At 31.6% G+C, this 144,179-nt stretch overlaps 9 protein-coding genes and 2 long non-coding RNA genes across 12 annotated transcripts; 7 read left to right on the forward strand and 4 right to left on the reverse strand.

Moving 5' to 3' along the window:
- Nucleotides 1-2,315: 2,315 nt before the first annotated feature.
- LOC133030901 (uncharacterized) lies at nucleotides 2,316-2,918 on the reverse strand. The gene is made up of 2 exons (XM_061103897.1): nucleotides 2,509-2,918; nucleotides 2,316-2,402 (listed from the first exon to the last, which is right to left on the reverse strand). The coding sequence occupies exons 1-2, from the start codon at nucleotides 2,888-2,890 to the stop codon at nucleotides 2,368-2,370; spliced, it is 417 nt and encodes a 138-aa protein (XP_060959880.1). The 5' UTR covers nucleotides 2,891-2,918; the 3' UTR covers nucleotides 2,316-2,367.
- A 7,359-nt stretch (nucleotides 2,919-10,277) lies between these two features.
- Nucleotides 10,278-11,804, forward strand: LOC115722002 (uncharacterized). The gene is made up of 2 exons (XM_030651118.2): nucleotides 10,278-10,887; nucleotides 10,976-11,804. The coding sequence occupies exons 1-2, from the start codon at nucleotides 10,807-10,809 to the stop codon at nucleotides 11,465-11,467; spliced, it is 573 nt and encodes a 190-aa protein (XP_030506978.2). The 5' UTR covers nucleotides 10,278-10,806; the 3' UTR covers nucleotides 11,468-11,804.
- Nucleotides 11,805-26,200: 14,396 nt separating this feature from the next.
- On the forward strand, nucleotides 26,201-28,393 carry LOC115722234 (uncharacterized). The gene is made up of 3 exons (XM_030651390.2): nucleotides 26,201-26,756; nucleotides 27,500-27,747; nucleotides 27,915-28,393. Exons 1-3 carry the CDS (start codon nucleotides 26,286-26,288, stop codon nucleotides 28,159-28,161), a joined length of 966 nt encoding a protein of 321 aa, XP_030507250.2. The 5' UTR covers nucleotides 26,201-26,285; the 3' UTR covers nucleotides 28,162-28,393.
- A 6,346-nt stretch (nucleotides 28,394-34,739) lies between these two features.
- Nucleotides 34,740-38,086, forward strand: LOC115725769 (uncharacterized). Its single transcript, XR_004013454.2, has 4 exons — nucleotides 34,740-35,196; nucleotides 37,260-37,299; nucleotides 37,431-37,516; nucleotides 37,743-38,086. It is a non-coding gene; the product is annotated as an uncharacterized LOC115725769 (long non-coding RNA).
- A 426-nt stretch (nucleotides 38,087-38,512) lies between these two features.
- Nucleotides 38,513-40,782, forward strand: LOC115722233 (uncharacterized). The gene is made up of 3 exons (XM_030651389.2): nucleotides 38,513-39,355; nucleotides 40,002-40,249; nucleotides 40,352-40,782. The coding sequence occupies exons 1-3, from the start codon at nucleotides 38,885-38,887 to the stop codon at nucleotides 40,596-40,598; spliced, it is 966 nt and encodes a 321-aa protein (XP_030507249.2). The 5' UTR covers nucleotides 38,513-38,884; the 3' UTR covers nucleotides 40,599-40,782.
- Nucleotides 40,783-47,043: 6,261 nt separating this feature from the next.
- LOC115722235 (uncharacterized) lies at nucleotides 47,044-48,574 on the forward strand. Its single transcript, XM_030651391.2, has 3 exons — nucleotides 47,044-47,801; nucleotides 47,877-48,109; nucleotides 48,184-48,574. The coding sequence occupies exons 1-3, from the start codon at nucleotides 47,331-47,333 to the stop codon at nucleotides 48,428-48,430; spliced, it is 951 nt and encodes a 316-aa protein (XP_030507251.2). The 5' UTR covers nucleotides 47,044-47,330; the 3' UTR covers nucleotides 48,431-48,574.
- Nucleotides 48,509-51,430, reverse strand: LOC115722236 (probable acylpyruvase FAHD1, mitochondrial). Its single transcript, XM_030651392.2, has 7 exons — nucleotides 51,059-51,430; nucleotides 50,781-50,946; nucleotides 49,933-49,985; nucleotides 49,532-49,594; nucleotides 49,211-49,261; nucleotides 49,011-49,128; nucleotides 48,509-48,822 (listed from the first exon to the last, which is right to left on the reverse strand). Exons 1-7 carry the CDS (start codon nucleotides 51,164-51,166, stop codon nucleotides 48,716-48,718), a joined length of 666 nt encoding a protein of 221 aa, XP_030507252.1. The 5' UTR covers nucleotides 51,167-51,430; the 3' UTR covers nucleotides 48,509-48,715.
- A 1,754-nt stretch (nucleotides 51,431-53,184) lies between these two features.
- On the reverse strand, nucleotides 53,185-59,110 carry LOC115722231 (protein GAMETE EXPRESSED 2). 2 transcript variants are annotated; one of them, XM_061103647.1, is made up of 16 exons: nucleotides 58,212-59,110; nucleotides 57,780-58,112; nucleotides 57,361-57,699; nucleotides 56,959-57,285; nucleotides 56,658-56,864; nucleotides 56,490-56,572; nucleotides 56,247-56,388; nucleotides 55,854-56,168; nucleotides 55,617-55,741; nucleotides 55,321-55,538; nucleotides 55,004-55,231; nucleotides 54,679-54,908; nucleotides 54,341-54,579; nucleotides 54,075-54,231; nucleotides 53,747-53,898; nucleotides 53,186-53,651 (listed from the first exon to the last, which is right to left on the reverse strand). In XM_061103647.1, exons 1-16 carry the CDS (start codon nucleotides 58,276-58,278, stop codon nucleotides 53,649-53,651), a joined length of 3,165 nt encoding a protein of 1,054 aa, XP_060959630.1. In that variant the 5' UTR covers nucleotides 58,279-59,110; the 3' UTR covers nucleotides 53,186-53,648. The 2 variants fall into 2 exon arrangements, with proteins under 2 accessions (XP_060959629.1, XP_060959630.1); XM_061103646.1 differs by having other exon boundaries at nucleotides 53,185-53,898.
- A 2,106-nt stretch (nucleotides 59,111-61,216) lies between these two features.
- On the reverse strand, nucleotides 61,217-64,701 carry LOC115722232 (lipoamide acyltransferase component of branched-chain alpha-keto acid dehydrogenase complex, mitochondrial). The gene is made up of 8 exons (XM_030651388.2): nucleotides 64,294-64,701; nucleotides 63,842-63,988; nucleotides 63,209-63,334; nucleotides 62,626-63,008; nucleotides 62,269-62,516; nucleotides 62,083-62,171; nucleotides 61,683-61,910; nucleotides 61,217-61,454 (listed from the first exon to the last, which is right to left on the reverse strand). The coding sequence occupies exons 1-8, from the start codon at nucleotides 64,438-64,440 to the stop codon at nucleotides 61,341-61,343; spliced, it is 1,482 nt and encodes a 493-aa protein (XP_030507248.1). The 5' UTR covers nucleotides 64,441-64,701; the 3' UTR covers nucleotides 61,217-61,340.
- Nucleotides 64,702-117,520: 52,819 nt separating this feature from the next.
- Nucleotides 117,521-119,952, forward strand: LOC115723139 (protein DETOXIFICATION 55). The gene is made up of 2 exons (XM_030652570.2): nucleotides 117,521-118,220; nucleotides 118,303-119,952. Exons 1-2 carry the CDS (start codon nucleotides 118,161-118,163, stop codon nucleotides 119,791-119,793), a joined length of 1,551 nt encoding a protein of 516 aa, XP_030508430.2. The 5' UTR covers nucleotides 117,521-118,160; the 3' UTR covers nucleotides 119,794-119,952.
- Nucleotides 119,953-126,061: 6,109 nt separating this feature from the next.
- On the forward strand, nucleotides 126,062-129,865 carry LOC133030772 (uncharacterized). Its single transcript, XR_009684324.1, has 10 exons — nucleotides 126,062-126,319; nucleotides 126,407-126,634; nucleotides 126,925-127,136; nucleotides 127,223-127,563; nucleotides 127,722-127,786; nucleotides 127,874-127,972; nucleotides 128,848-128,904; nucleotides 129,275-129,441; nucleotides 129,523-129,643; nucleotides 129,728-129,865. It is a non-coding gene; the product is annotated as an uncharacterized LOC133030772 (long non-coding RNA).
- Nucleotides 129,866-144,179: the final 14,314 nt, after the last annotated feature.

Raw genomic sequence — 144,179 nt, forward strand, 5'->3', positions numbered from 1 at the left:
TATGAAATCTTTCTAAAACTCTGTTGATGTAGGCTTCTTGAGATAAACCTAAGATACCTCGGTATCTATCTATATGAATCTTAATGCCTATGATATAGGATGCTTCACCCATGTCTTTCATCTCAAAGTTCTTTGAAAGAAATTGTTTCACTTCACGTAGCAACCCTTTATCATTGGATGCAAGAAGAATATCGTCCACATATAAAACAAGAAAACAGATCTTACTCCCACTTTCCTTCAGGTATATGCATTGATCCATGACATTCTCTTCAAATCCAAAGGAAGAGATGACATCATGAAATTTTAAATACCATTGACGGGATGCTTGTTTTAATCCATAGATGGACTTGAGCTTGCATACCAAATCCCGACCTTCACTAGAGGAGAATCCTTCGGTTGTTTCATGTATACCTCCTCCTCTAGATCACCATTCGGAAAAGCGGTTTTTACATCCATCTCAAGCTTTCCAGCTCTAAATCAAAATGAGCAACTAATGCCAAGATGACTCTGAGGGAATCTTTCTTTTATACAGGAGAAAAAGTCTCCGTATAGTCAATTCCTTCCTCTTGAGTGAATCCTTTAGCAACAAGTCTCGCTTTGTACCTCTCAGTGTTGCCTAATGAGTCTTTCTTAGTTTTATAGACCCATTTACAGCCAATGGCTCTCGCCCCATTAGGCAACTTTACAAGTTCCCAGACTCTGTTGCACCTCATAGAATTCATTTCATCATTCATAGCATTGTACCACAATTTTGATTCTCTACTGTTCATAGCTTGTAAAAACGTTTCTGGATCATTTCCAATTCCAATATCAGATTCTAATAAATACACAACATAGTCTTTGTAAATCTTTGGTTTGATAGGTCTAGTAGATCTTCTTAAGACTTCACCAACAGGCTCTTGGGGAGCAGCAGCTGGTTCAGCAGGTTCAGCAGGTTGTTCAACAGTTGTAGGCAACTCTTGAACATTTTGATCTACTGGATTATCATTACCAACTTGTGGATCTTCAGTGATTGGTAATGGTTGTTCAGCATTCGTTTGAACTACAGGAGTGTTAACCATTATCAATCTTGCTTTTGAAGTGGAAGGTTCTGAAGGATCTTTCTCAGGACCTAAGTCCTTTGATTGATCACTCCCATTGATCAAGGCATTCTCAAGAAATTTTGCATTCCTTGATTCCACAATTCTTGTGCTATGAGATGGACAATAAAACTTGTACCACTTTAGACTTTTCGGCCGTACCCTATAAAGAATCCGCTTATGGTCCTTGGGTCCAATTTCTTCTCTTGTGGATTATATATTCTGACTTCAGATGGACATCCCCAAATGCGTACATGATTCAAACTTGGTTTCCAACCTTTCCATAATTCAAAAGGAGTTTTTGAGACTGCCTTTGTTGGAACTCGGTTTAATATGTACACGGATGTCTTTAATGCTTCAGTCCACAAGGATTTAGGAAGATTAGAGTTGCTACTAAGCATACTCCGCACCATGTCCATTAATGTTCGGTTTCTTCTTTCTGCAACACCATTTTGCTCGGGTGTACCGGGCAAGGTGTAATGGGCAACAATCCCATTTTCTTCAAGAAACTTCGCAAATGCACCAGGTGCTTGTCCATCTTCTGTGTATCTACCATAATACTCACCTCCTCTATCTGATCTCACTATCTTAATTTGCTTGTTGCATTGTTTCTCTACTTCAGCTTTAAATATCTTAAAGACATCTAATGCTTCACTTTTATTATGAAGTAAGTAGATATACATGTAGCGTGAGTAATCATCTATGAATGAGATGAAGTATTTCTGACCATGTGACTCCATATACGGACTACATATATCAGGTATGTATGATTTCTAATATTTCGTAACTCCTATGGACACCAGTTTTGACAGACTTGGAGGTTTGCTTTCCCTTAATGCAATCCACACAAGTATCAAAGTCAGTAAAATCTAAGGTATTGAGTACCCCATCTTTTACCAACCTTTTAATTCTATCAATGGAGATATGTCCCAATCTCCGGTGCCACAATGTACAGGAATCCTCTTTCATAACACATCTCTTAGTGCCAGCGTGAACATGCATAACATTATTAGTGGTATTATTTTGTAAATTAAGGCAGTAAAGACCATCAGACAAAATACCATTTCCAACACATTCAGATTTATAATATAAATTAAAATATTTGTCTGAAAATGTAAAGGAAAAACCAAAGGGTATAAGTCTTGAAACTGAAATCAAGTTTCTAGAGAAACTTGGTACATAAAAGGTCTTTTCTAACTTTGAAATAAAACCATTGCTTAAAACTAAATTGCATGTTCCAATAGCTTCCACATGTGAGCCCATCTTGTTTCCAGATAAGATGCTTTGCTCACTTGCCACTGGCTTCCTTAGATTTTGAATATCCTGCAAGGAATTTGTTATGTGAATTGTTGAACCTAATCAATCCACCATGTGTTAAGATTAACATTAGCCATATTAGATTCATAACATACTAAGGAAATTGGATTACCTTTGTCATCCATCCATTTCTTGAACTGGCTGCACTCCCTTTTAGCATGTCCCTTTTGTTTACAAAAGAAACATTTGATGGAATCTTTCTTTATGGCAGCCTTGGGAGCCATGGGCTTTTTCCCTTTGTTCTTCTTGAATGGCTTGCGTTTCTTAGGTTGAGTGGTCAGGTGAACACTTTCTCCTTGCTCCTGTAGGAGCCTGGCTTCCTCTTGAACACACATGGTCATCAATTCATTGATAGTCCATTTTCCTTTATGTGTGTTGTAGGAAATTTTGAAAGGCCCATACTGTGGAGGAAGATTGTGAAGGATGTAATGAACCAGGAAGGTATCAGGAATGATAATGTCGAGTTTCTTCAAATGAGCAGTGATGTCCCTCATTTTAGAAATGTGTTCTCGAACTCCTTTAACACCGGTGAGTTTTGTGGACGAGAACTCTTGGATGAGGTTGATGAGCAAGGATTTATCTGAAGTGTCAAACTGCTCATCCATAACTTTGATAAATTCTTTCACCTTCTCAGGTGGCTCCACCGATCCACGCATTCCCATAGGAATTCTGGACATAATGAACATGATGCAGAGACGATTAGATTGCTCCCACTTTTCACGCAGTGCAATCTCAAGCGACGGTGCTAGTATCAGTGATAGCAGCTGGTTCATCTTTCCTTATTGCATAATCCATGTCAGTGCAAGCAAGGTGGAGAAGAACTCGTTCCTTCCAGATTTTGAAGTTGTCACTCCTAAGCTCAGGGATTTCACTAGTAATTTCAGCATATTTAGAGGTGGATGAAATAGCTGCAAGAATAGGATTACAAAAAAATTTAGATGTTAAAAGAATTGAGGCTTTAATGAATTCATGTTTTACCAATGTAGAAACATGATGAAGATGAAAATTTTATTAAATCTAAAATTGCCTGTGGGCTAAATTTTAAATCTAATAAAATTATATGAACTTTATGATAGATTTAATGAAATATTTAATTTAGATTAATGGAGGAATGAAATCTATCTTTAAATAAAATTTGTGATAACACTATTAAATCAAATCCTCATAACTCCCTGTGGGGTAAATTAAGAGAATTTAACTTAATATATTATCCTAATTAATTATAAAAATATAATAAAATCCCTGTGGGGTAAAATTATTATATCCAAATAATTAATTACAAGTTTTGTCCATTAAGGTGAATTTTAATTAATATATAATTTTATATAATTAAAGATGCTGTGGCTACTCCCTAATTATAAAAAATTATATTTTCACTTTAGACATTAGGTATTGGGCTCTACCTAAAAGTAATTTCGTTATTAACATAATAGACAATCACTGAGATTAGTGCTCCTAGTGTGGTCGTCCGAAGATCATTAAAAACCGTTCTAGATATGAGCATTTGTCCTAGGTTCATGTTTTCTTATGTCAAACCACAAAACTACTTACGTTTTATTCATATTTTATTCATTTTATTAAGTTTTATGAATATTTTATGAATAATTTTATGAAGTTTTATGAAATTTAATTGCTAAATAAAATATTCAACCTATCTTAATGTTTGAATATTTCTAAATATATCTAGCACTATAAAAGGAATTTATGAATAGCATTTAAATCATACATATCTAAAGTAATTGCATTAAACATAAATTTATCAAATAATTACAAAATAATACAATTAATGTATGATAATTAATTAAATGCAAATTCCTTAATATGAAATTAATGGCAGATTTTTCAAAATTAATTTAGACAATAAATTGCAAAATTTTGGTAATATATAATTAAATGCACAAATTAGCACAATTTTTACATGCCTAAATAAATCATGTAATAAATTACCAAATTTAAACAAATTTCCATTTTCAATTTATACTATATATATATTTTAAACAAAAATGGAAAATTAACTAAATGCAATTTATTGACTAAGTTAACACAGAAAAATAGGAAAATAATTAATATTCCAAATAAATAAAAATTTATAAAAAATTCGGAATTTTTCCTTTTTTTTTTTTTTTTTGAAAAAACACACTGCCTGTAAACGACACGTCATTTTTATTATGACGGGCGCTGAAAAAGAATGAATAAACGACACGTCGTTTTCCCCAAAGGGAAAAACGACACGTCGTTTTGTACAATGAAGAGCTGCCAAAAAAACGAAAAACGACATGTCGTTTTCCACAGGGAAAAACGACACGTCGTTTGGGAAAACGACAGCAGGTAACGACACGTCGTTTTGGCTGTCTTCCTCAGCCAAACTGGGTCGATTTTGACCCGTTTTTCTGCACACGGGTCCGTCGAACCCGACCCAAACCCGATCGGAAATTGCGTTTTCGACGACCAAATTGCGTGTTTTCAAATCTAAAATGTTCTAAATCAAATAATAAAGAGATCCACATAGATTTTATGCACGAAAACACGAAAAAATATAAACTTTAATATCACAAAGTTAATCGGGTCCAAAAAAGTTTTAACTGAAAAATTTTTCCATCTTTAAGTTTTTCAATGGATTTTCAATGCTTAGATTGATCTATAATACTATACGAATATAGTAATGTATACAGAATTCGAAATAAACACCGAAAATAAAAATGAAAAACGGAAAAAAATAAACTTTAACCGATAACTTTATGTTATATATATATATGCATGTATATATATATGCATGTATATATCACATAATGAAAATGAATATTATGAATGTATTATGCGATAAAGCATATATATAATATACAATATATATATATAAACATATATACACGTGAAAATGAAAATATATATATATATACAGTATATAAATGTATATAATATATATATAAGAATAAAGATATATATATATGTATATACGTATGAAAAATATGTATATATATATACTTGGAATTATATGAATATGAGTATATATATACACCAACTAACCAAAATAAATATATATAAATATGAACAGTGTATATAAGTGTATATATATGTATATGAAACTCAACCAAAATCAAGGCAGAGATAAATCCGCTCTGATACCAACTGTTAGACTATATATATAGTGTATGTAATATAGCATATACAAATGATATGAAATGCGGAAAATTAAACTGTAATCATATCAATAATATATGCAATGAAAGGATCGATGTACCTCCAGCCATTGATCTTTGAGCTTCAATCCCTGCGATAGCTTCAGTATTGGAGTTCGGGCTTCCTCGCTCTCTCAACTCTCTTTAGATGGAATTTGCTGAATGGATTCAGAATGAGTGAGGAGCTCGGGGACCGAGACCCTATATTTATAGGTGAGATACTCCATCAGTATCTGCGCCACATTAATTGTCAGAATATTTTGACAATTAATTCAGGAAATCAAATCAGATAATGAATATAGAAATCTGACCATATATAGAATATTACATAATTGATTTTATCCAGATTCAATGAATATAAAATATTCATTTATCAGAAAATCAATTATTTATTTATTTCCTTAAATAGAAAATCATTTCCTTAATTAGAAAATAATTTCCATAAATAAAAATATTCTAATATTTCCTCCCTAAAGTTACTGTAAGCTATATTCCTAGAGGGGCAAATAAAGCCGCTCATCGCTTAGCTAACACTATGTTTGGTGAGATGGATGGAGAGGATAAATGATGGAGAGTTGAGGGAGGATAGAAAATATAAGAGAGGGAGAGTATGGAAAGAAAGATGGAGAGGCAGAGGGATACATTACTGTATACTTATAAAATTGCTTTATTATCCATTCATTTATTTTATTTTAAATTTTTTTTATAATGGTGTATTTGTAATTTTAAAATAAATTAGAAAGAAGAGTATAAGTCCTTCCATTTGAGGAAGGATTTAAAATGGTGGGCCCAAATATATTGTAAATCATTCCACCTCTCCCTCCCACAATCCTCTATGCCAAACAAATGGATTTTTCATCTCCCCCATCCCTCTCCATCCACTCATGTCTCCCTCTTTCCAAACACACCTTAAGTATACTTTAGGTCTAATTTAGGAAGCTTTATGGAAAGGATCTGACTTTCTTCTTTAATAATTTGTATCCTGAACTTTCATTTCTGATTTTTAATGGATACAGGTTCTTAAAAAAAAAATTAACATTGCATATAGATAACAGTACATGATTATAAAGAAAGGAGAAAAAGTGAAATTTATAGTTGCATCAATTCAATATATACTTTTCATTACTATGAGGGTACGAATTGATGTGAGGAATAAAGTATCTCCTAGATGTTTTTGGAGTAATATAGATTGTCAACAAAGTAGTAAAAAAATATTAAGAGTTGAACTAGTAAAAAAATGACACATATCATCTGACTCAGCATACTAACAGATCTAACAATAAAAAATTAACAAAATTATACTTTAATACATTTAAGTACTTATACACTATATATAATTTTACAAGATTATAAAGAAAGAAGAAAAAGTGAAAGGTATGTTGCATCAATTCAATATATACAACTTTTAATTACTATGAAAGTACCCATTGATGTGATGAATAAAGTATCTCCTACATATTTTAGGAGTAATGGATTGTCAACCAAGGCAAACTAGTGTGTGTGGTTGATTTTATTAAGACTTTATTTCTATAATTTAATAGTGCAGTCCTTAGAAACATGTGAAAATTCATACCTAACCAGACCATATTTATTTGAGCATTTTGAAGCTACCACTACCATCACACAAAATATTTTCTCATTTTAATTAAATGTGAAGTTTTAAAAAGACATGCTTAACATTATTAGGAAGTACATAGACTATAGACTAACTGTAATTAATTATCAGGCTTCACATATTTTGTTTTAATAATTATTAAGAAAAACTACTAACTATAATTGCAAAATACTATCTCATACTAGGTTTCAACATTCCTAGTAGAAATAACTCCAACCGTACTTCATAAATGCACTATTTTTTTTTTTTTTCGTAAATGCACTATTTAGTTTGATGAAAAACGGTAACAAAAATATTAATTTTTTATTAGAATTATAAAATTAAAGTGTAGGAAGTTATTTATTTTGTTTTTGAATGAAAGCAATCTTTATTAGACAGAAACACTCGCTAGTATAATGGACTGAAGAGCAAGGGGAACATCGCTCTCACTAAAAAGACGACCTGACCAATAACAAACACCACGTGCCATATGACCAGTAGAAACATTACTAAAGAAGATAAAATAAATTGACAATCCTGAACAAATAAACCAAAAATAGAAGGCATAGAGACCGAACTAAGAATAGCTTGAACAACTAAAATGCAATCTGTCTCTAAAATGACATTTAACTTGTTATTCCTCTTTATCCAACTAAGTGCCTCCTTGACGCTTAGAATTTCTGCAATTTCGGGTCTGCAACTAACAGAAGAAATAGTTGAAAACGCCTCAATTATTCGACCATCACAGCCGCGTGCTACAAACCCAATACCGATCTCATTTGTGTCTTCAAAAACCGCCCCATTCACATTAATTTTTATCTGTTCAAGAAATGGCTTGGACCGTTGTTCTCTCGTGTCAAGACGATTAGATTTCAAGAAGAACCCAAGTCCAGCCGCTTAGCCTGAGCACACAACCATTGTCGAAGAGTGGTACGAGCCAGCCAAACAACATCAGCAGCACTACAGCTTTTACCATTCCGAGCCTTCCAAATTGCTCAACCAACCAATTCAACCAACCCCATATTTCCTACTGTCAACACTTCTATAAACTAGTCAAAGAAATTGGTTGCTGCAGAGTGGCCAACACCTAATGCAGAGCGGAGCCAACAAGAATGAGCAAACGAGCATTGAACCAAAACATGGAAAATTGACTCTTCCCCATAGCTGCACAACACACAATGTAAATCCACAGGAACATGTTTACTATGAAGTTGAGTACGTGTAGGCAAACAACCCGAAAGAGCTTTCCAACCAAAATGTAAAACCTTGGGAGGGGCTTTAATCTTCCACAACATCTTCCAAACATCATCCTCCATGGAAGAGTTCCAACTACCATTGACCGACTGTAAGTGATTATAGGAGCTTTTCACAGTAAAAAAACCAGTTGGATCCTTGTTCCAAAACCAACTATCACTCACAAGATTAACACTCAAAGGCACATGTTTGATGAGTTCAACATCACGAGAATCGAACAAGTCCTCAATAAGCTCCAAGTCCCATTTCTACTATCTGGCTTCATGAGTTGAGACACTTTGTAATTGGTCAAGGCCGGATGATTAGATACCATACAAGGATTAGCCTCAGACAATAGCCAAGGTGTATTAAGCACCTCAGTGTATGAACCAGATCCTATTCTTCTACGGGCACCATCTCTGAGTAGCTTTTGTGACTCAAGGACACTGCGCCATATGAAGCTCGGATTGCCACCCAACTCAGCCTCCAAGAATGAACCGTTAGGAAAATATCGAGCCTTATATATCCGACCCACAAGGGAATCCTAGTACAGAAGTAACCGCCAACCTTGCTTACCCAGCAAAGATAGATTATACGCACGCAAATTCCGAAAACCCATCCCACCAGAGTTCTTAGTCTTGCCTAATTTCCTCCAACTAAACCAGCTCACACCTTTCCTACTACTCGAACTCCACCAATACTTAGACATAAGGCTCTCCAGATGTGAACAAGTTTTCAAAGGCAATAAGAACACAGACATAGCAAAACTTGGCAAAGCTTGTGCTACAGTTTTTAATAGGACTTCACGCCCAGCAGTAGACAAGAAACGACCCTCCCAGCTTTGAATGCGCTTCTGCAGCTTGTCTTTCAAAAACCCCAAAATGGCATCTTTATTTCTTCCCATGACACAAGGGAGACCAAGATAAGTACTATGTTCATCTGCAAGTCTCATTCTAAGGATCCCACACAATCGGTCCCGAGTAGCATTAGGCACATTAGTACTGAAGAAGACAGAGGACTTACTGAAATTAACTTGTTGACCAGAAGCGATCTCAAATAGTTGAAAGTTATTAATTACATTAATAAGTAGAAAATAAGTAAATAAAAAAAATATTTATTGTGGTATAAAATTTAACTCATCCTATATTTTGTGTTAAATTCAATATAATTTTTAACATGTGTTAAATTTATACCATTTTATATTGCAGTATGCTTTATGCTTTTATGAAAATAAATTAAAATATACATATACAATATACTTTTAGCATTTCATTAGAGATGATGTCAAATGAACTTTTTTTTAAATGAGTGTGCATTAAAATTTAAGGTTAGACCTCATGGTCATTACAAAAGAGATTAATCGGGATGGAAGAGATAGGGATCTCTCTATACCGCTTGTGGGTGAACGCCCACTTAGCCACATTGTGTGCTGCAAAGTTACAAATTTTACTAATATTAGTCAAAATACATTTTGTAAAAAAAAGGAAAAGACCTTTTACAAAATGAGGCATAATTGATACGCCTCCAACAAGATTCCTTTCCATTTAGCGAATTGATCACAACTTTGAAGTCGCTCTCCACAATTACAAACTAGTAGTTTTTATCTTTCACAACCTTCAAAGTCAGACAACAAGCTGCTGCTTCCCCACACAAAGCATAAAAAAAATTCGAAAGTTTCGTTTGCACCCAAATCACATTACCCTAATGATCTCTAGCCACAACTGCAATGTTATTATAGAAAGTGCTAAATAGCAATTATACCTCATTATCTTAAATATAAAGAACAAAGAGCTAAATAGCAATTAAAGCACTCACATCTTGTTACTTAAAATAACTCAAAAGTAATATATAAAAAAAACATTGTTAAAAAAGGGTTTTGTGCCAAAATAGCTCAAAATTATTGCCATCACATTAAAATTTCTTAATTTTAGAGGTTTGGACTTGGAAGCAAAGTAGAGGAACTTTAGCATAGAGATCCCCATACAGCAACAAAACCTCAAAAAACTAATAATATATTTCTCTTCATGAATCCAATCCATGCGTGTGTACGTGACTTGAATTAAATAATATAATTAAAGATTAGACCTCTACCATTTCTGGTCAAAGATTCAAAGAATGTATAGCATTTACTAGGGTTTACCCCTTTCCAACGGCCACTAAACTAATAGTCCCACCCCACATTGAGCCCCAAAACTCCAAACCCAAAATTATCTTCTTCTTCTTCTCCAAAAAATAAAACTGAAATAACTAATCTCTCTTCACAAGCCCCCCCCCCCCCCCCCCCCCAAAAAAAAAAAAACTTTATGAAAGATATATGTATATATATAACAGAGCAGAGGAGAGTGAGTAAAGTAAAGGGTATTCTTCTTTTTATTAAGTCATATCTTTCTCTGTCTTTTGTTTAACCATGTCAAACAAATCCCCAATATTTCCAATGCCTCAACACTTCAGTGACTATGGTTTTGACCCTCAAATCGACTACTTTCAGGTTCTTTTTCTCTTCTTTCTTTTTTCTTTTCATCCATTTTATTATTATTATTTTTATAATCATCACCTCATTATTGTTTTTCTTTTAGGTATTAGAAGAAGCAAGGAAGCACAAGAGAGATACATCAAGATCCATTGATTCCATACACTTCAAGCTTCAAAAACCTATCTCTAAGGAAGATTCTAAGAAAACCCAGAAGGTAAAGAAGAAGAAATGGTGGAGAAGTGCTCTGTTTTTCTTCAAATGGAAATGGGTTGCTTACAATCCCCATGGCCATGGCCGTTCTGATCATCATTATCATCATCATCAAGGTTTTGATAACGATGAGGATGTTCACCAGGTCAGAGCTCGGGCCTTCAGGGCCTCTATTTCAGGCCCAGTTTACATAACCGAGAGCAGAAGTGGTTCCACCACTCCTTACCGGACCACCAGCCGGCCCACATCAGGCCCAATAGCCGGAACTTTGAGTTCTCCCAATAAGGATGAGTTTGATATTCCTTATCTCAGTCTCAGACACCTTAATATGGAGCAACATCAGAGAGTCTCTACCTCTGCTTTGCCTATTTACTTAGTCACTTAAACTTACTCTATTTACTTTTTTTTTTCTTTAAAGGCCATATTAGATTGATTTTCAGAGCCTTTATTATGCAAAGCTCTAATCTTTTCTAAGTTTCTGTTAATGGGTTTGGCTCTTTTTTTTTCTATCCTTTTTTTTTGGGTTTTGCTTTCTACCACTGAAACAACCTTTGTTGGGTTTTGCCCCCTTTTTTTTTTGGGTGCTTTTGTAAACAGCAAAAGATCCATTGGAGTGGATGAAAAAGCTGGATCCTCCTCTTTTGTGCATGTTGTTCTCTTTTATTTTTTGTTTGGTTTTGTGGAACTAATCAACTATTGTTTGACCAAGTTATTTTCCCCAACTTTCTCCATCCCTTCTTTCATATCTTTCTTTTTAAGTTTTCTTTATTGTTTTCTTATGGTTAATAGTAAGTAGTGACAGTGAACCACTTAGTTCGTTGGTAATATCATTAAAACCGGATCTCAAACCCCCTTTTTGTCTTTCTAGTTAGTTTAATAAGTTTTGGATTCACAATCACAATTCTCAAAAAGTTCATTAATAAACTCTATCTTCTTGCCACGTGTTCCACAAAACAAGAGTATTGTATGATGTAGTAGTAGAGATTGGTTTTATTGATATCCTTTCTTGCTTGGGTCGGGTTTAAAATCCACCTACAACCTCTTCTTTAAAGGGATTTGCTTGACCATTAAGGTTAAAACTTACTATGGTGACACCTTTATTGCGAATTCTTGAAGGGATATCATAACTAACACATAATCTTTGAAATTATCAAAAAGATCAAAAGAATAGTGAAAGAATCTCCACGCTATCCCCTTTAATTTGTTAATTAAAGAGAAAGGAGCATAGACTATAGACGCATGTTAGCGAGCCTCATTAATTATAATTAGCCCCCCATTAATTAATGAACATTGCTATAACAATATTTTATCAAAACGTTATTATTTTAAAAAGAGAGGAAATGAGATGAGATGAGAAGAGAAGAAGAGTCCAAAAGAAGGAGCGGCGGCAGCATGACCATGTGCCTTATTTATTCTTACTGATTTATAACCGTTTTTGTCCGTTTTTTTCGAATCTGGGTCTGCTCTAATCAATACGACAAACTTCAATGGAAACTCCACTGTTTTTGAGCTATGCCATTGTCTAGTCTCTTTCACTTTTCACATTACATCTCTCCATAACCAATACAAACTCATCTCATGTGGCTCAACCAACCCAACTATCCAATTTTTATTAATTTTTAAATGAAATTTTCAAATTTAGCAAACTCTTTTAATTATAAATAATTAAAAAAAGCACTTAGTTGGATAAAGAGGCATAACAAGTCAAATGTCATTTTAGAAACAAATTGCATTTTAGTTGTTTAAGATATTCTTAGTTCGGCATTTCTATTTTTAGTCTATTTGTTCAAGTTTGTCAATTTATTTTATCTTCTTTAAGTAATATTTTTATTGGTCATGTTAAACGATCTGCTAACAAAGCCGCGCACTGTATGGCACGTGGTGCTTGTTATTGGTCAAGTCGTCGTTTTACTGAGAGCGATGCTCCCGTTGCTCTTCAGGCATTTGTATTAGCGGATGTTTCTGTCTAATAAAAATTATTTTCATTCAAAAAAAATATATAAATAATTAATATTTTATTTCTTGAATTTTCACGACTACTTAATCATGCTCTTTAAAATATACAATTTATTAAAAATTATCCTTAAAATATAATGATTACATAATTATGCTTCTTTTGATAGGTTTCGTTTTTGTCCCCTTTTATTACAAAAATTAATTTTAAAAATTATAATGTTATATTAATTCTAAAAAAATATATTAAAAAACCTGGTAAAAATATTAAATTTACTTAAAAAAAAAACTAAATTATTCTTAAAAAAATATATATTTTTCAAACTTTATTTTATTTATAATTATATATCTTAAAAAATCAAACTAAAATTATTGAAAAATCTAATAAATAATTTAATTTTTTTGAAGAAAAAATCAAGTTTATTTATATTTATAAACTCATAACTTAAAAAATAAAGAAAAATAATTAAAAATTCAATAAAAATATAAAATTATTTTTTTAGAAAAAATTAGAAATCAACTAAAAAAAATGTTATGTTTACATAAACAACATATTTAGAGAAAAAAAAATAGAATCAAACTTGTTCCCGTAAAATTTAATTTTTACACAAAATTGAATTTTTAATTAATTTAATTTAATATCTAAATGATTTTTTTTTTATGAAAATTAAATAATTTTTTAAATTACTTAATTAATTTTAAAATTGATTTTTTTTTTAATTATTTTAATTATTCAAAATGATTTTTTGAAGACCTAAATTAATTTTTTAAGATTTACTAAAAAAATGATGAATCTATCTTATTTTATTTTGAGGGTTACGATTTGATAGTTATCAAAATTTAGGGAGCAAAGTTGCTAATTTATAAAGATATGTCATCATTAAAACGAAATAATGAGACATAACCTAGTAAAATGACTAAATTTCTATAAATGTAAAAGTTTAGAGAGATTTTTTAACAAGGCATATATTTTAAGGGGTAAAATCAGTATTGTCGAAAATTCAGAGACAAAATTACTAATGATACTTTAATTATTATCGTGGCTTTAAACTTTTAATTATAGTTAGCTAGTGATTGTTGCAACACTAAAGGTGTTTTGTTATTTTGTACTCAATTTTTTTGGTGAGGAGTGAGTGAATGGTTTGAATTGAAATGTCCAAAGTAAAAGATCAAATCTCTAGGATAATCCTATATGATCCAAATTGTGGGGATGATAGTGTGAGATTTTAGTGGTGCCTATAAAATGGTCAAGTTAATATAAGTTCACTTGGATTTTTGGGAAGTGTTGTAGGAAACCAAAAGGTCCCCCACACTTGATTTTATTTAATTTTTAATGAATGAAAAAATCAGAAATTTGTTGCCGTATAGATGCATGCGTTCAGTGATGTCCAACTACCAATTAATTGAGAGTTGTGTGAGACAAACAAACAACACTTGTTACCAGCAAAGCACCAGCTTTTGTATGCATTACATATATCCTATGTATTCATTAAATAACACTGGTATGAAATGAATATGCAGAAGAGTTGGAGACTAGTCTCAACAAACAAATAAGATCCTGTCAGGTGTGCTAAAACCCACCATTTCACTAATTTAGAGCATCTCTAATAGTAGCATTCTTTGAAGATGCTCTAAATCTCCACATCATCCAAAATTTAATATTTTATTTTATTTTTCTTCTACATTATTTTTGGTACCTTTACTTTTAAAAATATTCCAATAGTATAATATCTTTTAAAAATGTTATAATTATAATATCACATATTATTATATACATATAAGTTTATTTTTATTAAACTATTATATATATTACACTTTTAATTTTTTATTGTATAAAAAAGACATAGCATCAATGCCATTGTGTGGCATCAATGCAAATTTCAAAAATAGCATTCTTTTATCTCCAATGGTATAGCACATCTATATTTTACTACATAAGCTTTCCACCTCATCAAGCATTCTCTAAAATATTACTATTGGAGACATTTTGTTTATTAATTTTGTTCAAATTTATTTATTAATTTTGTTTTATTATTTATTTATTTATTTTAGATGTACAACTACAGAGACCAATCAAAACCAAAGCTAGTAATAATATGTACATTTAAAATATGTACAGTATAATTATACACAGTAACATGACTATTTTTTTTTTTTTTTTTTTTTTTTTTTAACTAATCACATTTATTCAAATTAGGATCCACTATTTTAAAAAATAATCACATGGCTCATCATCACTACTAAGTATAATATTTTTAAAATATTAAAAATTGGATAGTTGGGTTCGTTATTCTTAAGGATGTGAGTAGGACGCACTTAGATTATGTAATGGGGTAAATTGATATAATTTCAACAATTATAATATTCTAATTGGTGTCTAGGAAATGTGACGACATTTAAAATATTGTTTGCTATCTCTAAGGTATTTTTAGAAGAGAAATGTTAAAGGGCACCAGTGGTGCCTAGCACCTTCCTATGTGTCAATATTGCTATTGGTACAACTAAGTATCGGGTCCCATATAATTTAATATAATAGTTTTTAGGGAGTATCGCTAGCCAATCGCAACGCGACATATCGCAAAGGTGCTAGGCACCACTGGTGCCTAATAGCAATGCTCTTTTTAGAATGACACTGATAATTGAGTAACTAGTCATTAAATTACGGAGTGTTTGAAATAGGTTAATGTTAGTAAGTGAATGGTAATGTTAAACATTACCTTGTTTGTTTGGAAGGTTTAATCTTAAAATGTCATTCCCACCCTTGAAAGGGTAATGTTGATACATTAAAAAAAGGTGGGATTAGTTATTCTCTTCCATTATATTAATTTAAATAATATTTTTAAATTAATAAATAAATTTAAATACCATTAATATTATGATTTATAATAAATAAAATATTACGATACATATATTTTGTCCGTAAGATCGATTTTTCTATAACTGAGTTATTTTTATGTTATTAGCAATAACATATATATGCATTATACATAAATTTTATGAGAATGGTATACATAAATGACATAGCGAACAAAAATAAATAACATAGTGATATATAGAAATATTTATTTTAATTAATAAAAAATACAATAAAATGTAATATTTTCTAATTAATAAATATATTTTTTTAATGAATAATTATTTTATTTTTATGTATAATTAACATTCTATAGATACAATAAAAAAATATTTTAATTTTAATTTTTTAAAATAATATATAGGGTAAATACTATTTTGGACCCCGTGTTTTGCAAAAATTACAGATTGGACTCTGTGTTTTGTTAAATGACAAAATGGACCCTGTATTTTTAAAAATAGTAAAATAGGACACTGAGCTTAATTTTTGATAACTTTTTTTTTAATGCAACCAACTTGAAGACAATGCCTAATAATACGAACAGATACAAAAAATGTAAACAGTTTTGTCATATAACACTTTTAGATCGGATTATAATTAAACTTTATTTTGACAAAAAATCAATTCAGGGTCCTATTTGTACTATTTTAGAAAATACAGGGTCCATTTTGTCATTTAACAAAACACAGGGTCCAATTGATAACTTTTGTAAAACAGAGGGTCTAAAATGGTATTTACCCTAATATATAAGATTCATGTACTCAATCAAACATTATAATTCAATTAACGGGAATATGATTACCTATTACCCTACACAACTAAACACAGTTTACACATTTCTCTATAATCATATTCTCCTTCATAATATTTCCTATAATCAAATTATTTTAAACACCTCATACCAAAAGGCCTCTTACTATAATTATGTGATGTGGCCCAATAAATTATACTATGTACGGTCACAATAGTAAATGTGCTTGTCATGTCAGCAAAATACACTAAAAAAAAGTCAGCTAAACTAAAATAGATAAGTAAATGACTAAATATTATAGGCAATGGGAACAAGAATAAGAAAATAAAATTTTGTAAAAGTAATTGAATTAGAAAAAGTAATGAGATAAAGATTCACTTATGTTTTTGTATCTTACATGCAAAATGATTCTAAATAAAGTTCACTCTATATTTATTTTTGAATATTAACTCCTTACAAGATTATTAATATACAATATTTAAAAACTGATAAAATACTGCTCATAGTAATTTTTTAGTAAAAGAGAATCATATATAAAAATGCTAATAATAACAAAATATTAAATTATATAAGTAGAGCATGATTAATACTTATATAAAATATGGCATAATAATACTTTATAGAATAACGAGAAGAAAAAAATGAAGACCACTTGAATAAATTCAAAATGTAGACATTATCGGAGGAAGAAGCTGAGTTGAATGAGAAATTATCCTTAGCTTGGAGATGTAAAGAAGATATGTGGTGCCAGAAGTCCAGGGATATATGGCTGAAATTGGGAGATAGAAATTCCCGATTTTTCCATGCCTCAGTTGCAGTTCGGAAAAGAAGGAATCATATATGGGGGTTGAGAGACAAACAAGACGTTCTATGGGAATCGAGAGGTAAAATGGAAGGAATTATAAACTCTTATTTCAATGAAATTTTCTCTTCCATCGATTCGAAGTTCTCTGATAATTTTGACAGCCTATTTCAAAATCAAATTAGCCATGAAGTGAATGAGGAGTTAACTGCCTTACCCTCACCAGAGGAAATACGAGGAGCAGTTTTTGAAATGCATCCGCTCAAGGCCCCAGGTCCCGATGGGTTTTCGAGTTGCTTCTATAGAAAGTATTGGGAGATCATTGGTCCGTTGGTTATTGATTCAACTCAGGAATTCTTTCGCACGTGAATAATGAATACTCAGGTGAACCACACATTCATTTGCCTTATTCCCAAGGTAGATCACCCTGAGAGAATTGACCAATTCAGGCCTATAAGTCTCTGCAACTTTCAATACAAGATAATAGCAAAGATCTTTTCCAATAGACTTCGCACGATTATGGAGGATCTAGTGTCTCCGGTGCAGTCAGCATTCATTCCTGGGAGGTGGATCGCAGAAACTTCAATCTTAACTCAGGAACTAGTGCATAAAATTCGTCGATCGAAGGGGAAAGGAGGACTCATGGCCATTAAATTGGATATGCACAAGGCCTATGATAAAATGGAGTGGAGATTTCTTGACAGAGTACTCATGAAGAATGGTTTCAATGAAAAGGTTAGAAGCCTTATTATGACTTGTGTTACGGGGGTTTCTTATTCGGTGTTACTCAACGGAAGCCCATTGAAGAAGTTTGCTCCTTTAAGAGGCCTCCGTCAAGGGGACCCTTTATCCCCTTTTCTTTTTCTGCTGTGTCAGGAGGTTTTATCAAAGCTAATTTTACAAGCGGAAGGACAAGGAAGAATACATGGGATTAAGATTGCTAGAGATGCACCAAGTGTCTCCCATCTAATGTTTGCTGATGACACAATTTTGTTCACTCGAGCAAATGTTAGAGAAGCTTCTGAGATCATGAAATGTCTATCAACGTACGAAGCTTGGTCGGGTCAGACGTGTAGCAAGACAAAGTCAAATGTGCTTTTCTCTCAAAATACAGTAAGGAACGCAGAGGTTCTTCAGGCGCTGGGAATTGATCAAGTCAATGGCCAGGAAAAGCACCTTGGGAACCCTTTTGTGTTTAAAAGAAGGAAATCAGAGGAGTACCAGTTCCTTAAGAATAACATGAGAAAGCGATTAGAAGGCTGGAAGACAAAGTTACTATCCTACGCGGGCAGACTTACGTTGATTAAATCGGTAACATCTTCCTTACCTGTGTATAACATGTCCACAATGAAAATACCTCTATCCATATGTCGTTATATGGATGCCATGGTCAGGAAATTCTGGTGGATAGGATCAGCGGATAAGGATAGATTCCTTGCTTACAAGGCTTGGAATAACATCTGCCAGCCGAAATCATCTGGGGGGCTTGGCATAAGAAGGTTTGAAAATTTAAATAGGGCTTTATTATACAAAATCGCTTGGACTGTGGCTCAGAAGGAAAACAGGCCGTGGGTTAATTGTCTGGTTAGCAAGTATTGTAGATATGAGAACTTCTGGACAGTCTCTCCAAGGCATAGTGACTCTTATGGTTGGAAAAATGTGTTGGAAGTCTGAAATGTCATCCTTAAAGGATCTCTTGCTATGGCAGCTGATGGAAGTCTGATAGACGCATGGAGACAACCATGGATTCCTTGGTTGAACCATGAAGAACTCGGCCAGCTGATGGAACAATTGAGGAGAAACAGATTCACTTTCAAAACACTAGCTGATCTGTCTGATGGAACGACTTGGAATGAGGAAATTGTATTTCAAGTCTTTGGGGAAGGCATGGGAAAGAGAATTATTGAAATTCCAAGGCTTCCACCAACTCACAAAGATCAAGTTATTTGGAAAGAAAACAAGAGTGGAGCCTTCTCTGTGAAGAGTGCCTATTGGGTTGACCAGGGACACCGCATGAATCCTAAAAAGGAAATTTGGAAATGGATTTGGAAAGGTGAGATGCACCCAAGACTCTCAGTGTCTTTATGGAGATTTCTCAATGAAGCTATTCCAACTAGGAATAAGTTGCCTTTTGTGGAGGATAAAGAGCGCCTGCTATGTGGTCTTGAACAAGAAACTTGCCTCCATATATTTAGAGATTGTGAAGTCTCCAGGGCCCTCTGGATCTCTGGTATTTTTCCTTTGACGATAGGCAACTTCCCCGGATCGTCAATGATAGAGTTTGTGGAACTTGTGATGAAGACTATCCCGATTGGTATTCGTCCTAATTTCTTAATGCACATGGCGTGTGTCTTTGAGGAAATATGGAGATTGAGGAATGGAATCATATTCAAAGGAGGTCAGCCTAATTTATCCTCATCAATAATGCGTGTTAGAAAGAACTATGGAGATTTTATGAGTATAACTGAGAGGGTAGAGCCAATTCCTATGCCTCTTCTAGAATCCCCCTGTAGCTCCAGAAGGGACTTCGATGTGGTTCTTGTCACTGATGCAGCCTGGTCTGAGGGTTCGGCTGGGTTGGCTGCAATTTTAATCAATGTAATAGATGGATCCTGGATGTATAAGGTGGAAAAGGCAGCCGCTGGTTCTGCACTGGAAGCCGAAACAAAAGCAATCTGGATGGCCATTTCTTGGATCAAGCAAAGGACAGCAGCAAGAATTGTGGTGTGCTCTGATTGTTTAACAGCAATTCAGGCTTTGGCAAAAAGAAAATGTGTGCCTGATTGGCAGTTTTTTAATATTTCCCTAGCTATTTTAGATTTAGTTAACAGTTTTAGACTTTGTAGTTTCAGATATGTTAAGCGTACGAACTTGGTTTATGTCGATGGGTTGGCCAAAAGTGTGAGAACTTCTGCACTTTCAGCTGGTGTTTATGTAGGGGAGGGCATTTCCCCTGTAATGCCCATTTTATTTTTTCAGTAATGAACTTATTGTTCCTTCAAAAAAAAAAAAAAAAACACACTCTATACATAAGCTCTCTCTAGCTAATCTCATCAATGAAAAAATTAGCTCAAACTAAACATTATGTTCACTCAAAATCAAAAAGATAAAGAAAAATAAGAGAGAGTTATACAAAATTAGTGTATAATTTTGGTAAGCTAAATTGTGATCCTTTACACTTTTCCAATGCTCCTATTTATAGAATAAATTTACTTCCAAAACACATGATTTAGTGGAGAAGTGGCTAAAAATGCTCATGGGAAATGGGAACATGGGACACGTGCTGGCTCAAGAGAAACTCGACAGAAGGTGGGAATGTTGGATTCCAACCAATCTTTACTCACCTAGCGTATGTTTCACCAAACAAAAATAGTGGGCTTTTAATAACAGAGTTAATCTTGGGCCTCAGTTTTACTGAAGGGAATTAAAGCCCATGTTGATTGAGGTGTCATGAGCTTGGAGTCATTCAGGTGTCGTGTATAATTTTGCAAGGAAACTTACAAAAATACTGGAATTTGGGTTAATTTTTATAAAAATACTGTCACACGGAAATATTTTCAAAAATACTATATTTTTATAAAATACCAGTAAAACACAAAGCAGAACAACTCAAAACAACAGTAGAACACCAGTAAAACACTAGTAGAATACCAGTAAAAACTTAACACAATATACTGCAGTATGAAACTTATAAAAAAACACAGTAAAAAAGTAAAAAATACTGCCTGACAGTATTTTTGTAAGAAAATAGCAAAAGTTAGTATACAATGTAAATTTCCCTTTTGCAATTGGAGAGAAGAAACTTGGATTGATGACGTAATGTTTAAAGGCCCAAATTATGAAGAATGACATGGACCATATCTGTTGGGGGTGTTTGACTGTTTGGAATGGGTTAATGCTAACAAGGGAATGGTAATGTTTCAGTAATGTGAAACATTACTTTGTTTATTTTGAGTCTTTAGTTTTGGAATGTTATTCCCTTAGGGCCCGTTTGGTACGCAGGACTGGATTGGATTATTTATCCCACCCTGCTGGATGGGATAAATAATCCCAGATAGATGAGGTTAGATAGATTAGTTATCTAGACTTCTAACATGCCCAAACACTGGATTGGACAAATTAACTTGTTTAATCCAATCTAGTCCTGCGTACCAAACAGGCCCTTAGTATTATAACTACCCTTGAGGAGGGTAATGTTGATACTTTAAAAAATGGTAGGATTGAATCATTACCTTCTATTATATTAATTTGAATATAATTTTTGAATTAATAAATAACTTTAAATACCAATAATATTATCATTTATTATAAATAAAATATTACGGTATATATTTAGTTTGTGAGATCGGTTTTTTTTAACTGAGTTATTTTTATATTATTAGCAATAATATATGTATATTCATTATACATAAATTTTATGCGGATGGTGTACACATAAATGACAAAGCAAACAAAAATAAATAATATAGTGATAAAATATATAGAAATATTCATTTTAATTAATAAAAAATATAATAAAATTTAATAGGGGCTTTTTTATTTTTACACTTCAAAATAGTTTTTTTTTTTTTGTTGCATTTTTACAAAATTCTACATAGAAACTTCTATTGCAACTAACGCTGCAACCTAAATTGTAACAAAAAATCGTATAAAACCCATATTGCAACTAGCGCTGCAACCACTTTAGAAACCCAAACCGTAAATTTGAAAAAAAAAAATTAAAAAAATAGTATATGGGGTAATTCCCCAATTTAATATTAACTAATTAATAAATAAATTTCTTTAATAAATAATTATTTTATTTTTATATATAATTAATATTAAATAAATATATAAAAAATTATTTTTATTTTTATTTTTTAAAATAATATATAAGATTCCTGTACTCAACCAAACAATTTAATTTAATTAACATGAATATGATTACATATTACCCTACACAACCAAACACAGTTTACACATTTTTCTATAATCATATTCTGCTTCATAATATTCCCTATAATCAAATTATTTTGAACACCTCATACCAAACTCCCCATTGATGTAATCCAATTCCAATGGCAAGTTCCTACAAAAAAAAAATGACATAAATTAAATTATCATTAAATATTGGGTAAATTCTATTTTGGACCCTGTATTTTGTAAAAGTTACTAATTAGACCATCTATTTTATCAAATAACAAAGTGGACCTTGTATTTTTCAAAATTGTACAAATAACCCTGAACTAATTTTTTGTCAAAATAAAACTTAATAATAATCTGATTTAGAGATGTTATGACAAAACTAGTTATATTTTCTGTATCTATTCGTATTAGAAATTGTCTTAAAGTTGGTTATATTAAAAAATAAAATTGTTAAAAATTGAGCTCAGGCCTCAGGGTTCTATTTTTATCATTTTGGAAAATATAGGGTCCATTTTATCATTTACCAAAATAGAGAGTCCAATTAGTAACTTTTGTAAAACACATGTTCCAAAATAGTATTTACTCTTAAATATTTCTCATAAGATAATTTTGCAATAATAACATAGGAATATAAAAGAAACTTTAATTTATTTATCAATTTACAAATTTTATAAAAGCGTATTTTTGAATACTTATTACTATGCAATACTAAGGTTTAGCAATAATGTGTGTTTTGGAGTACCTGGGTATAGTGTATATAATTTCAAGTTCAATTAAATGAACTTTAAACTGTATATCCATATTTATCACGCCAATTAGTTTGCAAAATCTTTAATTTTTTTTACCTTACTTGTGTTTAGCCATTTGTCTAAAATTCTTGAAACGTCTCAAACGTTCTAGATTCTTTGAGCATAAGGTAAAGAATGTCTAAAGTAATTATCTAAGATCGATAGTGATGAAATACTCATAACCACCTCTGGCTTGTACATTCTAAAGTTTATAAACTTTTATACCAGCTCAAATAGTTATTAGACTCTATATTTCTCTTTAGAGAACAAATGTTTGATCATTTTGTCTTCTACATAGAATTCGTAGAATAGTAACTTACCTAAGGTATTTTATTCCAAAGGTTACATTTGGTTAGTCTATTTGAATTCCATCATAGTCAAATATGATCAAGATGTAAATGCTATAGATATCTTATCATTATCGATCTTTCAAGATTTATAGTTTTTAGGTCTAGTTACTTTAAAGAGTTCTTTGTTAAATGTAAGTGGTTCACTTGGTCTTAGAATATAGAGTTCATTTCCATGCATTCAACACAGTTTAGATCTATATAAATACTTTATGACTTGTGAAGGTCTTAACTCATTGTTCTTGATGTAAATCTGAAATTAAATTTCTACTAAAATTTAGAATAACATAAACGACTTTTGTCCATAGAAAAACTTTTATTTCCAAATTTTAGAGGTATTTTTCTAGCTTGGACCGCCACAAAAGAGAATATTAAAAACTCTAAAGAGCATATTAAGTAATTTATTAATGAAAAAGCTATAGAGGAATTTTAAAGTGCAATTTCAATTAAAATAAGAATCCAACAATGTTCAGTTTAGGTGAGAGTTAAATTTATTTTTATTTTATGAGTTCTCTATTGTTTTAGAATTATAAACACTAGTCTAAGTTGTCATCTAGCTATTGGGGATGAGCCAACTAGATTTCACACTTACAAAATGCTTCTCAGTTGAGATCTAACACTTTAGATTGTGTAACGAATGACCATCCTTTGGGGATGGTCCCATTAAAAATAAAATTGATACTACATAATTAATAATAAAAATTAATACTAGTTCGATATAAATTTATACACAATTTTCATCAATTTGTAAACATTTAGCAAGTAATGAAGATATGAAAAAATACATTAATAAACATATCTCAAACATTTTTTAAGATTTTTAACTAAATGATATACAATGTTCTGTATTGGGCAGGATGCAAAGATATCACCAGTCAAATAGAGTAGTCAGCTCATCTAAAATAGATACATATTATTAACCTTTTATTCGATCAAAATAAGAATTTAATGTTGTCCCGTATTGGACGGGATGCAAGGTCAATCAAGATCTTAGGTTGTTTGATTGTCTAACTGATGACCACCTATTGGGGATGGATCCCATTATAACATATTAACCATGTAAGACCAACAATGGAGATCAAATATTTTAAATTAAAGCTCATTGTTTTGAAAAAAAAAATGTATTGTTATCTTAAATATTAATTTTAATCTATTTATTTTAACATTTATATATATATTTGATTAAAATTATTAATTTAGATAAAGTAAATATAAATTTTAATTTAATATTTATTGAAACATTTACTTAGGTTAGGTTGATCTGAAAATAAATTAAAATTTATTTTCCATCCTTAGTATATATATCTCGCAAATAAATATTATAAAAATTACTTGCTTTAAGTTGGTCTAAAATTAATTAAGAATTACTTTTTAACTCAAATTTACTTTTCTATAAATATATATTAATTATAATTCAAAATCTAATATATTTAGAATTATTTTTGAATTCATTATTAAAATAAAATAAAATAAATCTTGAAAATTTTCTAATTTCTGGTAATCTAAAATTATTTACACTTGTTGAGAATCATGGGGTTCCATCTCAAAACCAATTGGCAATGAGTGGAGTAGCCCATGTTCTTATATATGGCTCAATTCTCTACCATTTATTCCATGTGGGACATTGTCGACAATATTCCCCCTCAAGATGATGGCTATTTTTTGCTCATCAATCTTGAACCGTATCAGAGTGGACATGGTCACTATCTGTATAGGTGCGGATCGGATATGATCACTTGCCCGCAAGGGATATGGCTCTGATACCATGTTGAGAATCATGGGGTTCCATCTCAAAACCAATTGGCAATGAGTGGAGTAGCCCATGTTCTTATATATGGCTCAATTCTCTACCATTTATTCCATGTGGGACATTGTCGACAATAACACCAAAGATTTGGTATAGTCTATGGCGTCACACTGATATATAGTGGGATACTATAGACAATGCTATAAATAGGATAGTTTTTAAAATGTGTTTAGAATGAATTTAGTGTAAAATCTAATCAAATTTGATATTTTACTGTTCTATTGGAGCTGACTTAAAAGCTCTCTTATCATATACTCTAAAATAAAATTATTTAAAAATATTTTATAAAATTAAACTAAAAATATTATATGTTGTTTATTTTAATAAATAGAACTATACATTACTTGTGCTTTTATGTTTTCTTTCAATAGATGAATGTGTAAGGACAAAGAAAAGGCGGCCCTCAGTTTTCTTTTCTCATGATCACTTTATTATTCCTAAGAAAAATACAGTAGAAGGTAAATTATGCTCAATCACTTATGAGAATGACTTTTCGTGTAACACGTACTTCACAATGCCACCTCTTAGCTACCATACAATTATTATTGATGCTTTTAAATAAAATTTGGAGAAAATTACAAGGTTTTTTTTTTTTTTTTTTTTTTTTTTTTTATGGAAAAAAAGTTATTTTATAGAAAAATTGAAAAAAAAAAAGTTAAAAAATATAGAAAACCCAGTTTAGAGTACTAATTAGATACTTATATGATAACTAAAGGGTTAGCTAGTTCCCACGAAGGAATAATCAAATACCTTATGTTATATTTTCATTATTTTTAACTTCTTATGAAATTTTTGAGAAAACAAATTATATTCTTACAAATTATATTTTAGAAACTATAAAAATAAAAATTCTACAAAGTAAAATCTTTTAACATATTTGTACTATTACTTAACCCTAATTCTCTCACTCATTCTATATATAGATATAAGAATAATTCATTTTAAGTGATCAACATAATAACTTTGCTGAAAACCAAAGCAAAGCTATAGAGAGAGATGGAGAGCATAGAGCATAAAATTATAGAGGTAAATGGCATAAAAATGCATGTAGCCCAGAAGGGACAAGGCCCAACAATCTTATTCCTTCACGGCTTCCCGGAGCTATGGTACACGTGGCGCCACCAGATACTCACACTGGCTTCCCTGGGCTACCGAGCTGTGGCCCCGGACCTCCGCGGCTACGGGGACACCGATGCACCGCCTTCGGTGGGTAGCTACACGTGCATGGATGTGGTTGGAGATGTGATTGGGCTGTTGGATGCTATAGCTGCTGAGGAAGAGAAAGTGTTTGTGGTGGGACATGACTGGGGTGCTCTCATTGCTTGGTACCTTTGCTTGTTCAGACCAGATCGTGTTAAGGCTTTGGTGAACCTGAGTGTGGTTTTTAACCCTAGGAACCCTAAAAGGAAGCCTTATGAGACTTTGAGAGCCGTCTATGGTGATGACTACTACGTTTGTAGATTTCAGGTATATTTGTTATAAATCCAGAAAATTAAAAAAGAGTATGACTTTGCTTTTAAAGAGTTAATTTATTAGTCATGACATGGGAAAGATTACTACATCTTTATGAAATTAAAACCAAAATATATGGTTAATTTGATTAGTATATAATATAAATATTGTAACATTTAATTTTTCTTTCTTAAGCCGAATTTTTTTTTCTTATTTTGGTAAGATAATTTATTAAAATATGGTTAAGTTGATTAGTATATAATATAAATAGGCTAATTAGTAATTTTTTCCGCCGAACTTTGACATGTATTAAATCGTGTCTCCTGAACTTTTTTTGTCGTTAGAAATTCCCCTTGAACTATTGAGATTGTTAAATTTAAGGACTTTTGTCTAATTTCATTCAATTTTACTGTTTCAACGATTGTTTATATACTAAATCATGCTCCCCAAACTTTGATATTTACCAAATCATGCCTCTCAAACTTTAATATGTACTAAATCATACCCCTTTAACTTTCATCCATATTAGAATTTTTTTACTAAAATTAGACAAAAGTCCTCAAATTTAATAATCTCAATAGTTCGGGGGAATTCTTAACGGCCAAAAAAGTTTAGAAAACACAATTTAGTACATGTCAAAGTTCGGGAGAAAAAATTAGTAATTAGCCATACAAATATAAAGGTATAAAAGGATTTTAGACTGTCCTTATTATATCTTTCCTTTTAATAAAAGGTGAATAAATAATAATGTAATGCAGGAAATTGGAGAAATAGAAGGTGAGTTTGCCCACATAGGAACACAACAAGTGTTAAGGGAATTCTTTACATATAGAAATCCTGGCCCACTTATGCTGCCAAAAGGAAAAGGGTTTCCACACTCAAAAGATAGCCCAACTCCAGCTAACTTGCCTTCTTGGTTAACTCAACAAGACCTTGATTACTACACAACTAAATTCCACAACAAAGGCTTCACTGGTGGAATCAACTATTACCGAAACATAAACAGGTCTTAATTAATATCATTATCATATAATATATTTTACTTTAACCGTTATTTTTAATGAGCGGTTAGTTTTACGAGTTGCTAAACTCATTATCAATTAATTTTGAGATGGAATCCCATAATTTTTATCAGGACGATGATGATGATGTTGTGTTTTTCAATTACTGCAGAAACTGGGAATTGACAGCACCATGGAGTGGAGATAAAGTAAAAGTAGCAGTGAAGTTTATTGTAGGGGATGTAGACCTTACATACAATTCATTGGGAGCCAAAGATTACATACACAAAGGTGGATTCAAAAAAGATGTTCCTCTTCTTGAAGAGGTCATTGTCATGGAAGGTGTTGGACACTTCATCAATGAAGAAAGACCTACTGAGATCAGCAACCACATTTATCATTTCTTTAAAAAGTTTTAGCTAATTATTAATACTAATCACCATCATTCCTTATTATCATCACGTACTATTAGTAATTATATTATACAAATGCATCCTCTATTATAAAATAAGCATTATCTCTACTTTTTATTTGTTTATACTTAATGTCTATTTATGATTTAGTTTCTGTTTTATTAATATATACATACATATGCCTTACATGTAATAGTTTTCTATTAATTAATAAGACCATCTCTTAGTATTGTGCTTCTAATTAATGTTCTAACTTCTAGGAACATCACATGTGTATGCTTTATAAATAAGCTTATAATAATAAGTCTAACTTTATACTATTAAAAATTATGTTTAAATAAAATTTAATAATTAATATAAATAAAATATACATTTATTTAAAATTTTATTTTTACAAACTCTATAACAAGCGATCCCCGTATTAAACGAACAATTTTATTTATATAGTATTAGGAACAAAGCACTTTTAGAGAGAAAGAGTTTTATTGAATTGAACATTCTGTTTTTACATAATAGAAAAAACATATATATATAGGCAAAAGCCAATGAAAACTTGCTAACTGAAATAACAGAAAAACGGTGAAAATTAACTAATTTTTCCTAACTAACTCTTGACAGGCCCCTTCAAGTTGGAGCGTAGAAGTTTCGAACGCCCAACTTGGATAGAATGTCTTTGAAATGAGTAGGAAATAGTGGTTTTGTCAGTATGTTTGCTAAGTTGGCTTTTGATGGAACATGACTCATTCGAAGGATTCCTTGATTGACTTTTTTTCGGACAGTATGACAATCTATCTCAACATGTTTTGTTCTCTCATGATATACTGAATTTTTAGATATATGTATAGCAGTATTGTTGTCACAGTAGAGAGTTGAAGGCAGAGTCATATTGATGTTGAAATCGCTTATAAGAGAAGTGAGCCAAGTGAGTTCGCAAGTGGCATGAGCCATTGCTTGATGCTTTGCTTCAGCCGAGGATCGAGATATGGTTTGTTGTTTCTTTGACTTTCAGGAGATGAGGGATTGGCCGAGAAAGACACACTAGCTTGTTATGGATCGTCTTGTGTCAAGGCATGCTCCCCTATCAGTGTTTGCGAAGGCTTGTAGCTTGATTGTTTTTGTTGGGGAAGCATAGAAGAAGAGACCCTGTCCTGGAGAGTTCTTTAGGTAATGTGGGATTCTAGTTGCAGCTTGCATGTGCGGGAGTCATGGGGATTGGAGGTACTCAATGAGTTTGTTCACGGCAAAATTGATGTCAGGTCGTGTGATTGTCAAGTAAAGGAGTTTCCCTATGAGACTCCTATATTGTGTTGGGTTGGGAAGAAGTTCCCTTGAATCACTACTGAGTTTGGTATTGGGTTCCAGGTTTTGAGCCAAGGTAACCTGAATCCTATAAGAGTTGTATAGTGAAGGGTCTCTGTGAGACTGATACTCCTTTAGAACAACGAGCTATCTCGAGTCCAAGGAAAAAACGAAGGGGGCCAAGGTCTTTTAATTTGAATCTTGTATCGAGTGTGGTGATGAACTTTTGTAGTTCAGTTGTGTTGTTGGTGGCAACAACAATGTCATCAACGTATATGAGTAAAGCCATGAAGATGCTTGATTGATTTTTGATGAACAGAGAGTGATCATTTGGGGATTGAGTGAAATTTTGCTGTATCAGTGCAGAACTCAATGTAGCATGCCATTGACGTGAGGATTGCTTGAGACCATAAATGCTTTTCTGCAGTTTGCAGACAACATTGTGTGGTATGGGGTTTTTTGGTTTGTAACCTTGGGGAAGTTTCATGTAAACTTCTTTGTTCAAGTCCCCATGCAGAAATGCATTATTTATATCCATGTGATGTAGGTTCCATTCATGGGTGGCAGCTAGAGCAAAGATGAGTTTTAGAGTATTGAATTTAGCCACTGGGGCATAGGTGTCGAAATAGTCGATACCAGGTAATTGAGTGTAACTTTTGGCGACTAAACGTGCTTTGCAACGTTGGATAGAGCCATCGGGGTTGAGTTTCTTTTTGTACACCCATCTATTGCCAATCACATGTTGGTTTGGGGGTAATGGAACGACAATCCAAGTATGATTTTTTTCGAAGGCATCTATTTTGACATTCATAGCATTAATGTTCCAAAATTTGTATTTGGAAGCTTGTTTGTAGGATGTGGGTTCAAGTTTGAGGCTTAATGATAGAATGGACGCTCAAAATTCTGGTGAAAATTTATGGTAAGATAAGTAATTGATGAGGGGATGGTTTGTACTAGTGGTTTTTGTCACTAAGTCACACTGATAGTCGTTTAGATAAGCTGGGGTTTGTTGTGCACGATTTGATTTGGTAGTGCATGATTTTTTATTTGTGTGAGATGAATCTGTAGTCTAAGGGTGATGGAGTTCAGTAACTTGCCTCAGAGACATTTGGTTGAGAGACTTGATTGTCTCGATTATATATCTGAGATGGATTGGTCTCAGTAATGATGGATGGATTTTGATTTTTTCTGAGATGGATGAGTCTCAGTTATGTTGGAGAAAAAATTGTCTATGTGATAGGTTTGAGAGACATGGCCAAAAGGATAAATATTTTCATAGAAGAGAACATCTCTTGAATGAAATATTTTCTTGGTTTGAAGGTCTAGTAAAGTGCAGGCCTTCATGTTGGGAGGGTAACCAATGAAGGCACATGCTCTGGGTTGAGGGGAGAATTTGGTTGTTGTAGTAACACGTGATGCATATGCAAGGCAACCAAAGTTTCAAAGGTGTGAATATTGAGGTGGTTTGTTATGGAGTAGTTGATAGGATGTTTGATTTTCTAATAGGACAAATGGAGTCCTATTTAAAAGATAAACAACAATAGAAACCATAAAGCACCAATATTGCAGTAGTAAATTGGATTGGAATGCGAGCTTGAGCAACATTGAGTATGTGCTGATGTTTTCTTTCAACCACGACATTTTGTTGTGGTCTTCCTACACATGAGGTGTAGTGTATCACTCCTTTTGTAGCATAGAAAGTGGTGAGAGTGAGTTCTTCAGCATTGTCTGTGCGAATTGCTTTTATGTCTGATTTAAGTAGTAGAGATTGCCAAGTCTTTTAGCTATCCCAATCCTCGATGTCAGTAAAGGGTCCTGGATATCGCAACTATTATAGTATTAAACAAAAATGTAGTGTTGGTGTTGTGTGTGAGTGCACTGACAGAAATGAGATTATACTTAAAGTCAGGTACAAACAAAACATTATTGAGTGTAATGTGTGAATTAATAATAACAGTGCCAATTTTGTGAATTTTGGCCTTGGAACTAGTAGGTAGTTGAACAAAAAAACCAGTAGGGTTAGATTGAATGGAAGAGAAGAATTCAAGGTGACAACACACATGGTGTGTGGCACCACTATCCATAATCCACGAGAAAGGGTTAGATATACTTGAAAAATTGTTCACAACAACCTTGTCAGTAGATGTGGAGGCATCTGTGGGCTGCAATTGTTGTGCTAACATTGAAATGAGTTGTTGGCACTGAGCTGGTGTGAGTTGTGAGTTTGAGAGATCAGGTGTAGTGGAGGTGACTTTTGAAGCATGTGGATTGGTGTTGGATGTGGTACCAGCATCAGATTTTCTGGTATTGGTGGAGTCTTCTGATTTTCGATTGCCATAGCCAAGGGGAAACCTGATTGGGAAATAACACTTATCTTTATTGTAATGGCCAGATTTTTGGCAATTGGTACAGTGTGGTCTTGGTCTCTTGTTTTTGGATACTGCATTTGCTGCAGGAGTAGGTTCTTGGGGAATAGAAGAACTTGAGGTAGCCATTGATGGAATCATGCGATGGCCTAATGATCTTTGTCTTTCTTGGTTGATTGCCATAGAAAAGACTTTATTCAGAGGAGGGCATGGATCAAGAAGCAAGATTTTATCACGCACGACCTGATATGAGTCATTTAGACCCTTGAGAAATTGAAGCACTTGATCATGATTTTGATGATCCAAGTGTTGTGCAGCAGCAGCACATGTGCATGGGATTCGAGGCCTTAATTGGTTGATCTCATCCCATATGGCTGTGAGTTTTGTGAAGTATGCACTAACAGAATCATCTCCTTGATTGAGATAGGTTAGTGTTTCATTCAATTCAAAAATCCGTGGACCATTTCCTTGGTTAAACTGATTGTTTAACACTATCCACATTTCATGAGCAGTATCAAAATACATGATACTACTCTTGATTTCAGGAGAAACCGAGTGTAGTATCCAAGACATTACAAGCCGATAACCCGTGGCTTCCAAGAATTAAGAAGGGGATCATTATCAGGGGGTTGAGGAAGTGTACCTTCAAGAAAGGGTGTCTTATTTCTAGCTCTGATGGAGAGCTTGAAGTCTCTTTTCCATGGTTGGAAATTCTTGGCAGAAAGAACAGGAGTAACAAGGGATAAACCCGGATGATCAGTCGTGCTGATGTAGTATGGAGATCGAACATCTTTATAGGCTGGTCTGTCGACTGGATTGGGACGATGAACAGCAGAGAAAAAAGGAAGAGTTGTTCGAGGAGGGTTGTCAGCGGAATGATTTAATGGTGGATGAGCCATGGGAGCTTCGACTTTGGAAGGATCATCAGTAGTGGTAGCTGAACTTGTGGCTCGTGTGCGCACCATGATTGTGGAGGGAGGATTTTGAATGGTGAAGCTTGAAGGGGACTGCTTGAAGCTTCAAATTATTTCAGTTGATACCATATTAGGAATAGGGCACTTTTAGAGAGAAGAGTTTTATTGAATTGAACATTGTGTTTTCACATAATGGAAAAAACATATATATAGGCAACAAAAAACAGTGAAAAATAACTAACTTTTCCTAACTAACTCTTGTGTAGGAAATAAAGCATTCTGAAAATGCCCCTACATTAACACCACAAAGTACAAAAAACCCAAGGTCACACTTGACCTTTCCCCCTCAAAACCCTACCTTTATGGCAGTATAAAAACTCCTTTTATATGCAAAAAACCCTAGCAGCCAAAATACCCATTCAGCCTCTCTTCTTCTTGTCTTTTTCTTGCTTTGAAACCCTAGCAGCCACTCCTTCTTATTTCTCAAAGAAACCTCCAGCCAATGCTTCTTCTTCTTCTTCTTCTTCTTCTTCTTCTTCTTCTTCTTCTTCTTTTCTTACTAAAACTCAGCAGCCGAGCCCAATCAATTTCTTCTCTTCTTCTTCCTTTCCAAGCTCCGATTCTAGAGCTTCCTAAACCAAACTTGCTGCTGCCCTTTTTTTCTTCCTCCTACAGCAGCTCCTTTGCACCTGCAACACACACAAAACACAACCCGAAAACCAGAGAAAAAAACTAAAGAAAAAACCATCAGAAAAATAAAGAAGAAGAACACAAAGAAATGATTTCGGAGTTCCCTCTAAAACAGAGGTACGTCTCCGTCAAGCGACCCTCAAAGTTGCTTGTGTCCTCATTATCAAAATAATATCGGTTACAAGGATTGGAGATTCCTAGCCACAAAGCTTAGTAGGTAATCTCAAATTTTCTCTCCTTTCTTCACTCTATTTTTCTGGTTTGTATTACAATAGAACTCTCTAACTCTCTCTGTTTTTCTCTCTTGTTTGTGAGGTGTTTTTCTTCATGGAAAAATGCTGCTGCCACTCTCTATGGTTGAGTCGAATGTCTCTCTTCAAATGGGCAGGTTGCTCCTTTATTTATAGTGTTTGTTGACTGTGATTTTGTTGTGTTTTTGAGCTGAGAAAACAGTTATAAAAACTGTTATTGATATTTTCTTGTCTTGCTGAAAGTTGGTTAGAGTCTTGAGATATTGTTGTTTACTTCTTTATTGTAAAGAGCTTAAAGATCTAAGCTTATGAAAACAGATCCGACTACTCCAAGAGTTATAATGATCTGTTGAGGCTTGTAAAAGGTCTTATTATATTTTTCCTTGTAACTTGTTAATGAGACAGTTAGTATGAGAATTTATCTAATATCTTGACATATAGGAAATGTTTTGACAAAAGTCTAGGTCGAACACAGCAGACTTTTGGAAATCGGTTCCCAACCATTGACTCAATAACGTAGGCTGAGCAAGTCAGAACATATATACAAACTGCCTTACTCTCCAACTCAAGAAATATTCTTGTTTTTACTTACACAATAAAGTAACCATGAGCCACAAAGACTCAACAAAAAAAAAAGTAATAAAATACCCAAACAATTCTCACAAAAACAATCCAAATAATTCATAATAATCACAAGATAACAATAAATTCACTATCAATTTGCAAGCCAATTTAATACCAATAATTACATATATATCAAGCAATTCATTATACCAAATAATATAATAACATTAAATCACACAATTATTGCCTATTACTTGTTGTTGTTTATAGGAGGAATCTCTCGAAATTAAAGGGATCAATAGATTTGTAACATGTAAGTAAGTCTATCTTTTATTATTGTGTGGATGTTGATCTTTGTAGCATTTGTTTTGTTTTGGTTTATAAAATCTCTGCTTTGATAAAAAAAAAACAAATAGGCTTTTTAAAGAAAAGAAAGCAAAAATAAGATAGCATCTATTTAAAGGAAAGTTATCTAGAGCTAACGTCACTACTACAAAATTCACTATTCACGTCGGTCAACGCGACTATTCATCGCGTTGACCGACGTGAATAGTGTTATATTAAACGTAATCGTCATTTTTAAAATGACACAAATAATAGATATTTTGCGTCATTTGATATCCTTCACTAAATAGACAACCGACGGCAAAAGAGAAAATTTTAAAAAATATATATAAGATTCGCGTCCTTTTAAAAGTCTCACAAACATTATCTCTGTCATTTTCCAACCGACGATAAAAAAAAGTTGCGACTGTGACCAACAGACACAAACTCTCTTATGGCTCACTTACCCAAAATTTCTTAGACCAAGCAAATCATTCGTTCATACTCTCTGGTAGTGTGAACCCTAGGTGCGCAATTTTAATCATCTCCGCCCCTCTCTTAAAATTTTGCTCTACTGTGCCTCCATCAGCTCTGAAGCTCTTCAACCCTCTCTCAAATTTTTGCTCCACCAGCGTAAGTCTCCTCCACTCACAGTCATGGCCACATGTATTTATTTTTATGTATGTATATAATATATGGGTTTTGCAAAACTACCACACACACAAAAGGACCTCACTCATTTTAAGTTTGAAATGGCCTGGTTTGTGGTTTCTCAATATACAGTTCACTTTCCTACCTCATTTCATCTTAGCATGTATCAAATTAGTTTTGCAATGAGTTAAATATGACTCTTGTTGTTCAAAATTAGTTCTTTTTTATTTCTTAAAATTGTAGGGTTATTAGTTACAATTGAGGTATGGACATATTGCCTGACTATCATCCATCGCTTATTCTCCGTTGCTTTGTCATCATTGGTGCTTATTGTGCGATAGTGGCTTTGGGTTTTTTTAGAGCAAATTTTTGCTTTTGGTTTTGCTATTTTATAATTTTTACATGTTTATTTTAATTTGTATATACTAATGTTAAATTTAAGTCTTTGATTTTTGGTAGGGGTGGAGATCTAGAAATTCTATTAACTTCTTAAGGATGTCTATCGAATATCTTTGGTTTTCGAATTCTCTATCTGCAATTTCTTTTTCATTATGTTCAATCCTCATTATTTTTTATGGTTGACATTTAATTTTGTTTATTTCCATTATCAGTTACATAATTGGTATAAACTTATTGCAATTTTTAAGCAAATGATTGAACATTAGAAACCAAAAAATAATTAGAGTAGGTGCATGTGTATATTTTGGTTGTTGCCTTTAGTGGTTATGTCTCATTGACCCGCTATTGTGCTTTGGTGTTTCATTTCAGTTACTTATTGGGTGTAATTTAATGCAATACACTGACGTATTCTCATTAACCATAATGAGAAGTCCATCTAGTTTTTGCTAGATGTTGCAATGATTTTTTTCCTTCTTAATCCTTGTGTTTGTCTAGCAAGGCTCTCTTCAAGTATGGAAGTGACACAATTATGCTCTTACATAGAAACTTGAGATGCTGCTAGTTTTAATACTGTGGAGGTTGATTCTCTAAAATTGAACCAGCTAGTCAAATTACAATTCAAGAATCCTTTCCTCTTTTAGAGATATTAATTACTTAGATAAGCTTCTTTCAAAGATCAATGAGAGTGTTTGAGAGTCTTTAAGTTGTGAAAGAGCTTCTAAGGGAACTGTTTTGCAAGTTTGGGAGAGTGCTTGGTACCAAGAAGCCATTGCTGATCTTCAACTGTAAACAAAGTGTCTTGTTCAAAACTGAATGTAGGCTATTATCCAAACCAGTATAATACTTGGTGCCAATTTCTTTTATTATTTATAATCTCTATTTGCTTAAGTTTATTGCTTTGTGTTCTGTTCTTGAACTTGTGTTGTTGAAAAACACAACAAATATTACATAGCTAGTAACAATATAAGCACTTTTACAGTAAGATAACCATTTTTAATTCTCAAGTGTTTATCTTTTAGTTACAACGTGTTAAGCAAATGGTTCATTCCATTATTTTAAATTGTATGTGCCAATGTTATTATCAATCCTTATTTTAGTCTTTCTTGAACTAGTTTATTTTTTTATTGGGCGAGAATATATAAGGTCATTTTTTTACTTATCTTTTATTGAATTGATTTTTATTGCTGGATACTTGTTTTTATTTTTGTTCAAGTTATTGTTATCATACTCAATTGATTAATGAGTTGATTTTCATTTTCTTGTTTCTGTGTTAGATTAGACTAGACAATATGAAATAATGAACTAAATTTTGAAATGCTAGTGTAACTTTCGTATATATGTGTAGTGTAATATTTTAATTGTTTGTGTTTGAAAGAGCATGCAAACTTGTTTATTAGTACTTTTATAGTTATATATTAAAATATTATTAATCCTTAATAATATGGAGCATATGACTACTTGTGTTGGCCCATTTTTTTAACTTGTGTTTTTCCTACTTTCCTCCATTGCATTCATATTTTGAATTTTGTTCTCAATGAAAGGCTCCCTCCATTAATAAGCTCTAATATGCTTCTCTCTATATTTTCTGCTTGTAGATTTGGATTTTCATCAAAATAAAAGTGTTTCCTTGTATGAATGTGTTGTAGGTAATATTAGAGAAGCGAAGCGATAGCTTTATTAGATAAGGTAAATTTTTTAAATTTATTTATTTTATTGCAAAGTTTAATATTTGAGTAAAATGAATTTTATTTGATTAATAAATTGAATTGTCGTAGACTCATAGTAATAATTAATATTTTTTATCTTTTGTTTTACAGTTTAGGTTAGACATTCCCTACAGTAACAAGGAGATCAATGCAGTACGAGATGAGTGAGCCGCATTTATGAAGCCTTTGATTATTAAGTGAGTATAATATTACCATTTTTTGTTATGATGCGTGGGATATAATTTTTATGATCGTTGCTATTAACACTTTTGGTATTATATAATTGGTTTATAGTTAATTTTTATGATAATCCTGTAAGTTTTTTGAAAAATCATGTAAACATGAATAACTCTTCTTTATTTAGTTTGTATTTTAATTATACTTTTAATATAATGATTAATATTTTTTTATCTTTTGTTTTAGTTCAAGTCAGACGCTCCCTATAGTAACAAGAAGATCAATGCAGTACGGGAGGAGTGGGCCAAATTTGTGAAGCCTTTGATTATAGGTTACTACTTTTGTTATAATACACGAGTAACAAGTTTTATCATGATTATTGTTATCTTTTGCATATGTAATTAGTTTATATTTAGATTACGATATACATAGCATTTAAGTTTTAGGATCGATTCTATTAACAATTTTGGTATTGAGTGATTAGTTAATAGAATCGATTACTAATTTTATGTAAGTTTTAAAAATATTATTTTAAATTTTTTTTGTATTATGTATTTACTATTATATAGAGTTATTCTAAAATTTGATAATGCAGGTGGAGAAAATTGCATGAAAAATTTGCAATTTTCCCTTACTTATATTTGTGCTTCATTTTATAAGTGACGCAATAGGTTTAAAAAAAAAATTTGTAATAGATGTGGCATTTTTGAACAGACGTAATAAGGTTTTTGTGACAGTTTTAAAATGTCATAAATAATTTAGCGTCATTTCTAAACCGACGCATAAGATAAAATAGAAAAGTAAATCTTTTGCGTCGGTTTATAAATGTCGAAAATTGTTTTTTGCGTCGTTTTGAAAATGACGTTAATAAACAACTATTTGCGACTACGGTATATACGTCGGTTTTTTAAACCGACGTAAATTCTTTAAATGACACTTAAAAACCGACGAGAATTATATTTTTTGTAGTAGTGCGTTAACAAATGATAGTTGTAACAATTTTATTAGTTTGATATGGAGATTGGAGAGAGACACACTTTTGGGACAGCAGATTATCCTCCAGATAGATGGGCCAGGTCACAAAGTAACCACATGGAAGCAATTCCAAAATGATATCTTAATTAAGAGAATTCCAAACTAATATTTACAAAACTACCATGTATTTTTAACCTTTATTCAATCTTTATATACCATTATTTTTCTTCTTGATATGTGGAAAAGCAAAATGCCCATTTTATCAATTTATAACGTCCCATACTTACCATACATTACATATATGTGCATTATTGCCAAAATATTTTATAATATCTTTCCCTCACTATTCACTCTCTCACTCCCTATAAGATCCAATAGTTGTTTTTTAGAGAGATAGAGATAGCTAAAGTAAGATGGAGACCATAGAGCATAAAACCATAGAAGTAAATGGCATAAACATGCATGTAGCCCAGAAGGGACAAGGCCCAACAATCTTATTCCTCCACGGCTTCCCGGAGCTATGGTACACGTGGCGCCACCAGATACTCACACTGGCTTCCTTGGGCTACCGAGCTGTGGCCCCGGACCTCCGCGGCTACGGGGACACCGATGCACCGCCTTCGGTGGGTAGCTACACGTGCATGGATGTGGTTGGAGATGTGATTGGGCTGTTGGATGCCATAGCTGCTGAGGAAGAGAAAGTGTTTGTGGTGGGACATGATTGGGGTGCTGTCATTGCTTGGAATCTTTGCTTGTTCAGACCAGATCGTGTTAAGGCTTTGGTGAACCTTAGTGTGGCTTTTAACCCCAGGCACCCTAAGAGAAAGCCTTATGAGACTTTGAGAGCTGTCTATGGTGATGACTACTACGTTTGTAGATTTCAGGTATATTTGTTAATATTTGTTATTACTTTCAATTTTTCTCCATTTTATACATTTTTTTTAGTTTTATGATTAATCTTGTTTAGTGTATTTTAGAATTACATATATCTAGTTCTTTGATTGTGTGACCCATAATTGTGCAAAAGAATTTTTTTTTATTAATGTACTTACATTTCATTTAATATTTTTTAAAAGTAATTTATTAATGGGGAATTGCCTGTATTTTTTTTTTCTTTTTATATTTTTATAAAAGTTGTTTTGTTTTGAGGTTATACTAATTTTTATTTGTTTTTATTTTAAAATTATGTTATTTTTATTTTTATAAATAAATAAAAAATCAATTATAAAAATATAATAAAAAAGTATAAAATTATAATTTATTAATCCAGTTCAAATATTTAAGAAAATGAAAGTCATATTATTAAATTCAAGGCAAACAAGACTTAAGTAAATTAATTTTTTAAAAAATAATTAATAAAATGGTTGGTTAGATTAGCATATATACCCTTTGATGATTTTTTTTTTTTTTATATATACATAACTTTTACTGTTTGACATGAAATGATGTGACATGGGCAATAATATTTGAAGATAAAAAGGGGGACTCTTTTTGGAAATACTGTTTAATTATTATTATACAATAATGCAGGAAATTGGAGAAATAGAAGGTGAATTTGCCCAAATAGGAACCCAACAAGTTATAAAGGAATTCTACACATATAGAAATCCTGGCCCACTTATGCTCCCTAAAGGCAAAAGTTTTCCACACTCAAAAGATGCCAAAACTCCAACTGAGTTGCCTTCTTGGTTAACCCAACAAGACCTTGATTACTACACAACCAAATTTCACAACAAAGGCTTCACTGGTGGAATCAACTATTACCGGAACATTAACAGGTCTTAATTCTTATATATTTTTTTACTATAGTTTTATATGCATAAGATTCCCAATATATATTAACATGTAAATGTGTGTGTGTATTTGAATAATTAATGTAGAAATTGGGAAGTGACAGCACCATGGACTGGGGCTAAAATAAAAGTGCCAGTAAGGTTCATAGTAGGGGATGTGGACCTTTTATACAATTCATTGGGAGTTAAGGATTACATACACAAAGGTGGATTCAGAAAAGATGTTCCTCTTCTTGAAGAGGTCATAGTCATGGAAGGTGTTGGACACTTCATCAATGAAGAAAAACCTGATGAGATTAGCAACCACATCTTTGATTTCTTCAACAAGTTTTAATTAATAATAAATATATATAATGATGATATGATGATGATGAAAAATCGTTATTATAATTAGTATTATTAATAATTGTGTTTTTTTTTTGGTATGTGATCTATCGATAATTTGCTTTCATTTTTGCTTTTTTTAATAATTGTAAGAACTAATATTAATTATTTGCTATTATACATGTTATAACTCATATGTTACATGTGTTATATATCAGTATCATAATGTTTAACAATAATAATTCCAATAATAAAGCATGGTCTAAAATATAGAAGTACCTTTGGAAGAATTTGAACTACAAATAAACCAATTCTATACAACATATTATATGTAGATGTGTGTGTATAATATGATCTCTCTTGCCAAAAATGAAGATATAATATCTCATTAATAATAATAATAATAATAATAATAATATAAAATAACGCATACATAGTGTGGTCACCTTTAGTAAGTAGTAGACGATCGTTGGACAATAAATATATATATATATAGGGATATGATTTTGTTCCGTGATTATACTTTCACGGAATGTATTCCGTGATATACGACAGCCGTCAGATGAGAGACTTATTTGATCTGACGGCTGAGATTGATCTAGGGGTAATTAGGGTTAAAAAATAGAAACGTACCCTGACACTCATTTAATGTACCCTGAGACGCATCTAATGTACCACAGAATACATTTCGTGAAGGTACATCACGAGATAAAATCGTGTCCCTATATATATATATATGTTTTTTTGAAAGAATAAAATTATATGTTTAAATAATCATAAATGTTATATGTATAATGTATACGCATGGGCATGGCATATAGTGGGTGGGTAGTAGTTCTGTGGAAGCAATTCCAAAAGGACTTGTGAATGTGGTTAGAAATGTATAATGAGAGTTACAGAGTGTAGGGTCTGACTACATTGATGACTTTTACACAACAAATTAAGAAGATAGATAGGGACATTAATAGGTTTTGAATTGTTCGAAAGGTATATAAAGTTGGATCTTATCTTATCCTGATATGAGTTTTGGGAAAGATAAGACCGAGTGAGGGTGTTTTTGTTTTCTTGTAATATATGATAATATTAATATTCATCTTAATTGTATATCTATGAAAAATAAATTAAAACATTTCTCACTTTATTTATTTATTTATTTTAAAAAATTAATAAATATCAATTTAAACGATTAATATATATTTTTCCAATGTAATCATAAGTATAATTTAAGAACATTAATATATAGTATAGTATATTTTTTTCTAAATAAAAGAACATTCAAGTTCAAATTCCCCAATCCAATATCAAATATATATATAGGACTGCAATTTAGATCTAAAAATACGGACCGGTCTTGTAAAATAAGAATGAATTAAGTATCATGAGAGTGGGGCTAGTTAATGGTTTTGTAAAATATAAGTTTTAATTTTTGAAAAGTAGTATGAATTTAGATAGTTTCTCTGACCGAATAAATGAGCCCAAACATTTAGTCATTTAATATTATTTTTTGTAGGGTTATGACTATAATATTAAATAAAATGTAAAAAAAAAGTTTACTAAGAGAAATATATGCATTACCTGATAGAATGTTGTCAAATATAATTTTTGAAATTCCCACTTTTTGGTTTTTCTTGTTATAAATAAATCTATGGTTTGTCATTGATTCCAGTGCACTCGACAATGAAGTCGGCTAAGACTTGACTCTTGATTGAGATTTTGGGTTGGTATTGGATGTTAAATTGGCTAAATTCCATAGCCTATCTTTAATAATCTTCATGAGGATTTTGGCTTTTGAAGAGCTTGTAAGAGAGGGTGATTGTTAGTACTTTGATGGCATGAGCTTGAAAGTATAGTATCAGTTTTTTGGAGGCAATCATCAAGCAATAGGAAAACTTCTCGATTATTGGGTATCTAGACTCCGCGCCTAGCAATTTTTCGCTTACATAATATACCAGAATTTGGAGCCTTCCTTCTTCTCGCACAAATGCAACACTAATAGCGTGATCAAACACAAGCAGGTATAAGTACAATGGCTCTCCCTTAACTGGTTTCAACAAGATGAGAGCCTTGGCTAGATGCTTTTTCAAGTTCTGGAAGGCTTCTTTGCACTCAATAGTCCACTCAAATTTCTTACTCCCACAGAGGATGTTAATGTGGTTTATAAGATATGTTTCTAAAGTTTTGGCCGATAGGTTGAAAGTTGCTCTTCCCAGTGGTATTTCTGAAACCCAAAGTGCTTTTTTACCTAAAAGACTCATTATTGATAATATCCTGGTTTCATTTGAAGTCATGCATTATTTAAAAAGGAAGTAAGTTGGTAAGGGTGGCTTTATGGCACTTAAGTTGGACATGAGTAAGGCATATGATCGGGTTGAGTGGGGTTTTCTACAAGCCATGCTGAGGAAAATGGGATTTGCTGAACACTGGATTAAGTTGATTATGAAGTGTGTGAGCTTGGTCTCCTATAGTGTTAATGTTGGGGGTCAAGAGATTGGTCCGATTGTTCCAACAAGAGGTTTAAGGCAGGGAGATCCTTTGTCACCCAATCTTTTTATGCTGTGTGCAGAAGGTTTTTCCGCATTGATAAGAGAGTATGAGAGAATGGGGACTTCGTGGTTGTAAGGTTGCAAGGGGGCCCCCGGTATTATCCCACATGGTTTTTTTGCAGATGATTGCTATGTCTTTTGTAAGGCGTCTGAGGAATGTGTTGTAAATGTTTTAGAATTATTAAACACCTTTCAGATTGCTTTGGGTCAGGAAGTAAATAAGCATAAATTATCAGTTTTCTTTAGTACCAACATAGTGAATGGGGTCATGTTGGAATTTATTTTACCAGGATCTTAGATCTACTCACAAGTATGTTTATTAACATCCTAAATATGAACTTTCTAAAACGATGAAATAAACATATATAAAGTTTAGGAAACCTTACATTGGGTGCAGCGGAATAATATGACTCCTTCCGTTCAGATATCTAGCCCTTGATTCCTTTCTGTAGCAGAGCATTATCAATATCTGAACCTGGATCTCTTTCTCTGAATCTTTGATGCTGAAACTCCTTTGCTGATGATCTTTCTTCACGATCTTCCTCACTATGATTGAGGTATCACTTGATGTGTGTGGGCACTACTCTAATCACTAAGGATTTCGAAATTCTCAAGAGGGAAGAGAAGAAGTGACAGCTAAAGATAGGGAGAGAGAAGGCTCAGGTTTTTCTCTGAAGGAAAAATAGAAAATTTTAGTGTAATTTTCCTGAAGCCTTCACTATCTATTTATAGCATTCCACTAGGGTTAGGTTTGAATTATTTGGCATTAAAATAATGAAAATATCAGTTTAAATTTCCTACAAAAGTGGCAGGCCATACACTTAGTGGATTGGGCCTTGCTTTTTGCAATTTTGCAATTTTAACACCTTTTGTATCTGATTTTCTCAAAAATGCCAATTTCCTAATTCAACCATTTAAATGCCAATTCTAACTATTTAATAACTATAAGTAATTATTAAATAATATTGTCATTTATCATATTTATTAATTGAACCATACAAAGTATCATAATTAACAAATATGCCCCTATAAACTCTTTCTTTACAATTTCGCCCTTACTTAGTGAAAAATTCACAAATAGACATAGTCTAATTTGAGAATTATAATTGATTAATCAAAACCAATTACATGAGTCTTACAAGCAATATTATCTCAACTAGTGGGGGGACCATGGGTCTATATAACCGAGCTTCCAATAAGTAGATCAAGAATTTAACACTAAAATTCACTAACTTATTAATTCTTCGTTGAATCCACACATAGAACTTAGAATTGCACTCTCAGTATATAGAATGCTCTATATGTTCCACCATATAGACACATCATTAGTTATCCATTGTTATAATCCTAATTTGATCAATGATCCTCTATATGAATGATCTACACTGTAAAGGGATTAAATTACCGTTACACCCTACAATGTATTTATTCCTTAAAGCACTTGACCCCGTATAAATGATATTTCAGCTTATGTGAAATGAGTACTCCACCATTTATGTTCGTTTGGTCAAGCTCGAAGGAGATCATCCTTTGCTTACTATTCGCCAGATAGAAGCTATAGATTCCATGTTTATGATAGCGCTCCCACTCAATTGAACTACCGTGTTCCCAAAATGTACGTATCACCCTGACCTAAAAGTAGGCTTAACTAACAAATCAAAGAACACGAATAGCCTTTCAAGATTGAGCCTAATCATAACAGGATTAAGATCATTTGATCTAGGATCAACTAGGCGATATTGACTTGAATAGATATTACGGTAAGTTTAATAAATCTAAGTCAAAGTTCAATATCGGTCCCTTCCGATGCATACTCCATGCATCCAACCTGAGCTTTACTTTAACCAATGTTCTGGAAAGAACATAGTATTTCTCCAAATACAAGTAAACTCTTGTTGTAGATTATCATATCAGTAAAACCACGTGTACGATAAATCTAGGAAACTTTATTCACATAGTCATGTTTACTTTCCAATGTGTTGACGGCACAATAAACAGGATCAAGTATGTGAAAAGGGTTTCAGATGAATTTATACATTATGTACATATAATCATGAAATAAATCATGTGAACCATGCAACATTAAATGTTATTTCTGATCTATATTAATGAGTAAATCTGATTATATTGAAATGAGTTTTATTTAGGGCATAAAACCCAACAGGTCAAACATAGTATTTGTTCTACACTGGGCATTAGTGAAGCAGGGAAAGAAAGCACTTATTTGGAGCTGCCAAATATTGTGGGTCACAATAAAACTGCTTTGCTTGGCTTTTTGAAAGATAAAATGCGAAAAATAATTCAGGGGTGGGAAGGTAGGCTGCTTTTAAAATCGAGAAAGGAGTTGTTAATAAAAACCGTAGCTCAATCACTACCAAGCTATGCGATGAATGTGTTCCTTCTTCTGGTGGAGACCTATAATGAAATGGATCAGTTGATGTGTAAGAATTCATTGAAAGAGGTGGGACAAATGGACAATTCATAAGTCAAAAGGTGGCAAGGGTTTCGAATTCTAAGAGACTTTAACTTGAACTTATTGTGCAAACAAGGATGGAGACTCTTTAGCCGTCCGGATTCCTTGGTAAGTAAGATCTTCAAAGCTCGTTATTATCGAAATGGGAGCTTCTTGGCTGCTGAATTAGGAAGCAATCCTAGCTTTGTGTGGGAAGTATCTTCGAAACACACGAGTTAGTTCGTAAGGAGGCTAGATGCAGAGTTGGGACATGCTTTATGGTGAGTGTGCTATTAGAGCTGTGGCTTCCAAATGAAGAGAATCCAAGGGTGACTTCATTTCATACATCTCTTGTTGAACAAAATGTTCAGGCGCTAATGGTTACTGGTAGTTTGGCTTGAAATGTCAACTTGGTTCGTGATTTGTTTAATGAACGAAATGCTAATCTGATTCTTAGCATCCCCTTATCTTCAACTCGTTTGCATGATGTGTGGTATTGTTGTTGGGAAAATTCAAGCCATTTTTCAGTTAAATCTGCCTACAAATATCTGCAATTGAGTAAGGATCTTGGTTCTCAAGAGGATAACTCGACGTTTTGGAATACTCTTTGGAACCTTAGTGTCCCACCAAAGGTAAAGACATGTTATAGCGTGCTGCTACAAATTGCTTACCTACAAAGACTAGACTTAGATCAAGACATGTCGTTATTGATTCTACCTGTCTTATGTGTAAAAATGGATGAAACAATTTTTCACTGCTTAGTGGATTGTTCTTTTGCGAAGGCTTGTTGGAGTCAAGTCGACACTGGGTTATGTTCAGCACCTACAACTTCCTTTGCTAACTGGTTTGCCAACTTATTGCTTCAGCTGGACGGGGAGAGAAAGAGTGTGGCTGCTAAGCATCGGAATAATTTAGTTTGGTCAGACAAAGTCCCTTCAGTCACAAGTGTTCCCTATTTGGCTCACGCATCACTTGTGGATTGGACTTGTGCTCAAGATACAACCCGAACTCCTACTGCGGCCTGTCTTACTGTTGCAGATGGGGCAGAAAATGGGAAAAACCAACAAGTAACACCTTGAAAATCAACGTTGATGCTGTCATTTTTCTGGTGTTGCAACATACAGCTTTGCTGGAGTTATTAGGGATGCTACTGGTGCAATGTTGGAGTGGTTCAGTTGCTGCCGAGCTGGGATTTTGCAACTAGAAATGGTGGAAGCTTTAGGCATGAAGGAAGCGTTGAGTTGGGTGAAAAAAAAAGATTGGAAAGAAGTTGTAATCAAAACTGATAGTCTTACAGTTGTGCAAGCATTGCGAAGTTCGACCCTTTTATTTTCTTACTTTGTGAGTATTATTTATGATTGTAAGATGTTATTATATGAATTGTTTGATGTTTTTGTCAATTTTATTAGACGGTCTGTAAATAATATTGCACATTGCTTAGTTAGAACTTCCTATGTAGTTGTTGATTGTGAATTGATGTTTCTCCTGAATTGAGTCATGTAATCGCTATGAATTTTCTTTAATAAAGATGAAAAAAAAAAAAACTTAAATAATAATAATTACAAATCTGATTCAAATCTAATATACAGCTATGCATACATAAGAAATGTATTTATATTATTCATAACAAATAATAAAATAAGAAAAAAACGACATGGTTTTGTCTCATAGGATCTGCTTATGCACTTAGAAACATTGCTTATTAGTTTGAACATAAGAGAAGAACTTATTTTCATCACACTCACTCATGGAGGGCATACAGCACAGGACAGTGAAAGCTAATGGAATAAATATCCACGTAGCGGAGAAAGGTCAAGGCCCACTCATCCTCTTCTTGCACGGCTTCCCCGAGCTATGGTACACCTGGCGACACCAGATCCTTGCTCTAGCTTCCCTTGGCTACCGAGCCATCGCCCCTGACCTCCGTGGCTACGGCGATTCAGACGCCCCCGAATCTCCCGCCAACTACACCTGCCTTCATATCGTCGGCGATCTCATCGGCCTTCTCGACGCCATAGCCGCCGATGAGGACAAGGTTTTCGTTGTAGGTCACGACTGGGGCGCCGTAATCGCCTGGTACCTTTGCCTCTTTCGCCCTGATCGAGTCAAAGCTTTGGTCAATATGAGCGCGCCCTTTAATCCCAGGAACCCTAGGAGAAAACCCCTCAGTGCCATGAGAGCTGTCTGTGGCCACGATTATTACATATGCAGATTTCAGGTCAGTATTATTATTAATTAATTAATTAATTAATGTTTATTACATTCCTAATTTTGATTAATTAAAAAAAAATAGGAGAGTGGAATCATAGAAGAAGAGTTTGCCCAAATTGGTACTGAGAAAGTGTTGAAGGAAATTCTAACGTATCGAACTCCAGGCCCATTATTTTGGCCCAAAGGAAAAGCCTTAGAATCACCACCGATTGCTTTGCCTTCTTGGTTATCAGAAGAAGATTTTAACTATTATGTCACCAAATATGACAAGACTGGTTTCACTGGAGGGCTAAACTATTATCGAAACATTGATCGGTATGAGTTTAATCTTCTTTAATTGGGTATTGGTTAAAATTTATATTGTGTTAAGTTATTGTTTTTGGTACCAGAAATTGGGAACTGGTGGCGCCATGGACAGGGACACAGATAAAAGTTCCAGTGAAGTTTATAGTAGGTGAGTTGGACCTGGTTTACAATTCCTTTAATGCAAAGGATTACATACACAATGGTGGGTTCAAGAAAGATGTGCCTTTTCTGCAAGAGCTGATAATAATGGAAGGTGTTGGTCATTTCATCAATGAGGAAAGGCCAAATGAGATTACCACACATATTTATGACTTCTTCAAGAAGTTTTGATTACACATTTTTATTTGTTTTTGTATTCTCATTGAGTAATAAACATTGATTTTATGGTTATTATGATTGTAAATAAGGTTAAATGGAAGTGATTGTGTTCTTCTTAATGAAAATTTTGACCATATGGATGGAATTTACAGACAATGTTGTTGGGTGCAAAAGCTTATTATACCCCCGCAATTTATTTGAGTGTCACAATAAAGTTGTCTTGAAACAATTTTAGCAGACAGATAAAATGCAAACAAAATAGTAGGCGTTTTATGATGTAGAAGACATGGGTGAACTCTATTGCTTCTTCCTTTTCTCGACGTTGAAGTTAACATCAAGGAGGTCTGTAATGCCGGCAGTAATCTTTTGGCCTGCTTTTACTGGACCAACACCTTCAGGTGTGCCTGAGGAATCAATGATAATTAGCTGCATTCTAAGTAAATAAATTAGGAAAATAATCTCATTTTTTACATCTTGTAAAACATTCTTATGGTTGTTCAATTGTATAATATGAGCTATCATTAGTCATTTTCACAAGTACAAAAGGGAAAAAAAAACAAAATGGGGGAGCATTACGAAGAGGGCAACATACCTGTAAGTATAACATCCCCTTCAAAAAGTGTCATGAAAGAGCTTATGTGGCTTATGAGATATGGGATCTTAAATATCATATCCTTGGTCGAGCCTTTCTGCCTTATTTCTTCGTCTACCTATGGTCAATCAGTTTTGAGTTCATCAATATAAAATCTGAGCTACCTATAAAGCAAATGAGAAAGAGAAACTACCACCCACCTTCAACCATAGTTCTAAGTTGTCCGGGTCGAGAACTGATGCCTTGGGCAGCTGCAGGATTAATTTTTAAAAATGACAATGAGAATATGAGATGAGAAAAATTTTTAGTTTCTGGGCCATTAATCACTTTGCAGTTTCCAGCTAATGCATTCATATTAGAGCTACATGGAATAACCATCTGTCTGATTCTTTAATAAGGATACCATAAGAAAATCAAAGTGCACAGAAACATGCTTAGAGGAAAAAATACCAGAATTTAAGTAAAGCATCATAGATGAAAAGCAAATTAATAAATAAACATAAAGGGCAGGCATTTCTTACAACAGAACTGATTGGCGTGAAGGTATCCTGGCCTTTAGCAATTGTCCATGGAAGACCTGCAGCCTAGGAAAGCAAACCATTTCTAATGAGGTAATGACACTAACTATGGACAACAATCCAATCATGCATGTTTCATAGTTTACATAATACTTTGCAGCAGCAATGAAGCTATTTTCTCTATACAATTAGGCAGAACGTGACTGTTGGACCAATTAATCTATCTATGTTAACTCACAGTTGTGCCAACCTAATTAACAAAAACTTCACACAAGAAAATACTGCTTCTGTACATTTCGTTGTAATTAAAGGCTGCAACAGTTAATTGAGCTAAAACTAGACTAGGCTTCCCTAATCAACAAACTTAAGCTAAAATTGATGAAAAAAGATACAAAAAGCATTACCTTTGCTGAAGCTTGAATTTCTCTGGCAGTCATATCCAGTGCAAGAGCATAGCCTAGCACAAGAATGAAGCAATTAACTACATTTTAAGTGTGCCAAACAAGTATCAGTAAATTCATTAAAAGCCAAATTCCACACTTTCAGTTTCTTTACAAGTCCAGAAAAAAATTCACATCCATTGTCAGTAAGACAACATCTGCTGAGATTCAGATAGAGAAGAGCAACAAGAGCTAATAACCAGCACAAAAAGAAAAGCTTACGCCAAACAATCGAAAAACACTAGTATGAGACTCACTTTCGAAAACTGAAGCATAATTCTTTAGTTGTTAATAGTTATCTTTAAAATTTAGCAGATATTAAATTGAAATTCAAGATATCTTGTCTTACCAGTTACAAATACATGTATAAGTTTAAGGTTACCAGAAATATACCTAGTTGAACTAGGTGTAATTTGTAACTTCAAGTTCTAAGCTTCTACTGGGGACACAAGCATTTCCAGAAATTAGATCACAATCAAAAGACAGGTCGTGGCACACATAAAAAAAAAAGTCATATTCGGAAATGGAATGCATACTGCATAGTAATTCAAAATCAAAACCCAGAGGTTGATTTTAACTCCAAATATGCAGAAATCAAAGCTATACATACTAGCCAGATCAATACAGCAATTTCAAAAATCAAAATCTGTATTTATCAGTATAAAAGAGAAACTCGTTATAGCCCAATCAGAGATCAAAGAGAATAAGCCATCAAAACCCAATTTGAGATCATTACAAACACTTGACACAAAATGAACCCTTTTTCTTTCAAATTTCAGAGGCAATGATGATAATAATATTGAATTTTATACCTCCAACGTAATCCATAGCAGTGGACTGGGGAACATCGCGAGCTCTCTTACTGATCACGACTGCGAGCTCTACCTCATGATGAAGCGACTCCAAGGGATGAGGTATTTCAATGGTGCCTCCGGCTTCCAAATATGACGAAGTCGGTTTTAGAAACAACACAGGCTCCTTCAAAATATTTGAATATAATTTAAGTTAAGAAGACAAAGAAATCTAGAAAAAAGTTTCCTTGACTTTCCCAATATCCAAACAAAATCCAAATAGCTAGAGAAAGTAGAACCTTGGGAACGGCGTTGCCTAGTTCTTTGGCATGAGCAACGTAGTTTCTCCCGACGCCGACGATCTTCGTACCCACTTGCAAAAGATTCTGAAATGCCGCCGTTGCCATTTTCGAAATTTGCACGAAAACTCGACAGGCTCCGTCCGTCTGAGTAGTATATTAAAATGGCTGTTAAATAGTTTGTGAGATTTAGTAATACTAATTTTAATAGTTAGATAAATATTACTTTTTTTTAGAATAAAATTTGGTGTTATAAATTAAGATGGTAAATTATTTACAACAACAAAATTTATAGGTGGAGAGATACAATTCAATCAAAAGCAAGTTTCATCCACCCCTAAAGCAAATTTTGTTAACTTGTGAGTAGCCTTAACTGTACGTTTGACATGAGTTACATTCACATTAAGAAGAAAGGATACAAAACTAGTGAAATCTTAGAAAAAAAAAATTGCAGATGAAAATTTACATAAAACGTTGGAGACTCATAGAGCATCCATTTCCACTTGAATAATTGGCTAATGAAGTTGAAGTCCCAATTTAAGTTATGAAACATCGCCAATGCCTCCATTTCGTGAGCCACAAAGTTACCAATGATTGGTTTTGAAAGGGCAGTTTTTACATTGCCAAAGGAGTCACGAATAGTAGTCCCCACGCCAGTTACTTTTTTTGTTGAATCAACTGCTGCATCAACATTTAACTTGAGATTTCCAAGCATTGGAGGTGACCAAGAGACAGGTTTAGCATCTGAAGAAAGTGGTTGTGCTGGTGCGCTAGTTTTGGAGTTGTACTTTGCTTGTGCAGATAAAAAATTATGCAGATAGTTTCCTGCAAAAATGGCCAGGTCCTTTGCTGGTTTAACTTTGTGTCCATGTATCACTCAGTTTCTCTCTATCCAAATCAAGGATGCAAAAGATGTGTTCCATTTCAGCACATGTGTATATTATAGACAAATGAACTAGATATTCTCCCTTGCGTGTCGTGGACGAATTGGACTAGTCAATAACTCGATTTAAGTGTCGCCAAACCGCTCTTGCATACTTGCAAATGAAAAGAGCATGGCCAATAGATTCCCATACTTGGTTGCAGATAGAGCAAGTAGCATCCGTTTTAGTCTGACCAAAGTAGTAGCAATAGGGGAGCGCATCATTGTAAGTACGCTAGATAAAATTTTTGATTTTTTGTGGTAACATGAGTGACCAAAAGAACTTCCACCACTGATCTGTTGAAGACGAGCTTGAGCTGTTATTAATATCTTCAAGAGACGTTGCATAATGATAACTCGTTTGAACCGAGTAGATACCAGATGAGTAGTGATGCCAGACAAGTGTATCATTGTACCTAAAGAAACCCACAGGTATTGTCAAGATATGATCAACATCTAACGGAGAGAACCATTGGTTGAGGAGCGCCACATCCCATTGTCTATCATCAGTGATAAGATTTGAAACTACGTCATCTGAAAGACTCAAATAGAAAACTAGTTATAAAGGGGAGTGTCTTGGAATCCAAGGGTCAACATCACATTTAACTCTACAACCTTCACCTATTTTTCACTGCAAACCTGATGAGAGTAATTCTTTACTCTAATGTATCCCTTGCCATGCTAAGGAAGGGGAGTGCCCAAGATTAGCATCAAGGAAAGAGCTATGGGGAAAATATTGACATTTCAGAAACTTGGCAAGAAGAGAGTCAGGTTGTGTAAGAAGTCTCCAAGCTTGTTTTGCGAGCAGCGCCTGATTAAAATATACAAACGAGTGAAACCCCATACTTTCGCTATCCTTTCTTTTGCACAGTAGATTCCATGAATAGTGTTCGATAGTGCGCGATTATCTTGTTATATTATTTGATTTAAAGTATTCATTGTATTTGATGGCGTTGTGTAATTTAATTTTAAATTAATTTTTAAATTTTAAGAACTTTTTCTTGTTTAATAAATTACAATAATATTTAAATAATTAAAACTATTTTGGACTAATAAAAAATGACATATGTACATAGTGTAGTCAAATTTTTAACTAAGCAAACTAACAACCCCTTGAATTTGCAAATAAAATAGTTTAGAGAATTTTGTCCAAAATTTTAAACCAATTACATCTAATACGTTTGATTAAGAAAAGAAACTAAAAATGTTGATTTTCTATTTGGTTCATTCATTCCATTTTTTCAGAATATTTCTATTCAGTCCAACCATGAAAAATCATAATATTTCCATTCACTGAGTATATTGTTTTAAATCGTATCATGTGGTATCTCTCTTATAGTCATTTGGTATAGTACTTCCAAATTCTGCTTTTTACATTCAACTCAAGCCAATTTGAGTTTCAGTTGTGATGAATATATCACTCCCATTCAACTGATTTTCTTGGCAATGAATAGGCACTACACTTAAAATATTACCCAATAATACAATTAATTGCCTCATCTTTCAACATTGTAAGGAGAATTTCATACATTACATTACATATCCAATGACATACCTAAGCAAATATAAATTGCTAAATACGCAGTATTGAGAATTTACTAAAAAAAAAGTGATTAAAAACTTATAATAGAGGAGAGTTCTTAGTGTGTTGAAATTCCAAGTTGTTTTTCACTGTACAAGAATGAACGAGAACAACATCAATCAAACGGTCTTGAAATTATTAAACGACACTAATTGATTTGTCGTACAAAAAAGAAAACACTTACACTTGCTTTCAGTGAAACCACAGGAGTTTTGTTGATTCCATTGTTACTTCTTTCCTTAACCAAAGCAAAGGCACATTTGCATGTGAAAGATAAAACGACAATTCCAAGAGTAAGCACCACTATGGACTCAATCACCAATGCTGACCCCAAAGCTGCATTCATTAACTCAAAGTAAGAAATCTAGTCCTCTTCCAATGCTTAATTGGCCAACCCGAGCTCTCGCGATGCCATATTTGTTTTCGCTACAAAATGTGGCATTGCGAGCTAGCTGCTGGGAAATTAGAATTGGATCACAAACACAGCAAATTTATTTGAAATCCCTACTCACCATGAGATACAAATGAACTCATTGGCCTTCTTCTTATAAGATTAACATTAGCCTCTGTGTATAAAGGCACTGAAGCATTTTCAGTACAATCTGGGTAACACCCATAATTTCCCATGTCATTTACTGTCACTGATAAAACTGCCCCATGGTATCCACCCTACACCAAAAACAAAACAAACCCAAAAAAAGAAAAATTGAGTTAATACTAATGTAGCTTATATATATTTAACTTGGTACAATAGCAAAAGAAGATGATGATAGTTTACATTATAGTAAAGTTGTTTCATAACATTGTTGCAGTCATTAACTGTTCCCCGGAATCTGATTCCATTAGCCTTGACTTTAAAGTGTTTTGAGATACTGACATATGTCTGAAGAGGCTGCCACATATAACTATTCATGGTCTTAAGTTCAGTTGTGTTGATCAGCTCAGCTGGTAGACTAGTGACTAAAAATCCATTATTAACTTCAACAGAAAATAAGACCATGAATTGGGATTTATAGCCTGAAGAAACCACCAAGAGCTAGTTATACATTAATTCAAATGATGTTTATCATGTTTAAAGCTTCAAACACTACTATCTTCAATCTTAATCATTTATACCAGAGAAACTTTGAATATCAGGGTCTCCAATGAAAAACTCAAACTTGTCTCTTTTTGAGTCATATACCAGTGACTCATCTTCATTACTTTTCAATATGATGAATTCAGGGATGTGAATAAATGGAGGGTCATTGATAGGATCTAAGAACACTGGAATATTCAAGTTATTCACTCCATGTCTGTTTCTAGTCGAGATTCGAACTGTATCATTGCCATAGAAATTCTCATTCCTGTTTCAAGAAAGAAAAGAAAAACATAGCTGAAACACAATTTAACATGAACTCTTTTAAGCACTTTAGGAATTGAAAATATGTATAGATAGTACCCATAATACTGAATTGACTTGAGAGCAAAGTTGACCACTTCCACAGTGCCTTCCAAGACCAAAACCTTAGCTTCTCCATCCCCTTTGTATAGAGAAAGTTTGGTCTTTGTTGTTGGCCAAAATTGCATCAGCATTGGAGATAGGAAAATAGTTCCATATTGTGCACTAAGATTAACAGATATTTTCTCATTCATATCTGAATATCTTAGCTCAAATCCAGAGAAACCACTACACATAATCCAGAACTATACTATTACACACCATAAACTATAGTGGAAAACTAATGGTATAGTCTCTAGAGATGAAAGGTGACTTACCCGAATTTGGGACTTATCTCATCTTCGGTTGCTTGTAATTGACTTGGGAAAGAAATAAACTGGGGTGGGATTGTGAGAACAGATATGTTTACTGAAGCAGTTGCAAGATTACCATTTAAATCTGATATTGTGTACACAAAAGAATCATTTCCATAGTAGTCTTTCTGAGGCGTGTACCGGAGAAGCCTTCCATATTGGAGAAGTGTACCATGGCTTGGCTGACAATTTCAGAGTTAATGGTTCACTGTTAATGGTTGAACCACAGCATATAAGAGAAGAACATAATGGAAACTTACTTGTGAAAACTCTTGGATAGTTGCATTGTCACCAGCAAAGTAGTCATTTCCTAAAGCATCAAAAGCTGTCGATTCATCCTCCCAAACAGATATTGCATCATCATAAGCTCGGGGAAAATACTCGCCTACAAGATGATCAATGACAGCATTAGATAGGCAATGTTGCATTGTGGCACTTGCTCAATAAGTGGTGAAAAGCATCAAGTCCAGAAGTTAAGAATGGCAATGTTAACTTACTGCTATAGACATTGACCTCAAAAGGACAAGGGTTGAAAGTTTTGCCATCAAATGAAGCACATATTTGATAATTGCCAATATCCTTAGCTGTATAATGACTTGTATATGAACCATTATTGTTGTCCGAAAAATCCCAACTTAAAAAACCTGAGGCATTCTTCATTGAAGCAGCAACCTCTAGTTTCAGCTTTGATTGTTGTGACATGACAGGGTTATGGAAAGAATCCATGAGCTCCACAACTACTTCATTCTTTATCAACTTTGGTACCTTAGGAGCAAATTTTACAACCCTTGAAAGCGTTATATCAACCTCGCCTGCCAACAAAAACTTTACTAAGCAAGTGAAGAAAACATGGGAGATTAGAGCTAACAAAGGAAGTGATAAAATAGTACCTGCACTTACTTCCTTGGTAAATGAATGGCCACCATTAAGCATGATATTTCCACAATATACTCGAATTCCATAAACACCACTCTTGTCGGGCGTGTAAGTCACGTTGAAAGAAGTGGCTAGAACACTTGAATTCCTAGCAGGCTGGACCAGAAGCCAATATCAGTTGCTCTTCATGTCTTTTGAGGTTGAATGATAATAGTAATACACAACAGAACAACTGCATATATGAATGTACTTCTTACTGGATTTCTAAGGTTCACAGATGGTGAAGGAGCAACTTCTGCCTCATTCGAATCAAATCTCGGCTCCCTTGCTAGTGCACTAACTAAACAAAGATGGAAACTTTTGTAAAGTGAAAAAGCAATAACTTTCTTATCAAATAAGAAAAGAAGGGAATTTCTATTATGTACCATTGATAATCTGTATTGGAGATATGGTTGGCATTATGCTGTAGGAGTCAATTTCCCTTGTGATTTCTACTTGAAGCCTCTCTACTTCTACAGGAGAAGGATCTAAGAAACTATCTTTCAAATATACAGAGAACTCTGCTATTTCTCCTGCAATAGAGTTGTTCAAACCAGTTCCATTGACAACACTGTTTGATCCATTGCAATAACCTATTCAAGTAATTACATAAAAGCATAAGCACATTTTACAAAGAAGGTAAGAAAATTAACTAAGAAATTAAACATCACACACACACAAACACACCTACAAAGACATTATAAGGATATGGCATGTTAGAGATACTCTTGTTGTGCTTCATATCTGATATTTTTAGCAAGAAATTCCCTGGCTCCAGATTGCTGAAGGAAAACAATTGAATTCCAGGCTCCACTTCCTCGAAGTACAAATCTGGTATAGGTATAGACAAGTTTGCTTCTTTTTCGATGACTTCAGCATCGAATTCATAGAGTCCTGGAACTAGATTTCCATACTGATCTTGCTGATGTATGAAGAGTTCCATCTTGGAAAATAGTTGCCATGCCTTTGGTTCATAGTTCCACCTCACCACACAATTGGAAACCTCAACAGATCCTGATAAAAACAACTCAAAATACTTCATTACAAGGAGTCAAATAACTGTTAAAAGTATGTGCTTTGATAAATCACCTGGTTTCACCCTAAATGGAAGAAGAGTGCCACTCAAGATGTGGTTGCCACCATGAACAAGCAAAAAGAACTCTCCAGCTTTAACCACAGTAAACTCAAGAATGATATAACCAAATCCATTCCATCCAATTCCATTGATATTTGGAGAATCAGAAATGGAACCATTGGCATATAATGCTGACACAGTGAAGTTATATGAACTGAGATCTTCACTATTTGAAGTGACATTGTTCCCAAATGCATCTTTTGGAAGTATTAGAACTCTAGCTCTTGAACCCGCTTCGAACTCATTGATGTTTCCCATCCATGAAGCCAAACACACAGAAGGGTAAATTTTCCCTTCAACAGAACACATCAAAGTCAAAAAAACACTATAAATTCAGTTAAATGAAGAAAGCATTGTTTCCCAAATTTAAAACCTGGTTCAACTTTGAAATGCAATGAAGAATCAAAAACATGGTAGTGATCTTCGTTGATCATCACGTTGAATAGACCAACAGTTAAGGTGGTAAAAAAGATGTTCCAATCATCAGAGTCGTTGCCTTTGAAATCTGTAAGAACCCCAGATACGTAAGAACTGTTCCCAATCTTTCCATTGACAATTAGAATGGGATGAAAAGTGTTCTTGTCAATCTTGTCAAGATTGGTTAACACTTTAATCTTTATAGTAGCAATGTCACCGGCTTTGAATGTGTCTTTGTCATCTAACCAACTGAATGCAAACTCAGGTTTTGGATTTCCTTTGTTTACTTCTGCAAACACATCAAAGAGAAAAACGAAAGTTAATCATAACATGATAAGTGTGTTCTAAGAATTTGAGAGAAAAAAGAATGAAAAAGTTGATGACATACTAAGTTCATATGAAAGATTGAAGGGCAGAGATAAAGTAATGATTGTGATGAGAATGTATAATCCCATTTAGACAGTCATGAATGTAAGTTACGAGTTAAGAAATTTTGGTCTGCGAAATAAAACTGATAGGTTAATTATATTGACACATTATAAGTGACGGTTGGAAATGGTTTTTTTTTTTTTTTGGAAATGGTTAATTAATTGTTTTGATTATTTCTAACCACTTCCACAGGAGGAAATGGACCATAACTAACTTTTGAGATGAGGTTTGGCTACAAACCAACTAAAACATATGGTAAAAGGCAATATAAAAAAACTTTGGAACTTTGGAAATGGAGTTGACAAAAGCATTACTTTGGAACTTTTATGAATTTTTTTTTTTTAAAAAAAAGAGAGAACTGATAGTGTATGATAATACGAAGAGTCTCCCATAACATAGGAATACTTATTCATTTGTTGAAATTTTGAGACTCACCTAACTTTGTGTGAGCACTATCACATTTGATCCCAGAAAAAATTTATTTAATTGAAATACTTAAGATTACCACTAAGTTGCAGCGTAAAGAATCTTAATTATTATTTCTATTATAAAAGTCAGATTCATTTATTATTTTAAGAATACATCTCGTGTATGGTGTATTATAGAGTTTCATACTAGGCCTAGAGTTCAGAATACATTTTCAGGCCATTAAGAAAATTTTATGATAGATTCAACGTAGTATTTATGGCTAAAAACTATAAGAGTATTGGTCGAAACTAGCATATCGACATTAAATATTTAGTCATATAGAGACATGATAAATGGTCATTATATTAGAATATTTTTATTTGTGGAAATTATTTTCTAATTAAGGAAATGATTTTCTATTTAAGGAAATAAATAAATAATTGATTTTCTGATAAATGAATATTTTATATTCATTGAATCTGAACAAAATCAATTATGTAATATTAAATATATGGTCAGATTTCTATATTCATTACCTGATTTGATTTCCTGAATTAATTGTCAAAATATTCTGACAATTAATGTGGCGCAGATACTGATGGAGTATCTCACCTATAAATATAGGGTCTCGGTCCCCGAGCTCCTCACTCATTCTGAATCCATTCAGCAAATTCCATCTAAAGAGAGTTGAGAAAGCGAGGAAGCCCGAACTCCAATACCGAAGCTATCGCAGGGATTGAAGCTCAAAGATCAATGGCTGGAGGTACATCGATCCTTTCATTGCATATATTATTGATATGATTACATTTTATTTTTCGCATTTCATATCATTTGTATATGCTATATTACATACACTATATATATAGTCTAACAGTTGGTATCAGAGCGGATTTATCTCTGCCTTGATTTTGGTTGAGTTTCATATATATATATACACTTATATACACTATTCATATATATATAAACAAATTTCGTGGTGTATATATATATACTCATATTCATATAATTTCAAGTATATATATATATATTTTTCATACGTATATACATATATATCTTTATTCTTATATATATATTATATACATTTATATATACTGTATATATATATATTTTTTTTCATTTTCACGTGTATATATGTTTATATATATATATTGTATATTATATATATGCTTTATCGCATAATACATTCATAATATTCATTTTCTTTATGTGATATATACATGCATATATATATATACACGATCGGTCCATTTTGGTTTTTTCCATTTTTTATTTTTCGGTGTTTATTTCGAATTCTTAATATATTGCTATGTTCGTATAGTATTATAGATCGATCTAAGCATTAAAAATCTATTGAAAAACTTAAGGATGGAAATTTTTTCCGGTTAAAACCTTTTCGGACCCGATTAATTTCGTGATATTAAAGTATATATTTTTTCGTGTTTTTGTGCATAAAATCTATGTGGATCTCTTTATTATTTGATTTAGAACCATTTAGATTTGAAAACACGCATTTTGGTCGTCGGAAACACAATTTCCGATCGGGTTTGGGTCGGGTTCGACGGACCCGCGTGCAGAAAAACGGGTCAAAATCGACCCGGTTTGGCTGAAGAAGACGACGCAAACGACATGTCGTTTGCCAAAAAACGACGTGTCGTTTGCCCAAAACGACGTGTCGTTTGTCAAAAACGACGTGTCGTTTGAAAGCCTACATTTAGTTGTCGTTGTTGAAAAAACGACATGTCGTTTTTCACATTGTGGAAAACGACATGTCGTTTTCCGTCTTCTGAGGCAGCCTCTACATTAGTTAAACGACGTGTCGTTTTTACCTTGGGGAAAATGACATGTCGTTTTGTATATTTTCTCAGCACACTTCAGAAATTAAAAAACGACGTGTCGTTTTTGCCTTGTGCAAAAACGACATGTCGTTTGGCAGTATGGATTTTTCAAAAAAAAAAAAAAAAAAAAAAAAAAAAAAAAAGGGGAAAAATTCCGAATTTTTTTTTATAAATTTTTTATTTATTTGGAATTGGAGATCCAAAGCTTGTGTGGGATTGAAGCTCAAAAAAACAATGACGGGATATATTTCGATCATATAGTTATATCATGTATATGTTTGAATTATTACACATTTCATACAAGCATTCATTAACAAATCGTATATTTCAAAGAATAAAATCAGTATTGTTAAAAGTTTAGGAAGCAAAATTGTAGCAATTCTTCTAAATTAATTTTTTTTGTATGAATGGTATTGAAAATTTTGTTGAAAAATTATATATTACTGTAAGTAATTAGATTTTTTTTTAAAAAAAAAAAAATGCTAGAATACCATTAAAAAAAAGACAAAAATAAAAATAGAAAGCTCCATCAATTTTTTTCTTTTTTGGCCAAGCATGATTTAGTGGATAATAAATATGAGAGACACGTGGCAATTTTTATTTAAATGAGACACAAAATAGGACACAATAATGAGATAGAGGATTTGGATCCAAATCATGGGGCTAAACAATATTAATACAGTTTGGAGTAGAATTTTATAGCAGAATCAACAACCCAAGATTATCAAAAAAGCCACATGTTATGCATTGCAAAAACTTACTTTTAATTTTATTTTATTATTAAAATTAAAATTAGATATCATTTGAACTTTATATTCCAATTCAGTTTTTTGTTTATATATCAATCATCTTAAGTACAATGTAAGCAGCTCCGGATTCTCAATTAGCTTTTTCCACTCGTTGCAAAATCTAGCCACAGTTGCTCCATCCAGTACTCTATGATCTGCACCTATATTAGCCTGACCAAAACAACAAAATCAAAACCAAATCATGGTTATGTGAGTAAAGGTTATCTCATCTTATTCATCAATACATTGAGATTAACTCAAATCGGTTAGGATTCAAGGTGTGGAATGGAACAGTGGAAGTTAAAATGCTCAAATTTTAAGATGGATTCGAGTGCATTTTGTTTTTATATTATTGGCACAAGTTCCTTTTGAACAAGTAAAAAAAGTTAAAACACTCACCATCATTACTGATGCAGGGTATACATTTCCACCATCAGCAAACTGTGGAACCTTTTGAATTCTTCCAATAGCAATGATGCAAACCTCTGGCAAGTTAAGAAGAGGGGAGCCGTACTTTCCACCAATTGCACCAATATTGCTCAAAGTTATTGTTCCACCAGATATATCTTTTGGACTAAGCTTGTTATCAGTGGCTAGTTGTTGTAACCTAGAAAGTTCCTTTGTTATCTAAACAAATAGATAATACCTCACATCAGGGAAAAAAATTCTAGAGCAGTACTATTTTCAAATCCTGAAATCTTCAAGCTAATACTTTTAATGGCATTGACTTGCTTTCATCTGACAAAGTCATCTTATACTACTCGGTACAAAAAGCGGGTGGAAATCACATTGAACTAACCTCCATGATGGAAAGGGACTGAACATTTTTTATGTTTGGCACGACTAGACCGTATTGTGTAGCCATAGCAACTCCTATGTTGTGGGAACCTGTATAATAATTTAGAGCAACAATGAGCATTGTTAACTTCTACTTTTGCACATTAGATATTAGTTTCATGGATTGGGCAGCAATAAGTCGACAAACCTTTAAAAATGACTTCAAGTGAGTCCTCAATAAAGCAACTATTCACCGAAGGATACTTACTCAAGGCCAATGAAAGTGATTTTATCAATATTGGAAGGAAAGTGTACTTGATTTTTAGATCAGAGTTATTGTATTTGAAAGAGTCTTTCAGCTTCACAAGTGCATCACAATTTATATCTTCAACATAATGGAAATGAGGAACTCTTGCTGCCATGCTCATAGACTGTACCATTTTACGTTGGAATCCCCTGAAACAACCAAAAATGAACAAATTAAATTGATTCTAACGTACACTGATAACATTTGCATCTACACATCTTAAAGCTTTTGAAAAACATATCTCCACCCAATATTTACCTCAGGGTAACTATCTTATCCTCGTAGTTTGGTCCGATTCCATCTGCTGCATCTGCATGACTTTCAGATTCACCCAACGTGTGCTCAGAATCAGAACTTGAAGAGGCAGATGAATCTTCTATCTGACCCTTTTCTACAGCATACTTGAGGATATCATCTTTTAGCACTCTGCCATTTTTACCAGTGCCAATAACATCATTTATATTAATGTCATATTGCTTTGCAAGGTCCCTAACAGCCGGTGTAGATATAACTCCACCGATACTTTGTTTGTTCTGCTCAGACTCTATCCACTGAATAGACTCAGCACTCTTTATATCCTCACTTTTCTGTGTTGGAACTGAGAGATCTTCAACAAGCATTTTTAAGAGTGTTTCTCCAACCTGCATTTTCATTTAAGCTTAAACAACATATAAGAAAATATAAAAAGTAAAAATAACAAAGAGAAAGAAGTTTCATCCTCTTTATATTGGATTGAATGATAAATATTTCAGATAAATATGTTGCAATAATAATAATAATAATAAAAAACTAAGAAAAATCTATTTATTGATGTCAGTCAGGCTCAGGTAGTTCTACTCACCTTTACAATGTCACCTGGATTATAAAACATCTCAGCTACTCTTCCTTCGTAACGACTAGTTATTTCAATGGTTGCTTTGTCACTCTGAACTTCACATAGTGGTTGAAATTCTTCAACTTGATCCCCCTGCAAAAAAAAAAAATATGAATATCTAAGTTCCTCGAATTCTCTAACAAAGCACTAGGTCATTACAAAATTAAATTTTACTAAAGATACACATCATCCAGATCATGAACAATTAATCATAATTCAAAAGATACTTCTCATTTCAATTACATGAAATTATCTCGATCATTAAGGATGAAGAAACTTAAGTCTGTTAGTCAAACATTGATAGATATGTCCCTCCCAACATAACTATTTTGATTTGAAATGAAATTTTCTTAAAAGAATTCAATTAGACCATCTTTTTATTGATTTATTTCTAGACATGTTTCATAGTCTCCATTGTCACTTTTTGTCTAGCAGAGCAGCATGTCCATTAAAACATTTTCAGTCACAACGACTAAAATGAACGAATCTGGGAAAAAAGAGAGTGTTTTTGAGGCAAACACTGAACAAGCTTTAACCATTAACAACAACAGCACCACCAAAAGTCAAGACAACAAATTAACAAGCACCATAATCACTCACCTCTTTTACAAACCATTTGAGGAGTTCACATTCAGCAATGCCTTCACCAGTCTGTGCCAATGGAACTTCAACTACACCAACTGCTTTAACATCAGGCACATCAAGAGTTGAATAGCAACTCCTCTTTACAAAATGTGAAATCCTGAGCTATAAAAGTTGAAAATGAAATTAGAGGTGAATAACATCAGTTTGCTACTCGGCTTCAGTTATGCTCCCAGCAACAAATTCAGGCAAAACAAAACTATAATGACCGTAATGTTCTTCCCCTATAATCTTACTAAAATTCAATTGGGCAATACCCAATTTTGCACAAGAATCAATGAAAATTTAAAAATATGGTTCAATCTGAAAGCTTTAAGGCAATTTCGTAAACTAATACCCAAATCCCAATTCCCTCCACAACACAAAATTTCGTAAATGCAATACAATCAAACTAAGAAAACAAAACCCACCTCAGAGAACCGAAGAACTGGAGGACAGAGCTTGTGGTGAGAGAGATGGGTATGCAGGGACAGAGGACCTCGAGATACGGAAGAAGAAAGGCAGCGGCGGGCGGCGGAGACGGTAGCCCACCTCTGACATAGCCTCCGAGCGATCATGGGTAGTAGAATTAGATTGGGTAGAATTGAGTAGGATTGAAACGGAGTCAAAACTGAAAATGAAGACGTTGATGATTATTATGATTGTAATGTATAAGTAGAGAGAGAGAGAGAGAGAGAGAGAGAGAGAGAGAGAGGTTTGTGAGTTAGTTAGGCACAGAATTTGGATTAGCGCCAAATAGGCAGTATGAATGGATTTGGGTGATGACGCATCACCATGTCTACTTAACTCAAACTCTTATCTTTCATTTTTTTTTTTAATTTATTTATTATCCACATGCTAAACTCTCACTTATAATAATCTCTTAAAACCTATACCTATAATCTATATTGTATTGCTATACTTATACTTTAGGTCATTTAGAAAAAATAGAGGTGTGTCAAATTCGGCCATGCTAAAAATTAGATTAAATTTACTATAAAATATAGACTAATTAGGATTTTTGTCCCCTGAACTTTGACATGTACCAAATTATGCCTCTGAACTATTGAGATTGTTGGATTTAAAGACTTTTTTCTAATTTTAGTAAAAAAGTCTAACATGGATGAAAGTTCAGGGGGCATAATTTAGTGCATGTTAAAGTTCGAAGGGTATGATTTGGTAGATACCAAAGTCTGGGAAACATGGTTTAGTACATAAACAATTATTGAAATAGTAAAATTGAATAAAATTAGACAAAAGTCATTAAATCCAACAATCTCAATAGTTCAGGGGGCATTTTCAATAGCATTAAAAGTTCAGGGGGCATGATTTAGTACATGTCAAAGTTCAGGGACAAAAATCCTAATTAGCCTAAAATATAATATAGGTTAAAATTGCACTATAATAAATGTTACATTTATTATTTTTTTTTTTTAGATGTACATTTATTATTTATTGATTTGCGACTAATTAATAATTTTTGAGGCTTTCTTATTTTTACATTTTAAAATAGTTTTTTTTTTTTTTTTTGTATTTTTACAGAGTTTTATATAGAAAATCCTATTGCAACTAGCGCTGTAATCTAAATCGCAACAAAAAATTGTATAGCAATCCACATAGAAAACCACCTAAGAAACCACTTTAGAAACCCAAACAGTAAATTTGAAAAAAAAAAAAAAATTAAAAAAATAATATATAGAGTAATTCTCCTAATTTTTATTAATTAAAATTTTTTTAACATTTTATTTATTCATTTAAAGTATTTTTCAACATATAATTCCAATAAAAATTTAATAATTATGTTAGCTTTGAAAGTTAATTTGCATATTGTGCCTGAAGCAAAATTTTAAAACTTGAATCAAATATAACATTAAACTATTTTTTAAGCTATATATTTGTTATAAAATTTCCACCGTGGTCTTATCAAATATAAGACTCATGGTCTTATCTATCTATATCTATTGATCTATCTCTAATTATAAAATTTAGATGAAATTTAATATTGTCTTTGTCTTATTCAGCGAACCCATAATTTAATTTTAGGGTGAGCATAATTAAATTTTATAGTAAAAATAATAAAAGTACAAAAAATTTAAAATGATCAATGTATAAAAACATTCCGATAAACACTACAACAAATATTGGTATTACCGGCGGAGCCACCCGCCGGTAATAATAGAGGAGACCGCCGGCATTAATTAATACCGGCGGATTCCGCCGGTAATTATCCGCCGGTATTAATTGGTCGCTATAAGTTACTATTAGCGACGAAAATGGTATTCCGCCAGTAATAATATTAATACCGGCGGATTAATAGCGGTGGGGTCCGCCGGTATTAATATCTGCACTTTTCCACGCAGATGCATTAATACCGGCGGACCACAATCAATTTCCGCCGGTATTAATATTTATAAATTAAAAAAAATATATATTATCTTAAATATAATACAGTAGAACCTCTATCTAAGAATACACTTGAGACTAAGAAAATAATATTCTAATTGAGAGGTTATAACTAAATAGAGTTACACTTGAAAAAAAAATCAAAATATAAAAAAATATCAATGTAACAAAAATACCAATAAACAATTCTTAATACTATATTATATTAAAATTATTTTCGAGTACATATAATATTTATACATGTACTATAATTTGAAATAAAATTATTAATTCTACATAAATAAATTTATATAATATATGTATATATTTTTTTAAGATATAATAATTCTTATATAGAGGTATATTTTATTAATACGGGACTTAAAAAATGTATAACTAATTACAATATAGAGGTTATTCTTATTTATAACTGGCCCAAATTGGGACTTCATTTTTTTATAACAAATTAGAGGTTATTCTTCAATAGAGTATTCTTAAATAGAGGTTCTACTGTATATATAATAAAATTAATTATAATTAAATTAATATATATAATAATTAATATATTTTATAATTAAATTAATTATAATTATATATAATAATTATTTCATAAATATATTATTAATTAAATATAAAACATTAATATTAAGAAATTAAGCATTAATATTAATTTGTCCATTACAAAATAAACTTTATTATCTTAAATAAAATTAGATGAAGTTTAAAACATAAAAATTGACATAATTAAAAACACCTAACTATCATTGTTCAAATCAGTATATTCTAAAAATTCATCTGCATTCGAGCTAAGTCTTGAACCATCAAGATTATCACGGGATTGAGCTGGCGGGGCAGGATAATAAGGTTGTCCAGTCTGCGGTGTAGGTAAGATCTCCATAAACTGTCGAGGATGCGGGTGAACCAAAATAGGTTGTTGTTGTTGTTGCTGGCTCTGCGCACTGAAAATCTGACCATACATAGGCTATTGTGGAGATCCTCCCATTAAATTTTCAAATTTATGACATAAATTTTCAAATTTATGACATATTAAATTTTCAGGATTTTTTTTAAAAAAATAAATTATTATATTTAATAATACGTATTTAATAATTTAAAAATTATTTTACTATGAATTCATTAAATTAATTTTTCATATTTATACTTCTAAGTAAGTATTACTTTATATATATATATATTACATTTTTTTATTTAAAAAATTTATAACTAATTTAATTTATTTTTATTTTATTTTTAAAAATTTATTATTTCAAATTTTTTATATTTATTATTTATGATTTTTTATATTACTCTACTTAGTTATATTTTTGTATATTTATTTGTCAAAGTACTTTTAATTTATAATTTTTTTCATGTTAAATCTTTATTATTTATATACTACAATATTACATAATTATTTTATTATAATAAACTTTTTAAGTAATTAATATATTCTTATTCTAATTTTTTTAAAAAAAAATAAAAAACATTACAAAATTAATTATTTAACAAGCTTATAATTTTTTAACTATTCAAAATTCTAAATGTTAAACAAAAATACACATTTACTATTATAAAATACATTTATTACTATATAAACTTAAAATCTAAAATTTTACAAATTTACACATTTAAAACTTTTAAGCATATATATATAATATATATTATATTTATTATTATATAAAAATTTACATATGTAAAATTTTTAAACAATACATTATATATATTACTATATATACACACTAAAATCTAAACTTTTATAAATTTACATATTCATAATTTTTAACAATATATTATATATACATATAATATAATATATACACTATTTAAAAATTATATATGTATATACATATATACATATCATATATATAATATAATATATTGTTTAAAAATTATGCATTCATATAACACATATATCAGACATACACAAAATTATATATTTACTCATACACAAAAAAATTACTAAACAGTTGCATAAAAATTACTAAACACAAAATTATATATTTACACATACATTTGCATAAAAATTTACACATACACAGATATATAAATGTAATATACTAATTACTAAACATTCAAAGATTGAAAAAATAAAAATAAAAAAAAACCTGTAAATTTTTCTGCCAAGCTTTTACTCCTCCCTCGTTTTCACTTTCCGTTACTGTTTCGAGCAAAATATCTCCCCCAAAACTTCAAACATGGAGAAAAAACTAATAACTGTCAAAGAAAAATAAAAATAAGATGAAAAAAATGAAAAAACCATAATGAAAAACACATTACCTGTGAAAAAAAATGATGGTGCAATGGCGCTTCACGGTGGCAAACGGGCGGACTATGGCGGAGGAGGACGACTCGGAGAAGGGGACTATGGCAGAGGAGGGTCGAGCTTAGGGAGGAGGAGGAGGAGGAGAAGGGTCGGAGTGGGGTGGTGTGAAATGGAGTGGGAAAATGGAAAATGTTTTCTGAGTTATGGGGGGGGATTATATAGATATTTATTACCGGCGGGACCCGCCGGTGTTAATAGGGGTTCCGCCGGTATTAATAAAACGGTCAGAATCCCCTGACTAATACCGGCGGAACCCGCCGGCAATAATCCGCCGGTATTAGTCTTTTCAAAAATTTAGGCGGTAAAAATCCCGCCCAAACTATTAGAGGCGGATTTTCCGCCGGTAATACTAAAGTTCCGCCGGGAATACTAAATTTAAATAAATATTTAATTAATTTCTAATTATTCAAAAGTAATACCGGCGGAATGCCTTTTTCGCCGGTAATAACCCCATTAATACCGGCGGTTTGGCTCCGCCGGTATTACTTCCGCCGGTACTGAGTAAAAATGTTGTAGTGAAAGTTATAAACTGTTATAAATAGTATTAATTATGTGGATGTCCAAATCTTTTATTTATTACCATTAATGTAATCAACATTCCCTTTTTCTTAGTTTTTCTTTCTCTTAGTTTCTTAATATCTCACTCTTGTATTTGTATAAATAGGGGTTCACCCCCATTGGAATAAACAACTCAGAATTTCTCATTCACTTTCTCTTTCTCTCTTCATCTTCTACTTCTTTCTTCTCATCTACTTTATATTATTTTATATTATTTTATAACACGTTATCATCGATAAAATATTGCATATATATTAAAGATTATGCATCATCGATAAAATATTGCATATATCCTGAAGATTATGCATCATCGATAAAAAAAATTATATATATCCTGAAGATTATGCATCCTCGATAAAATATTGCATATATCCTGATGATTATGCATCATCAATAAAATCTTGCATATATCCTGAAGATTATGCAAATGTAATATTCATTATATAGTTGATGGATATATGATGAAAGAGATGAATACATATTTATATATATGTTCTTGTATTCTTTGAGGACAATGAAAAGTAATCTAATATCGATATAGATTTTGACAAACATTTCCTGAAGTAAATGTTTTAAATTTGTCAAAAAAAAAATGATTGTATCTATGTGAATACAACTAAAGAATCATTAAAAATGATTATTATTGATGCAATTTTATAGTGGGTTTTGAATATCCAAAAAGAATGTTAAAAAAAAATTGCATTGAAACATCAAAGTATAAGAATAACAATGAGCATGACTAATGTTATTTAAATACATGAGGCATGTATTTATTGTTCATCATTCCCTGCAAAGAATGATACGAATTGAAATCAATTACTTTTAAAGATTCCTCGTATTAGTCATGTTATTATACATTGTTATTACTTGCAATGTTGGAAATTATTGAATCTGACATATATTAAAGATTAAATTTTGCATACATCTGCTTGGAGACTATGCAAAAATTGCATTCATATATTCTTTGAAATATCGTAAAAGAAATTGTTGAATAATTTCTTATATTTTTATATATGAACAAGTAATAAATTTTTAAGAAATTTATAATAATGTTCTACTTGTTCAACGTCATTCCCCGAAGTGAATGTAATGATTTTAAACAATCGATGGCATTATTTACTCAAATATTTCCAGAAGAAAGTGGAAACAACCAAAAGATGAGATACCACACACAATCAAAGTGTATAAAATCTATATATCATGTGTGGAATTGAATAATAGTAGTCGCGTACCTGTAGTACGGACACACTTATAATCAAGATAAAAATATATTTGATTATTGAATAGAATGTGAATTGTACAAATTTATTGTACATTTAGAATATTTAAATATCATTCCCTGAAGAGAATGAATAGACATGAAATTCTATTTCAAAGAATATAGATTTCACATATATTGGCAATGCCAGAAGTAAATTAATATATACATATTTTATTATTTCTTGAAATCAATAGTTTCAAACTATTATTGGTACATGATATGTATATATATAGTTACTATATAATTCAGTTTGCATATTCCCAGAAGTGAATATATAACTTACTTATATTTGTTAGTGATCCAATATAATCAAAGTGATAAAGAATCACAAAATGATTATTTGAAAAGCTTCCTGAAGAAGTCTTACATACAATTGCTACTTTGAGTAGTAAAATATCTTTGTATGTACCTAAATGTATAACTTTTATCTAGTTATGAAAATAATAAGAAATAACTTATTATATGTACTTATTGTACATTTAAATATATAATATATCAAGTCATGATAATTAGACTAATTAATAGTCTATTAATAAATTAGACGACTTGTTAAAAAGATACCAGGAAAAATGAATGATATCTTACGGTTATATCTATTTGACAATTACAATAACATGATGAAGTTGTCATGTATTTTTCAAATTATACACATCATTGAATTGATGATAGTGATTCCTGAAGAAATATAAAGTTTGATAAACATAATAGTGACTCCTGAAGAGTGTATATGTTTTGGAGAATAATATAATTACATTATTCGTGTATATAAAAATGAAACTTGTAATGATTATGTTGTAATGAATTTACATTACCTTTTGAAAGTTTCATTGAAATACAAATTATAGTGAACTTGAAGTTCATGAATTGAATTATTTTGACATGATCAATCATATGCAATAAATTGTCAAAGGATTTGACTAAATTTTGTTGAAGAACCAGAAGATTCTTCTCATTGTTAATTTATAAGGCTCAAAAGAAGAATGTGCATATATTTGCACATAGAAAATATTTAAATTATATTTCTTTAACAATCTTGAGCCATTGTTAGATTTTTATTGCATAGTTTCTTATCGATGTGATAAGATTTTATGATCATGCATTTACAAAATGTGTAAATTTATGTATTTCTTATTATACACGTGTGACTCATTCTTAGAAATAAATTAAGTTCATAAGGATTGAACTTGAAACTGAAATTTATTGAACCTGAAGTTCAATGTCATATAGTATATATGGGTTTAAATAAATATTGATTCATTGTGATATATTGAAATCCCTACAGGTATATTAATATTATTAGATATCACAATTTTTTTAAAATTCTCTCGATCAGGGGGAGAGAAGCAGTTGGGATCGATGATAATTTTTGAAAAATGATCCTTGCACAAAGTATATAAGAACGCTATAGTTCAAAATGATATATACCAACTGCAAATCAATATTACTCAAAGTTGAGATAGAATGAGTTGAAAACGCCTGAAGCGTAAATGAACAATATAGAAATTATTAGTAAATGTTCATTTGATTTGCCTTGAAATTGTTAAATCTAGAGGTACTCATGAAGATACCTTAATGTTATAAAGTATTGATGATTTAAAAATGATAACCGTGATGAAAACGGTACTCTAGAAGAGACTCCCAAGAGAAGTTAGACATAACACATTTGATCATAATTGAATCCCTGAAGTGATTCTATATAGGTACCTATAAATGATAAACATATTTGAAAAATATGTAATTTAAAGAGATCTCTATAAGTTATGTCAATATGGGAGGAAATTATCATATAATGAAATTTTTGTCGACAATAGATGTTGAATGTTTGCATATGCAATAAACTAACATAAGATAGCAAGGATCATGGTATTAGATTTGTCGAGAATTATCGACATACATTTTAATTTTTGGCCAAAATATTATGACGCAGTCCAGGCAAATTTACTCACATAAAGTGAAGTAAGACCTGTAGGGTGTGCAAATAAATATTTCTAATGAGAAATTTGCATATATGTATTTGTACATAATGAATTGTTGTACAAAGTTTGCATAGACATGAAATTGATTGAAGTAAGGCTTAAATATTGAGAAAATATAATCATGATTTGATTATAGCCTGGAATATATTTTATGAGGATTTATAAGCGTCACATAAATGTTGCAACAAAAGGTTATTTATTTGGAGCTCCTAATATAGTGAGAATTTGAAATAAGCTTTATCTAAAAATTCTAGAAGAATTTAATACATGTCTTAAGTGATATAAATTCTAAGTCGCGCGCACTATATGACAAAGATCTTTGTATGAAATAAAGACATGTAAGTAAATTATTGTTTGAAAAATACGTATGGTTGTCTATGCAGTATAAATACGTAAATTATACGTTGTGATAGACTCTTGAAGAGTTTTTGATTAATTGCAAAACAAACTTTTATTTCTTTTGTATATCGAGAAATATTAAATGTATAAAGTTTGTTTATTAGTATTGAAGTCCTGAAGTACTTCATATGTATCAAGAATTATAGATATATGATCTTTTGATATGGAAATTAAGATCATACAACAAGATGGAACAAATATATGGTCTTGGAGTACCATCATTGTCACAAATGAAAATTTATAGTACCATTAATGTGTTATGTTCATATCTACTTGAAATTTTAAATTTTCGTATGAACAAAGTTGTGTACACACATGAATGATACAATTAGTTGGATAAAGACTAATGTTCCACGGACCCCTCATCTATAATTTAGAAGTCCATACATACTCTGGAAGAGTTATAGAAAATATATGATCAAAGATTGTATATGATGATATTTTGAAAGTGATAACAATAATCTCATGAGATCTATTATCACCAAAAGAATTATGGATCATATGTGCATGAGGGGGAGACATATTTATGTTGCACTCTTTTTCCCTTAGTTCAGGTTTTGTCCCACTGGGTTTTCCTGGCAAGGTTTTTAATGAGGCAACTTACAAATAGTTATGAATATGAAATATATATTGTACTCTTTTTCCCTAGCTCAGATTTTGTCCCACTGGGTTTTTCTGGCAAGGTTTTTAACGAGGCAACTATAAATCATGTTAACATACTTGCATTATATGAAGCAAGTAGAGAATGTGTGTGAGTGAGATCATTGACATAGCATATTTGGGAAACATATGGATTGCACCCAATAAAGAAGTATCAACCCAAGCAATTCTCTATGGATAATACTGCTTGCATCGCTCAACTAAAAGGATGGTACATTGAAGGAGATAGAGTTAGAACACATTTCACAAAATTCTTCTTTATACGCTTCAAGAAAATACATATAGGTGTTCAACATATTTAATCAAGTGTCAATCTTGTAAACTTATTCACAAAGTTATTACCAACATCAACATTTGAGAAGACGGCAGATCAGATCGAAATTCATCGATTAGAAGATCTCCACATGCTTAAATGAGGGGGAGTTAGTTTACACTATACTCTTTTCCTTTGATCAAGTTTTCAGCAAGATTTTTAATGAGGCAGTTATTATGGACATCCAAGGGGGAGTGTTATAAATAGTATTAATTATGTGGATGTCCAAATCTTTTATTTATTACCATTAATGTAATCAACATTCCCTTTTTCTTAGTTTCTCTTTCTCTTAGTTTCTTAATATCTCACTCTTGTATTTGTATAAATAGGGGTTCAACCCCATTGGAATAAACAACTCAGAAATTCTCATTCACTTTCTCTTTCTCTCTTCATCTTCTACTTCTTTCTTCTCATCTACTTTATATTATTTTAGGGTTCGTTTGGAACGCCGTATTAGGTCGTATTGTATTGTATTGTATTATATTGAATTATATTTTATGCAATATTTTTATGTAAAACTATATGTGATAATAACTTTTATGGACACCTAAATATATAATATTTTAGTATAAATTAAAGTTTAACATAGTATTATATAAAAATATGATATATAATCCAATTCAATATAATACAATACAATACAATACGACCTAATACGGCGTTCCAAACGAGCCCTTATATTATTTTATAACATAAACAACATAATTTGAGCAAATTTTAAGGTGTAATTAATGAGTGTAAAATTGTAAAAGTATATTAAATTAAAAAGGATTGTAACATATAAGTCATATATAATAGTTTGTAAAAGATTTTGTATAGTTACGTCATTTATATGTTATAATTTCAAGCCTTAGCGTAGGTAATAAATTATTTTTGGTATTGGTTATTTTGTATTTATACTTTTGGTATAAGTTGGGAATCTGTCTACTTCTCCTTTGAAAAAAAGGCTGTAATTGGTCATCTCCAATTATAGGCTATTTGAAATCAAATGTTGATGCAACAATAAATAACATTTCTTAGACGATCGGAATAGGAGCCATTATAAGGAATTCGAATGGTTCTATAGTTGCTTGCCTTTCTAAATTATTAATGAGTAATTTTAATTATTATTTAGTGATTTTTTTTTTTAAAGAAAACTCCCCTTCAATATATATACTACATATATTTATATTTATATATAATTTTATTATAATCTTAATATCTTCATTATTATTGTTATGATTATTAGCTTGAGTTAATAAGTTTGTCTTGTTAATTTATCTTTTATTAGTTCTTTGAGAGTTAATGCTATTTTATTGGTATTATTTTGCAGGTTGTTTTTCAGCTATTCAAGCAGAGTGTTTGGCTTTACTTGTAGCATTAGATTGGCCTCTTACTATGGGTCTTTCTGTTGAATAAAATCCACTTATAACCAGTCCTTTTACAAATATCCACATCAGCAATTACAAACAGATTTAAAAACAAGTAAGACTCGATCCTAGGGTGGCTTCGCCTCTAGTGGATCAAGACTTAGTAGTTAGTTACAACTGAAGTTGTAACTAACTCCTAAGGCTTTGATCAACCGACACAACAACATTATAAATACACAGATCAAAGCAAATAAACCTAGATCTACACAGAGAATACAGATCAGAAAAGAAATAGAGAGAGAGAGAAGGAATAAACCCTAGTTTGAGTCTTCAGCTCCAAGATCCAACCATGAGAACCCAGATCTCATGGTGAGAAGCTCGAAGAAGAAGTACATGCACAAAGAAGACAAAGCAGAGAGTTAGATCGAGAACAAATAGAAAGAAAACAACAAAAACACAAAGTGTAAAGAAAGAAATCGAGCTTACCTGGTCGATTTCTGTGACAGGAAGCTCCAAAGTTTGTAAAACAACCTTGTGATAGTGGATATCAAACTTTTATCTCTGAGAAGAGCTTGACAGAGACGTAGCCCAGATTTGGGTGAACTCTGAAACAAATTCTGGTGTTTTCTCTCCTTGTTTCTTTTTTTTTTTCTTTCATCTAATCTAAGCTATGGTTGTGTGTGGGTGTGAATCTGGATTTCAGATCTAGATTCGAGCAAGTTCTCAAGGAGAACTTGCTCTGCTAGGGTTTCGAGTTTGTGAGTGTGTGTGTGAATTGTGTCTGAGTGTTTGGGATTCTAGACTCTTCTATTGAGTCTTTGAATCAAAGGTTTCATACGACATCAAAATTGGTGTCGTGGGGTTAATACGGGGTCGTATTGGTCTAAGTTTTACTTAGACAAGGAAAGGTCAATTCTGACCTTAATACTGATATTATTACCTTTGTTGGTGTAGGGTTAAAACAGCAAATTCCTACAGTGGTATCAGAGCCTGGTTTGGCTAAGGAAGATCAACAAAGAATCAAGAAAAATATCAGGAAGGAATTGGCAAGAAAATCTTGAAAGAAAGATTGACAAAAGAACAACACTCAAACAGCAAGAAGATCAAGATTCATATTCAAACTCAAATTCCAGAAATACAAAAGTGAGAAATTCTAAAACTCTATCTGTTCCTTATCAATTTTATTAAAATGAGTAACATAAAGTTGACATTGATAAATTTGATGGTACAGGGGATTACAGGATCTGGAGAAGGAAAATTAGGTCACTCCTAGCTCAACAGAAACTACTAAGGGTGCTAGATGAACCTATTGAATGGCCAGAAGGAACTTCTAAAATACAACAAGAAGAATACCTAGAAACTGCTACTGGAATTCTAATCTTCAATCTATCAGATGCAATAATAAGATTGGTAGATAAAGAAGAGACTCCATCAAAGATCTGGAAAAAGCTAGAGGAGCAATTTCAACAGAAATCTTTGACAAACAAGATTTATCTCAAGGAAAGGATTTTTGGGTTCAAAATGAACCAATCCAAGTCCTTAGATCAAAATCTTGATGAGTTCTTGAGGATGCACATTGAGCTTGCAAACTCAGGGCAGAATGAGGCTCTTAGTGATGAAAACCAAGCCATCATCATACTTAATTCATTGCCAGAAACTTACAGAGAAGTTAAAAACAACAATTAAGTATGGAAGGACCTCAATCACTCTTGATGAGGTTATCTCTGCCTTAAAATCTAAGGACTTAGAGATGAAATCAGAAAGGAATGGTGGCTCTAATGGTGAACTAAATCTGAGTAGAGGCAGATCTACTCAGAAGAAGCCTTGGCATGGAAAAGGGAGGAGTCAAAGCCATAGCAGGGGTCCAAACAGAGGACAGAACAAGGGCAGATCTAATTCTAAAGGGCCACAAGACACAGAAGGATGTTACAACTGTGGGAAACCTGGACATTTCAAGAAAGATTGCTATTTCTTGAACAAAAACAGAAAGAACAAGTTTAATGGACAAAGAACTGATTATAATTCAGAATCTAGAAACCCTAAGGGCAAAACAGATCACCAAAATGCTAATTTCAGTGATTGTTATGAAAATGGGGAAGTCTATGTTACTGGATCATCTTTTAAAGATGATTGGATACTTGATTCAGGTTGTACATTTCATATGACTAATAATAGGTCTATTTTAACTGATTTCAGGGATTCAACTAAGGGAAAAGTGATTCTAGGGAATGACCAAAGCTGTGAAATTAAAGGGGCAGGAACAGTGGCATTTAAGATGCATGATGGGGTCACTAGATCACTAACTGGGGTAAGATTTGTGCCTGATTTATCTAGAAATCTTATTTCACTAAGTGTGCTTGATGATTTAAAGATCGAAAGTAAAATCAAAGATGGGCAAATGAAAATTTGCAAAGGCTCTATGACTATTATCAAAGGAGTCAAAAAGGAAGGCCTATACTACATGATTGGGGAACCTATAGCTAGAAGTAACAATACTGTTGGATAGAACAACATTCTACAAAGCCCTGAAGATGCTAAAGCTATACTATGGCACAATAGACTTAGACACTTAGCAGAAAAGGGTTTACAGATAGTAAATGAACAACAACTACTAGGCAAGGATAAAATCAGCAAAGTGGATTTCTGTGAACACTGTATACTGGGAAAACATCACAGACTGAAGTTCAAAACAGGGACACATAAATCTGAAGGTATATTGGATTATATACATTCAGACTTATGGGGCCCTGAAAAGACTCCAACTCATGGAGGTAATATCTATTTTCTGTCTATAGTTGATGATTTTTCTAGAGAAGTGTGGATTTTCTTACTGAAAAATAAAAATGATGCTTTTCAAAGGTTTAAACATTGGAAAACACTTGTTGAAAATCTTACTAACAGAAAGGTTAAAAACCTAAGGACAGACAATGGTCTGGAATTTTGCAACAATGAATTTGACATGTTTTGCAGAGAAACAGGTATTCAAAGGCACAGAACAGTTAGGCTAACACCACAACAAAATGGTGTTGCAGAAAGAATGAACAGAACCATTACGAACAAAGCCAGATGTATGTTAATACAATCTGGTTTGTCCCATGGTTTCTGGGGAGAAGCAGTCATGACATCTGCTTATTTAATAAACAGATGTCCCTCAAGTGTTATTGAATTCAAAACACCTGAGGAAAGGTGGTCTGGTAAACCACCTGATCTGTCAAACCTAAGAGTTTTTGGTTGTAGTGCATTTGTGCACCAGAGTATTGGTAAGCTTGAACCTAGAGCTATTAAAGGAGTTTTCCTAGGCTATCCTGAAGGAGTTAAAAGTTACAGAATTTGGCTAAGGGACAAAGGTGGATTCAAAACTATAATTAGCAGAGATGTTATCTTTAAAGAAAATGAATTTCCTTGTTTGCTTAAAGCTAACCCTGCAGGTACAGAAGAAACTAACCATGCAGGTACAATACAGTTTGACCCTACTTTATGGAGGCTAGATGACCAAGAAGAACCTGATATAAATCAGGTGGAACCAGCTGGAAGTGAACCTGATCAGGATCAAGTGGAACAAACAGAAAGCTCCAACACAGAAGGAACTGAAGGAGAAGAGCAACAGGGAGATGAAACTGAAGTTGTTCAACCCACTGAAGCTCTAGATGACTACCAATTGACCAGAGACAGAGAAAAGAGGACACCTAAACCTAATCCTAAGTACAGTTTCAATATCTGGAATGAAGACGTAGCCTATGCCTTCATGACTGCTATGAAATCTCTAAGTACAGAATCTCAAACCTATGAAGAAGCTATGACAGGGCCTAATGCTAAGAAATGGTTTAAAGCTATGGATTCAGAAATGGTCTCTTTAAAGAAAAACAAGACCTGGATAATGGTTCTAAGGCCTAAAGGTAAAAGAATAATAGCCTGAAAGTGGGTTTACAAGCATAAAGAAGGGATAATTGAAGGTGAACCTATAAGATTTAAGGCTAGGTTAGTAGCCAAAGGTTTTACACAGAAAGAGGGAGTTGACTACAATGAGATATTCTCACAAGTAGCCAAGTATAAGACCATAAGGATAATGCTATCTATAGCTAATCAATTTGACATGGAAATTGATCAAATGGATGTCACTACAGCTTTTCTACATGGAGACCTAGAAGAAGAGATCTATATGGAACAGCCTAAAGGTTTTGAGATTAAGGGAAAGGAAAATATGGTCTGCAGGTTGGTTAAGTCCCTGTATGGACTCAAACAAGCTCCTAGACAGTGGAACAGAAAGTTTGATGCTTTTATGATAAAGCATGGATTCAACAGAAGTTATCATGACACCTGACTATACTACAAGGGAGACTCTATAAAAGATGTCATCTACTTATTACTTTATGTAGATGACATGCTTATTATAAGTCAAGAAAGGTCTAAGGTTGACATGGTTAAGGCTCTACTTAAGACAGAATTTGAAATGAAGGATCTTGGAAATGCTACCAAGATCCTTGGGATTTCTATACTAAGGGACAGAGACAAAGGAAAACTAGTACTTAGATAGGAAGATTACATTGAGAAAATCATAGATAAATTCTCAATGAGGGATGCTAAGGTTGTTAAGCAACCTATTACTAGTCAGTACACACTTTCTAAGGAACAATGCCCTAAGACAGAGAAGGAAACTGAATCTATGAAGGATGTACCCTATTCTAATGCTGTAGGGTCTGTAATGTACTTAATGGTAAGTACAAGACCAGATTTGGGATTTGCTATGAGTGTACTTAGCAAATACATGGCTAATCCAGGAAAAGTTCACTGGCTAGCCATGAAATGGGTGTTCAGGTATCTACTTGGGACAACTAAGGTTGGTTTGACCTACAATAGACAGAAAGCTAATACTATAATTGAAGGCTACAGTGACTCAGACTATGCAGGGGACAGGGATAATAGGAGATCTACATCTGCCTACTTCTTTCTAATTGGAGGTAATTGTGTAAGCTGGAAAGTTCAGCTTCAACCTGTTGTGGCACTATCAACTACAGAAGCTGAGTATGTGGCCACAACTGAAGCAATAAAGGAAGCTATATGGCTAAAAGGGCTAATGAAAGAGCTTAACCTACTTAAAGGAGTACCTACTGTGTACTCAGACAGCCAAAGCTGCATATTTCTATGTAAGAACCCTATGTTCCATGACAGAACAAAGCACATAGAAATCAAGTATCACTTTATCAGGGATAAAGTGACACAAGGTGAAATAGATATTGAAAAGGTGCCTACTGAAGATAATCCAGCAGACATGGGAACTAAAATTGTGACTCTTAACAAGTTCACACATTGTATGAACTTGTTAAGAATCGACAAAGGGGACTAAGAGTAGGACCTATCAAGCTAAGACTCTCAGAGATAAACAAACAGACATCAGAACTAATTATAAGAGGATTTCAGGTGGAAATTGTTGAATAAAATCCACTTATAACCAGTCCTTTTACAAATATCCACATCAGCAATTACAAACAGATTTAAAAACAAGTAAGACTCGATCCTAGGGTGGCTTCGCCTCTAGTGGATCAAGACTTAGTAGTTAGTTACAACTGAAGTTGTAACTAACTCCTAAGGCTTTGATCAACCGACACAACAACATTATAAATACACAGATCAAAGCAAATAAACCTAGATCTACAACACAGAATACAGATCAAAAAGAAATAGAGAGAGAGAGAAGGAATAAACCCTAGTTCGAGTCTTCAGCTCCAAGATCCAACCATGAGAACCCAGATCTCATGGTGAGAAGCTCGAAGAAGAAGTACATGCACAAAGAAGACAAAGCAGAGAGTTAGATCGAGAACAAATAGAAAGAAAACAACAAAAACACAAAGTGTAAAGAAAGAAATCGAGCTTACCTGGTCGATTTCTGTGACAGGAAGCTCCAAAGTTTGTAAAACAACCTTGTGATAGTGGATATCAAGCTTCTATCTCCGAGAAGAGCTTGACAGAGACGTAGCCCAGATTTGGGTGAACTCTGAAACAAATTCTGGTGTTTTCTCTCCTTGTTTCTTTTTTTTTTTTCTTTCATCTAATCTAAGCTATGGTTGTGTGTGGGTGTGAATCTGGGTTTCAGATCTAGATTCGAGCAAGTTCTCAAGGAGAACTTGCTCTGCTAGGGTTTCGAGTTTGTGAGTGTGTGTGTGAATTGTGTCTGAGTGTTTGGGATTCTAGACTCTTCTATTGAGTCTTTGAATCAAAGGTTTCATACGACATCAAAATTGGTGTCGTGGGGTTAATACGGGGTCGTATTGGTCTAAGTTTTACTTAGACAAGGAAAGGTCAATTCTGACCTTAATACTGATATTATTACCTTTGTTGGTGTAGGGTTAAAACAGCAAATTCCTACACTTTCTTTATATTTTGTTGAATCTGATTGTTTAGCGGTTGTAAATGCATTTTCTAAACGCTCTTCTTTCCTCAATGAACTTGGTTCCTTGTTTGAGGATTTAGCTAGTTTGATGTCCAGTTTTCCTGGAGCATCCCTAGTCCATGTTCGTCGGTGAGCCAATGATGTTGCACATGGATTAGCTCGGCATGCTCTTTGGGTGGATAGAGAACTAGTTTGGTTTGATGAGATTCTTTTTTTTTTATTGGGGTTTCTTAAGACTTAAAGTTTGTATGACACTATGATTTTTTTTTCAATGAAATTATTCATTGCTACAAAAAAAAAAAAGGATTGTAACATGTTTCAAACTTTGTAAGTGTATTACCACAAGTATATATATATATATACATATATATATTTTGGAATTTTTTCTCTTCTTTTTCTATTTGTCTTTTTTTTTCCCCAATTCTTTCTCTCACTATAAAAAATCTTATTTTTAGTCACAACAAAACATGTGACTAAAAGTGAAAAGGTTGTGACTAATTATAAATAATCAATTCTATGTTGTGACTAAATGTATTTTTAGTCACAATAATTTTCGTGATTAAAACTAAATTAGTGACAACATATATCTAAATACTATATTTTAGTCACAAGTAACATTTTGTTATGACTAAAAGTCACATTTAGTCACAAAAAAAATTATGTTGTGACTAAAAAATTATGATTTGAAGTAGCAGTTTTTATCATTGTATATATATAATAAGTGTATATTTTTATATCTCATTTTTTAATACTTTTTCTCTTTCTTACAAAAAATTAAGGGCATTCCTATATTTTTTTATCTTTTACATGATTAATAAAAGTAGTATATATATTTTTTTTTTTGATATTTTGTAGTTTATTCAGAGTTAATAATTTATGAATTATTTACACATTTTAACAAGATTGATATCTTGTTATTTTTCTGTTGATTTATAATTATCTTTTTGCTATTTTTATGTTGTTGTTTAAGTGTTCTGTAGTTATTTTTTTATGTTTTTATATATTTTTTTTCTGTATAGTTGTTGTTTAGTTTATGTGAATTTTTTATCGTGTATATTTAGTTTATTCCAGATAATATTTTTGTTGTATATATGTGCATTTATTTTTTTTTATTAATTTTTATGTTATTTTTTAGTTGTTTTTGAGTTGATAGTTGTTTTTAACTATCACTAACTCAAAAAAGAAAAGAGAAAAAAAAGTTTAAAGAATAAAGTTTTAACAATAAATTTTATGAAAAAAAAATAATGTAATAGAATAAAAAAATAAATCAAGTTGTCAAAACTAAGTAAAAAAAATCGTAGAACAAAAATATAGTGAGGAAAGTTGATATTATTTTTGTTATTTTTTTGTTTCTTTGTAGTTATATTTTTGTTGTTTTAGACTATTAGTGTTGTTTTCTAATTGACACACACCGTGGGTCTACAATATCCAATACAAAAGGCAATACATGTCATTAAAGCTTCCCCAAATATCTACAAGAATTACCCAATAAAATAGACAAAGAGACAACTATTCATGTTCATATTTTGTAGGCCAAAGAAAAATTATGTTATTGTGCTCGTATTTAAAAAAAAAAATGCTATATTTTTAAAAATTACTACAAAAAATTTGTGTATATTTAAAAGGAAATTATTTTAGGAGCATAGGATTTAGACCTATTGTTACAAAAAATTTATGTTGTAATTAAAAAATTGTCACTAAAAGTAATTGTTTTTTGTAGTGTTTGTGAGAAAAGAGTGTCTTTTGTAAAAACTTAGAGTGTTCTGTTAGGTTTTTCTATCTTTGTGTAAAGTACTCTTGTTGTTCATAAAATAGGTGAAGAGAAGCTTTGAACAATTGTTGGTATTCGGGAGAAGACTTTTCTTAGTCTCATTTCAAGAGGAAGTGAGCATATATCTTCGGGAAACGATTTGTCAAACTCATTTTGGGAAGAAGTGAGCATACATCATTAGCTAAAGGGAGTTCACTACTTTTGGTCTATTCAGAGATTAGATTAGCAAGGTGGATTATAAAGAGTTGTGACAAATCATTATTAAGTCAATTTGCTTTTGTAATCTTTGATACTTTACTAATTGATTTTATTCTCTGAGCATCACCTCATGGACTAGTAGTATTTAAAAAAACACTGATACACATATAATTTTCTCGTGTTAAGCTTTAAATTTTGCAATATTTATTTCTGTAACTGTCTTGTTATTGTGATTTCGCATTCTACAAGTCTTTACAGTTACGATTTAGTTACAGTAATTAAAGAAATAAACTGTTATATGCAAAAAATACTATTTTCTTAATTTATATGTACACATATCTATTATATTATTGGTTTTGAAATATATTATTTTTTTTAAAAATAAAAAAATCAATTTCAGTTTATACATATCAATTTTAAACAGAATCTAACAATAAAATTTAGTGGGTTGGGCCCAAAAGAGATAGATGGTAAATATGAGGAGAAAATTAGACTCCACACTTCTTTTTTTTTTTTTTTTATATTGAGGAAAGGGAAATTTGATTTTTTATGCTTACATTTGGTTAAAAAAATTTTTTTAAACAAATAATAACTAATATTTGTAAGATATGACAACTTTTATGATATCCCTAAAATACCCCCATTTACATCACTCTATTTACACCATCGGACCACCCATCGGGCCACCATCAGACCACCCATCGGGCCACCTATCGGACCCATCGGACCACCCATCGGACCAAATCTGCTACCAATTTTTTTTATGTTTTTGTACATACAAAAGTAACATCAGGTGACCATCGGACCACCATCGGACTATCAATTTTTTTTTTTTTTTTTTTTTTATGTTTTTGCACTAAAAAAAAGTATGGAAAATTTGAGAGGGGTATTTTTGGGTTTTAGATAAATTGGTCATATATTTTCGATGGTGATATGTATTAGTTTAGAAATAAAATATTAGGTATATTTAATGATAGAAAATCAAATTTCCCTGAGGAAATTAGACTTTATATCCTTTTTTTATTGTCCTCTTTTATTTTTACCCCCTTGTTTAAAATCTATTATTTTTACCTTTTTTTTTTAAAACATTGTATCAATTTTGCTCCTGTCTCATCAAGATACTCTCCATGATGTGACTCCCTTATATCAGGATATTTTAGGTACAATACATATAAAAAGAGGTATGTAATTTCAATTAAATAAAAATTAAAGGTAAATTTGGTTAATTGATTAATAAAAGAGGTATTTTTCAACTTATCCCTTTTATATTGTCATCTTTTATTTTTACCCTCTTTTTTAAAGTCTTTCATTTTTTTCTTTTTTTTTAAAAAAATACTTTGACAATTTTGCCCTTGTCACTTCAATATACTCTCCATGTGACTCTTTTATATCAGAGTATTTTGGGTACAATACATATAAAAAGAGGTATGTTTCAATTAAATATAAATTAGAGGTAAATTTGATTGATTAATTGATAAATAAAAGAGGTATTTTTCAATATAACTCAAATATAAGTGATGTATTTGTTAAGAATAGAATTTAGTTGGGTTGAGCCCAAAATAGATAGATAGTAACATAAGTGATATATTTGTTAATAAAAAATAAAGAATGTTTGCGTTATCAAATCATATACAATTTTCTCAGGTACATAATTAATATATCTATTTTTTAATCAATATCAAAATTATATATGGGTGACTATTCAATGGTTATATTTTTATTGTAACCATATGGTTACATTTTTCTTTAACCTGTAATAGCAGGTTACTAATAGGTAGACTTTCCTTTTTTAGATTTAATTAATTATAATTAATTATTTTCTTAAAATAATTAATTAAATAGACATTCCTTTTTTAAAATTATTTAATTATAATTAACTATTTTCTTAAATAATTAATTAAATATTTAACAAGACCTCTTTTAGCAATTAATATTTATATTTAAATCCTTACTTGAATTATTTTAATAATTAAGCCATTTAATTATAATATTTACAATAAAATTTATTTTTTTACAAAAATTAAACTTCTTTTGACACAAATTAAAATTCTCTTCTTATAATAAATTTTCAAATAATTAATTATTTTTAAATGATATTTAATTATTTTGTTACAATTATATGAACTAAGTATGAGGCATCAAGCTAATCAATCGATAACAAGTGCAACCATCTTTTTTCTAAAAAATCCTTCAACTTATTTCATTTTTTACTTTTTAAATATTTAAATAAAAAAAATTAAATAATTAAGTGTAATAATTTAAAATTAAGATTACAAGAACAATAAAATTTAAATTATGAAATTATATGTGTATAATTTTAAATTATAAAAAGTTTTGCTATAAAATTTTAAATAATTTAAGTATAAAAAAATAAATTGCTAAAAGATCCTTATATAGTAATAAATTACAAAAAATTAATTAATAATTATAATTAATTTAATTTTAAAATATAATTAATCTTAATTAAAGTTTTAAAGGAAATAAATGATTAGGTTACTTTCAGGTTACAAGTTATTTATTATTTATTTTTATTTAATTTCCAAATTAATCACAACCATTTAATAGTAATCCAATAGCTTAAAAAAAATGTAACCATGATAGTTACAATAAAAATATAACCATTGAAACATCTTCCATATATATATATATATATATATATATATATATATATAGATATAAATGCCATATTGCCATTTTTTAAAGGGATCATATGTAAATGCATGATTTTTTCTTTTATTTTACATTAGGTAATGGGCTTAGGCTAGGTAACAAGATATTTGTAAAAAAAAATTAACCTGATTTATATTTAGATTTAATATTTTTGTTAATATATAAATTAATATAGTTTATATTTGTATCTATATACTTGATTAGATTATTTTTAGTTTTATTAATATAACTTATATTTATATATATATATATGGAACACTTCTTAATGAGTATTATTTAGATATGGTTACTAAACAAATTTATGTACATATAATTAATTATTTTGCATTACAAAGATAAATACAAATTTAAAATTATAAGTATATATTTTAGTCAGTTTTTGTAATTTTATGGCAAACACTAATAAATAACGATCTAAAAGTTAGTTAAGTTACTTACATCATCAATATATGAGATTAATATTTTTGAAAATAAAGATTGAAATTTATTATTGAAGAAGCAAAACAAAGAAAAAGTTAATATATCTTCATCTTTAATGTGATATTTTTAAATAATTAAACAATTTAAATTATGAAATATGTAATAAATATTTTAAATAATATTTTTATTTTAAATCATATTAAAAAAATCAAGATTACCAAATATACAAGAATTTCAGTTTATACTCTATTATGAAGAAGCAAAACAAAAAAAAAAATTGCTAATTATTTGTCTTAAATTATAAATTACATATAGCTAATATTTTATGAATTAGAATAATAACAATCTAATATGTTTAAATAATTAAACATCTTATTTAAAAAAAAAAAATAAAACTTATAGAATATGTAAAATAATATTATATGTAAATATATAATGAAACTTATAATAAAGATCATATCTTCCATTTGCCGCCTAATATATATTATATATAAATCAATTTCAAACTATTTTTATGTATGATTCAAACGTTTCAACTTATTATACCGTTGGTTGTTTTTTTTTTTCTTTGTTAAACAGTGCAAAATATTATATATATATATATATACACGTTTTTGGGAGTCTTATAATACTCATTTATCACATGCATACATATATATTTTCTTAGAGAAATTAAGACGGTCACATGAAAATGTGGCATATATATTATCATATATCAAATATAACCAAACTTATCCACCACCACCATAGCTTATATATGTTTTTTCTTCCATTATTGAGAGGCAATCGTTGCAAGAACATGTTCAACTTCCTACCTTCTTAAATTAATTACGTAGCACATGCATGCATATTATATTATATATGATAGTCATCATCTATATTGATATGTCAAAATCTCTCCAATCAGCCAAAATTTCACGTGTAGTTATAGTGCTACATTCTACATAAGTATATATATGGACAAAACTTATTTACCTTTTTTGCCCTCATCATAACTGTAATTGTATACACCCATATGCCCATGATATAAATGTGATCAAATTAACGATTTGAGGCTAGTTCAAGTGGCTATAGGTAGGTGTGTGTTGGAAGTTTTAGGTTCGAGTCTCAAGTAAAATATGGTTGTAATATATAAACGCTTAAATAAAAAAAATAATGTGATCAAATTACATGCATAAGGCTCATCACTTTTTAATTTTCAAAAGATGAAGAAGAAGCTCAACAAAAAATGTGTCTTGAAATATAATTTTAAAAAATTATTAAAACTGCGCAAAATGTAAATCAATTCCCTGGTATAAAATTTATACACTACAAAAAATTATTACTTTTAGTGATAACTTTTTAGTTACAACATAAATTTTTTGTGACTAAATGTGATTTTTAGTCACAACTTACTTGTGACTAAAACATAGTATTTAGATACAAGTTATCAATAATTTAGTTTTAGTCACAACAAGTATTGTGACTAAAAAATATACATTAATTAGTCACAACAAATTATTTTTGTGACTTTAATACCTTTAGCCGCGTACTTTTTAGTCACAACATAAGAATAATGATAATTAGTCACAATTTTTTTATTTTTAATCACAAGTTTTGTTGTGACTAATAGTTAATTTTTTTGTGCTGATAATAAATCTATATAAAATCCCTCTATGATTAACACAAATATTAATCATAATACAATAAAAATAAAAATATTTTTCGCATAAAGTTATTTATAATTGTTAGAATTTAGAGATAAGATGAATAAGGTTCCATCTCAAAACCAAATGGCGATGGAAGGAATAGTCCATTCATCTTATATATGACAATTGATTTCCACGTACATAAGTAATATTGTGGGACTAACTCTAATACACCCTCCTCATGTTTGTGCCTGAAAAGTGTGGGTATAACAAATGACCTTTAAGAGACTACAGGACCGAACGTGACATTTGAAAGAATCCCAAAAGGCCAAATACTGAAAAATTTGTGGGTGTAAACGTCAGAAAATTTGTGGATTTTGAAACATTCAAACACTGGAAATTGACACACATTAGTCGAAAGGTCCCAAATGGAGGTTAGTTAAAGGGGAGACGGAAGTATCTTTTTGGACTGGTAGCACTTTGACTCACAACAGATCACAAACGACTTTTTGGACCGGTAGGGCTCACAACGGATCACAAGTGGCTCTGATACCATGTTAGAATTTGGGGATATATAAGATGAATGGGGTTCCATCTCAAAACCAATTAACAATGGGAGGAGTAACCCATTCATCTTATATATGACAATTTATTTTCACATATAAGTAATGTGGGACTAACTCTAATAATAATCATTAAAAATTATTAAAAACATACATTCTTAAAAAATGAGTGAGACATGAATAATGGTATACGTTTTTAAGCAATTGAAAAAAAAATATTATATTCTTTTTTATTCATTATTCCTTTATAGCAAAACTTAGTCTTTTAATAGTAAAATATACATCTACTTTATTTTTATAACTTGAAAATAAATTCAGGTAGGTAGGGTTGTATTTCATTTAGTGATAATAATTAAGTCATAAAATTATATTAAAATTTTAAATGTTAATATGAGTAACTATATTATTAAATTTTTATTTTTCTGAAAAATAAATTAATATTAACAAATATATTATTATTGAATTAATTTTCAAAATATAAATATAAATTGACTTAAAATTTTTAAAATATATATTAGTTGATAAATTTAGAAAATATTTCAAAATTTTATCATTTTTAAAATTTAAAATAACTATGAAATATTTATTTTGTGATAGAAAATTATGAAATATTTATGCATATGAGTTTAAAAGAAACTACAAAAAAAAAAACTTTATATAAATATATATATGTATATTTTAAAATTATATAACAACAAATTAATTAGGATATTGATTATACTCCATATTTTATAAAATTGAAATAAAAGATTAGTTAGAGATATTATTATATTTTAATATAGATTTTATAAATAATTATGTTTAATAAATTATTATTTTTTTTTTACAAATATTAATAATTAGATCCACGATTACTTATGGAATTATAAATAATTATGTTTAATAGTTAGGAATATTTTTATAGTGATTATTTATGTATATATTCAGTGATTTTAGTTTACTATACTTGAAAGGGCTATTTAATTAATTTAAAAAATGATTTATTTATTATAAAAGTAAATAATTACTATTTTTCTAATTCAAAATAGATTTTTTCGAACAACATTATATAACTCTTTATTCCTTCTCTTAACAATGTTTAAGGTGACGATTCGAAGACCATAGAGGCATAGACCTATAATTCTAAGCTCCAATAAAATATATAATTTATTGAGTCCCTTCAAGTAATTTTTTTTTTCATGATTACTCCACTATTAATATAGAATTGAATTCATAGTAATATATAAAATTATATTTACTGAGTTTAACTCTAGTGTCCGTTGATATAATTAATTCCAGTGATTAGCCCTCGATGTGTTGGTTTGTAATTAGTTTTGGTCATATTACCGTTTTACCCTTCCAATTACTTGTTTATCCTTTAGTACCATTAATTCACTAGTGGAAGTAAATTTGTGCACAACTTTTCAGATCTAGAATTAACACTTAAAGAGAATCAACATTGAATCCGTTAAGAAAGTCAAGATTCTATAACTATAGATCATGTTCCCAGTCATCCACATTATTAGATTCCCAAAACAGAAGTTGTAAGAATCATCTTCTCTAAGAAACTTTAACGAGTGAATCAAAGAAACTAATAACATGAACAAAAGTTCATGTTTACTCAAAATTTAGGCAGATCTACTATTAATCATCGTTATGATATGAATTAGGTCTTTACAGTAAACAAAATTTTAGATAAAGATAGCTTCATTCATATCGATCCTTGTCATATATAATCTCTATTATATACAACACTTTCACTTTGATGTCATACTATATCTGTAATTCGAACCAAGATTACTTACACCAAAGAACAGGCATTAGTGAACCGTACTAGTAACCATTGATAAAGGATTCCATAACTTTAATATGTTGCCGACTGTTTTATTCATAGCTAAGTGATCTTAGTTCTTTGTACAGCTACAAGTCATAGCCTCATATATGAATAATGAATTTTCTGATATTTATTTATAAATCATTCAATAATTAAATATTCATGTATATATCAAAATATTCAACTCTTTATTAATAATCAAAATATATTTTTATAGGCTTTTCAGAGCATAAACCTTAACATGAACATCTATTAATTTCACTGACTTAAATAAGGCATGCTCCAAGAATTGCTTCCTGCTTCCTTGCATTGATCAACTAGTCGGCACTAATTACAGTCCATGTACTGATCATGTCTTTTATGGATGTGTATTCTAGATATAACATGATACCCATCAACATGGGAGACTAGGATTACACGAGCTTCACTTTTGACATAGGGCTCTATTATTAGAACATGATGTCCTTTGAGTTGAAGAATGTTGGTGCTACCTACCAGCGACTTGTAAATAAAATGTTTACAGATCAGATCTAGATCAACGTGAAAGTGTATGTAGATGATATGCTTGTCAAGTCTAAACTTTCCAAGAACCACATTGACCACTTAGAAGAGAGTTTTTCTATACTGCAAAGATACAACATGAAGCTAAATTTGCTTAATTAGTGCTCGTTTGGGGCAATCATCAAGAAAATTCCTTGGCTTTATCGTCAACTCACAGGGTATCAAAGAAAATCTAGAGAAGATAAATGCATTGATAGACATTCTTTTCCTAAAAATAAAGAAGAATGTTTAAAGCCTTGGGATGCATAGTTGCACTCAACTGGTTTGTGTCCAAGTCCACCGATAAATATTGACCATTCTTTAACTTATTGTGAGGAAGCAATAAGATTGAATGGATGGAAGAGTGTGAATAAGCATTTTAGGCATTGAAGAAACTCATGGGTGACCCCCCAATACTATTAAAACCAATCAAGGGGACAATTCCATCATCTCGGTCCTAGGTGGGTGACTAATACCATCACATAGGCCCTAAACACTCATCTCGGCCCAAAGGGGAGACACTCACCTCGGCTCAACTTGGACTTCAACATGTTCATTCATCTCGACCTGCGGTGTGTGACCAACACCATCACCTAGGTCGTAGATGATCATCTCGGCCCAAGAAGGCTCCAAGACACTCATCTCTACCCAAGGAGAAGATATCACCTCGGCCCAACTTGAGCTTCAACATGCTTATTCATCTTGGCCCTAGGTAGTGACCAACACCATCACCTAGGCCCTAGATGATCATCTTGGCCCAAAGTGGGGAATGCCTCACGTTCTTCTCATGACTTACCAACAACACGCGATCTTAGCATGTGTTCCTCATGACAAAAATAAGCAATGGATAAGATATCTTCAACTTTTGTCATTTTTCTAGATATTTATTTAAAATGTTATTTTATTATTATTTTAAACTTTAAATTTGACTAAACAGTAGTTGGGAGGCAAATATATCGGAGAAAAAACTTAAGTGAGTCCTAAATGAACACCAATATAAAGGAGGTGATGATATCAATTGTAAAAGACACACTTAGAACACTCTGAATACACTGAAACTCGTTCTCACGAACTCCCATTGTCTTACTCCAAAAACTCATTTGGAGAGTAAACTCTTGGAGAACATAACCCTAAAGATCTATCCTCAAGCATTGAGAATAATAAAATTACAAGTGGATTAGTCCATTACCGCTGAAAGGGGGTGAACCACTACAAAATCCTCGTGTTCGTCTTTGTCAAATTTTCTTTCACAAACAAGTTCACTTTGATTAACAATTTCTTATTTTTGTCATGCTCATTTATGATCTTCTTATATCCGTTGATAAAAAACTGCATCAATAGAAAGTAAATGAGCTAATGGTAATTTGTAACAGAATTAACAAATTCTATTACAAAACGTTGAGCTAAGTCTTGAGTCTTGGACTTAGATTGATTGTTACAACTAGCAAGTCTTCAAATGCAATAAGAGTCTGAATAGATAAGTCTTGCAAGATTCAGAAAAATAATGACCAATTTTCCACATAAAAGAAGCACCAAAACCGATAATACCAACAACTAACAACAACAACAAAAAAAAAAGGATAAATTTTTTTTAAAAAAAAATATCACCCTAACACCTTACTTTCATAATAATAAGATTAGTATATAGATATCATTGCTCTATATATAACAACCCACTTAATAATACATAATTAAACAGCAAAATGTTTATATATCAATTATATTTTTTTTTTTAATAATAAACATATTATTAAAAAAAATAAGTAGTGTACGGATCAAGTCCAAATCATAAAGTTGTTTTTTTATTTTAGTGAAAACGGCACCATTTAATTAAGTGGTTAAAATTTTTTGCAGTTCGACAATGGTAACAGATGACTCGAAATGTCTCAACACAAATAATATATTTAAGTTTGTATAAGTATGTAGGTCCTCTTTATTGTTAGAGGAATTATTAGTTTGTACAAATTATATTTTGGAGTAATGATATACTTTTGATTCTTTAAAAAAAAAAAAATACTTTGTTTCCTTTGGTAGATAGGACTACATATGGCTCATTAAATTTCCAATTACATAGATTCATGTACCGTACATACAATAGTTACTATTTTTAATAATATTCTCTAACTAGATCTTTATTTTCTCGCCAACTTTTAATAAAATAAATAGGTATATATCCGATAGAGATTTTATTATTATTATTATTAATAATATAATAATAAAAATTATTCCTTAAGTGATCCCATATATATATATTCATCATGTCCCTTTGACTATATGCATAAACTTTTCTATAGTATTATATCAACAAAAAAATATATAATATTATTCTCAGACCGTACGTTATTCATTTCAGAGAACAAAATCTATAATGTAATGATATAATTAATTATATATATTAGCATATATGAAATCTATATAATCATTATATATATGACATGATAGTGAATTAGGTTTTTGGACATTGTTGAAGCAACATCATAGAAAAAATGGGTAGTTTTTATATGCTTTTCTTCTAATATATCGACCGTTTCTAAAAGTGATACTAACTAATTAATTAAAATACCAATAGTCGGCGCATTCATGCTTATTTTAACTTAAATATATTTTAATATGTATGGGATTTTCCTAGTACAATGTTTAATGCATATATATATAGTCAATGACAAGAATAAATGTATGTAATATGTACAATTATAATCAACATATATATATATATATTATCATAAAAATTAATATGTTGTATATATGTATAATCATATACCTCGATGGAGTAGGGTCAAAAAGGTGTATTATTTTATAAAAAAGCACACAAATTACTACTCATATGAACTTTTGACTCAAGGACCGTCCAATATGAATATGATTCTAAGTTAATAAAGCCATTTAATAAGGGTGAATATGATATATAATGCATGCCATGTGGACAATCTACTATAAGAGATTCTATCTATTTAAGATTTCTTATCTTGGATTGAGATACTAACAAATAATATACCATTAGGTGTATATGGTTCAACACAAATAGAGAGGGGTATGTTGACTTTAACGCAAAATTAACGTGTCTTATCAAATTGGAAAATTAGTCAAAGTCATAGATTTTCACCAAAGATATAATTATGTGTTTTTACTACTTTTCTTTTGTTTTCTTTCTTTACTCCAAAGATATATCCACAAGATCTGTTTTTACTATATGCATGGTTTTTGACTAGATCAGTTGGTTTATTTGGTCAATTAATATAATGAGTAATGCTATAGTGCCTATATTAATTATATTAGTGAAGTTTGTTATTGCCTCTCACTTATTTTAAATTAATAAAAATTATAACTAATTATAATAAAATATCAAATTATACATGCCCATAAATAGCAATGCTTATGAATAATGTACTACTTAAATCATGATCGTGTTACAAAGATTTGCAATATCTAAACTCAATTATTACAAAAAAAAAAAAAAAATAGTTTTAGTGATAAGTTTTAGTCACAATAAATTATGAGTTTTGTGACTAATTAATACTTTTAGTTACGAACTTTCAGTCACCATATAACTAAGAACGATGATTTATAATTAATCATAATTTTTTTATTTCTAATCATAAATTTTATTATAACCTAAGACTAAGATTTTTTATAGTAATATATTGTATAATATATATTTGCTAATAAACTATCGTATTTTGATTAGTCTATAAAACACTATTAAACAATATGCAACGTCGTGTCGTGTGAGTTTATCTAACATATAAACATCTTTTGACAAAGGGAAGAAACTGTCTATATCTAATTTAACTTCCTTTTTTTATTAATATCGATCCTTTTGACTTTTTATAGTTTATGCAAACACATTTAAATGTATACAACGTACTAGTTAGAGACAAAAGCAAGACGATCGAATTTATTAATACCAATAACCAACAATACAAAACTGAGAGCGAACAAAGAAAACAGGGCAGCTAAACTAATCCAACATAATTTTTCATATAGATCCTAATTTATTTACTTACGTATACTTCGATTAAAATTTATTCAGAGTTTTGAATGATGATGTACAATAATTAATCCAATGGTATGAAGACCAAACAAAATATATCCTTCTAATAGGACAAAATTATATATACATAGTGTGGGGGAATATTGGATTTTGTTTTTGGTATTGAAAAAAGTGTCTTGTGTTTAATCAAAGTTGAAGGGATTCAACTTTAGACTAAGTGAGTAAATAATATGATGAGATGTGGAAAATAAGTGTAAAAATGTCACACAATACACATAAGGGGATATATGAAGGGTAAGTATTGTCGGTTATTGTTTGAGTTGTTCCCTACATTGCCGGGGAATTTGGGACCAATACATCATAAAAACCATGAGCTCTATTAATTGAGATATGACCGTTGTTGGATATGATGTCCTGTCTAATTAAACCCTAGCTAGCTATATAGTTAGGCCTATACCCTATATAACAACCACTCCATTATATGTATCTTATATACATGATATATACATTATTCAAACTAATTAATTATGTATACATAATTAGCAAAAGATGGTAAGAAATCCCATCTCACGATATAATTATATATAGTCATCAAAGAAAAATAATGTATGTGTGTTTGTGTGTGTGATCGACAAGATTATGGAAAGTGGGTGTAATTATTGTTGATATAACGACTGAATTTATTTTTAAGTAATTTGGTGTAACTATATATAGCACATGCACGGTTCCATGCAATTGCGACAACAAGATAATATTTTGTTGGTAGTGATGATTTTTTTTATATATATATATGTATGATCATTTTTGTGTGCATGACAAACAATTGTAGAGGGACATGAGAGAAGAGAATGTGTCTTGAGTTTTCGAGAGGACCCTATAGATTTTCTTAGAGAATGAGACTAATAATTAAATATATGAAAATAAAGTAAAGTGGAATATTTTACTCAATGGAAAAATAGTTAACCAATTCATTGTGCGAGATTTTCATTTTCCAAATATATAATATACATTTTGGGCTAATATAGGGTTTTAGAAAGGAACCTAAAGATCATTTCAAATTGTGTAGTCTTGCACATAAAAAAGGTTCTCAAGTCATGTATATATTATACATATTTTGTCACTAAATTTGTATAACTAGCTCTCATAAATAAAATGCAATAGAAAATAGAGGCATGCATATGCATATTATTTAAATGGTTCGACTAATAAGAAGATCATGTCATCTCATATTTTTTTTTTGTTAGAAATAAAAAGCTTTCTCTGGTTTTGCTTTGCTAGGGCACTGACTTTCAGCTTCGTGCTGTTTGCAATGACAAATTGAGGTCACCTGAGGAAGAATTCTGCTCAAGAATTGGTGTCAAGAAAGCTAAAGCAAAGAAAAATGCCCCTACATTTTTGGATAGGATTATTAAAACCAGATCTATGGATGCAATGTTAGGGGTGAAGGAACCGGAGATACCAGATCGACAATGGTAACAAAGGATCTCATCTAGTGTGGAAAAGTCTACTCGCTCGAGGAAACAGAGGAGATCTTCAATCAACGAAGTGAATTCGTCAGGATTTCTCAGACTAGCTTAGTGCAACAAATCAGGTTACTCAAGATGTCACTGTTGGGAAGCAAGCTACTCTCCCAATATGGTTCTAATGTTGTCCGTAGCTTGGAGAGAAGCTTTGATGGTGCCAAAGTGGAGGATTCCCCTTCAAAAATTTCAATGGCAGCTGAGAAAATGAATTCAAAACAGAGACCTAAAGTGAAAATTAGCTTTGAGGATATTGCGAAAGAGGCAAATTACTAGAAACTATCTATTGTGTGCCATGTGATTGGGGCTAATCCCCCTATCAATATAATAGATGGTTTTGCTAGGGGACTATGGAACGATTCAATGGTGAAAGTGTGAATGGTCAATCGTGGAGTCTTCATAATTCGTTTTTAATATATAGAACAGAGAGATAAGGTGTTGAAAGAAGGATATGTGTTTTTCGATTAAAAACCAGTGGTCATGAAGCCATAGAATTTGATTGACGACTTCACGAAAGATGAGATTACTACTGTTCCAATTTGGATTAAGTTGAAAGGCCTAGACATCAAGTATTGGGGGAATCTTCTCTGTTTAAGATTGTATCTCAACTAGGTGAACCCCTCCAAGTGGATACAGTCACGAATCCTCATCGAGGCCAGTCTAGCTCAAAACTTCCCTGATATAGTATCCTTTACGGATGAATTTGATCATGATATAAATTTGGAAGTTAAATACGAATGGATTCTATTAGTATGCTATAATTTTTTAGGAATAGGACACGATATATACGAAATTATGCAGGAAAAAAGAGCTAATGAAAGAAACAAAGTATGTATGGATTCCTGAAAAGACCACAGAGGCACCTGTTGTAGATAATTAGATGGCTTTCAGATAGTTTCTAAAGGAAAAAAAAAAGTAATGGTTGAAGAAGCTCCTGCAAAAACAAAACAGGTTAACAAATTTAAGGCTTTGGAAAATGATCAAGAAGTGGGAGACTTTTTAGCAGATGGTCCAATGTTTAATATGGGAGAGGGTGGATCCCTCTACTTCCAATGAATAGAATCTTATGTTGGAATGTGAACAGCCAGCAAAAACATCAAAAAATCAAGCAATTGATTCATTTAAAAAGAGCTAGGTTGGTTAGTCTCTTGGAAACAAAGGTGAGATAAGAATATGGGAAATCTTTATGCTAGTTTATTTCATGGCTGGTGTTTCGCAAATGATAATCCATGGATAGATAAAGGTAGAATAACGTAAACTTACACTACAAAAAAATCTTAGTTTTAGTCACAACAAAACTCGTGACTAAAAGTAAAAAAGTTATGGCTAATTATGAATCATCATTTTTATATTGTGACTAAAAGGTCCGTGGCTAAAGGTATTAGTCACAAAGGTTACAATTTGTTATAACTAAATGTACTTTTAGTCACAATACTGTTGTGACTAAAAGTAAATTAGTGACAACTTGTATTTGAAAATTATATTTTAGTCACAACTAGCAAATCACTATTGTCCTTACTAATTATAGGAAATGTCTCTAGTTTTAATGTTTACAAAATTTATAATTAATTTTTTTTATATGTTTGTGTACATTGTAATTATACTAAATATTCTACATTTAAAAATTTAGAATAATTTGTAGTGTCAGAAACAAAATTTCAAACATTCAACTGAACGCATGCAAATTTTTAATAAAAAAGCCAATAATAATAAAATTACTCGTACAAATCTTTAAATTTTATTTTCGATATCGTAAATTATTTCACAAATAGATAGAATGCTTATTATAATGGGATATTGGCGGCTAAACTACCTGAACTTTTAATTTAGCATTCTATTTATTTTTAATAAGCGTTATAAGCATTCTATCTATTTTTTAAATTAAAAAAAGAAAAAAAGAAAAAAATAATAATTTTTTTTTCTGATTTTTGAATTTTTTTTAATATTTATAATTATTTTTTTAATATTAATATTACGTGGACCACTAAAACTTTGCCACGTGTACAAGTGTGTTAACGTGGACAGTCTACCGTGGCACTTAACTGTGATTTTTGGACGGAGGTGTGCAGAGCAAAACGGAACCAGGGTTTAGGTAGTTTAGCCGCCAAAATTTCAGTTTTTGTGGTTAAGTGTTACAAACCGTAAAGTTCAGGTGGTTTAGCCGCCAATATCCCTATTATAATTAATACCATATAAAAAAATGGATTGTAATATTTTAAAATGCCAAAAAATGTCCTTATTGGTGAGAATAATATTGGTGTAATTAAAGTTGTGGAAGATTAGTGAGCCAAAAAAAAAAAAGAGCCAACAAAAATCTAACTGATCTAAAAAATAGAGCAAAAAGAGTCACTTGTGATCAAAGATAATGAGCTAAAAAAGAGTCATTTATGATCGAGTTGTCCAACATGGTAAACAAATAAAATAACTATCATTTTGAGGGGGTGTTAAAGAGTCTCTTATTACTAATATGTGTGGAAAAGTGATAGAATGTATAAGATGAATGAGCTACTCTTTCCATTATCAATTAATTTTGAAGCAATTACGCCAGAGGGTAGAGAGAATGGTCTTCTATCATTCTCTCTTAGTTGAGTCTTTTCTTCCATTTTCCTTTTCTATCTCTCTCTATGTGCTTGTGTTTTCTGTTTTCTATTGTTTGGCTGTTGAGCTGTGGTCTTTCTCACCACTTTTGAATTTCTTGTGTTGTGGTTCTTTGATCCTTTTATCCTGGGTAGTTTTTCTTTGGTCTGAGGGTTTGTTTATGGTTGGTATTTTTCTTAGTTTGGTGACTTGTCTATGTATGTCGGGTGTAATGGCAATAGTTAAATGCCACCATCTCCTCATCTAATGGTAAGTGCTTTTGAGTTGGATGGAGGTAATCCGACCCTATGGAGTAAGTTTCTCAAAAGTTTTGATTGTTTTGAATTTTCATCAACCTCTATTCTCCGGGTGTTATTTTGAAATGGTACCTGGTAGCCATTGTTGGTTACACTCAATTATGAGAAGTTGGGTATTTTCTGCTATAAATGTGGAAGATTTGGCCATCAAAGAAGAGGACGCTCCCACTTTTTAACTCCGGCTTTGGTTTCGTCGGCTAGCCCTTCCCCTGGTCTGTACCGTGCCGGTCACCTTCAGTCGGCCATGGTTGCTAGTGCGTTTGGAACTGTTAGACTGAAATCGGTGGCTCGCTATTCGAGACGTGCTTCGATAACGACTGGACGTAGATCCCAGGAGGCGGGACTGTCGAGCCATGCGATGTGGGTTCCCAAAATACAGCCTGCCTTTTGCAAGCCTGGATCTTCCTTTCTGGGTAATAAGTTTCGGTCTGGAGAGTTTGAAACGAGAAAGGAGTCTGAGTTCGATCCCTCCTTTAATTTGAATTGCGTTGACCGAAGGTTGACTAGTGGGAATGAAATGTGTATTAGACTAGGGCCTATTGATTGTGCTATTGGGCTGGCTATTTCCTTTTCTGGGCCGGGTTTAAAGAAAAAAGAGCCAATTGAAATTGTTATGCCTAATGGGCCGATTATAGCTGGTATAAATAGAAAAACTGCCCAGAACTTACCTCGTGGGACCGCGCCCCCTTTTGAGCACAAGGAAGTAAGTATGAATATGGATGATGGTAAGAGGATGGGCTCGTGTGTTCTTATTGGGCCGGCTGTGGAAAGTAAAAATTCAATGGGGTGCAATAGCATGAATATGTTTGAGATTAATAAGACAGCTAAAGCCACTTCTTCTGTTAGCTCCTCTTGTGGGCAAGAGGTTAATGTTCAGCATGATGAAATCTTAGCCTTGGCTAATTTTTTTCAAGCTCAAGGTTCTCTTGTACAAGAGCTAAAGAAGTTTAGCAATTTGGACTTATCTGAGATTAAAGCCATTGGCGGTGACTTTGGGGTTTTGTCTTCCTTGGAGACCAATGCTAGAACTAATCCTTTTAAGAAGAGAAAGTTGGACGGGGCATCCACTTCCCTTTGTTCACGGCCATGGAAGGTTCCCCGCTGTCATCCCGGTGTTGTCCGAGACTTCCCTTGGGACACGGATGTCAATGCTAATGCTTCCAAGGATGCGGAGGAACAACCATCGGAGGATATCTCTTTATCCATTAGCGATTTCAGTGGAGCGAATGTGTGGAATACTAAGGGAAGAAAGGTGATCTCATCAAGGCCTATGGTTGGCACTTTCGTGGTGGAGGATACTGGTTCCTTTGGGTCTGCTCACTCTCATACCCCTGTAGAGGAGGTCTCTACTCCTCCACAGGAGCCATGCGAGGCATTGCTTGGAACTGTAGAGGGTTAGGGCAGACCTCTACAGTTCGTGAGTTGAAGTCCTTGATTCGGTCGAGATCCCCGGATTTCATCTTTCTGATCGAACTCAAAGTTGATGCCTCATCCTTGGTACGTACCCTTCACTCGCTCCATTTTTATTTTCATATTACTGTTCCTGCGGTTGGTAATGCAGGAAGTATTATTTTGGCTTGGAAAATTGGGTTTGAGTTTGAATGTATTGCGCGTTCCCAAAACCATATATCGGGTATTGTTTTCTCGGACCCCCCCTCGCATCCTTGGCTTTTGTCCTGTGTCTACGGCCCCCTTTACTTCCATGCTAAGAAAACTTTTTGGGAGAACTTTATGAAGACTGGGGATAGATTTGGAGGGCCGTGGCTTATATTGGGTGACACTAATTTCGTGCTCTGTGACTCGGAACGTGTCGGATCTAAAGGTAGAGACCAGTTCATTCCGGTTATCTCCCGTTTGGTGAATGCTCGGGGTCTGATTAATTTGCCAATCCAAGGAGACAAGTTGACTTGGGATAATCATCGTTCTGGGACAAATCATGTTAAATCGGCCCTCGACAAAGGACTTGTTAATGGTGCTTGGATTAGACTTTTCCCAAAAGCTGTTCTCTGCTCGTCCCAGACCTCCAACTTGAATCATCACCCTCTTTGCCTGTTTTCGGAAGGGATGGAGGAAAATGTTCGAAGAAGTTTTAAATTTGAAGAAGCCTGGACTAAGGATGATCGGAGCAGACTAGTGGTGGACTCTGCTTGGAATTCTGTAAGTTACCCTTGGGCCCCGGCCAGAATTTTTAAGAAGATTGGGGCTACTCGGGTTGCGCTTATGCACGGGAACAGATCCCAATTTGGAAAATTTGATACTCTGATCTGTGATCTGGAAAAGAGACTTGATTTTATTCAAAAACTGCCTGTGGGATCTAGAGATTGGGCGACTGAAAGAGCATTACGTAGCTCCCTTAACGAGGTTAGAGTAAGGAAAGATTTGTATTGGAAGCAGAGGGCCAGGGTTTCTTGGCTGAAGAAAGGGGATAAGTATTCTAAATTTTTCTTCCTTTCCGCTTCAATCAGAGGTAGAAGGAATGCCATTGAGAGCATCCTTAATAAAGATAATTTGTGGATCGCGAAAAGAGAGCTGATTGGCAATGAATTTATGGAGTTCTTTAATGGCATATTCTCTGGTGTGGAGATTGGCCATGATCTAAATTTTCATGACTTAATCGAGGATAAAGTCTCAATGGACGATCAGGCAGAGCTTATCCGGAGACCCTCTCTTGAGGAAATTAGGGCTACCTTGTTTGCTATGAGCAGTAACAAAGCTCCGGGACCTGATGGAATGTCAGTCCTCTTTTTTAAACACTATTGGGATTCTGTAGGGAACGACTTCTGCGATGCAATCCTGGATTTCTTCCATTCAGGGTGTATGCACAAAGGAGTCAATGCTACTAATATTGTCCTGATTCCTAAGATCCAGAATCCGAAGAGACCGAATCACTTTCGTCCGATCTCTCTCTACAATGTGGTGTATAAGGTCATTTCGAAGATCATTGCTAACAGGATCAAACCGTTGTTACTTAAGCTCATATGCCCCACCCAAGCTGCCTTTGTCCTGGGGAGGAATATTCAGGACAATAACGTGATTGCCCAGGAAATAGTCCACTCGTTTAATAGGAAAAAAGGCAGAGAGGGTTGGTTTGCAATTAAGATTGATCTTATGAAAGCTTATGATAGGATGAGTTGGAGATTTATTGATCATGTGCTTGAGTGTTTTGAGGTGCCTCTTGAGTTTCGTAAGTGGGTCTCTCAGTGTATCACAACCACCTCCCTCAATATCTGTCTTAACGGAGGCCCTGTTGGCAAGATTAAACCGGCGTGTGGTCTTCGTCAGGGTGACCCTCTTTCGCCCTACTTATTTATCTGGGCTGCAGAAATTTTGTCAAGGCTGTTGAATGAAGCCTTAGATAAGAAAACTATTAGCGGTATCAGACTTAGTAGGAGGGGCCCTGTCATTTCTCATATCTTCTTTGCTGATGATCTCATTCTTGTCGGCAAAGCCACCTTAGAGGAATCAAAAGGTTATTGGGACTGTCTTGAAAAGTTTTGCTCTTGGTCGGGGCAGAAAGTGAATAAAATGAAGACCTCAATATTCTTCAGTAAGCATACACCTGCGAGCATGAAACAAGGGATCAAGGATTTGTTGGGTATAGGTTCGCCGGAAGGCAAGGTCAATTATCTAGGGCTTCCTTTATTCAGATCGAGACAAAAAGATGCAGACTTTAATTTTATTCTGGATAACCTAACAGCGAAATTGCACGGCTGGAAAGCTAAGACTCTCTCTAAAGCAAGGAGGGCGACTATGATCAAGTCAGTGGGCTTATCTCTTCCCATGTATCCTATGCAAACAACTAAACTATCCAATCGCCTTGCCGCTAAGATTGACGGATTGGCTCGGGATTTCTGGTGGGGTTCCGAAAAGGGCAATCACGGACTTCACCTTAGAGCCTGGGACAAACTTTGCCTCCCCAAGTCAGTAGGAGGCTTGGGCTTCCGGAAATCCAAAGAAATGAACCAAGCTTTCCTGGCTAAATGGGGGTGGAACCTTCTGACTGGAAACCAATTCTTATGTTGTCGAATACTGGAAGCAAAATATCTTAGAGGTAAGTCTTTTCTTGAATGCAACCTAAAAGCCTCGGACTCGTGGTTCTGGAAGAATGTGGCGAAATCAAGACCTATTATCAGCAAGGGTGCCTGTAAGCGAGTTGTGGATGGTCGGAATATTATCATATGGCATGATTCGTGGATTGCGCATTTGAAGGGATTTCTTCCCCACCCAAGAGGACCCTCGTTGAATGGGGAGACAAAAGTTGCAGAGCTTCTCCTGGACAATGGTGGATGGAATACCCAAAAACTTAAAAGTTTGTTTGATAATGAGACTATCTCGGCTATACTGAAAGGGGGCAACCCGTCTGGTGATGGAGAGGATAGATGGTTCTGGATCTTGGAACGTAATGGTAAATTCTCATGCAAATCGACCCTTAGAGCCTTGGTGGCGGAAAGAACGAATCCTTGCGAGGTTGCCCCTTCTATGTGGAACAAACTATGGAACAGTAAAATCCCCGAGAGGCTCAAGGTTCTTTGGTGGTGTATCCTATCCAAGGCTATTCCTGTTCGTTCAATAATAGGCAGAAGATTTCCTATTGAGGATGAAAGCTGCCCCCTGTGTGGTTCGGAGGTAGAAATAGTGGAACACCTGTTCTTGTCTTGTAATTTTGCCTTTCACTTATGGCGGTCTACTCCTTGGGGTATATTCCTCATCTGTGATACTGGTATTCGTATGTGGGACTGGGTGAAATTCTTATGGGAGCTGGGAAGTAAAGGCGTCAACGCAGATGAGGCCTTCCTTTATGCTTCGTTAATTATTGACTCGATTTGGAGAGCACGAAATGACAAGGTACATAACAATCTCTCTGCTAATATCTTTAATTGCATTGACACTATCCGGTTCTCCTTTGCAGATCATCATGCTTATTTGCTCCCTTGCCCCATATCGCGCTCATCGGATCTTTGGCGTCCCCCCCCCCCCAGGATTGGTTGAAGCTCAATTGTGATGTAAGAGTAGGGTTGGATAGCATGTGTGCAGCAGTGGTGGCAAGGGATCACGTCGGCAAGGTGATCTGGGTAGCCACGTCTAAATTGGAGTTTGATGATGCTCTCTGTGGGGAAGCGATGGCTTGCTGTTTGGCATTGGAGGAAGCTAAAGCTCGAGGTTTTAAGTTTATCATAGTTGAGAGTAATTCGAGGGTAGCAATCAATGCCCTTAATGGGAAGGAATCTCGTTGGGAGATTGAGAACTATGTCTCTTTTTGTAAAAGAAACTCTCTTTTTTTTATTGGTTGTAGTTTTCAGCATGTTAGTAGACAATGTAATTTTATAGCCCATAATGTAGCTAAGTGGGCTTTTTCTTTTCAGAGGTTTGGTTCTCTGCCACTATCCTCTATGCCTGATAACTTATTCTGTACCGACCGCGAGGTCTAACTATGTTTATGTTATATAACAGCACGCTTTTCTTCAAAAAAAAAAATATCAATTAATTTTGAAATAGGATTACCTTATCGTAAATTCTACCACGTGGAAGTGATGTCGAGAAACAATCATGTACACTATTTAATTATTAACTGTGGTGTAATATGAGTAGTTGTCTAAATTTACATTTCATATCTTAAATATGTATAATATTTTTGTAACATTGTGTGTAACATGCATGTTAAACAATTAAAAGGAAAAAAAAAATAAGAACCATGACACTAGCTAGCTAGTACTACTTCTTTCGATTTTAAAAATTATGTTAATTTCTCAACCCACAACTCACTTTTGTGATGAAGGGTTTTCGTCATTGCTTGCAATATAGTGATTTCTCTCTATATATATATATATACTAGCTAGCTATTGAATATTGGAGAACCAACTTCATTGAATATACATTGATATTTATTGACATTTCTTATTAAGAGACAAGAGTTTTCCACCAAAATTTACTGTTGGTAAGACTAAGTAATAGCGTTTAGGGTTTTCTTTTCATATATAATTCGATCTGTTACGTACGTACGTGGAGTGCATGCTCTCCTCAACAACCGCTATATACAATGGATGTAGTACTCTGCATAGCTACCTCTTATTATATCTTTTTCTATCTAATTAATAATATACAATAAAATTCAAATATAAAATAACTATCATATCTATAGCTATGCCTAGCTATCATCGTCAATGCATAATTAATAAAATGAAGTTTATATATATCTGTTATTAAATTTAATATAAATTTTATAAATATATATATAAATATATATAAATATAAATATTATTTATTTTAATTTAAATATAAATTTTATATTATTTTTTTCAAATTTTTAAAAATTTAAATATTATTTTTTAAAAAAATTAAAAAATTTAATAATATATAATTTCTTTTAATTTATAAAAATTTTAAAATACACATAACAAAAATAAAAATTAAAAATATAACTAAAAATACGTGCATATATATATATATACTAGTAAAAAGTTACGTGCGAGGCACGTATATTAAATTTTATGCTAGTTTTTTTTTCTACGTTATTAAAAAGTGATACAATTAAAAATTAAAAAATATATATATTATTAGTTATTAGGTTCAACATCATTACTCTGTGTTCATTTTTAAGGAAAAAAAATATATTTATGAAATAATAATTTGTTGCAACGCGTGTACAAGCAAAATTCAGAAAATATAGCATTTATTAGTAGAGTATTGACAATTTCAACAATAAATTAATTGATTGTATACTTTTTTGTCTGCTGAAGATTGAAGTTTTGATTCTCAATAAATAGAATGAATATAAGTGTATACTTTGTATTAGGTCATTATTGTGTCATTTTTAAGTTAATGTGTCAACTTGAAAATAATTCATTTAATAAACGGAATAGAGGAGTCAATCTAAAAATATTTTTCTACCTTAATAAGTAGAGCTATAGAAAACAAGCTTGGTAACTTTTTGAGTGTTAAAAAATTGTAAATGGTTATAAATTTAGAGTAAGTAACTTGTGTGTGGCAGCTGGTTAAAGAAGCCAAAATTGAGGTTTATGTATATACTGACAACTCAGGTTCACATTTCAAGTTCTGTAAGACTATACTCTCTTCCCTGTCCTATTAACAAAAATTTAACGTACACATAACACATGAATATGACTTTCTGCCCGAAACCAAGAGATGATTAGAAAATAGAAGCATTGCTAGAACTTTCCTTTGTTTGAAGTAATAATATAATAACTAATATCTTTTATTACATATTAATAATTAATTCAAGATGAACTTTCTATAGTATTTTTGAAACATCGTGTAAATGCAATACTTTTGTATAATAGCATGTAGTATGTGTCTTCATTAGTATTTTTCAAATTTTAATATGAAAATTAAAATTATAAAATATAGCTTAAGAAATTACAACTAAGGTTATAAACTGGTAAAGGTTGTGTTGGAGGCTAGGGTTTTTGCTCGAGAGAAATTTGTTACATTAAATTTTGGTAGGATTATTTAGCTAAAATTAATCAATTATAATTAACGTTTTCTAATTAGAATATTCTGTCAAATATTAGAATATGCTGTTAACATTTTGACAGAAAAATAAATAATAATATTAAACCAAGAATTCTGTTACATAGTATAATAGTCGTTCTATTTTTTGTTGATAGTTTGTCTATGATATTATTGATAAAGTTGTGGTGTTCCAGCAAGTATTTATTTTTCATACAATAATTAAAGTAGTCTTGGATTAAATTTCTAATATTAGTAAAGCCATAAAAATTAAAGGAAGCTAAATAGTTTAAAACATTCTAATAATTAGTAAATTGACTAAATTCATTCATACTCTGTAATATTGTATATGACATACTTTTTTTATTATTGGCAATTAACTACAACACTTTCATCATATACAAAACAAAAACATAAAAATATAAAAAGTGTTTAGCTGACACGAACTCAAATAGATTACCCATATTGTATTGATGCTTTCATTGATAATTGTTAATTGAAGAAGGAAAGACAATGTAGATGAAAGCATAAGACCAAGCAAAGAGAATGACCCACATAACTGAATTTCCTGTGACCAACTCCCTTATCCAATATAAAAAAAGACCTTACATCATAAGTCTGTGAATATAAGCAGTACAAAGTTTTTTATTCAATTTATTTATAAAATAACATAAATTATCTCAAAGTCACCAAGATGGTTCAGCACTTAATAAATATAATTTCATGGTTCATTGAAAGTAGAAACTCATTAATTATTAGAAATCAACAACTACATCTTCATCAAATTATCATAATTGAGCTTGTTATATATATAGATGAAAGAAACTACAGAAGAGTTCAAAGTGAACAGTGCAAACTCCAAATCTAATGAATTGATGCATTAGGGGTATTGAATATAGATTAGGAGCAGAGCACTGACTATCGACCAATTCTCTTATTCTCTGTAAATGCATAATAAGTTCATAAAAATTCATGTATAATTGAATGAGATGGATTTATTTATATGTATTTATTCAACATTAGATTTGAAATTCAAACAATTACCTTTTGGTACAGCAGCGCCTTTGAAGCAGCTTGCATAGTCAGATAAAATTTACAATCTTCTTCGTTAACAATTCAATTTTCTTAACCTCTTTATTGGGGGACTTCTATTTGGATTTTTTAACTTTTTCCAAAGACTCTGTCTATAAACAAAAAAAAAAAAAAAAAAAACAAACAAACAACAATACAAATATTTTATACCTTTGAATAGTTCAATGGCAAATACATTTACGAACACAAACCAGATAATAATACATTTATATTTGAAAAGGACAATACAAACCAGAAAATAATACAAATATTTTATTCTATTTACAAACAGTTCCAATACCTCTAAAAAAAGGCAAATACCTCTAAAGTATCTTTACAACCAGAACACAGACGATTTCTAGATCGTCGCCTTTGTCATCATCATCGAAACCCCATATGGGTCATATCGTCGTTGTGTATACCTTTGAAATCTAGTTATAAAAATCCCAAATCGTCATCTTCCTCTGTCAACTAAATTGCATTCATTAATAGATATTGAGTTGTTTCAATTTTAATCGGTAGATATTAGGAGTGAAAATTTCAATCGTATATTTTTTTTTCCTTCCCTCCTCAATCACTGCAATTGGGATTGAACATTTCAATCGTATAATTGAAGAAATTGGATTTGTTTTTTCAAAATTTTAATCGAGTGGAGGAATATTTCAATAGTAGAAGTTTTTCTCAATCGAGTGGAGGAATTTTTCAATCGTAGAAGTTTTTGAATTCTGTTACATAAAGATATAAAAATATTACTGAATTGTTTTGGTGAGAATAGGAAGTTTTGATTTTTTGGGTTTAATTATTGGGTTTATTTATTAACGGGAGATCAAACCTAATCGTTAAATTTAACAGAATATTCTTTTTATTTTTAAGTATATTCTGTTAAACCAAGAAATGCCGTTAGATAGACACTTTTAATATATAAAGATATAATTATTTGCATATATATGGGCGGCTAGAATTAATTTTTTGTTAGAATTTTTTTTATATATATATATATAGGGTTAGTAGGGTCATTCTATAAATAGGTGGAAGCCTATTATATTAGACCCCTTTTATTTTATTTTTTCATTTTTTTTATATCAGCATGGGTTTGCATCGGTTGTCTACGGACTCAATTTAGCGTCAATTAGGGTCGGTCCTGAGAATATATGAGCCTAAGGTGAATTATATTTTGGGGCCTTCACAAATATATATATATATATATATATATATTAAAAAAAGAGTATTATAGGATTCAAACTCATGATATTGTATAATATGTCGTACACCTCAACCAACTAAATTATGAATATTTGTTGTTTATAATACACTTAATTTTACTTAAATAAAATCCTAATGATATTTTTTATTTTTTATTTTGGATTCTCGAAAAATGTGGGTCCTAGGCACGGGCCTTGCCCGCCTATGCCTAGGACTGGCCCTGGCGTCAGTGCACAACAAAAGCAAAAGATGTCATAGCCGACGTGAAAGCTATGTCATTACACAACCCATGCAAACTTTGCCCATTAATTAATTGCATCGGTTTTATAATATTTCTAATGTATGTCAAAATAGACGCAATTTCATGATTTTGTAGTTGTGCCTTTGGTCGGTCAACTTCACATTTTTCAAGAGAGCCATTTTTTAAGCCCAACTTGCATAAGTTTAACTTTTCAAGACCATTTTCACCAAGTTTGATCCTAGAACTTTAAGGATTATAATTGATGCCTAAATGATTTTAGAATGTATAGTAGGAGTCGAGATTAGAGTGTTGGTAGGTTTTTGTTTATTGAATCATTTATCCATAATAATAGAAAGATAGAGAGAACCAGATATAGAACCAGAGAGCCAGAAAGAGAATGAAATATTGAACATAATGAATTGTTATCCATATTACATTGAAAATAGAGGTCTATATACATGACTGAGCTTCAAAACCAATCCATCACAGAATTGGGAGAAAGTGGCTAACAATGATGACAAGGACAAAAACCCAACTAACTAAGCTTAAAGACAAACAACCTTAACTGTCTATTGTAACATCTTCCCTCAAACTCATAATTGAATGATCATCAATTTTGAGTTTGTGTCTGAAGTCTAAAAACTGTTGGCTGGAAATGGTTTTAGTTAATCCATTAGCTATTTGATCATAACATGTCACATGTTTGATCTATACCATCTTATTCATCACCTTTTCTCTCACAAAGTACAAGTTAAGCTCTATCTGTTTTGTTCGAGCATGCAAAATGGGATTCCAAGTGAGAATCACAGTACTCAAGTTATCACATCAAATTGTTGGAGATTGAGGCAATTGAATTTTTACCTTAGAGAACAAATAATGCAGCCAAGTTAATTCAATAGTAACATTAGCAACACTTCTATACTCGGCTTCAGTACTTGAACGAGATGTTGTTTCTTACCTTTCCAAGCTATTAGATTTAAGCCAAAGAATATAACAAAACCAGTGGTATTTTTCTGTCATTTGGATCGGATGCCCAATCAGCATCACAGTAAGTGACCATATCATGTGAAGAAGGTTTTGTGAGATGAAGACCAAACTCAAGTGCCACTTATGTACATGAGGATTCGTTTTGATAGCCATCCAATGAGTACGTAGTGGTATTTACATAAACTGGTAGACCTTGTTCACAGTGAAGGACAAATCTGGTCTTGTGATGGTGAGGTATTGTAATGCTCCAAAAATTACTTGATACATCTAAACATCTTCTAGCGACATATCCTCTTAACGAGCTGACAAACGAAGCTCACTTGTCATAGGAATTGGGACAGGTTTAGCTCCAGTCATCTGTGTTTTTTCAAGTAGGTCTCTACCATATATTTGGCTTGACACAGATGAAGATCATCTATTTTCTTAACTTTAATTCCCAAAAAATAGTTGAGAGGTCCCAAATCTTTAAGAGAGAATTGACAGTTGAGGTCAAGAATGAGAGTTAAGATCACTCCCTGTTATTATTATGTCGTCTACATAAACTAAGACAAGTATTGTAGATTTAGGAGAGTGATTAATAAACAGTGAGTGATAGATTTTGATAATATGAATCCAACAGAAAATAAATTGTGTTGTAGCCCTTCAAATAATGCCCTAGGAGATTGGTTAAGCCCATAGAGAGTCTTGTTTAACTTGCATACAAGATGAGTTTTGTCCAGGAACTTCAAAACCTAGTGGTTGTGTCATATACACTTCCTCCTACAATTTTCCATTGAGAAATACATTATTGATATCATGTTGCCTCATTATCCACCCTTTTGATAAGGCAAGAACTAATACCACTCAAATAGTTAATGTTTCAACCACTAGACTGAATGTCTCATTCAAGTCAAACCAGGCTACTGATGGAAACCCTTGGCAACAAATCTTTTCTTGTACTTGTGAACTGTTCTACCAAGGCTTTCTTTGATCTTGTAAACCCATTTGCATCCAATGGTTGTTCTCCCTGCAGGAAGATATACAAGTGTATAAGTTTTTTTTTCTTACCAAGGCTAAAACCTCATCATTCATAGCCTTATTCTGATGCTCATGAAGAAGAGCTTCCTGAACACTAGCTGGTTCTTTGGAAACCAAGAAAAATTTTGGTCTAAGAATTCTAAATTTTGATATAGTTCTCATTAGATGGTTATTTGTCTTTCAAGGAGCATTAGGACACCTTGCAAGTTGAGGAGTTGAAGTGGTATAACAAATTGAAGAGCAGTTGATAGAGCAACTCCATTTTCTGCAGTTGGACCATCAATAGGACCAAATGGAATCTAAGACTGAGATCAGGAACACTAGGTGTTGGGGCATGATCTGGTGAGTTGTAATGAGTGAGACCATATTTAGGAATATTCTAGTTTGCAGGAACATCAACTTGACTTGATGATTCTCTTATAGCAAACACAGATGGTTGGCTATAGCACCAAGTGTTAGCAACATGAACGTACTGAGCATGATTAGGTGTATTGTTATCTATAAAAATATTTTGATCAATTCTTGAGTTAAGACATATGCGGTGGTATGCCAAGTGTTGGGATTCAACATATCAGACATAGAATAAGGTTTTTTTATACTGAGGATATTTTGGAATTAATTAAAAGAGAAAATTAAGTAGCAAGTGGTGACTCGTGTGGAGAATTCTACACATTTTTTCACAATGGAATGAAAATCCATCAAAAACTACATCCCTTGAAATATAAAGTCTTCCATTAGCATCAAGACACTTGTATCTATTATGGTTGAGGCTATAATCAAAGAAAGTGCAAGGTGCAGACCTAAATTCTAATTTGTGCTTACTATATGGCTTGATATTTAGGAAACACTTGCACCCAAAGGTTTTGAAGATGGTGTATAGTTAGGCTGCTTATAGAATAAAACTTCTAAAGGTGACATGTTATGAAGCATAAGGGTGGTAAGTCTATTGTTTATGTATACAACAGTCCTAAAAGTCTCATCCCAAAATTTGAGAGGTGGGGAAGCTTGAGCTAACAAATCCAGACCATACTCCACAATATGTCTGTGCTTGCGCTAAGCCAAATCATTTTGTTGATGTGTAGTTGGGAAAGAGTGTCTGTGATGGATGCCATTTTTAGTAAGGTAATTGGTGAAAGACCTAAACTCACTCCCCCCCCCCCAATAAGTTTGAAGAGTTTTGAGGGATTTCGTATGTTGTAACTCCGCCTCAAATTTAAAATTAATGAAGATCTTGAAAGTATCAAATTTGTTCTTTATAAGATACAACCAAGTAAATCTTGAATACACATAACCATTATATAAAATTGTATGAGATGGTCCCCAAAGATCAAATATAATTAATTGTAATGGTTCAGAAATAAATGTGGTGAATGCTTTAGAAAAAAGAAACTTATGGATTTTTCCAAGACAACAAGCTAAACATATGGAATATTGAGAAATTTTATTACTAATTGGCAGATTACAAGATTTGATGACAACTTGTAAAATTTTATTTGAGGGATGTCCTAATTTATTATGACATAGAGTAAAGTCATTTTCAACACTATAATTACACTTATTACATCTTACAATTGTGATTACTGAGTTGTTTAGAGTAACAGTGAATGTGCTCTTGGATTTAGAACTGCAAACACTGTTACAGATTTGTGAAGTGTGAGGCTTTTTATGATAAAAAGTGACTCCTCCCTTAGGACTTGGTGATACAAAGTTGATATGTGAAGGATCAAAAGTATATACGCCATTCTTATGCATCCCCAGCAGCAAGATAATATAAGTTAAATTGTCATTTACATAACACATGTTAGCATGAAATTCAAAGAACACATTATTATCTTGAGCAAACTTTGGCACACTAATAAGGTTCTTGGTTATTTCTAGCACATGAAGTGAATTACTAAGAACAAGAGATGGTGAGGAACAATTAGGAAGAATAAATGATTGACCAATATGTTTTAGACAAATCTACACCATCTCCAATATACATTTGATATTGTCCATCATAATCAAAGAAATTTGCAAGATTCCATGCCTAAGGTGTGTAATGATTTGTGGCTCCTGAATCTGGATACCAGTTTGCATCACTAGTATTGTTTGAAGTTGTAAGGTTGACCAAAGGTTGAAATGTTGATGATGAAGATGCTTAATTGCTACTAGATCCTATGAGAGGTCTTGAGAAATTCTTGTCAAAACAATAAAAGCAATCTTGTACAACATGACCAAACCTTAAACAGAGTTGGCTTTGAATTCTATCGTTGAGATTCAAACTAGATTTACCACCTCGATTAACTTTGAGAGTACCTCTACCTCAAAAATTTTGACTTGAGCCTGAGGAAAAATCATTGTTGTGCATTGAGTTTGGATTATTGAATTCGCCTGGTCCATTGAAAAATCGTGAGTTGCATCGACCTGCAAACTGCTGTTGCCTGAATCTTCTAAAGGCAAGATTGGATTCCATGATATAAGATTTGGTTCTCGAGTGGTGAGATTGGCACTGAGATCAACTTCTTTCCTCAATTTTTCAATTCTTAATTCAGAAGCCAAAAGCAAAGTCTCGTTTTCTCTAACAGTATAATTTTCTATCTGAGTATTTGAGGAGATGACAAAGGAGTCATACTCCCTTGGAAGACCTTTAAAGATTACTGCAACATAGCTCGATCACTGAGAACTTCTCCAACTGATAATAGCAGGTCAACTATTTATTTCAACTTCAAGAGATAATCATTGAGAGTGAGATCCTTTCTTCACATTTTCTAGCTTCGTGCAAAATTTGAGAATTTGGGATGAGACTTGTAAGGTGAAATGGTTCTCTAGGGAGGTTCAGATCTGTTGAGCAGTGTTACAACTAACCACTCTCTTGTAAGTAAGCTTTTTGTCAAAGAGGATAATAACCATGACACGATTAGCTAATCTCGAACTTCCCATTCTTTATAGACTGGATTTTCCATGTTTGTTGTTCGATTTTCATCAGTCAAGAACTTAGCTAGAAGAGGCTCTTTGATGTACTTGAGTAATCGATTTCCTTTGATAGCAACTAGCACATGTTGCTTTAACAAGAGGAAATTATGATCATTCAATTGGATCAAAATATTTATGATTGAGTAAGACAGGATCTTGAGTGGTCTGAATTGTGTGTGTGGTTTGTTTGTAGCTTGAAGTTCATCATTCATGGATCAACAATGTTGTTACCAAGGTTCGCCATGTCAGCCACAAGAGAAGGGAACTGCTCTGATATCATATTGAATTGTCTAGCCATGATAACAGATTGATAAAGTGAACCAAAGAGACAAAAAGAGAATGAAAGATTGAACTGAATGAATTGTTATTCATTACAATGAAAATAGAGGTCTATATACATGACTGAGCTACAAAGTCAATCCATGATAGAATTGGAAAAAAATTAACTAACAATGCAGGGATTAACAACCAACTAACTAAGTTTAAAGAAAAATATACTTAACTATCTATTCTAACATTGTTAAACTATTAAACTAAACTTAATTAATTTGTATTGTGAATGAGATTTCAAGGAAGCATCAACGAGATTGCTCTTAAGGTCATATTGTTTGTATTTTCCAAACTCATGTAAAAAAAAAAAGTGAACATCACATAGCACGCATTCATTGGCAAAGGTTAGAGAGTCACAAATTGCTAATGTGTGGAAAGATAATAGAATATATAAGATGAATGAGCTACTCCTCCCATTGTCATATGCCAATTGGTTTTTAGATAGAACCACATGCACCTTGTTAAATTCTAACACATGGTATCAGAGCAACAAAGAAAAAAAAAACCCCTCTAATAACTATCTGATCCAAAAAATAAATAAATAAAAAAAGTCGATTGAAGTAGAGCCAAAAAAAAACCACTAAAAATCTATTAAAAAAAAAAAAACTAATCCAAGAGCCAAAGTTAAAAAGCCACTTGTGATTCGGAGATAGTGAGCCAAAAAAAAAAAAAAATAAAGCCACCAAAAATCTAGAAATACCAATCTAAAAAATAGAATAAAAAGAGTCACTTGTGATCATGGGATAGTGAGTTAAAAAAGAGTCGTTTATGATCGAGTTGTCCAAGATAGTGAACAAATAAAATAGTTATCATCTTGAGAGAAGATGTTAGAGAGTCACATTGCTAATGTGTGGAAAGATAATAAAATATATAAGATGAATAAAGTACGTTTTCTTTAGTTGTCAATTGATTTTAGAATGAAATTATAGGCATCTTATCAAATTTTAACAGGAGAGGATGTGTTAGAATATCAATAACTGCATGAATACGTATGATATTACATGCTAATTAATTTGTTTATCACACCTGTGATTATTATGAACGTTATGATCAGAAGTAAAAATTTTGATGACGTCGTAGCATTAGACTCAAGTAAACTGTCTATGCTGTAACACTAGCCTATAGTTGAGTTGTCAACACCGATCATTGACCCTATCCTATCAATATATGATTAAGTTGTTATTTATAATTTTGTTGTTGATTAGTCATTTAGTTCATGGGTAGTGCTCTAAAAATATAGTACAAGTACAATTGTACAAATACAAAACAAAGGTTGAGGGAGGAGCCATAAATAGCAGAGCTTTAAGAGATGTACATATTTGACTGGCTTGACCTAGGGGTATATATAAATATTTGGCTAATTAGAATTTTTGCTCTTTGAACTTTGACATGTACCAAATGATGCCCCTTGAACTTTTAATTAAGGTCGTTAAAAATGCCTTCTGAACTATTAAAATTGTTGGATTTAAGGATTTTTTTCTAATTTTAGTAAAAAAGTCTAATATAGATGAAAGTTTAGGAGACATAATTTAGTACATATTAAAGTCCGAGCGATATAATTTGGTAGATATCAAAGTCTAGGGAACATGATTTAGTATATAAACAATTGCTGAAATAGTAAAATTAAATGAATTTAGACAAAAGTCCTTAAATCCAACAATCTCAATAGTTCCAATGAGTATTTTTAACGACCTTAAAAGTTCATAAGGCATGATTTGGTACATGTTAAAGTTCAGGGGGCAAAAATTTTAATTAGCCTAAATATTTATATGTGTGTTAAAAAGACGGATTGGTAAACATGAGTCTCTCTTCAAATTATAATGAGAATTCCTAAAAGATACTATTAGTGTCTAACATCTTTTTCGGTGTCATACTGTTATTGATGTAATTAAGTCTCGGGTCTCTTATAACTTAAAATAATAGCTTTTAGAAATATCACTAACTAATCGTAAATTGCCAAGAGCACTACTGGTGTGCAATAACAATCCTCAATTATAATGTGCTTTAGATACATTGAAGAGTGTCTTACGGAAAAGCATGTGCTGCTAGCTAGGAGAAAAAGAAAAACAGAAAAGAAATTGCTTCCGGTACAATCTAAATTCTCTACTTTTTTGTAAGGAAATATGATTTGGGGCGGTCATGGGCTATCCTATAAAAATGCTCATTTCTTGCCTTCATAAATACCTATAAAAATAAAAAAGAAGAAAGTGACACATTACTAACATTTCAAGGCTAGTACAAAACAACCGACTATCGTATTAATTAACCCTACTCAAACAAAAATACTAATAGAGCATGGATATCAGCAATGTCTAACATTTTTAGACATGTTGTTTTGTGATTGGCTAACGATACTTTTTAAAAAATATTATATTAAACTATATGGGACCCGATACTTATTTATATCAATAGCAATATTAAAAAAGTGTTATGTAGCACTAATATATTTTAACATTTCTCATACTAATATATGTAATCATCCTTTATTTTCATCAAATAAATAATTATTAATTAATTGGTTTTCTCTCCCAAAGTACACACTAGTACTCTTGATTAATTAATCATCTCCTAATAGTAATTAAAATGGACTTTGAATAACACACACTAATTAAAATTTAAGTAATTATATTACTTAATTAACGACAGGGCCATAATATTCCAACACGTGAAGAAATGAATAAGGCATTATTTTCCATGAGGTACTATATACTAAGAACTTTGGTATATTATGTAGTTGAACAAGATAAAATATAAAAAAGTGGCTTTGTTCCCATCTATTTTTTAAAAATGACAAAATCTCTAATTTGGAAGAAACAGATGGGTGTGGGCAAAGACCCTATTCAATATTATCGCACGGTTTAAATGAAACTTTTTCTTTTTAATTATTTTATTATATATATCGTAATCTTCTCATGTAAAGGACCAAAAACCCACAAATCAAATTAAGTGGATATCTATTCATATACATATATGTTAAATAGCTTTGCTATCAAAATTGGTGCATTCTGGGTATATATATATACTTTACTGAGTTTACTCATATGGCTATTGATATAATGTAATCTAATTTTCTACTATGGCCTAAAGTAGTATTGGACACTATTAATCTTTAATGTTATTGGTGTAATTTAATATTAAATTTAATTTAATAAATAATATAAAATACTGTAATTATTAATTATAAAATATCATATCTGAATTTTGTGAGAAATAAATTGGTAAATAGCAATTCTCTCTTTTCTAAATTTACCACTTATCAAAAAGCAAAGTTATGGCCCCAAAACTTGTTATAAATACCCTCCTCTCCTTTCATTTTAATTATTAATTTCCAACTCTAGCTCTTTCTCTTTCTCTCTCTCTCTTTCTGACCAATATTAAGGTGTAAGGACATACATAAAGGATTTAATAAGATGGTTCCACAAGTAGAGCCAGAGAATAATAAGGTTCAAAAGTACCCGACAATGCCAGAGGTACTACTACTTCAAAATCTTATATATATTTCTTATTATTCTTTAATTATATATAATGATTTTATTTTATTGTTTTTGTTAGGTAGTGGAAGAGCTAAAAAAAGTGTCAAACATAGGTTTCCCTATTTTGACCATGAGTTTAGTGAACTATCTAAGAAACATGGCTATGGTGATTTGCATGGGAAGATTAGGAAGCCTTGAACTTGCTGGTGGTGCTTTAGCCATTGGATTCACCAACATCACTGGCTACTCACTCTTATCTGGCTTAGCCATGGGTATGGACCCACTTTGTAGCCAAGCTATTGGTTCACAAAACCACGCCCTTGCATTCTTAACTCTACAAAGAACAATCTTCATACTACTCTTTGCTTCACTACCAATCTCTTTACTTTGGTTCAACCTTCAACCCCTTATGTTGATCCTTAACCAAAATCCAGATATAACAAAAATAGCAACAATATATTGTAAGTTTGCCATACCTGATTTACTAGCTAACTCTCTTCTTCACCCTCTTCGTATTTTTTTACGTAGTAAATCCATTACTTGGCCTTTAATGTGGTCTAATTTACTAGCCATGTTTCTTCACATTCCAATCACTATTTTCTTAACTTTTAAACTCTCACTTGGGGTTCAAGGAATAGCTATCTCCAATTTCATCACAAATTTCATTACCCTTTTCTTACTTTTACTATATCTCTATTTTAACACTAATTTTAACAAGGAGTCTTACTACTCTAACTCTAATTTTACTACTAATTTGAAAACACCATTTTTGCCAAAATCATGGCCAACTTTTTTTACCAACTCAACATGGGAAGGTTGGGGTGTTTTGATTAGATTGTCTATACAAAGTTGCTTAGCCGTTTGCTTAGAGTGGTGGTGGTATGAGTTCATGACTTTACTAGCCGGTTACCTTCCCAACCCTAAGGTGGCCTTGGCAACCTCCGCAATTGTCATCCAAACCACTTCTCTCATGTACACCATCCCGTCTGCACTCAGTGCTTCGGTCTCAACACGTGTTGGGAACGAGCTAGGTGCAGAGCGGCCGGAAAAGGCTAAGCTGGCAGCATCTGTTGCTGTCAGCTTAGCCCTAATAACTTCTTTAGTGGGGTTGGTGGGAACAACTTTTGGGAGAGGAGCTTGGGGGAGGGTTTACACTCATGATAAGGAGATTTTGGAGCTTACTATGGCCGTACTACCTATAATTGGTGTGTGTGAATTGGCTAACTGTCCACAAACGACAAGTTGTGGGATTCTTAGAGGGTGTGCTCGGCCAGGGATTGGTGCAGCCATAAACTTCTATGCGTTTTATTTGGTGGGAGCTCCGGTGGCTGTCGTTTTGGGGTTTGTGTGGAAGTTAGGCTTTTTGGGGCTGTGTTATGGGCTTTTAGCAGCCCAAATTGCTTGTGTTGTGTCCATATTGACTGTGGTTTATAACACAAATTGGGAGAAGGAATTGGAAAAGGCCAAAGACTTGATGATGATCAAAGATATTACAGTTGATAATGTTCATCATAATCATGATTATGATAATAGTCATGGTCATGATCATATCACAGTGGTACTTCAATAACGTGATGATGAAGAATGTTATTATTATTATTTTAGAATATATACATATAATATACACACTTTAAGAAAAGAATTAATTAATATAATGTTGTAGCGCTAAATTTAAATCAGATTGTATGACTTTATAAAATTACAGAAATATATAATTTTGTTTAATTAACTGATCATGATTATGTTATGTATCTCCATATCAATATATTTGTTGTTATTATTTGTTAAATCAATCAAACATTAATACAAATTAATCACTTTCTAATTATAGTTATTCTATGGTTTTTCACTACAAGAATAATGGTTAATACCAACGCCACTATTACCAACGCCTAAAAGTCCTCATTAAAAATGAGGGTATCAATAACGACATTCGCCTGTCGTTGGGAAAGCTATTCATTTTTTTTTAAAAAAAAAAAAATAGTTAATTAATAACGATTTTTTTTTCAATAACGACAATGTCGTTATTGAAAAATCTTCAACAACGACATTGTCGTTGGGAATGTGTGTGTGGTTTTTGAAAATGAGCCGTTGATTTAGGCGGCAAATTTCCCCCCAAAATTGTCCCCAACGACATGCCCCAACGACTATGTCGTTGGTGGCAGACTGACACCAACGACATAGTCGTTGGGGCATGTCGTTGGGGACAATTTTGCTATAAAAAAAAAATTGCAGAGGAAACCATTTCATTTCCTTCTCATCACAGTCCGCCTCTCCTTTTCAAAAACCCTATTTCAGAAACTCCGCCTCTCCCCCTTCAAAAACCTCATTTCAGATCCTTCCGCCCACCACCACTCCGTCCCCGACGTCGTCTGACCGCCCAGGCTCCGGCTCCTCCGGCTGTAGCGTCGGCCCACCACCGGTGGCATTTGTGAGGTAATATTTCATTATTTTTTTTAGTAGCATATATTTTTATATATGTATTTGTATTTATAAATTTTTTTTGTTTTAATCTTTGTAGCTATTTAGTTGTATTTATTTTGATTTATAAAATGTTATATGTGATTGTAGTTGTTGTTTGTTTTATTTTTAATATATATGGGTGAATATTCTGAAATTAGTTTTTTTTTAGATAATATTTGTATTTGTATTTGTTTTTGTTATTGTGTAACTCTAAATCTATTTGTTAAATTCAAGAATATTAATAGAAACAACAGCAGCAACAATATAATAATAATAATAATAATAATAATAATAATAATAATAATAATAATAATATCAGACTTTTAAAAAAAAATTAGTCTTAATTGAATATATATCTTAATGGAGGATAGGAAATCAACAAATATAACACAAAATATATATCTATAGATATTTAAATAAAAAAGTTGCTATGTAAGATTGTAAAATAAAGAAAAGATTGTGGTATTTTATACCTAATTTGACTTGTTTACTTTGATGCTTTGGTCGATCAAAGAATCTGTAGGCTTACTTAATTACATTGGCAAAGGAAAAAAAAATCATGTGTTAATTTCTGTTTATATATATAAAAGATATAGATGCGGCTGGTTTATTTGTTTTTTTTTATATATATATTTTAATAATTTTTTGGTTTATATTGATAATATGAAATATTTTAATATTTGTGATGTATTTGAAAATTTTTAGATTGTGTAAATTAGGTTTAAAATTTTTTGGGTAGTTTAAAATATAAATGTTATTTTGGCCAAATTTTATTAAAATTTTGATATAACTAAAAAAACATAGAAGTTATATTTAAAAAAGAAAATTATAAGTTAACAATTATTTATAAAAAATAATGAAATTATTCTAAAATTAAGTAATTTAACTAAATAAAATTTGTATTTTTTTTAAAAAAATAATAATAAATAATTAAAAATTAATAAATAACTTTTATTAGTTGAAAATAAATAATTAATAATTGAAAAAGTAATGAGTTTAATAATTAATAAATTCATACAATAAAAAATATTAATAAATAATAGACTAATAATAAAAAAATAATCTAATATTTTATTAAATAAAAATAATTTAAATGAAAAATTAATATTTACTTTTAGTTAAAAAAAAAATAGACAATCTTGTATTGAAGTTACATGCAATTTTATTTAAATATCAAACCTACACAATTTTTTAAATAACATTTTGATATATCAAACCTAGAAATTACGTATATATATTCTTATATATATTTATATAAGTTAGTTTTATTATCATATGAAACGTATAAAAAGTGGTAATAAAATACAGTATACTTATTTATGGGGATAATCAAGGTGCTAATGATCTAAGTTACTACTAATTAAAGTTTTTTTTTTTTGAAGGAAAAAAAATGGATGAATGACTTGTATAAGAACATAAAAGCTATGATATTGTTACATAATTGAAAAAGTTTTAGCATATGTTTAGTAATGAGGTTCACCCCAACATATATAGTTTACATATATCCCATTGTAGTCTTGAGAAGTGGGACAAGAGCAAAAGGAATAAGCTCAAATATATAAAGAAATGAGGGTATTCATAAAATATCCTAAAATAATAAATAATTAAATACTTAATAAATAAGTTTTACTAGTTGAAAATAGATAATTAATAATTGAATAAATAATGAGTTTAATAATTAATAAATTCTTACAATAAAAAATATTAATAAATAATTAGATTAATAATAAAGAAAATATCTATAAATAATAAAAATAATAAGTTAATAGTTTCTTATAAAAATGGTAACAAATTATATTTTAAATGGACAATTATTTAACAAAATTAGTGAAATAAATTCTAAAATTTAGTAATTGAATTAAAAAGATTTTTTGTATATTTATAAAAAATAGTAATAAATAATTAAATAATTATAAATAACTTTAATTAGTTGAATATAAATAATTAATAATTGAGTAAGTGATAAATTTTATAATTAATAAATCCTTGTAATGTTAAGTCTAGAATGTTAAGTCCTGAGGAATTTCACAGTCAAATGTACCAGTCATACTTGCAGTTTGTGTTTCAGTCGCCAAACAATTCGCAAGTATTGTTGAATATGATGGCGCAGTCGCCTCAGACGTCTCATGTGTCAGAGCCTCGGATGCCACAAATGTCACAGATGCCGCAAAATGTTCAGATGTCGACACAAGGGCAGCAATATCAGAACACATCGCAGACGATGCCGACACAACCATGGGAGCAGACATCTCAAATAATGCCGACACATCTAGGACAACAGACTTCTCAGATGATGCCGACACAACAAGGGCAACAGACATCTCAAATGATGTCGACACTACATGGGCAGCAGACATCTCAGATGATGACAAGTTCGCAAATGCCGCCATACTACCCACAGATGCCGGATGTTCCTGGGTCGGATGTTCCTGGAGATGCTAGTGATGAGGACGATGCTACTACAAACTTCTTTTAGAATATCTATTTTAATTTTACGAACTATCGATCTAATATGTTTGTTAATAGTTTATGAACACTAATTTATATTTAGGTATGCAGTACTATAATGTTTATGACTCACTTTTTATTGTAATATTAGTGACTCTAAATATTTTCTTTTAGTTAAATGATTTCATATCTTAATTAATTCAATAATTTTATATATTAATTAATTAATTAATTAAATAATTAAAAAAAATCAAAATTTAAATTAATTATTTAATTTAATAATTTTAATATAATATTATATATTAATAATTAATTACAAATAATTTTAATATAATTATTTTTTTTTTCGAAAAAGCTCTTCAATAACGATATTGTCGTCATTGATAATAATATCAATAACGACAATGTCGTTGTTGATGTACTCAGGTTTTAAAAAAAAAAATAAATAAAATATTATTCCCAACGACAATGTCGTTGTTGATAATTTTTATTCCCAACGACTTAAAAAGTCGTTATTGATAATTGTTTTTACCAACGAAGTATTCCCAACGACTTTTTACCAACGAAATGTCCTCATTGATGCGCAATACTGACGAAAATAGGGGTTTTTACCAACGAAATTTGTCCTCATTAATGCTCATTTTTCTTGTAGTGTTTCGTTACTGCAACGTATCTAGCTAGTGAGTGCAACCATATACACAACACAAATATAAATTAATATATGTGTTTGTATAAATATATAATAAAGTATATATATATATATGTATATATAGGGTGGGGCCAGTAATTAATGAGAATATATAATGGAGGGCTAAGAAAGAAAAAGGACCTACATGGGTACAAATCTTGGAGTAATATAAATATCCAACACTAATTTGATGTGTGCCATTAAGAAACATGCATGTGCAAGAACACATGCTACTTATCAATAATTGTAACTTAAGACATCTCACTCCACATGTGCTAATATTGATTTATTTTCAATCAAAACATTGATCAAATTAGTTAGTATGTCATCACTCATGATTATATATATGTAAGAAACTAATTATATAATTTAATTATATATTATATATGGAGGAAGATATATATATATAGTAAACAATATTGTAGGAAGATCAGACATCCCACTAACTTGGAGTGTCAAAAATAGAATTAGATTTAAAAAATGGACTTTTTTTATTTTTATACTTTAAAACAGTTTTTTTTTACATTTTTATGAAATTCTACATAGAAATCTCTATTGCAACTAGCGCTGCAACCTAAACCTAAATTGCAACAAAAAATCGTATAGAAACCCCTATTGCAACTAGCGCTGGAACTACTTTAGAAACCCAAATGTAAATTTGAAAAAAAAAATTAAAAAAAAAAAAGATAATTCCCCTAAAAAAAACTAGTTGTGTAAGCGTGTTAGTAATTCTGTGGAACAACTTATTTTGAATTATATTTTTAATATGGTAAATTATTTTAAAAAATAAAAATAAAATATTGATTGAATATCTACCCTAACTACAATGTACATGGGAAAAAAATTAAATTAAAATTTCTTCACTTGTCAAAATAAGAGGTACTACTCCTCAATACCCTGTAAAGGTAAAAACTGATGCTCCTATAAAAATTTCTATATATATAAAATATGAATTGCTGCAGCATATATATATATATACTAGGTGAATATACGTGCCGAGCCACGTATTGATAGTTTTATTTAAGATTTTAGTCTTTTTAAGATTTTGAATATATTTTATTTTTAAAGATTTCAAGTTTTTTGTTTGAAAAAATTAAATATTTATATTTGAAATATTATTTAATAATGTATTAAAAATAATATTAGTGTAATTATAAAATTGTAAATAAATTTATTATTGGAATAGTAGATTATTCTATTTAGTTCTTTTTTTAACATAGCATTGTAATGTAAGTTTATATCTATAAATATTCTGTAAAGTGTTAATATTATATGAACATCTGCATTTATAAAGCTAAAAAGTGGGTCAATGACAGAAGTGGTATATCTGCAATCACACAAAGATAGAAGTGGTATTTCTGCTAAACCATGACACTTGAATCATCGGGCCGAATTAACACCAACCAATAAGAAAGAAAAGAAAAACAGAGAACGGTTTCAAGGTGGAGTATTGTGTTTAATATATGAGTTTGCACGATCAGATTTAGAACAATTACAAATAATGAGAAAGTAGATACAAAATTAAATCTAATTAAATTTAAATTTAAATAGTATATGATTTAGATATTTTTAATTAATCTATTTAATATTTAATAATTATTTAGTCAAAAAAAATATCTACAAACATCATAGTGAAAAAAATAATAACAATAAAAAAAATAATTATCCTTATATAATAGAAAAATAGAAAAATTAAATTTTATCATCAATTAAAATTAATAATTTAGTTGTGATGATGAGTAAAATCATGCAAAGCAATATTGAGATTGGGTTTGAGAACTTCGATATATCCAACTGGGAAAATCCCACTTTAATTGCTCAAGAAAGAAGGAAATAAATATAAATATATACACTGATCATTCAAGATCTGACATACACAGGTCTCAATTCTTGAATTCTTGTTATTTTTTTTAAAAAATAAATAAAAAAAATTATTAATATTCTCCCAAGATAGGTTTGTTAGAAAAATATATGGTTAAGATGATTTTTTTTTAATTTAAAAATAGATTATTAATATTTAAAAGATTGTTTAATTTTTTGGGTTTAATTATTGGGTTTATTTGTTAACGGGAGATCAAACCTAATCGTATATATATCTTTATATATTAAAAGTGCCTATCTAACGGCAATTCTTGGTTTAACAGAATATACTTTAAAAACAAAAGAATATTCTGTTAACTTTAACGGAGAAGAATCAAAATACATTTTTAAAATTAACACTGTTAATTAGTATATTTGATACTAATTAAATCGAATCATCGTTAACCATTTTTCTCTATCATTCTTCTCTAAATTTGTTATCGATTCTAATCCCAAAAGCCCTATCAAAAGGTGCGATTCCAGCTGCTGCAATAATATGTGCGACTGAACAAGCGGAGGTCTATGAATCAGAAACCCAAAGGTGCGATCGACTCCAGCTACGACAATGGGTGCGACTAAACGGGCAAAGGTCTATATGAACGGGCTGAACCCTCTTCGTTGCTGCGATCGATTCCAGGTATTATATATATAATATCAATATACATATGAAAGAATGTATATATTACCCTATTTTAAAGGTGAATTACCTTTTCGATGATTGCAGTGAGACTTTGCTTAAGGTAAAGCAAGCTTTTTTCATCGAAAGCTAACATAAATGCCGCTACGAAGCTTTCTTGGGTTTCCAGTTTCGCGATTGGGACGAAGAAATGGGTTTTCGATGTGGGAATTGGGATTTTAGCAGCCTCGATTGTTGCGATTTCAGGTGGGCAAAGGTTGAAACTCTCAACATTTTTGAACCACCATAAATAAATCTCAATCTCAGTGGGCAAAGGTTTGATTTTTCTTCTTCTCGATTTTTCATTCTTTACCCCAATTATTGTATTGATTCTTCAGTTGCTGGAGCATGTAAGTTATTTTTGAAATTTTAAAAATCAAAACACTAAATTTTGTTTCTGAAATTTTTGCTTCGGTATTATTTCTGGGGAAAAGAAATTAAATCTTGTGCTTTTTAACTGTTTGAGAATAATGTCCATTGCATGTTTCCCTTTTTTAATTTTTGTCAACATACATATATATGCATAAAGCTCTTTATCTAATTAAAGTGAAACTCATAAATTTCAGGTGGCTTTTGATATAGCCATGGTCGAACACAAACGTTTAAGCAACCAAATAATTGTATCAAGCTATGTAAATGGTAGCAAACTCTCATCAGAAAAACTTAGAACCTTATTGCTTGTATGCAATCCACTGGGGCTAATGTTATCAAACTAATAGTTGAAGTGCATAATATCATAGATGTAACTCCAATTTTCCATTTGCTTACTCATTGTCAGGTAAATTAGAAAATAGAGAAACTTTGTTTAAATTTTCTTATTTTCCATTAACACCAATTTATTCATTTTTCAATGATGAAAATTAGGTGCCATTAATTGCTACTGCAGTGGGCAGCAGAGGTCTTATAAGCCAACTTTTGGCACCTAAGTTTGGTGAATTTTTAGTGTATGGTTATCTAAAAAGCCACCCTATTCCTGGCTTACCAACTTTGGTTAGCCTTAAACAAATTTATGAGCTTGAACATGTAAATGAGTACACAAAAATCTTTGGCCTTATTTCAAATCCTGTTGGTCATAGTAAAGGTCCTATTCTACACAACCCTGCTCTGAGACATATTGGATACAATGGAATTTATGTTCCCATGATGATTGATAATGTCAATGAATTCTTTCAAACTTACACAAGCATGGACTTTGCTGGTTTCAGGTATACTCGAGCTATCGAATTTATTTACTTAAAACAAATCTATAATGGCCTTCATGTTCTAAACCAGACCTTATTTTAGTTGTTGGCCTTTTATAGTTTATACTCATAACAACCACATTGTTGTTTTTTCCTTGTCCATTAAATCTTGGTTGGTTTAGATGAATAAAGCTTGGATGATTCTGGAGAATGCGACTCAAGGGACTTTAAATAACAAGTTACATGGGTAAACATCTTTAGTTATTTAAATGTATGTACAATTATGGATCTAGCAATGATATTGTGTTGACCCTTTTAACTTGCATTGACTTAGATTGGGGTTGCATCTCTTAGCTGGGGTAAAGCCATCTGAGATGTTTTTGAAGTCTATACCTAAGGAGGTCACAACTGTCGAAGTCACCTACCCTTCAAGGTTTCTTTCTTGCATTGCCTAAAAATCCACTTTTCTTCTAATTTTTGTCGTGTGGAAAATAAATTTAGGCTATGTTTGGATCTTGCATTTTACCACAGAAACAATTTATGTGGGAAAAAAATTAGAGATAAAATGGTGGAACTTGTTTTATACACTTATAAATTTTCTAAATTTTATACTACATTTAAATTTAAATTTTTTTGAATTTTTAATTCAAACACGAGAAAAGAAAAATCTTTCTAAATTCATTTTTTCCCGGGCTAATGTTGCAAAGGGACACTGTAGATTGAAGAAGATTCTGATAAAGCTGTCTTAATTGGTGCTCTTAGAGTGCTGGTGTATTATCTTTTATGTGGAAATTTATGTGTTTTGAGGAATCTAATGAGGAATTTAAACGAGCCTATATTGGCCAGATTGTGAATTTGGGCAGAAAAATACACTTCAGAGTCCAACTTTTAATTTGATCAAAACAAAGACTTTAGAGTTGAGTGGCACAATGATTATCCCTCTTCTGCTTTTTCTTAGAGGTTTAACCGTTTTAATACTATTTGCAATTGCTGTCTAAATGGTTCTTATGCCTCTTGAAATCCATTCTTGTGGTGGTCAATAAGTTTAGGTTTCCTTCCTAAAGTTTGCGAATTGTGGCTATCCGTTACTTTCCTTTGTTTGTCTAAGTACTAGATTTGATTTTGTTTCAGCTTTGGTAAGGACTGAGAACAGAATGTTGCATGAAATAAATTATTCTTAATTATTGTACCCGATTCATCACTAAAGAAGTTTTAGTTTAGAGAGATGCTACTGCAATGGTTGCTTATTATATAAATGTGTGACAATGATTGGTAGTGTTGCTTCAATTGGCTATTCCTTGGTTGCAGGTGGACATGGTAACTCCTATGTCCTCTCAATTAACATATGAGGGGCTTTTAAATGAGGTAAGTTACTATAGCTGGAGTGTGGCAGTATTTTACGTATTAAATAACTTTTATGCGGTATGATTTGACTAGAAATATTTACGAGCAAAAGAGATGCTGATGATACGAGCAAAACAAGCACATGTTGTAAATCTTTAGTTGGTCATGTGATATTCATTCTCACTGTTCTTGTTTAACCAGCATGTAAACTAATTCATGATTCTCTTCTCTTTCCAATTAGTCTGATTGGTGATATTTTTCTCTGTTATCTTTCTCTCAGATAATCTATATTCTATTTGATATTAAATACCTAGATCTGGCAGCAGAACATTTAGTAGTAAGTATGTATTATCTTTTCATTTAGTATTATGTATTTTTTTTTTTTTTGCAGAAAGCATACTATTGGATTGAAGCTGAAATCATATTAAAAAAATATCAACCAAGATTTTTTTACATGTCGTGTGATTTTTGTAATAAGGAACTTATATTCTACAACGACAATGAAGAAACAGATTGTGAAAATCCAAAATGCGGAAAAAGATGTCTTCTTACACCACGGTAAGCACATCATAACTAAATTCATATTTGAACTTATTTGATATTCATACTAATCGTTACATATTCTGTATAAATTATTAGTGCAAGGACATATGTACAACTCGACGATGGTACCGAGTTGCTAGATGCTGTGATGTTCAGTGATGTTGCAGAAAACATATTCTCATGTACTGCAGTTCAATTAAAATCATATTAGGACGAGGTAAATATAAAAAATAAATATGTAAAATTTATACATTTTCATAAATAGAAATATATTAAAACTTATTACTAATTATTCTTACAGAAACATAAGTTGTTTGTCCAAAAAAATTACGGAGCAATTATCAGCCAAAAAGTGGAGAATTCAGTTGTATGTAGATCCAAAACGAACAATGAGTTCAAAGTACAATCAATTCACCATTCAAGCAGCTGAACCAATGGAAGATTAAAAGGTAAGCTTTCACTATACTCTTTTTAGTTTTACTAATAATATTCCATATATTAAGAATTTTTTTTAATTTTTTTTTTCTATTTTAAGATCGCACATTCACTTTAATTTTTGTGTTCATAATGTTTGCTTTAAAATCTGCAAAACTTATGACTTGTTCCTCCAAATTTTTTATAAGTAAATAATAAGTATTATTTAGTTATGACTTATATATACCCAAATTTATTTGAATAACCAATTATAATAGCACAAATATTACTTTAATAAAACAAATCATTCATATGATCATACCTTCACATACAATCTAAATAAGACAAAATAAAAAAACTTAAACTTTACCTAAAACTAATATTTACGTGCCTCGGCAGTAACTCCTACCTAGTATATATATATGTATGGTCCAAATCTTTAGAGACGCTTAATGTGAAAAAAACAATAGAGGGGGGAGAGAGAATAAATTAATCAAGAATAAATGAAAATTCTGTTCATATTAAGATCGCCAATATCAAAATGAAGTGTTATATTATTCGGTCAAATTATACAAGTCTGTGTATATATATATGCAGAGAACCACACGAATCTTCCATATATATATATATAAAAATATATACATAAGCATCTTTAATTAGACGACTTTTGATTTCTGTCTGAAACAATAAACACAATTTTGATTTCAGGCCACAAAGTTGTCAAAGAAACAAATGCTTTTTATTTCCAAGCAAAAAGAGAAATGAAAAAAAGAACAAGTGTTTTTCATACATATTATTTGCATTTAATAAAGAATAAATACTATTTTAGACTATGCGTTTTGCAAAAGTTATCGATTAGATTCTTTGTTTTGTTAAATGACAAAATGGACTATGTATTTTTCAAAATAGTAAAAATAAAATTCTAAACTTAATTTTTGACAATTTTTTTTTAATATAACTAACTTGAAAACAAATCATAACACGAACAGATACATAAAATATAAACAGTTTTGTCATAGTACACATTTAGATCGAATTATTATTAAACTTCATTTTGACAAAAGATCAGTTTATGGTCATATTTTACTATTTTAGAAAATACATGATTCATTTTGTTATTTAACAAAATAGAGAGTTCAATTAGTAATTTTTACAAAATACGAGGTCCAAAATAATATTTACCCTTTAATAAATTAATATATAAATATATCTATATATCTTTATATATTAAAAGTGTCTATCTAACGGCATTTCTTGGTTTAACAGAATATACTTAAAAATAAAAGAATATTCTGTTAAATTTAACGATTAGGTTTGATCTCCCGTTAACAAATAAATAATTAAACCCAAAAAATTAAACAATCTTTTAAATATTAATAATCTCTTTTTAAATTAAAAAAATTATCTTAACCACATATCTCTCTAACAAACCTATCTTGGAAGAATATTAATAATTTTTTTTTTATTTATTTTTTAAAAAAGAAAAATCTTTATATATTAAAGTTAACCTCACTTATCTAATGTTTTCTCTAGATAAGCATAGGAAGCAGAAATACCACTTCTATCTTTGAATGATTGCAGATATACCACTTCTGTCATTGACCCACTTTTTAGTTTTATAAATGGAGATGTTCATATAATATTAACACTTTACAGAATATTTATAAATATAAACTTACATTACAATGCTATGTTAAAAAAAGGACTAAATAGAATAATCTACTACTCCAATAATAAATTTATTTATAATTTTATAATTAAACTAATATTATTTTTAATACATTATTAAATAATATTTCAAATATAAATATTTAATTTTTTCAAACAAAAAATTTGTAATCTTTAAAAATAAAATACATTCAAAATCTTAAAAAAACCAAAATCTTAAATGAAACTAGCAATACGTGGCTCGCCACGTACATTCACCTAGTATATATATATGCACATATACGACTTTAAGATTGAACCGAAAGAGATGGACAATAATAGTGGGAAACAATAATATACTAATGCTTTTTGTAGCTTTGTGCATTAAATTTCAATGCTAAATTTTGTGATTACTCTCTTAAACAGTATTCTTTTCTACGTCCATAGTTTGAATTGAATTCTAATTTGTCTAACTTGTATTTCGAATTGGTATTGATTTTTATTTATGTTAAATATATGAACTAAAAATGCCTAAAAATTTATCATGGAAAAGTATTAAGTCACATACAAAAATATAATTTTTGTAATTAAATATGTTTATTTTAGAGGCATACTATTGCTAGCTTTCAAACAAATACATTATTTTTGTTGATTATAGTTACAAGTTTCGTCAGAAAACTAGTTGTTACTCTAGAAAAATTTGGTGTTCATCCGAAAAACTTTATTTGTAAAGTTGTGGCCAGTCCAAATGGTTCTTTTGGATAGCTTGTCTTCAGTAAGTAGAATCTTCTAGATAGCTTGTTATAAATCCAGAGATGTCCTTCTAAATAGCTTGTGTCAACCTTGAACACCTATCCAGAACATGTAATTGTCTTTTAGATTGTCCGAACAAAAAGCTTATTTCTGAAGCTGACGTAGAATATGTGGGCGCTAACATGAAGAATTTAAGACAGCACAATTAGCCACAATAGAATTGGAGCTAATTTTAGCAATGTGAAATCTATATATAGCTATCATCTTTGTAATCCATAAATAATCAGACCATTGAAAGCTTGAGCAAAAATTGTGATTGTGTATAGTTAAAGAGAGAAAATCTAAACTAGGGAGAAAAAGTTCATCTTGTAATCTCTGTAATAGTTTGAAAGAATTCTTGTAACCTTGAAAACACTAAAATCGATAAAGATATGAATGTTGTTGTTTCTACTGAGACGTAGCGTGTTGCACAAAATCAAAAAGCTGTAAGTTTTAATTATTAATAATAGTATTTATTATAATAACAAATAATAATATCTATAAACTAATATAAATTATTACTTTTTTTCACAGTTTGGAGAAAAGCACGCATACAATTCAAAAATTGAATTATTACCATTACAGTAACAGTGGATAGAACGGTTTATAGCGATGATTCACAAAGGCTTGGTATGAAATAATGAAATTAAGCATATTGATTAATCATAAAACTAATTTAAATAATATTTAATTTAGCTTTTTAAGAAATAAATATTTAATTTAAATTTAAATTAAATAATATAATATATAAATTAATAAATATAATTTAAATAAATTAAATTTCCTGATTTATAATAGTTTTTTAATTGAAATAAAAAATAATTTAGCGTCAGTTATTAGGCCTATAATGTCGGTTATAAGGCCATATAGCGTCGGTTATTAGTATATAATCGACGCTATAGGGTACATATGGCGTCGATTCTGTTGTAATAACTAACGTTATTGGGTAACTTTTAGCGTCGGTTGTTTTCAACCCTACAACGTTGCCTGGATCCGCGCCGATAGCGAATTTTGTCAAAACCGACGCTGAAAGGCTTTAAAAACTACCTCTAAAGCCTAGATTTGTAGTAGTGAAAATATCAATGCAGGGGTTTATTTGTACAATTTTAGAAAATTAAGATCTATTTTGTCATTTAACAAAACAGAAGATCTAATTGGTAACTTTTGTAAAATATATAGTCCAAAATAATATTTACCCTTATATATAAGTTATCAATGAAGAGTTCGATGCCAACATGACAAGATAATATTTTTTTAACTTGCAGTCATAATTTTTCCACTTAATCCTTCAAAATATTTTATAAAAATTTTATAGTTTTCTATCATTTTTCATTTAGATAATAATATTTTATATACATGAAATTTTATATATTTTGTTATATATATAATATATTTACAAGTTTGTGATGTGTGAATGAAAAGTGAAAAAACAATAAAATAATATTTTATATGGAGAGGAAAGAAAAATAAATTTAAAAATGTTTAGGATATCTTAACTACATTTAGCTAAGAATTTTGCTTTTGAAATAATGCATGTCTATTTAAGCTCATTCATGTATGAGTCAAATTGCAAGTTTTGGTTAAATATTTAGCTAATAAGATATTTTACCTTTATAGCTCCATCCTCATTGTTTTGTAATAGCTGGGAGCACTCTTATTATCAGCTTCTCTTCTATGTTTTAAAATATATTAATGAAATTTTAATTTTTTTTACTTCACATATTTACATTAGTACACTATATATCAAATCTTTTTTATTTTTTTCTTTATATCATTTTAAATTATAACTTTTTTTAATTTTATTTAGAAAGAGAAAAATATAAAAAATCTCATTCCTCAGCAAATCTTATTTTTTCCACAAAGAATCGTGATATTTTTCTATGGATGCGGTTTTTTTTTTCTAAATTCTTATTTGTGGTGTATAATTTCGTGAAATATGAATAGTTATGATCAATTTAATCTAAAAGAAGGAATAGTGTTATTTTTTCTTGGGTGAGCCTCGAGGAAAAATATTTTTCTAGAAAATAAATTTGTAAGGTAAAAAAAATGATAAAGTAATTTAAAAGATAGTAAGAAGTACGTAGCTAGGGAGTATGCTCGTCTTAATTATTTTTCTATTTGTAAATATGTTATAATTTTAGTTTTTTTTTCAAACCTCTAAGTTCATGTATGCATGCACTTTATATATATATATATATTTAATTAAATAGTTTTGGAATTTATTGACATTTTCATATTGTATATTTTGTATTCGATTGAGTTTATGCTCTCTATTAATGATAGTCTTTTTTCCCACTAAATTTTAATGAGGTTTTTTGTTAACTTGTAATAAATTATTGAAAAAATAAAGTAAAATATATAATGAATATATATAGGTAAATAATTATTAATTAAGTAAATTAAGGTCATATAAATATACATATACACTTAATTAGTTACGTACATGCAACTAAAAGCACTGGGTGCATATATAGTATATACACCCTTTTTCGTGAGTGATTTTAATTTATTTTGTTTTATTTCTTAATTATGTATTAATATTACACATGTAGAGATCTCTAGAGAGACAATATGATTATTATTATTGTAGGAATTTTGCTTGGTGAAATTCCAAGTTTAACCTACACCAACTCAATGTTCACGGTTAAAACGACAAGGACAAAATTGTCCTTTCAAATCAATTAATATCAATTCACACGACAACCAAGAATTGGTCGTTTTCACTTGCACGACAAAGGAACTTGTCGTTCTCACCAACACGACAGATCGTTTGATTCTCAAAACGATCTGTCGTTCTTCTTTGAATAAAACTCGAGAGTTCAGAGCTAACCCTAGCTCATTTCTCTCCTCGAACCTTCGAGAGTTTCAAACTCTCTCTCTCTTTCTCTCTGCCTTCTCTCTGGTTCTCAAACCCTAGAACCAGAGATCTCCCTCGATCTCTTGATCGATCTAACCCAGAAAATCACCCCAAACATAACACACACACATATTCACAAAGATTAGCCAAAACACAGTAGTTTAGAGTAAGAAATCAAACACCAGAAATATAGAGGTTCGCCCTAAATTAGGGGTACGTCCTCTGATGAGCTCGCCTTGAAGATCGACCTCAGATCTTGCACTATGTGAAGGAATATTACAACAGGTGAGAAATCCGGTCACGGATCGGCGGTATTTCTAAAGTATTCTCTCTTTTGTTTTTCTGTGTTTATTTCTCTCTTATTTTTCTGATTTCTCACACGAACTTTCTTTGTTTCTTTTGCATGAACTTGAAAACAACATACGGGAGTGAACAATCTCTCAGATCTGGTAACCTAGGGCTTTGTGCTTCGGTATATCTTTTTTCTCTTCTCTTACTTTCCTTTATTTATAGTTGTAGTTCTAGGGTTGATCACAGAACTAGGAGTTAGTTACAACTTCGGTTGTAACTAACAACTAGTTCTTGATCCACTAGAGGCGAAGCCACCTAGGATCTGATTTCTGTTGTATTATGTTTGCTTTTATTTGTAATTTTCACTTCATCTGTAAAACTGTAATAATAAAGGTTACAGTGAGGTCTAATTTTAACAATTTCCACCTTAGATCTCATCTGTAATCTTTATTATCATAGTTCTTCGTCCTCGGGTCTTAGCTCATAGTGGTAGTGGTCATCCACCACTACCAACCCCTAACAAGTCCAAGCAGTGCTTGAACTTGGTTAAGGGTAACACCTTGTCACAGATATCGGAAGGATTCTCTTCAGTGGGAACTTTCTCTATCTGTACAACCTTCTGTGTCACTTTATCTCGTATAAAGTGATACTTTATTTACACATGTTTGGTTCTGTCATGAAAGACGGGATTCTTACACAAGTGGATACAACTGCGGTACAATACGAATAGATTGTAGGTTCTTCATCTAGGAGTTTAAGTTCATCTAGTAGTCCTTTAAGCCAAATGGCTTCTTTAATAGCCTCATGTTATATACTCGGTCTGTTGTAGATAATGCTACAACGAATGCGGTTGTACTTTCAGTGATACAATTCCCCCATAGTGTAAAGAAATAGGCGAGAGGTGGATTTTCTACTATCTCTGTCACCTGCATAGTCTGCATCACTGTACCCAGTGATCATTCTGTTGTTGTCCCTTCTTTTGTAGTTTAATCCCACTTCTGTAGATCCTAGTAAGTATCTTAGTAACCATTTCATAGCCTCCCAGTGTTGTTTACAGGTTAGCCATGTACTTACTTAGTACACTAATGGCATAGGCTAAGTCGAATTGCTTACCATTAGGTACATCTGATCCTTTGCACTAGAATAAGGTACTTCACTCATAGATTCTTTCTCTGCTATAGTTTTAGGACATTGCTCCTTGCTTAGGTAGTATTGATTAGTCATAGGTTGCTTAGTTTGCTTTGCATTAGTCATAGAGAAATTCTCTAAGACTTTCTTAATGTAGTGTTTCTGATGTAGCCTTAGTGTCCCATGTTCTTTTGTCACTAGAGATGTTAATGCCTAGGATCTTAGCGCCTTGCCTAAGTCCTTCATCTCAAACTCTTCCCTTAGCCAACCTTTCATTAGGTCAATCCTGGTCCTTTCCTTGCTCACAATGAGCATGTCATCTACATACAGCAGTAAGTAGATGACTTCATCAATCTTAGTGCCTTTGTAGTATAGACGGGGTGTCATAATAGCTCCTAGAAAACCCTTTCTTGATCATGAACTCATCAAACCTTTTGTTCCATTGTCTTGGTATTTGTTTAAGTCCATACGGGGACTTAATCGGTTTGCAAACCAAGTCTTCTTTACCTTTTCCTCATATCCTTTAGGTTGTTGCATGTAGATTTCTTCCTCGAAGTTCCCCATGTAGAAATGCGGTAGTTACATCCATTTGATCAACTTCTAGGGTCAAATTGAGTAGCTATGGTAAGTATAATTCGATGGTTTTATACTTAACCACAGGTGAGAATATCTCATTAAAGTCTATCCCTTCTTTCTGTGTAAATCCCTTAGCCACTAGTCTTGCCTTAAACTTCTTAGGATCTGTCTCAGTGAGTCCTTCTTTGTGTTTGAAAAGCCACTTGCATGAAACTATGCTCTTCCCTTTAGGTTTCTTCACTAGTATCCAGGTTTTGTTCTTTCTCAGAGATTCCATCTCTGTGTCCATTGCCTTGGACCATTTCTTGGCATCTTTATCAGTCATGGCTTCTTCATAGGACTTAGGTTCTGTCATTTCCACTCCCATAGCACGAGAAAAATGCATAGGCTAGCACTTCTTCCCAATTTGTGATTTGAATCTACGTGTAGGTCTAGGAACCCTTCTAGTTGTCTGCGGTCGGTTGGTAATCTTGTATTGCCTCATTTTTCTTGTCCTTCTTCGGTAATAGGTTCCACCGAATGTTGTCATCTGAACTTGGTCATTTCCTTCCAAGTTTTCATCTCCCCGAGTATTTTCCACCTTGGTTCCACGAACGGTATTAGGTGAGTGTTCCTTGTTTGCATGTCCACAGAGATGTGCTGCGGGGTTAGTGTCTAGAGTAGGACTAGATATTGCATTATTATTAGTAATACAAGGGAATAAATCTTCCTTAAAAACAACATCTCTCGTTGTTATGGTTTTAAAACCTTGTTTCTCTCTTACCCATAATGTTGTATCCTTTAGTACCTTCAGGATAACCTAGGAACACACATTTTAGAGCTCTAGGCTCTAACTTACCTACACTTTGATGTGCATAGGCTGCACATCCAAATACTCTTAAGTTTGAGAGATCAGGGGGCTTACCGAGGATCTCCTCTACGGTGTCTTGAATTCAATGGCCTTTGGATGGGCTTGTTCACCGGGTAAGTGCTGTTAACACGGCCTCTCCCCAAAATCCTTTAGTAAGCCCGGATTGTAATAATAGGCATCGACCTTGTTCATCAAGGTCCTATTCATCTCTCGGCTACCCCATTACGTTGAGGAGTAATTCTCACGGTTACGTGCCTTTGAATTGAGAGCCACAATATCTGTTAAATTCATCAACTTTGCAAAACTCTAAGCCATTGTCAGTCCTTAGGGTTTTAACCCTTTGATTAGTTAAATTTTCCATTAGGGTTTTCCATTGTATGAATTTAGATAAAGCCTCATTTTTATGTTTAAGTAAAAATACCCAAACTTTTCTAGAGTGGTCATCAACAATAGACATAAAATACACATTTCCACCAAGTGTTGGAGTTTTCTCTGGTCCCCAAAGATCGAGTGAACATACTCCAATATATGCTTAGTTTTATGAATGCACATTTGTTTTAAATTTCGATCTATGATGTTTACCTAAAACACAAGATTCACGAAGTCAACTTTACTTACTCTGTCCTTACCCAGTAATTTTTGATCACTCATGATCTGTAGTCCTTTTTCACTAATATGCCCCAGCCTTCTATGCCATAGAACAGCCTTTAGGTCTTCTGGATTGCTAGTGACTGCATTATTGCAGTGAGTCACTGGTTCTCCATCTAAGTAGTATAACCCTTCATGTTTGTGGCCTTTGATTATTGTCATAGCACCCTTACTTAGCTTCATTGAACCTGCTTCAATTTTGCTAACAATACCCATGTCATCTAGAACACTTATAGAAATCAAATTTCTAGCAAGATTAGGGACATACCTTACACCGATTAGGGTTCGACAATCCCATGAAACATTTTAAAACTTACATTACACAGACATACATATTGCATGTGTTGTTATTTCCCAGAATTACTTTGCCACCATTAGAATTTACGTAGTCGGTTAGGATTTCCCTAGAATTTGTCATGTGAAAAGTACACCGAATCCAAAATCCGGTCATCTTTGAAAGATGTAGATGCAACATAGACTTCACCCTATCATAGCCATACGAGTAGTTTGCTTCTTGTTGCTTGTCATTTTGTCTGTTTTGATCGATCTTTACGGAAACCTTCCACCTTTCTTGTTCTTGTATTTGTTGTTGTAGAAATAGCGAGTCTTTCTTATAGTGTCCGGGTTTTCCACAATAGAAACACCTGTAGAATCAGGAATCTCTTGATGGTGATCTACTCTTCCTTTGTTTGAGTTTACATGATGATGTGCACTATTACTTCTACCCATTGGTAGGATTTCTTGTGAGATGGCCTTCCCCTACTTAGGTTCATTTCACCATGTCCCGAGAATTGGATTTTTCACTCTTCATCTCTAAGTCTTTAGATTTTAGGGGTTTGAGATGACTTCATCGAGTGTGATTGAAGTCCTTCCATACTTGATTCTTTGTCTTTACCTCTTGTATGAATCGGCAATGAATTCAAAATGATTATTGCACTGATTTTCATCTTAGAGCTTCATTCTCTCTGAATTAGCCAATTGAATGTGCATTCAGAAACTCATCAGTTCGATCTAGGGTTTTAGTGTGGCTCATCTTAAACCCAAAGATCCTTTCTTTTAGGTAGATCTTGTTAGTTAGGGATTTTGTTGAAGCTGCTCTTCAAGTTTCTTCCAAATTTTAATTGGTGTTTCTTCTTTATCAACCAATCTGATAATGGCATCAGAAAGGTTGAAAATTATGATTCCATTTTGTTTCAACGGTTCTTCTTGTTGAATCTTTGAAGTGTTTTACGGCCATTCAATAGGGTCTTGAGAACCCTAAGTAGTTTTACGTTGAGCCGGCGGGGATCGATCTTTCTCCTCAGGATCTTTGTAGTCACGGATCCATCAAAACGATCAATGTCAACTTTGATATTGCTCGTGTTAGAAAAATCAAAATTAAATTGAGTTGAGTTTAGAAAGATTTGTTTATTATCGGTTGTGGAATTTCCTGATTTTCCTTGTCCACAACTTCTTGTTGTGTTTCTTCTTCTTCTCCAGTCTTGATCACTTTCTTGAATCTTTCTTGAGTTGATTTAAGCTTGAACCAAAGCTACGATACTTTGTAGAATTTTGCTTGGTGAAATTCCAAGTTTAACCTACACAACTCAATGTTCACGGTTAAAACGACAAGGACAAAATTGTCCTTTCAAATCAATTAATATCAATTCACACGACAACCAAGAATTGGTCGTTTTCTTGCACGACAAAGGAACTTGTCGTTCTCACAACACGACGGATCGTTTGATTCTCAAAACGATGCGTCGTTCTTCTTTGAATAAAACTCGAGAGTTCGAGCTAACACTAGCTCATTTCTCTCCTCGAACCTTCGAGAGTTTCAAACTCTCTCTCTCTTCTCTCTGCCTTCTCTCTGGTTCTCAAACCCTAGAACCAGAGATCTCCCTCGATCTCTTGATCGATCTAACCCAGAAAATCACCCCAAACATAACACACACACATATTCACAAAGATTAGCCAAAACACAGTAGTTTAGAGTAAGAAATCAAACACCAGAAATATAGAGGTTCGCCTAAATTAGGGTACGTCTCCGATGAGCTCGCCTTGAAGATCGACCTCGGATCTTGCACTATGTGAAGGAATATTACAACAGTGAGAAATCCGATCACGGATCGTAGGTATTTCTAAAGTATTCTCTCTTTTGTTTTAAGTGTTTTATTTCTCTCTCTTATTTTTCTGATTTCTCACACTAACTTTCTTTGTTTCTTTTGCATGAACTTGAAAACAACATGGAGCTGAACGATCTCGGATCGGCGGTAACACAGGGCTTTGCTTCGGTATATCTTTTTCTCTTCTCTTCTGTTCCTTTATTTATAGTTGTAGTTCTAGGGTTGATCACAGAACTAGGAGTTAGTTACAACTTCGGTTGTAACTAACAACTAGTTCTTGATCCACTAGAGGCGAAGCCACCTAGGATCTGATTTCTGTTGTATTCTGTTTGCTTTTATTTGTAATTTTCACTTCATCTGTAAAACTGTAATAATAAAGGTTACAGTGAGGTCTAATTTTAACAATTATTATTATTATTATTAAGTAGTCGATGATGATTTACGAAAGATTCTAGCTTCTCCTTTCGGTAAATTAACTTATTAACAAATATATATATATGTTACTGTAACTTCAAAAAAAAAAAAATACTTATATGTGCGCATGTCCTATAAATATATATATATATATATATATATTTATACACATCATTATTTTCATCTTTCTACAACGTTAACTCTTTCTTCAAGTATTGAATAGTATATAAAATGTTTCGATCATTAGAAACTTTTATATAACATATATATTTCGAGTCATCTTAATCATATATATACATATATATAAGGTTACGTAACCACTTGAGGCTAGCTCAAGTGGTTATAGATGATTGTGTGAGTGTTAGAGGTCCTGAGTTCGCGTCCCAGGTAAACTCTTCCTCTCTATATATATATAAACGTTACGTGTACGGTATTTCATTATAAAGTCTCATCATCATCCTCTCTCTATATATATATATATTGCATGCGTTAACTCTTCCTATATATATATCATAATCATGATCCATAAGCTAGGAATTTATATATAAAGATGGTAATCCATGGAATTAAATTTCTAGTTATTAGGGTCTTTTTGGGTAAGGGAACTATAGGAAGTCACCATTTAAATGAGGAAAAGTATTTGAAAAGATAGAATGGGAACAAACGATGGATTGGATGGGTGAGCATAAGAGGAAAGTCCCAAAATCAGAGAAATACTACAAAATAAGAACTCACTTTTAGTTGCAATAAAATAATTGTGACTAAAAGTAAGCAAAAAAAAAAAGTACTCTGGGACTAAAATATAAATTTAACCATGCTTAAAAGTTTATGGCTAAAATTATTATATGAGAATTACATAAGGTATTATTTTTTTTTGTAAAATAAATTACATTTTTATATTTAAAGATTTTTTTTATATTTTTACGGTTTTTAATAAAAACAACACGAAAAATAATAAGAAAACTATATAAAAGTAACATGAAAATAACATCTAAATAACATTAAAACAACAACAAAAAATAATATACAGATAACAAAAAATATCAACAAGAAATTAACAAGAATAAAACATAAAAAGACTGTATTTTTTGTAAATAAAATCAAAAAAATATTTAAAATATTTAAAATTCTGTAACACCGTATTTTTGTAATTTTTTTTTTTTTTTTTTGTGTGTATTTGTGAAACAATTCCAATTATTATTAGCCAAAAAAAAAAAAAAACACAATTTTTTATGATTAAATGTGTTTGTCACAATAAGTAAAATTTTGTATCTAAATATTACTTTTTAGTAATAAGTAACTTTACATTGTGTAAAACAAATTATTTGTGACTAAAAATGTTGTCATTCAAGAATATATTTTTTTAAGTGAAACTGTTCCTCAAGATTCTATTAATATTCAATATACAAAAATATAAAAACAATAAAAAATTTACAAAAATACGGTTTTACGGAATTTTAAACATTTTACGATTTTCTTGACTTTATTAATAGAAAATACGGTCATTTTATGTTGTAATCTTGTTAATTTGTTGTTGATTTTATGTTATCTGTATGTTATTTTGATGTTATTTTCATATTACTTTTATGTAGTTTTCTTGTTGATTTTATGTTGTTTTCGTGTTATTTTTTGGAAAACTGTAAAAGTGTAAAAAAAAAAACATTCTAAAAATATAATTATTTTACAAAAAAAATAGTATCTTATGTAATTATTCAATTATTAATTGTGTCATTTCAGTCTTTGATTTCTTAGGCTTAAATAACTTTGTAACAAAATTCTATACTATTTTTAGATAAATACGTATTTACATGAAATCCTCTAACACAATTATACTATTTTAGAATATTTTCTACTATTTTTGTAGGTATATTACAAATACAAAAACAAAAAAAAAGAAATACAAAAATATAATTTTACAGAATTTTAAACATTTTTAAGATTTTTATGATTTTATTTACAGAAAATACGTCTAATTTTGATATATTTTTATGTTATACTCTTGTTAATCTGTTGACGATATTTTAATATTTGTATGTTATTTTTTGTTGTTATTTTGATGTTGTTTGAATGCTATTTTCCTGTTATTTTTATGTAATTTTCTTGTTAATTAGTATTATTTTTATGGATACCATAAATATATATATAAAAAATCTTTCAACGTATAAAAATATAAAAAATAATATTTTATGTAATTATGTCATTTTTCTATATCATCCCAGACTATCAAAGAGCTCATGACCTATGTATATATTGAATTTTTATACAAAGTAATTAAAATGGTAAAACAATGTACATTTTTATGAACAATTCTAATTTATGAACTTTTTAGAAAAAAAAAATAACATTTTTACGGAATCTGATGAAAGAAACATACAAACAACAGTCAGTATTTTAAAAATAAAAGAAAAATTAATCTAGTGAAAATGCTAAAAAGAAATTGTAGATCTATATTTTTATAATTTGTTTTGTCATTTTTTGGTACTTAAGAAAATATCCTCATATATGTGTAATCTGTAACAAAGAAAGAAATTCCTTCAAAGCTCATCATTCCCAAATTCAAAATGGGCCACAAATGTTTTGAGAAATAACATAAAGAGTAATCGGCCACTTTTCCAAAAGCCCAAAAGCAAAAGTGGAAATAAAGTATATCAAATATAGCTGTAGGCATGCCTAAAATAGGTAGGGATAAGGATTTTCTAGGAGTGGTGCTTTTTGTTTTGTTTTACTTTTGTTTTTCTTATTTATTCTTTTTTAAAGTCTTTATTTATGAGAGAAAATGTGAGACAAATCACTCAATTACAATTACTTTAAAAAAAAAAAAAAAAAAAAACTCGTTACTATCCGTTCTCATTTTCCAAATCATCCTCCCATGGTGCACTTTTGTAAAATTACAATGTCCCTAACCATGCATCATAGATATATATATATATATAGAGAGAGAGAGAGAGAGAATTTTATAAAATTACCATTTTTTGTGCTTTATTTACAAATTTATGGCCTAAAGTTTTTATTTACAAAAATATACTTGTAA

This window comes from Cannabis sativa, chromosome 9 (genome assembly GCF_029168945.1).
Source record: "Cannabis sativa cultivar Pink pepper isolate KNU-18-1 chromosome 9, ASM2916894v1, whole genome shotgun sequence".
Classification (NCBI taxonomy): domain Eukaryota; kingdom Viridiplantae; phylum Streptophyta; class Magnoliopsida; order Rosales; family Cannabaceae; genus Cannabis; species Cannabis sativa.

What these genes read in the sequence shown, in the direction of transcription:
- LOC115722235 (XM_030651391.2), top strand. Translation starts at nt 47,331, where the DNA reads ATGGAGGGCATACAGCACAGGACAGTGAAAGCTAATGGAATAAATATC. An exon ending in ATTACATATGCAGATTTCAG is followed by an intron (nt 47,802 to 47,876) that starts GTCAGTATTATT and finishes AAAAAAAAATAG; the next exon opens with GAGAGTGGAATCATAGAAGA. An exon ending in TATTATCGAAACATTGATCG is followed by an intron (nt 48,110 to 48,183) that starts GTATGAGTTTAA and finishes TTTTGGTACCAG; the next exon opens with AAATTGGGAACTGGTGGCGC.
- LOC115722236 (XM_030651392.2), bottom strand. Translation starts at nt 51,166, where the DNA reads ATGGCAACGGCGGCATTTCAGAATCTTTTGCAAGTGGGTACGAAGATC. An exon ending in TAGGCAACGCCGTTCCCAAG is followed by an intron (nt 50,947 to 51,058) that starts GTTCTACTTTCT and finishes AATATTTTGAAG; the next exon opens with GAGCCTGTGTTGTTTCTAAA. An exon ending in AGGGGATGTTATACTTACAG is followed by an intron (nt 48,823 to 49,010) that starts GTATGTTGCCCT and finishes TTGATTCCTCAG; the next exon opens with GCACACCTGAAGGTGTTGGT.
- LOC115723139 (XM_030652570.2), top strand. Translation starts at nt 118,161, where the DNA reads ATGGTTCCACAAGTAGAGCCAGAGAATAATAAGGTTCAAAAGTACCCG. An exon ending in AGTACCCGACAATGCCAGAG is followed by an intron (nt 118,221 to 118,302) that starts GTACTACTACTT and finishes TGTTTTTGTTAG; the next exon opens with GTAGTGGAAGAGCTAAAAAA.
- LOC115722231 (XM_061103646.1), bottom strand. Translation starts at nt 58,278, where the DNA reads ATGGGATTATACATTCTCATCACAATCATTACTTTATCTCTGCCCTTC. An exon ending in TGAAACAACTTTACTATAAT is followed by an intron (nt 54,232 to 54,340) that starts GTAAACTATCAT and finishes TTTTTGGTGTAG; the next exon opens with GGTGGATACCATGGGGCAGT. An exon ending in GAGTTCATTTGTATCTCATG is followed by an intron (nt 53,899 to 54,074) that starts GTGAGTAGGGAT and finishes TAATGAATGCAG; the next exon opens with CTTTGGGGTCAGCATTGGTG.
- LOC115722233 (XM_030651389.2), top strand. Translation starts at nt 38,885, where the DNA reads ATGGAGACCATAGAGCATAAAACCATAGAAGTAAATGGCATAAACATG. An exon ending in ACTACGTTTGTAGATTTCAG is followed by an intron (nt 39,356 to 40,001) that starts GTATATTTGTTA and finishes ACAATAATGCAG; the next exon opens with GAAATTGGAGAAATAGAAGG. An exon ending in TATTACCGGAACATTAACAG is followed by an intron (nt 40,250 to 40,351) that starts GTCTTAATTCTT and finishes TAATTAATGTAG; the next exon opens with AAATTGGGAAGTGACAGCAC.
- LOC115722234 (XM_030651390.2), top strand. Translation starts at nt 26,286, where the DNA reads ATGGAGAGCATAGAGCATAAAATTATAGAGGTAAATGGCATAAAAATG. An exon ending in ACTACGTTTGTAGATTTCAG is followed by an intron (nt 26,757 to 27,499) that starts GTATATTTGTTA and finishes AATGTAATGCAG; the next exon opens with GAAATTGGAGAAATAGAAGG. An exon ending in TATTACCGAAACATAAACAG is followed by an intron (nt 27,748 to 27,914) that starts GTCTTAATTAAT and finishes CAATTACTGCAG; the next exon opens with AAACTGGGAATTGACAGCAC.
- LOC133030901 (XM_061103897.1), bottom strand. Translation starts at nt 2,890, where the DNA reads ATGAGGGACATCACTGCTCATTTGAAGAAACTCGACATTATCATTCCT. An exon ending in GAAATGGATGGATGACAAAG is followed by an intron (nt 2,403 to 2,508) that starts GTAATCCAATTT and finishes AATTCCTTGCAG; the next exon opens with GATATTCAAAATCTAAGGAA.
- LOC115722002 (XM_030651118.2), top strand. Translation starts at nt 10,807, where the DNA reads ATGTCAAACAAATCCCCAATATTTCCAATGCCTCAACACTTCAGTGAC. An exon ending in CTCAAATCGACTACTTTCAG is followed by an intron (nt 10,888 to 10,975) that starts GTTCTTTTTCTC and finishes TTTTTCTTTTAG; the next exon opens with GTATTAGAAGAAGCAAGGAA.
- LOC115722232 (XM_030651388.2), bottom strand. Translation starts at nt 64,440, where the DNA reads ATGATCGCTCGGAGGCTATGTCAGAGGTGGGCTACCGTCTCCGCCGCC. An exon ending in CAGTTCTTCGGTTCTCTGAG is followed by an intron (nt 63,989 to 64,293) that starts GTGGGTTTTGTT and finishes CAACTTTTATAG; the next exon opens with CTCAGGATTTCACATTTTGT. An exon ending in AGTCCCTTTCCATCATGGAG is followed by an intron (nt 61,911 to 62,082) that starts GTTAGTTCAATG and finishes CTATTTGTTTAG; the next exon opens with ATAACAAAGGAACTTTCTAG.